At 47.0% G+C, this 144,179-nt stretch overlaps 3 protein-coding genes across 5 annotated transcripts; 1 reads left to right on the top strand and 2 right to left on the bottom strand.

Annotated features, from left to right (window-relative positions):
• Positions 1-7,488: 7,488 nt before the first annotated feature.
• On the bottom strand, positions 7,489-24,114 carry LOC135574932 (uncharacterized; the record flags this gene model as incomplete). The annotated part of the gene is made up of 10 exons (XM_065027053.1): positions 7,489-7,950; positions 15,054-15,078; positions 15,414-15,611; positions 16,122-16,200; positions 17,290-17,474; positions 19,365-19,482; positions 20,209-20,322; positions 23,396-23,521; positions 23,583-23,744; positions 23,979-24,114. Coding segments are annotated over 10 exons (1,605 nt in total), but the record flags the coding sequence as incomplete, so codon positions are not given.
• An 18,155-nt stretch (positions 24,115-42,269) lies between these two features.
• On the top strand, positions 42,270-106,135 carry ldlrad4b (low density lipoprotein receptor class A domain containing 4b). The gene is made up of 4 exons (XM_065027075.1): positions 42,270-42,805; positions 92,727-92,881; positions 101,113-101,163; positions 105,447-106,135. The coding sequence occupies exons 1-4, from the start codon at positions 42,709-42,711 to the stop codon at positions 105,963-105,965; spliced, it is 822 nt and encodes a 273-aa protein (XP_064883147.1). The 5' UTR covers positions 42,270-42,708; the 3' UTR covers positions 105,966-106,135.
• A 14,428-nt stretch (positions 106,136-120,563) lies between these two features.
• On the bottom strand, positions 120,564-140,741 carry LOC115118632 (uncharacterized protein C18orf19 homolog B-like). Of its 3 annotated transcripts, none has more exons than XM_065027254.1 (5): positions 140,599-140,741; positions 139,970-140,004; positions 139,338-139,812; positions 125,788-125,899; positions 120,564-121,767 (listed from the first exon to the last, which is right to left on the bottom strand). In XM_065027254.1, exons 3-5 carry the CDS (start codon positions 139,778-139,780, stop codon positions 121,294-121,296), a joined length of 1,029 nt encoding a protein of 342 aa, XP_064883326.1. In that variant the 5' UTR covers positions 139,781-139,812; positions 139,970-140,004; positions 140,599-140,741; the 3' UTR covers positions 120,564-121,293. The 3 variants fall into 3 exon arrangements, with proteins under 3 accessions (XP_064883326.1, XP_064883328.1, XP_064883327.1); XM_065027256.1 differs by having other exon boundaries at positions 140,699-140,717; XM_065027255.1 differs by lacking the exon at positions 140,599-140,741 and adding an exon at positions 140,307-140,586.
• Between the last annotated feature and the right edge of the window lie 3,438 nt (positions 140,742-144,179).

Here is a 144,179-nt window from a genome sequence, read left to right as displayed (position 1 = left end):
AGGGTTATAGTAGATGTGGTCAGGGTTATAGTAGATGTGGTCAGGGTTATAGTAGATGTGGTCTATAGTAGATGTGGTCAGGGTTATAGTAGATGTGGTCTATAGTAGATGTGGTCTATAGTAGATGTGGTCAGGGTTATAGTAGATGTGGTCTATAGTAGATGTAGTCAGGGTTATAGTAGATGTGGTCAGGGTTATAGTAGATGAGGTCTATAGTAGATGTGGTCAGGGTTATAGTAGATGTGGTCTATAGTAGATGTGGTCAGGGTTATAGTAGATGTGGTCAGGGTTATAGTAGATGTGGTCTATAGTAGATGTGGTCAGGGTTATAGTAGATGTGGTCTATAGTAGATGTGGTCAGGGTTATAGTAGATGTGGTCAGGGTTATAGTAGATGTGGTCAGGGTTATAGTAGATGTGGTCTATAGTAGATGTGGTCAGGGTTATAGTAGATGTGGTCTATAGTAGATGTGGTCTATAGTAGATGTGGTCTATAGTAGATGTCTATAGTAGATGTGGTCTATAGTAGATGTGGTCATTTATAGGGTTATAGTAGATGTAGTCATGTAGGTTATAGTAGATGCAGTCAGGGTTATAGTAGATGTGGTCTATAGTAGATGTAGTCAGGGTTATAGTAGATGTGGTCTATAGTAGATGTGGTCTACAGTAGATGTGGTCTATAGTAGATGTGGTCTATAGGATGTTATAGTAGATGTGGTCTATAGTAGATGTGGTCAGGGTTATAGTAGATGTGGTCAGGGTTATAGTAGATGTGGTCTATAGTAGATGTGGTCAGGGTTATAGTAGATGTGGTCTATAGTAGATGTGGTCTATAGTAGATGTGGTCATAGTAGATGTGGTCTATGGTCAGATATAGTAGATGTGGTCTATAGTAGATGTGGTCTATAGTAGATGGGTCATATAGTAGATGTGGTCAGGGTATAGTAGATGTGGTCTATAGTAGATGTGGTCTATAGTAGATGTGGTCAGGGTTATAGTAGATGTGGTCAGGGTTATAGTAGATGTGGTCAGGGTTATAGTAGATGTGGTCAGGGTTATAGTAGATGTGGTCTATAGTAGATGTGGTCTATAGTAGATGTGGTCAGGGTTATAGTAGATGTGGTCAGGGTTATAGTAGATGTGGTCAGGGTTATAGTAGATGTGGTCTATAGTAGATGTTATAGTAGATGGGTTATAGTAGATGTGGTCTATAGTAGATGTAGTCAGGGTTATAGTAGATGTGGTCTATAGTAGATGTGGTCAGGGTTATAGTAGATGTGGTCTATAGTAGATGTGGTCAGGGTTATAGTAGATGTGGTCTATAGTAGATGTGGTCAGGGTTATAGTAGATGTGGTCTATAGTAGATGTGGTCTATAGTAGATGTGGTCAGGGTTATAGTAGATGTGGTCAGGGTTATAGTAGATGTGGTCTATAGTAGATGTGGTCTATAGTAGATGCGGTCTATAGTAGATGTGGTCTAGAGTAGATGTGGTCTAGAGTAGATGTGGTCTATAGTAGATGTGGTCTATAGTAGATGCGGTCTATAGTAGATGTGGTCAGGATGTCTATAGTAGATGTGGTCTATAGTAGATGTGGTCTATAGGGATGTTATAGTAGATGTGGTCTATAGTAGATGTGGTCAGGGTTATAGTAGATGTGGTCTATAGTAGATGTGGTCTATAGTAGATGTGGTCAGGGTTATAGTAGATGTGGTCTATAGTAGATGTGGTCATAGTAGATTATAGTAGATGTGGTCAGGGTTATAGTAGATGTGGTCTATAGTAGATGTGGTCTATAGTAGATGTCTATAGTAGATGTGGTCAGGGTTATAGTAGATGTGGTCTATAGTAGATGTGGTCAGGGTAGATTATAGTAGTATGTGGTCTATAGTAGATGTGGTCTATAGTAGATGTGGTCAGGGTTATAGTAGATGTGGTCTATAGTAGATGTGGTCAGGGTTATAGTAGATGTGGTCTATAGTAGATGTGGTCTATAGTAGATGTGGTCTATAGTAGATGTAGATGTCAGGGTTATAGTAGATGTGGTCTATAGTAGATGTGGTAGATGTGGTCTATAGTAGATGTGGTCAGGGTTATAGTAGATGTGGTCTATAGTAGATGTGGTCATAGTAGTGTATAGTAGATGTGGTCTATAGTAGATGTGGTCTATAGTAGATGTGGTCAGGGTTATAGTAGATGTGGTCTATAGTAGATGTGGTCTATAGTAGATGTGGTCTATAGTAGATGTGGTCAGGGTTATAGTAGATGTGGTCTATAGTAGATGTGGTCAGGGTTATAGTAGATGTGGTCTATAGTAGATGTGGTCCTATAGTAGAGTAGATGTATCTAGTAGATGTGGTCAGATGGGTCAGGGTTATAGTAGATGTGGTCTATAGTAGATGTGGTCTAGGGTTATAGTAGATGTGGTCTATAGTAGATGTGGTCTATAGTAGATGTGGTCTATAGTAGATGTGGTCTATAGTAGATGTGGTCTATAGATGTGTAGGTTATAGTAGATGGGTCTATAGTAGATGTGGTTATAGTAGATGTGGTCATTTAAGTCATTTAGCAGGTTATAGTAGATATCCAGAGATAGTAGATGTGGTCTATAGTAGATGGTCTATAGTAGATGTGGTCTATAGTAGATGTGGTCAGGGTTATAGTAGATGTGGTCAGGGTTATAGTAGATGTGGTCAGGTAGATGTATAGTAGATGTGGTCTATAGTAGATGTGGTCTATAGTAGATGTGGTCTAGTAGATGTGGTCTAGATGTGGTCTATAGATAGATGTAGATGTCAGGGTTATAGTAGATGTGGTCAGGGTTATAGTAGATGTGGTCAGGGTTATAGTAGATGTGGTCTATAGTAGATGTGGTCTATAGTAGATGTGGTCTATAGTAGATGTGGTCTAGGTAGATGTGGTCTATAGTAGATGTGGTCTATAGTAGATGTGGTCAGGGTTATAGATGTGGATGTAGTCAGGGTTATAGTAGATGTGGTCTATAGTAGATGTGGTAGATGTGGTCAGGGTTATAGTAGATGTGGTCTATAGTAGATGTGGTCAGGGTTATAGTAGATGTGGTCTATAGTAGATGTGGTCAGGGTTATAGTAGATGTGGTCAGGGTTATAGTAGATGTGGTCAGGGTTATAGTAGATGTGGTCTATAGTAGATGTGGTCAGGGTTATAGTAGATGTGGCCTATAGTAGATGTAGTCAGGGTTATAGTAGATGTGGTCTATAGTAGATGTGGTCAGGGTTATAGTAGATGTGGTCTATAGTAGATGTGGTCAGGGTTATAGTAGATGTGGTCTATAGTAGATGTAGTCAGGGTTATAGTAGATGTGGTCTATAGTAGATTTGGTCTATAGTAGATGTGGTCAGGGTTATAGTAGATGTGGTCTATAGTAGATGTGGTCTATAGTAGATGTGGTCAGGGTTATAGTAGATGTGGTCTATAGTAGATGTGGTCTATAGTAGATGTGGTCTATAGTAGATGTGGTCAGGGTTATAGTAGATGTGGTCTATAGTAGATGTGGTCTATAGTAGATGTGGTCAGGGTTATAGTGTGGTCTATAGAGATGTGGTCTTATAGTAGATGTGGTCTATAGTAGATGTGGTCTTATAGTAGATGTGGTCTATAGTAGATGTGGTCTATAGTAGATGTGGTCAGGGTTATAGTAGATGTGGTCAGGGTTATAGTAGATGTGGTCTATAGTAGATGTGGTCAGGGTTATAGATGTGGTCTAGAGATGTGGTCAGGGTTATAGTAGATGTGGTCTATAGTAGATGTGGTCTATAGTAGATGTGGTCAGGGTTATAGTAGATGTGGTCTATAGTAGATGTGGTCAGGGTTATAGTAGATGTGGTCTATAGTAGATGTGGTCTATAGTAGATGTGGTCAGGGTTATAGTAGATGTGGTCTATAGTAGATGTGGTCAGGGTTATAGTAGATGTGGTCTATAGTAGATGTGGTCTATAGTAGATGTGGTCTATAGTAGATGTGGTCAGGGTTATAGTAGATGTGGTCTATAGTAGATGTGGTCTATAGTAGATGTGGTCAGGATTATAGATGTGGTCTATAGTAGATGTGGTCAGGGTTATAGTAGATGTGGTCAGGGTTAGAGTAGATGTGGTCTATAGTAGATGTGGTCTATAGTAGATGTGGTCAGGGTTATAGTAGATGTGGTCAGGGTTATAGTAGATGTGGTCTATAGTAGATGTGGTCTATAGTAGATGTGGTCAGGGTTATAGTAGATGTGGTCTATAGTAGATGTGGTCAGGGTTATAGTAGATGTGGTCAGGGCTATAGTAGATGTGGTCAGGGTTATAGTAGATGTGGTCTATAGTAGATGTGGTCAGGGTTATAGTAGTAGATGTGGTCAGGGTATAGTAGATGTGGTCATGGTTATAGTAGATGTGGTCATGGTTATAGTAGATGTGTAGATGTGGTCAGGGTTATAGTAGATGTAGATGGTCTATAGTAGATGTGGTCTATAGTAGATGTGGTCAGGGTTATAGTAGATGTGGTCTATAGTAGATGTGGTCAGGGTTATAGTAGATATGGTCTATAGTAGATGTGGTCAGGGTTATAGTAGATGTGGTCTATAGTAGATGTGGTCTATAGTAGATGTGGTCAGGGTTATAGTAGATGTGGTCTATAGTAGATGTGGTCAGGGTTATAGTAGATGTGGTCTATAGTAGATGTGGTCTATAGTAGATGTGGTCTATAGTAGATGTGGTCAGGGTTATAGTAGATGTGGTCTATAGTAGATGTGGTCAGGGTTATAGTAGATGTGGTCAGGGTTATAGTAGATGTGGTCTATAGTAGATGTGGTCAGGGTTATAGTAGATGTGGTCTATAGTAGATGTGGTCTTTAGTAGATGTGATGTCAGGGTTATAGTAGATGTATCTATAGTAGATGTGGTCTATAGTAGATGTGGTCTATAGTAGATGTGGTCAGGGTTATAGTAGATGTGGTAGATGTGGTCAGGGTTATAGTAGATGTGGTCTATAGTAGATGTGGTCTATAGTAGATGTGGTCTATAGTAGATGTGGTCAGGGTTATAGTAGATGTGGTCTATAGTAGATGTGGTCTATAGTAGATGTGGTCTATAGTAGATGTGGTCAGGGTTATAGTAGATGTGGTCTATAGTAGATGTGGTCAGGGTTATAGTAGATGTGGTCTATAGTAGATGTGGTCTATAGTAGATGTGGTCAGGGTTATAGTAGATGTGGTCAGGGTTATAGTAGATGTGGTCAGGGTTAGAGTAGATGTGGTCTATAGTAGATGTGGTCTATAGTAGATGTGGTCAGGGTTATAGTAGATGTGGTCTATAGTAGATGTGGTCTATAGTAGATGTGGTCTATAGTAGATGTGGTCAGGGTTATAGTAGATGTGGTCTATAGTAGATGTGGTCAGGGTTATAGTAGATGTGGTCTATAGTAGATGTGGTCAGGGTTATAGTAGATGTGGTATATAGTAGATGTGGTCATGGTTATAGTAGATGTGGTCATGGTTATAGTAGATGTGGTCAGGGTTATAGTAGATGTGGTCTATAGTAGATGTGGTCTATAGTAGATGTGGTCAGGGTTATAGTAGATGTGGTCTATAGTAGATGTGGTCAGGGTTATAGTAGATATGGTCTATAGTAGATGTGGTCAGGGTTATAGTAGATGTGGTCAGGGTTATAGTAGATGTGGTCAGGGTTATAGTAGATGTGGTCAGGGTTATAGTAGATGTGGTCTACAGTAGATGTGGTCAGGGTTAAAGTAGATGTGGTCTATAGTAGATGTGGTTAGGGTTATAGTAGATGTGGTCTATAGTAGATGTGGTCTATAGTAGATGTGGTCTATAGTAGATGTGGTCAGGGTTATAGTAGATGTGGTCTATAGTAAATGTGGTCAGGGTTATAGTAGATGTGGTCTATAGTAGATGTGGTCTATAGTAGATGTGGTCAGGGTTATAGTAGATGTGGTCTATAGTAGATGTGGTCTATAGAAGATGTGGTCAGGGTTATAGTAGATGTGGTCTATAGTAGATGTGGTCTATAGTAGATGTGGTCAGGGTTATAGTAGATGTGGTCAGGGTTATAGTAGATGTGGTATATAGTAGATGTGGTCTATAGTAGATGTGGTCAGGGTTATAGTAGATGTGGTCTATAGTAGATGTGGTCAGGGTTATAGTAGATGTGGTCAGGGTTATAGTAGATGTGGTCTATAGTAGATGTGGTCTATAGTAGATGTGGTCTATAGTAGATGTGGTCAGGGTTATAGTAGATGTGGTCTATAGTAGATGTGGTCAGGGTTATAGTAGATGTGGTCAGGGTTATAGTAGATGTGGTCTATAGTAGATGTGGTCAGGGTTATAGTAGATGTGGTCTATAGTAGATGTGGTCTTTAGTAGATGTGGTCAGGGTTATAGTAGATGTGGTCTATAGTAGATGTGGTCTATAGTAGATGTGGTCAGGGTTATAGTAGATGTGGTCAGGGTTATAGTAGATGTGGTCTACAGTAGATGTGGTCTATAGTAGATGTGGTCTATAGTAGATGTGGTCAGGGTTATAGTAGATGTGGTCTATAGTAGATGTGGTCTATAGTAGATGTGGTCAGGGTTATAGTAGATGTGGTCTATAGTAGATGTGGTCAGGGTTATAGTAGATGTGGTCTATAGTAGATGTGGTCTATAGTAGATGTGGTCAGGGTTATAGTAGATGTGGTCAGGGTTATAGTAGATGTGGTCAGGGTTATAGTAGATGTGGTCAGGGTTATAGTAGATGTGGTCTACAGTAGATGTGGTCTATAGTAGATGTGGTCTATAGTAGATGTGGTCAGGGTTATAGTAGATGTGGTCAGGGTTATAGTAGATGTGGTCTATAGTAGATGTGGTCAGGGTTATAGTAGATGTGGTCTATAGTAGATGTGGTCTATAGTAGATGTGGTCTATAGTAGATGTGGTCAGGGTTATAGTAGATGTGGTCTATAGTAGATGTGGTCAGGGTTATAGTAGATGTGGTCTATAGTAGATGTGGTCTATAGTAGATGTGGTCAGGGTTATAGTAGATGTGGTCAGGGTTATAGTAGATGTGGTCAGGGTTATAGTAGATGTGGTCTACAGTAGATGTGGTCTATAGTAGATGTGGTCTATAGTAGATGTGGTCAGGGTTATAGTAGATGTGGTCAGGGTTATAGTAGATGTGGTCTATAGTAGATGTGGTCAGGGTTATAGTAGATGTGGTCTATAGTAGATGTGGTCAGGGTTATAGTAGATGTGGTCAGGGTTATAGTAGATGTGGTCAGGGTTATAGTAGATGTGGTCTACAGTAGATGTGGTCTATAGTAGATGTGGTCTATAGTAGATGTGGTCAGGGTTATAGTAGATGTGGTCAGGGTTATAGTAGATGTGGTCTATAGTAGATGTGGTCTATAGACACACACAGTCCTGTGTGTGGGGTGGTGGATCTCTTTGATAACGTTGTATAGACCCTGATCTCAGTGGGTGGTGGGTGTCTCTGGGAGGACTGGGTACCCTTGCTGTGGGTGGTGACTGTGGGTGGTGATGGAGGGTGGTTGGGTGTCTTTGGGAGGACTGGGGATCCTTGCTGTGGGTGGTGACTGTGGGTGGTGATGGAGGGTGGTTGGGTGTCTCTGGGAGGACTGGGGATCCTTGCTGTGGGTGGTGACTGTGGGTGGTGATGGAGGGTGGTTGGGTGTCTCTGGGAGGACTGGGGACCCTTGCTGTGGATGGTGACTGTGGGTGGTGGAGGGTGGTTGGGTGTCTCTGGGAGGACTGGGGACCCTTGCTGTGGGTGGTGACTGTGGGTGGTGAGGGTGGTTGGGTGTCTCTGGGAGGACTGGGGACCCTTGCTGTGGGTGGTGACTGTGGGTGGTGAAGGTGGTTGGGTGTCTCTGGGAGGACTGGGGGCCCTTGCTGTGGGTGGTGGAGGGTGGTGACTGTGGGATGGTGGAGGGTGGTGAGGGTGGGGTGATGGAGGGTGGTTGGGTGTCTCTGGGAGGACTGGGGACCCTTGCTGTGGGTGGTGACTGTGGGTGGTGATGGAGGGTGGTAGCTGTTGCTGTGGGTGGTGATGGAGGGTGGTGTTTGTGGGGTGATGGAGGGTGGTGGGGTGTCTCTGGGAGGACTGGGGACACTTTCTATGGGTGGTGGTGGAGGGTGGTGGGTTGTCTCTGGGAGGACTGGGGACACTTTCTGTGGGTGGTGATGGAAGGTGGTGATGGAGATAGGTGGGGTATCTCTGGGAGGACTGGGGACCCTTGCTGTGGGTTGTGACTGTGGGGTGGTGGGGTATCTCTGGGAGGACTGGGGACCCTTGTTGTGGCTTGTTGTTGGATCGCCCAATGGTTGGGGTCAAGTCAGTTCACGATTCAGGAAGTAGATTGAAATTCAATCAGCCATTGTTGTTGCCTGTCTCCGGGTTGCTGGGTTTCTCTCCCGCTCTCTTTGGCGAGGGACGGAGGGAAGGAGGGAGGGAGGGAGGGAGGGAGGGAGGGAGGGAAGGAGGGGTGTGACAGGTTTATTAAATATCACAGAACCCATGCTGCAACTGGCAGGGAGCTGGCCACACCATCGTACCCCATCGTACCCCAAACTGCTGCTCTGAGAGGGAGGGCAACAAGCCTTCCCCTGTTACTGGCTGGTTAAACTGCTGCTCTGAGAGGGAGGACAACAAGCCTTCCTCTGTTACTGGCTGGTTAAACTGTTGCTCTGAGAGGGAGGGAAACAAGCCTTCCTCTGTTACTGGCTGTTTAAACTGCTGCTCTGAGAGGGAGGACAACAAGCCTTCCCCTGTTACTGGCTGGTTAAACTGCTGCTCTGAGAGGGAGGACAACAAGCCTTCCTCTGTTACTGGCTGGTTAAACTGCTGCTCTGAGAGGGAGGCCAACAAGCCTTCCTCTGTTACTGGCTGGTTAAACTGCTGCTCTGAGAGGGAGGACAACAAGCCTTCCTCTGTTACTGGCTGGTTAAACTGCTGCTCTGAGAGGGAGGACAACAAGCCTTCCTCTGTTACTGGCTGGTTAAACTGCTGCTCTGAGAGGGAGGACAACAAGCCTTCCTATGTTACTGGCTGGTTAAACTGCTGCTCTGAGAGGGAGGACAACAAGCCTTCCTCTGTTACTGGCTGGTTAAACTGCTGCTCTGAGAGGGAGAGAGGACAACAAGCCTTCCTCTGTTACTGGCTGGTTAAACTGCTGCTCTGAGAGGGAGGACAACAAGCCTTCCTCTGTTACTGGCTGGTTAAACTGCTGCTCTGAGAGGGAGGACAACAAGCCTTCCCCTGTTACTGGCTGGTTAAACTGCTGCTCTGAGAGGGAGGACAACAAGCCTTCCTCTGTTACTGGCTGGTTAAACTGCTGCTCTGAGAGGGAGGAAAACAAGCCTTCCCCTGTTACTGGCTGGTTAAACTGCTGCTCTGAGAGGGAGGAAACAAGCCTTCCCCTGTTACTGGCTGTTTAAACTGCTGCTCTGAGAGGGAGGACAACAAGCCTTCCTCTGTTACTGGCTGGTTAAACTGCTGCTCTGAGAGGGAGGCCAACAAGCCTTCCTCTGTTACTGGCTGGTTAAACTGCTGCTCTGAGAGGGAGGACAACAAGCCTTCCTCTGTTACTGGCTGGTTAAACTGCTGCTCTGAGAGGGAGGACAACAATCCTTCCTCTGTTACTGGCTGGTTAAACTGCTGCTCTGAGAGGGAGGGCAACAAGCCTTCCTCTGTTACTGGCTGGTTAAACTGCTGCTCTGAGAGGGAGGACAACAAGCCTTCCTCTGTTACTGGCTGGTTAAACTGCTGCTCTGAGAGGGAGAGAGGACAACAAGCCTTCCTCTGTTACTGGCTGGTTAAACTGCTGCTCTGAGAGGAGGAAGACAACAAGCCTTCCTCTGTTACTGGCTGGTTAAACTGCTGCTCTGAGAGGGAGGACAACAAGCCTTCCCCTGTTACTGGCTGGTTAAACTGCTGCTCTGAGAGGGAGGACAACAAGCCTTCCCCTGTTACTGGCTGGTTAAACTGCTGCTCTGAGAGGGAGGACAACAAGCCTTCCTCTGTTACTGGCTGGTTAAACTGCTGCTCTGAGAGGGAGGACAACAAGCCTTCCTCTGTTACTGGCTGGTTAAACTGCTGCTCTGAGAGGGAGGACAACAAGCCTTCCTCTGTTACTGGCTGGTTAAACTGCTGCTCTGAGAGGGAGGAAAACAAGCCTTCCCCTGTTACTGGCTGGTTAAACTGCTGCTCAGAGGGAGGACAACAAGCCTTCCTCTGTTACTGGCTGGTTAAACTGCTGCTCTGAGAGGGAGGACAACAAGCCTTCCTCTGTTACTGGCTGGTTAAACTGCTGCTCTGAGAGGGAGGACAACAAGCCTTCCTCTGTTACTGGCTGGTTAAACTGCTGCTCTGAGAGGGAGGACAACAAGCCTTCCTCTGTTACTGGCTGGTTAAACTGCTGCTCTGAGAGGGAGGGCAACAAGCCTTCCTCTGTTACTGGCTGGTTAAACTGCTGCTCTGAGAGGGAGGAAAACAAGCCTTCCTCTGTTACTGGCTGGTTAAACTGCTGCTCTGAGAGGGAGGACAACAAGCCTTCCTCTGTTACTGGCTGGTTAAACTGCTGCTCTGAGAGGGAGGGCAACAAGCCTTCCTCTGTTACTGGCTGGTTAAACTGCTGCTCTGAGAGGGAGGACAACAAGCCTTCCTCTGTTACTGGCTGGTTAAACTGCTGCTCTGAGAGGGAGGACAACAAGCCTTCCTCTGTTACTGGCTGGTTAAACTGCTGCTCTGAGAGGGAGGGAGGACAACAAGCCTTCCTCTGTTACTGGCTGGTTAAACTGCTGCTCTGAGAGGGAGGCCAACAAGCCTTCCTCTGTTACTGGCTGGTTAAACTGCTGCTCTGAGAGGGAGGACAACAAGCCTTCCTCTGTTACTGGCTGGTTAAACTGCTGCTCTGAGAGGGAGGCCAACAAGCCTTCCTCTGTTACTGGCTGGTTAAACTGCTGCTCTGAGAGGGAGGACAACAAGCCTTCCTCTGTTACTGGCTGGTTAAACTGCTGCTCTGAGAGGGAGGACAACAAGCCTTCCTCTGTTACTGGCTGGTTAAACTGCTGCTCTGAGAGGGAGGACAACAAGCCTTCCTCTGTTACTGGCTGGTTAAACTGCTGCTCTGAGAGGGAGGACAACAAGCCTTCCTCTGTTACTGGCTGGTTAAACTGCTGCTCTGAGAGGGAGGACAACAAGCCTTCCTCTGTTACTGGCTGGTTAAACTGCTGCTCTGAGAGGGAGGGAAGACAACAAGCCTTCCTCTGTTACTGGCTGGTTAAACTGCTGCTCTGAGAGGGAGGACAACAAGCCTTCCCCTGTTACTGGCTGGTTAAACTGCTGCTCTGAGAGGGAGGACAACAAGCCTTCCCCTGTTACTGGCTGGTTAAACTGCTGCTCTGAGAGGGAGGACAACAAGCCTTCCTCTGTTACTGGCTGGTTAAACTGCTGCTCTGAGAGGGAGGACAACAAGCCTTCCTCTGTTACTGGCTGGTTAAACTGCTGCTCTGAGAGGGAGGACAACAAGCCTTCCTCTGTTACTGGCTGGTTAAACTGCTGCTCTGAGAGGGAGGAAAACAAGCCTTCCCCTGTTACTGGCTGGTTAAACTGTTGCTCTGAGAGGGAGGGAAACAAGCCTTCCTCTGTTACTGGCTGTTTAAACTGCTGCTCTGAGAGGGAGGACAACAAGCCTTCCCCTGTTACTGGCTGGTTAAACTGCTGCTCTGAGAGGGAGGACAACAAGCCTTCCTCTGTTACTGGCTGGTTAAACTGCTGCTCTGAGAGGGAGGCCAACAAGCCTTCCTCTGTTACTGGCTGGTTAAACTGCTGCTCTGAGAGGGAGGACAACAAGCCTTCCTCTGTTACTGGCTGGTTAAACTGCTGCTCTGAGAGGGAGGACAACAAGCCTTCCTCTGTTACTGGCTGGTTAAACTGCTGCTCTGAGAGGGAGGACAACAAGCCTTCCTCTGTTACTGGCTGGTTAAACTGCTGCTCTGAGAGGGAGGACAACAAGCCTTCCTCTGTTACTGGCTGGTTAAACTGCTGCTCTGAGAGGGAGAGAGGACAACAAGCCTTCCTCTGTTACTGGCTGGTTAAACTGCTGCTCTGAGAGGGAGGGAAGACAACAAGCCTTCCTCTGTTACTGGCTGGTTAAACTGCTGCTCTGAGAGGGAGGACAACAAGCCTTCCCCTGTTACTGGCTGGTTAAACTGCTGCTCTGAGAGGGAGGACAACAAGCCTTCCCCTGTTACTGGCTGGTTAAACTGCTGCTCTGAGAGGGAGGACAACAAGCCTTCCTCTGTTACTGGCTGGTTAAACTGCTGCTCTGAGAGGGAGGACAACAAGCCTTCCTCTGTTACTGGCTGGTTAAACTGCTGCTCTGAGAGGGAGGACAACAAGCCTTCCTCTGTTACTGGCTGGTTAAACTGCTGCTCTGAGAGGGAGGAAAACAAGCCTTCCCCTGTTACTGGCTGGTTAAACTGCTGCTCAGAGGGAGGACAACAAGCCTTCCTCTGTTACTGGCTGGTTAAACTGCTGCTCTGAGAGGGAGGACAACAAGCCTTCCTCTGTTACTGGCTGGTTAAACTGCTGCTCTGAGAGGGAGGACAACAAGCCTTCCTCTGTTACTGGCTGGTTAAACTGCTGCTCTGAGAGGGAGGACAACAAGCCTTCCTCTGTTACTGGCTGGTTAAACTGCTGCTCTGAGAGGGAGGGCAACAAGCCTTCCTCTGTTACTGGCTGGTTAAACTGCTGCTCTGAGAGGGAGGAAAACAAGCCTTCCTCTGTTACTGGCTGGTTAAACTGCTGCTCTGAGAGGGAGGACAACAAGCCTTCCTCTGTTACTGGCTGGTTAAACTGTTGCTCTGAGAGGGAGGGCAACAAGCCTTCCTCTGTTACTGGCTGTTTAAACTGCTGCTCTGAGAGGGAGGACAACAAGCCTTCCCCTGTTACTGGCTGGTTAAACTGCTGCTCTGAGAGGGAGGGCAACAAGCCTTCCTCTGTTACTGGCTGGTTAAACTGCTGCTCTGAGAGGGAGAGAGGACAACAAGCCTTCCTCTGTTACTGGCTGGTTAAACTGCTGCTCTGAGAGGGAGGACAACAAGCCTTCCTCTGTTACTGGCTGGTTAAACTGCTGCTCTGAGAGGGAGGCCAACAAGCCTTCCTCTGTTACTGGCTGGTTAAACTGCTGCTCTGAGAGGGAGGACAACAAGCCTTCCTCTGTTACTGGCTGGTTAAACTGCTGCTCTGAGAGGGAGGACAACAAGCCTTCCTCTGTTACTGGCTGGTTAAACTGCTGCTCTGAGAGGGAGGACAACAAGCCTTCCTCTGTTACTGGCTGGTTAAACTGCTGCTCTGAGAGGGAGGGAGGACAACAAGCCTTCCTCTGTTACTGGCTGGTTAAACTGCTGCTCTGAGAGGGAGGGAGGACAACAAGCCTTCCTCTGTTACTGGCTGGTTAAACTGCTGCTCTGAGAGGGAGGACAACAAGCCTTCCCCTGTTACTGGCTGGTTAAACTGCTGCTCAGAGTGAGGACAACAAGCCTTCCTCTGTTACTGGCTGGTTAAACTGCTGCTCTGAGAGGGAGGACAACAAGCCTTCCTCTGTTACTGGCTGGTTAAACTGTTGCTCTGAGAGGGAGGGCAACAAGCCTTCCTCTGTTACTGGCTGTTTAAACTGCTGCTCTGAGAGGGAGGACAACAAGCCTTCCCCTGTTACTGGCTGGTTAAACTGCTGCTCTGAGAGGGAGGGCAACAAGCCTTCCTCTGTTACTGGCTGGTTAAACTGCTGCTCTGAGAGGGAGAGAGGACAACAAGCCTTCCTCTGTTACTGGCTGGTTAAACTGCTGCTCTGAGAGGGAGGGAGGACAACAAGCCTTCCTCTGTTACTGGCTGGTTAAACTGCTGCTCTGAGAGGGAGGACAACAAGCCTTCCCCTGTTACTGGCTGGTTAAACTGCTGCTCTGAGAGGGAGGACAACAAGCCTTCCTCTGTTACTGGCTGGTTAAACTGCTGCTCTGAGAGGGAGGACAACAAGCCTTCCTCTGTTACTGGCTGGTTAAACTGCTGCTCTGAGAGGGAGGACAACAAGCCTTCCTCTGTTACTGGCTGGTTAAACTGCTGGTCTGGAGGGAGGAAGGTAGTGAGGGGGAGAGGAGAGGGAGGGAGGGGAAAGGAGAGAGTGATAGGGAGGGGAGAGAGTGATAGGGAGGGGAGAGTATGGGAGGGAGGGGGAGGGGAGAGAGAGGAGGGAGGGAGGGAGGGAGGGAGGGAGGGAGGGAGGGGAGAGAGTGATAGGGAGGGGAGAGAGTATGGGAGGGAGGGGAGAGAGAGGGAGGGAGGGAGATGAAAGAGACCACTCAGCAGTGCCATTCCTCCTTAGCCCTCCACGGGCCAATCAGACCCAGTGGCCTCTGTCGCCGGGCAGACAACACAGACCTCTCAGCTGAACTTCACCGCCTGGATGGAAATGAAAGGTCATTTTGCAGAGAATGGTGAGGTGGTGCTGGTGGTGGAGAGGTGGTGGTGGTGGAGAGGTGGTGAGGTGGTGGTGGTGGTGGTGGAGAGGTGGTGGTGGTGGAGAGGTGGTGGTGGTGGAGAGGTGGTGGTGGAGAGGTGGTGGTGGAGAGGGGTGGTGGTGGAGAGGTGGTGGTGGAGAGGGGGTGGTGGTGGAGAGGTGGTGGTGAGGTGGTGGTGGTGGTGGTGGTGGTGAGGTGGTGGTGGTGGTGGTGGAGAGGTGGTGGTGAGGTGGTGGTGGTGGTGGTGGAGAGGTGGTGGTGGTGGAGAGGGGGTGGTGGTGGAGAGGTGGTGGTGGAGAGGGGGTGGTGGTGAGGTGGTGGTGGTGAGGTGGTGCTGAGGTGGTGGTGGTGGGGTGGTGGTGGTGGTGGTGGTGGAGAGGTGGTGGTGAGATGGTGGTGGTGAGGTGGTGGTGGTGGTGGTGAGGTGGTGGTGGTGGTGAGGTGGTGGTGTTGGTGAGGTGGTGGTGGTGGTGGAGAGGTGGTGGTGAGGTGCTGGTGGTGGTGAGGTGGTGGTGGTGGTGGAGAGGTGGTGGTGGTGGTGGAGAGGTGATGGTGAGGTGGTGGTGGTGGTGGAGAGGTGGTGGTGAGGTGGTGGTGGTGGTGGTGGAGAGGTGGTGGTGAGGTGGTGGTGGTGGTGAGGGTGAGGTGGTGGTGGTGGAGAGGTGATGGTGAGGTGGTGGTGAGGTGGTGGTGGTGGTGGTGAGGTGGTGGTGGTGGAGAGGTGATGGTGAGGTGGTGGTGAGGTGGTGGTGGTGGTGGTGGTGGTGAGATGGTGGTGGAGAGGTGGTGGTGGTGGAGGTGTGGTGGTGAGATGGTGGTGGAGGTGGTGGTGGTGGTGGGGTGGTGGTGGAGAGGTGGTGGTGAGGTGGTGGTGGTGAGATGGTGGTGGAGAGGTGGTGGTGGTGGGGTGGTGGTGGAGAGGTGGTGGTGGTGGAGAGGTGGTGGTGAGGTGGTGGTGGTGGTGGAGAGGTGGTGGTGGAGGGTGATGGTGAGGTGGTGGTGAGGTGGTGGTGGTGGTGAGGTGGTGGTGGTGGAGGGTGATGGTGAGGTGGTGGTGAGGTGGTGGTGAGGTGGTGGTGGTGGTGGTGAGGTGGTGGTGGTGGAGAGGTGGTGGTGAGGTGGTGGTGGTGGTGGAGGTGGTGGTGGTGGAGAGGTGGTGGTGTGGTGGAGAGGGGGTGGTGGTGGAGAGGTGGTGGTGGAGAGGTGGTGGTGGAGGGGGGTGGTGGTGGAGAGGTGGTGGTGAGGTGGTGGTGGTGGTGGAGAGGTGGTGGTGGTGGAGAGGGGTGGTGGTGGTGAGGTGGTGGTGGTGAGGTGGTGGTGGTGGTGGTGGTGGAGAGGTGGTGGTGGGGAGGTGGTGGAGGTGGTGGTGGTGGAGAGGTGGTGGTGGTGGAGAGGGGTGGTGGTGGAGAGGTGGTGGTGGAGTGGTGGAGGTGGTAGAGGTGGAGGTGGTGAGGGGAGGTGGTGGTGGTGGTGGTGGTGGAGAGGTGGTGGTGAGGTGGTGGTGGTGGTGGAGAGGTGGTGGTGGTGGAGAGGTGGTGGTGGTGGAGAGGGGTGGTGGTGGAGAGGTGGTGGTGGAGAGGTGGTGGTGGAGAGGGGTGGTGGTGGAGAGGTGGTGGTGGAGAGGGGTGGTGGTGGAGAGGTGGTGGTGAGGTGGTGGTGGTGGTGGTGGTGAGGTGGTGGTGGTGGTGGTGGTGGAGGGTGGTGGTGAGGTGGTGGTGGTGGTGGTGGAGAGGTGGTGGTGGTGGAGAGGGGTGGTGGTGGAGAGGTGGTGGTGGAGGAGGGGTGGTGGTGAGGTGGTGGTGGTGAGGTGGTGCTGAGGTGGTGGTGGTGGGGTGGTGGTGGTGGTGGTGGTGGAGAGGTGGTGGTGAGATGGTGGTGGTGAGGTGGTGGTGGTGGTGGTGAGGTGGTGGTGGTGGTGAGGTGGTGGTGTTGGTGAGGTGGTGGTGGTGGTGGAGAGGTGGTGGTGAGGTGGTGGTGGTGGAGAGGTGGTGGTGGTGGAGAGGGGGTGGTGGTGGAGAGGTGGTGGTGGAGAGGTGGTGGTGGAGGTGGAGGTGGTGGAGAGGTGGTGGTGGAGAGGTGGTGGTGGTGGTGAGGTGGTGGTGAGGTGGTGGTGGTGGTGGTGGTGGGTGGTGGTGGTGGTGGTGGTGGAGAGGTGGTGGTGGTGGTGGTGGAGAGGTGGTGGTGGTGGAGAGGGGTGGTGGTGGAGAGGTGGTGGTGGAGAGGGGGTGGTGGTGAGGTGGTGGTGGTGAGGTGGTGCTGAGGTGGTGGTGGTGGGGTGGTGGTGGTGGTGGTGGTGGAGAGGTGGTGGTGAGATGGTGGTGGTGAGGTGGTGGTGGTGGTGGTGAGGTGGTGGTGGTGGTGAGGTGGTGGTGTTGGTGAGGTGGTGGTGGTGGTGGAGAGGTGGTGGTGAGGTGCTGGTGGTGGTGAGGTGGTGGTGGTGGTGGAGAGGTGGTGGTGGTGGTGGTGGAGGGTGATGGTGAGGTGGTGGTGGTGGTGGAGAGGTGGTGGTGAGGTGGTGGTGGTGGTGGTGGAGAGGTGGTGGTGAGGTGGTGGTGGTGGTGAGGTGGTGGTGGTGGTGAGGTGGTGGTGGTGGAGAGGTGATGGTGAGGTGGTGGTGAGGTGGTGGTGGTGGTGGTGAGGTGGTGGTGGTGGAGAGGAGGTGATGGTGAGGTGGTGGTGAGGTGGTGGTGGTGGTGGTGGTGAGATGGTGGTGGAGAGGTGGTGGTGGTGGAGGTGTGGTGGTGAGATGGTGGTGGAGGGTGGTGGTGGTGGGGTGGTGGTGGAGGGTGGTGGTGAGGTGGTGGTGGTGAGATGGTGGTGGAGAGGTGGTGGTGGTGGGGTGGTGGTGGAGAGGTGGTGGTGGTGGAGAGGTGGTGGTGGAGAGGTGATGGTGGGTGGTGGTGAGGTGGTGGTGGTGGTGAGGTGGTGGTGGTGGAGAGGTGATGGTGAGGTGGTGGTGAGGTGGTGAGGTGATGGTGAGGTGGTGGTGGTGGTGGTGGTGGTGGTGGTGGTGGTGGTGGAGAGGTGGTGGTGGTGGTGGTGGTGGTGGTGGTGAGATGGTGGTGGAGAGGTGGTGGTGGGGTGGTGGTGGAGAGGTGGTGGTGGTGGAGAGGTGGTGGTGGTGGAGGGTGGTGGTGGTGGTGGTGGTGGACAGGTGGTGGTGGTGGACAGGTGGTGGTGGTGGTGGAGGTGGTGGTGGTGGTGGAGAGGTGGTGGTGAGGTGGTGGAGGTGGTAGAGGTGGAGGTGGTGGGGGAGGTGGTGGTGGTGGTGGTGGTGGAGGTGGTGGTGGTGAGGTGGTGGTGGTGGTGGAGGGTGGTGGTGGTGGAGAGGTGGTGGTGGTGGAGAGGTGGTGGTGGTGGTGGTGGTGGTGAGGTGGTGGTGGTGGTGGTGGGTGGTGGTGGTGGAGGTGGTGGTGGTGGAGAGGGGTGGTGGTGGAGAGGTGGTGGTGGAGAGGTGGTGGTGGAGAGGTGGTGGTGGTGGAGAGGTGGTGGTGGTGGAGAGGTGGAGAGGTGGTGGTGAGGTGGTGGTGGTGGTGGTGGGTGGTGGTGGTGGTGGTGGTGGAGGTGGTGGTGGTGGTGGTGGTGGTGGTGGTGGTGGTGGTGGTGGTGGAGAGGTGGTGGTGGTGGTGGTGGAGAGGTGGTGGTGGTGGAGGGGGTGGTGGTGGAGAGGTGGTGGTGGAGAGGGTGGTGGTGGTGAGGTGGTGGTGGTGAGGTGGTGCTGAGGTGGTGGTGGTGGGGTGGTGGTGGTGGTGGTGGTGGAGGGTGGTGGTGAGATGGTGGTGGTGAGGTGGTGGTGGTGGTGGTGAGGTGGTGGTGGTGGTGAGGTGGTGGTGTTGGTGAGGTGGTGGTGGTGGTGGAGAGGTGGTGGTGAGGTGCTGGTGGTGGTGAGGTGGTGGTGGTGGTGGAGGTGGTGGTGGTGGTGGTGGAGAGGTGATGGTGAGGTGGTGGTGGTGGTGGTGAGGTGGTGGTGAGGTGGTGGTGGTGGTGGTGGAGAGGTGGTGGTGAGGTGGTGGTGGTGGTGAGGTGGTGGTGGTGGTGAGGTGGTGGTGGTGGAGAGGTGATGGTGAGGTGGTGGTGAGGTGGTGGTGGTGGTGGTGAGGTGGTGGTGGTGGAGAGGTGATGGTGGGTGGTGGTGGGTGGTGGTGGTGGTGGTGGTGGTGAGATGGTGGTGGAGAGGTGGTGGTGGTGGAGGTGTGGTGGTGAGATGGTGGTGGAGAGGTGGTGGTGGTGGGGTGGTGGTGGAGAGGTGGTGGTGAGGTGGTGGTGGTGAGATGGTGGTGGAGAGGTGGTGGTGGTGGGGTGGTGGTGGAGAGGTGGTGGTGGTGGAGAGGTGGTGGTGGAGAGGTGATGGTGAGGTGGTGGTGAGGTGGTGGTGGTGGTGAGGTGGTGGTGGTGGAGGTGATGGTGAGGTGGTGGTGAGGTGGTGGTGGTGATGGTGAGGTGGTGGTGAGGTGGTGGTGGTGGTGAGGTGGTGGTGGTGGAGAGGTGATGGTGAGGTGGTGGTGAGGTCGTGGTGGTGGTGGTGAGATGGTGGTGGAGAGGTGGTGGTGGGGTGGTGGTGGAGGTGGTGGTGGTGGAGAGGTGGTGGTGGTGGAGAGGTGGTGGTGGTGGTGGTGGTGGACAGGTGGTGGTGGTGGACAGGTGGTGGTGGTGGTGTGGAGGTGGTGGTGGTGGTGGAGAGGTGGTGGTGGGTGGTGGAGGTGGTAGTGGTGGAGGTGGTGAGGGGAGGTGGTGGTGGTGGTGGTGGTGGAGAGGTGGTGGTGAGGTGGTGGTGGTGGTGGAGAGGTGGTGGTGGTGGAGAGGTGGTGGTGGTGGAGAGGGGGTGGTGGTGGTGAGGTGGTGGTGAGGTGGTGGTGGTGGTGGTGAGGTGGTGGTGGTGGAGGGTGGTGGTGGTGGAGGTGGTGGTGGTGGAGAGGGGGTGGTGGTGGAGGGTGGTGGTGGAGAGGTGGTGGTGGTGGAGAGGTGGTGGTGGTGGTGAGGTGGAGGGGTGGTGGTGGTGAGGTGGTGGTGGTGGTGGTGAGGTGGTGGTGGTGGTGGTGGTGGAGAGGTGGTGGTGGTGGTGGTGGTGGGTGGTGGTGGTGGTGGTGGTGGAGAGGTGGTGGTGGTGGTGGTGGAGAGGTGGTGGTGGTGGAGAGGGGGGTGGTGGTGGAGAGGTGGTGGTGGAGAGGGGGTGGTGGTGAGGTGGTGGTGGTGAGGTGGTGGGTGGTGGTGGTGGTGGGTGGTGGTGGTGGTGATGGTGGTGGTGAGGTGGTGGTGGTGGTGGTGAGGTGGTGGTGGTGGTGAGGTGGTGGTGTTGGTGAGGTGGTGGTGGTGGTGGAGAGGTGGTGGTGAGGTGCTGGTGGTGGTGAGGTGGTGGTGGTGGTGGAGAGGTGGTGGTGGTGGTGGTGGAGAGGTGATGGTGAGGTGGTGGTGGTGGTGGAGAGGTGGTGGTGAGGTGGTGGTGGTGGTGGTGGAGAGGTGGTGGTGAGGTGGTGGTGGTGGTGAGGTGGTGGTGGTGGTGAGGTGGTGGTGGTGGAGAGGTGATGGTGAGGTGGTGGTGAGGTGGTGGTGGTGGTGGTGAGGTGGTGGTGGTGGAGAGGTGATGGTGAGGTGGTGGTGAGGTGGTGGTGGTGGTGGTGGTGAGATGGTGGTGGAGAGGTGGTGGTGGTGGAGGTGTGGTGGTGAGATGGTGGTGGAGGGTGGTGGTGGTGGGGTGGTGGTGGAGAGGTGGTGGTGAGGTGGTGGTGGTGAGATGGTGGTGGAGGGTGGTGGTGGTGGGGTGGTGGTGGAGAGGTGGTGGTGGTGGAGGGGTGGTGGTGGAGAGGTGATGGTGAGGTGGTGGTGAGGTGGTGGTGGTGGTGAGGTGGTGGTGGTGGAGAGGTGGGTGAGGTGGTGGTGAGGTGGTGAGGTGATGGTGAGGTGGTGGTGAGGTGGTGGTGGTGGTGAGGTGGTGGTGGTGGAGAGGTGATGGTGAGGTGGTGGTGAGGTCGTGGTGGTGGTGGTGAGATGGTGGTGGAGAGGTGGTGGTGGGGTGGTGGTGGAGAGGTGGTGGTGGTGGAGGGTGGTGGTGGTGGAGAGGTGGTGGTGGTGGTGGTGGTGGACAGGTGGTGGTGGTGGACAGGTGGTGGTGGTGGTGTGGAGGTGGTGGTGGTGGTGGAGAGGTGGTGGTGAGGTGGTGGAGGTGGTAGAGGTGGAGGTGGTGAGGGGAGGTGGTGGTGGTGGTGGTGGTGGAGGTGGTGGGTGAGGTGGTGGTGGTGGTGGTGGAGGGTGGTGGTGGTGGAGAGGTGGTGGTGGTGGAGAGGGGTGGTGGTGGTGGTGGTGGTGGTGAGGTGGTGGTGGTGGTGGTGGTGGTGGTGGTGGAGGTGGTGGTGGTGGAGGGGGGTGGTGGTGGAGAGGGGTGGTGGTGGAGAGGTGGTGGTGGAGAGGTGGTGGTGGTGGAGAGGTGGTGGTGGTGGAGAGGTGGAGAGGTGGTGGTGAGGTGGTGGTGGTGGTGGTGAGGTGGTGGTGGTGGAGAGGTGGTGGTGAGGTGGTGGTGGTGGTGGAGAGGTGGTGGTGGTGGTGCTGAGGTGGTGGTGGTGGTGGTGGTGAGGTGGTGGTGGTGGTGGTGGTGGAGAGGTGGTGGTGAGGTGGTGGTGGTGGTGGTGGAGAGGTGGTGGTGGTGGAGAGGGGGTGGTGGAGAGGTGGTGGTGGAGAGGGGGTGGTGGTGAGGTGGTGGTGGTGAGGTGGTGCTGAGGTGGTGGTGGTGGTGGTGGTGAGGTGGTGGTGGTGGTGGTGGTGGAGAGGTGGTGGTGAGGTGGTGGTGGTGGTGGTGGAGAGGTGGTGGTGGTGGAGAGGGGTGGTGGTGGAGAGGTGGTGGTGGAGAGGGGGTGGTGGTGAGGTGGTGGTGGTGAGGTGGTGCTGAGGTGGTGGTGGTGGGGTGGTGGTGGTGGTGGTGGTGGAGAGGTGGTGGTGAGATGGTGGTGGTGAGGTGGTGGTGGTGGTGGTGAGGTGGTGGTGGTGGTGAGGTGGTGGTGTTGGTGAGGTGGTGGTGGTGGTGGAGAGGTGGTGGTGAGGTGCTGGTGGTGGTGAGGTGGTGCTGAGGTGGTGGTGGAGAGGTGGTGGTGGTGGTGGTGGAGAGGTGATGGTGAGGTGGTGGTGGTGGTGGAGAGGTGGTGGTGAGGTGGTGGTGGTGGTGGTGGAGAGGTGGTGGTGAGGTGGTGGTGGTGGTGAGGTGGTGGTGGTGGTGAGGTGGTGGTGGTGGAGAGGTGATGGTGAGGTGGTGGTGAGGTGGTGGTGGTGGTGGTGAGGTGGTGGTGGTGGAGAGGTGATGGTGAGGTGGTGGTGAGGTGGTGGTGGTGGTGAGATGGTGGTGGAGAGGTGGTGGTGGTGGAGGTGTGGTGGTGAGATGGTGGTGGAGAGGTGGTGGTGGTGGGGTGGTGGTGGAGAGGTGGTGGTGAGGTGGTGGTGGTGAGATGGTGGTGGAGGTGGTGGTGGTGGTGGGGTGGTGGTGGAGAGGTGGTGGTGGTGGAGAGGTGGTGGTGAGGTGGTGGTGGTGGTGGAGAGGTGATGGTGAGGTGGTGGTGAGATGGTGGTGGAGAGGTGGTGGTGGTGGAGGTGTGGTGGTGAGATGGTGGTGGAGAGGTGGTGGTGGTGGGGTGGTGGTGGAGAGGTGGTGGTGAGGTGGTGGTGGTGAGATGGTGGTGGAGAGGTGGTGGTGGTGGGGTGGTGGTGGAGAGGTGGTGGTGGTGGAGAGGTGGTGGTGAGGTGGTGGTGGTGGTGGAGAGGTGGTGGTGGAGAGGTGATGGTGAGGTGGTGGTGAGGTGGTGGTGGTGGTGAGGTGGTGGTGGTGGAGAGGTGATGGTGAGGTGGTGGTGAGGTGGTGAGGTGATGGTGAGGTGGTGGTGAGGTGGTGGTGGTGGTGAGGTGGTGGTGGTGGAGAGGTGATGGTGAGGTGGTGGTGAGGTGGTGGTGGTGGTGGTGAGATGGTGGTGGAGAGGTGGTGGTGAGGTGATGGTGAGGTGGTGGTGAGATGGTGGTGGAGAGGTGGTGGTGGTGGAGGTGTGGTGGTGAGATGGTGGTGGAGAGGTGGTGGTGGTGGGGTGGTGGTGGAGAGGTGGTGGTGAGGTGGTGGTGGTGAGATGGTGGTGGAGAGGTGGTGGTGGTGGGGTGGTGGTGGAGAGGTGGTGGTGGTGGAGAGGTGGTGGTGAGGTGGTGGTGGTGGTGGAGAGGTGGTGGTGGAGAGGTGATGGTGAGGTGGTGGTGAGGTGGTGGTGGTGGTGAGGTGGTGGTGGTGGAGGAGGTGATGGTGAGGTGGTGGTGAGGTGGTGAGGTGATGGTGAGGTGGTGGTGAGGTGGTGGTGGTGGTGAGGTGGTGGTGGTGGAGAGGTGATGGTGAGGTGGTGGTGAGGTGGTGGTGGTGGTGGTGAGATGGTGGTGGAGAGGTGGTGGTGGGGTGGTGGTGGAGAGGTGGTGGTGGTGGAGAGGTGGTGGTGGTGGAGAGTGGTGGTGGTGGTGGTGGTGGACAGGTGGTGGTGGTGGAGAGGTGGTGGTGGTGGTGGTGGTGGAGGTGGTGGTGGTGGTGGAGAGGTGGTGGTGGTGGTGGTGGTGGTAAATGGTGGTGGTGGTGGGGGAGGTGGTGGTGGTGGTGGTGGTGGTGGAGAGGTGGTGAGTGGTGGTGGTGGTGGTGGTGGGTGGTGGTGGTGGTGGTGGTGGTGGTGGTGAGGTGGTGGTGGTGGTGGAGGTGGTGGTGGTGGTGGTGAGGTGGTGGTGGTGGTGGTGGTGGTGGTGGAGGTGGTGGTGGTGGTGGTGGTGGTGGGTGGTGGTGGTGGTGGTGGTGGTGGTGGTGGTGGTGGTGGTGGTGGAGAGGTGGTGGTGGTGGTGGTGGTGGTGGTGGAGAGGTGGGTGGTGGTGGTGGTGAGGTGGTGGTGGTGGAGGGTGGTGGTGGTGGTGGTGAGGTGGTGGTGGTGGTGGTGGTGGTGGAGAGTGGTGGTGAGGTGGTGGTGGTGGAGGTGGTGGTGAGGTGGTGGTGGAGGTGGTGGTGGTGGTGGTGGTGGTGGTGGTGGTGGAGGTGGTGGTGGTGGTGTGGTGGTGGTGGTGGTGGTGGTGGTGGTGGTGGTGGTGGTGGAGGAGGTGGTGGTGGTGGTGGAGGGTGGTGGTGGTGGTGGAGGTGGTGGTGGTGGTGGAGGTGGTGGTGGTGGAGAGGTGGTGGTGGTGGAGAGGGGTGGTGGTGGAGGGTGGTGGTGGAGAGGGTGGTGGTGGTGGTGGTGGTGGTGGTGGAGGTGGTGGTGGTGGGTGGTGGTGGTGGTGGAGGTGGTGGTGGGTGGTGGTGGTGGTGGAGGTGGTGGTGGTGGTGGTGGTGGAGGGTGGTGGTGGAGGTGGTGGTGAGGGTGGTGGTGGTGGAGGGTGGTGGTGGTGGTGGGGGTGGTGGTGGAGTGGTGGTGGAGGTGGTGGTGGTGGAGGGTGGTGGTGGAGAGGGGTGGTGGTGAGGTGGTGGTGGTGGGTGGTGCTGAGGTGGTGGTGGTGGTGGTGGTGGTGGTGGGTGGTGGTGAGGTGGTGGTGGTGGTGGTGGTGGTGGTGGTGGTGGTGGGTGGTGGTGGTGGTGAGGTGGTGGTGTTGGTGAGGTGGTGGTGGTGGTGGAGGTGGTGGTGGTGGTGGTGGTGGAGAGGTGATGGTGAGGTGGTGGTGGTGGTGGAGGGTGGTGGTGAGGTGGTGGTGGTGGTGAGGTGGTGGTGGTGGTGGTGGAGGGTGGTGGTGGGTGGTGGTGGTGGTGAGGTGGTGGTGGTGGAGAGGTGATGGTGAGGTGGTGGTGAGGTGGTGGTGGTGGTGGAGGTGATGGTGAGGTGGTGGTGAGGTGGTGGTGAGGTGGTGGTGGTGGAGAGGTGATGGTGAGGTGGTGGTGAGGTGGTGGTGGTGGTGAGGTGGTGGTGGAGAGGTGATGGTGAGGTGGTGGTGAGGTGGTGGTGGTGGTGGTGAGATGGTGGTGGAGAGGTGGTGGTGGGGTGGTGGTGGAGAGGTGGTGGTGGTGGAGAGGTGGTGGTGGTGGAGAGGTGGTGGTGGTGGTGGTGGTGGTGGACAGGTGGTGGTGGTGGACAGGTGGTGGTGGTGGTGTGGAGGTGGTGGTGGTGGTGGAGGGTGGTGGTGGTGGAGAGGTGGAGGTGGTGGTGGTGGAGAGATGGGGGTGAGGTGGTGGTGGTGATGGAGAGGTGGTGGTGAGGTGGTGGAGGTGGTAGAGGTGGAGGTGGTGAGGGGAGGTGGTGGTGAGATGGTGGTGGTGGTGGTGAGGTGGTGGTGAGGTGGAGGTGGTGGTGGTGGGGTAACAGTGGTAGTATGGGGGGACAGGGGGTAATATGGGGGGAGTTATAGGGCCTTCAGTGGTAGTATGGGGGTTCTAGGGCCGTCAGTGGTAGTATGGAGGGTTCTAGGGCCTTCAGTGGTAGTATGGGGGTTCTAGGGCCTTCAGTGGTAGTATGGGGGTTCTAGGGCCTACAGGGGTAGTATGGGGGGTTCTAGGGCCTACAGGGGTAGTATGGGGGTTCTAGGGCCTACAGTGGTAGTATGGGGGTTCTAGGGCCTACAGTGGTAGTATGGGGGTTCTAGGGCCTACAGTGGTAGTATGGGGGGACAGGGGGTAATATGGGGTTTCTAGGGCCTACAGGGGTATTATGGGGGTTCTAGGTCCTACAGTGGTAGTATGGGGGGTTCTAGGGCCTCCAGGGGTAGTATGGGGGTTCTAGGGCCTACAGTGGTAGTATGGGGGTTCTAGGGCCTACAGTGGTAGTATGGGGGGACAGGGGGTAATATGGGGGTTTCTAGGGCCTACAGGGGTAGTATGGGGGTTCTAGGTCCTACAGTGGTAGTATGGGGGTTCTAGGGCCTCCAGGGTAGTATGGGGGGTTCTAGGGCCTCCAGTGGTAGTATGGGGGTTCTAGGGCCTACAGTGGTAGTATGGGGGTTCTAGGGCCTACAGTGGTAGTATGGGGGTTCTAGGGCCTTCAGTGGTAGTATGGGGGTTCTAGGGCCTACAGTGGTAGTATGGGGGTTCTAGGGCCTACAGTGGTAGTATGGGGGGTTCTAGGGCCTACAGTGGTAGTATGGGGGTTCTAGGGCCTACAGTGGTAGCATGGGGGTTATAGGGCCTACAGTGGTAGTATGGGGGGTTCTAGGGCCTACAGTGGTAGTATGGGGGTTCTAGGGCCTACAGTGGTAGTATGGGGGGTTCTAGGGCCTTCAGTGGTAGTATGGGGGTTATAGGGCCTACAGTGGTAGTATGGGGGTTATAGGGCCTACAGTGGTAGTATGGGGGTTCTAGGGCCTACAGTGGTAGTATGGGGGTTCTAGGGCCTACAGTGGTAGTATGGGGGTTCTAGGGCCTTCAGTGGTAGTATGGGGGTTATAGGGCCTACAGTGGTAGTATGGGGGTTCTAGGGCCTACAGTGGTAGTATGGGGGGTTATAGGGCCTACAGTGGTAGTATGGGGGTTCTAGGGCCTACAGTGGTTGTATGGGCGGTTCTAGGGCCTATGGTAGTATGGGGGTTCTAGGGCCTACAGGGGTAGTATGGGGGTTCTAGGGCCTTCAGTGGTAGTATGGGGGTTCTAGGGCCTACAGTGGTAGTATGGGGGGGACATGGGGGGAGTGTTCTAGGGCCTACAGTGGTAGTATGGGGGGTTCTAGGGCCTACAGTGGTAGTATGGGGGTTCTAGGGCCTACAGTGGTAGTATGGAGGGTTCTAGGGCCTTCAGTGGTAGTATGGGGGGTTCTAGGGCCTACAGTGGTAGTATGGGGCGTTCTAGGGCCTACAGGGGGTAGTATGGGGGTTCTAGGGCCTTCAGTGGTAGTATGGGGGGTTCTAGGGCCTTCAGTGGTAGTATGGGGGGTTCTAGGGCCTACAGTGGTAGTATGGGGGGTTCTAGGGCCTTCAGTGGTAGTATGGGGGGACAGGGGGTAATATGGGGGGTTCTAGGGCCTACAGTGGTAGTATGGGGGGACAGGGGGTAATGTGTGCATCATCAGGTGAAAGGGGGAGGAGCTCCCTAATCAGATGGAACAGTGATCTGTGCGTCATCAGGTGAAAGGGGGAGGAGCTCCCTAATCAGATGGAACAGTGATCTGTGGGTCATCAGGTGAAAGGGGGAGGAGCTCCCTAATCAGATGGAACAGTGATCTGTGCTGCAGTACCTGTTACATCATCAGGGGAAAGGGGGAGGAGCTCCCTAATCAGATGGAACAGTGATCTGTGCTGCAGTACCTGTTACATCATCAGGGGAAAGGGGGAGGAGCTCCCTAATCAGATGGAACAGTGATCTGTGCGTCATCAGGTGAAAGGGGGAGGAACTCCCTAATCAGATGGAACAGTGATCTGTGCGTCATCAGGTGAAAGGGGAGGAGCTCCCTAATCAGATGGAACAGTGATCTGTGCTGTCATCAGGTGAAAGGGGAGGAGCTCCTAATCAGATGGAACAGTGATCTGTGCTGCAGTACCTGTTATCAGGCGAAAGGGGGAGGAGCTCCTAATCAGATGGAACAGTGATCTGTGCTGCAGTACATCAGGTGAAAGGGGGAGGAGCTCCCTAATCAGATGGAACAGTGATCTGTGCTGCAGTACCTGTTACGTCATCGGGTGAAAGGGGGAGGAGCTCCCTAATCAGATGGAACAGTGATCTGTGCTGCAGTACCTGTTACGTCATCGGGTGAAAGGGGGAGGAGCTCCCTAATCAGATGGAACAGTGATCTGTGGGTCATCAGGTGAAAGGGGGAGGAGCTCCCTAATCAGATGGAACAGTGATCTGTGCGTCATCAGGTGAAAGGGGGAGGAGCTCCCTAATCAGATGGAACAGTGATCTGTGAGTCATCGGGTGAAAGGGGGAGGAGCTCCCTAATCAGATGGAACAGTGATCTGTGAGTCATCAGGTGAAAGGGGGAGGAGCTCCCTAATCAGATGGAACAGTGATCTGTGCGTCATCAGGTGAAAGGGGGAGGAGCTCCCTAATCAGATGGAACAGTGATCTGTGAGTCATCAGGTGAAAGGGGAGGAGCTCCTAATCAGATGGAACAGTGATCTGTGAGTCATCGGGTGAAAGGGGAGGAACTCCCTAATCAGATGGAACAGTGATCTGTGAGTCATCAGGTGAAAGGGGGAGGAGCTCCCTAATCAGATGGAACAGTGATCTGTGCGTCATCAGGTGAAAGGGGGAGGAGCTCCCTAATCAGATGGAACAGTGATCTGTGAGTCATCGGGTGAAAGGGGGAGGAGCTCCCTAATCAGATGGAACAGTGATCTGTGCTGCTTTGTCATTTTGTAAACAAGCCAGCGTGGTGCATCGTCCACAAACCTACATCTATTTTCAATTCAAATAAATGTTAGAATTTTCTACCTGGTTTTCATTAGGAAGGCATATAAATGCTACTCATTACTCCACTTGCATTTGGAAACACAGAATCCTACTCATTACTCCACTTGCATTTGGAAACACAGAATCGTAGTCATTACTCCACTTGCATTTGGAAACACAGAATCCTACTCATTACTCCACTTGCATTTGGAAACACAGAATCCTACTCATTACTCCACTTGCATTTGGAAACACAGAATCCTACTCATTACTCCACTTGCATTTGGAAACACAGAATCCTACTCATTACTCCACTTGCTCCTACATCACTTTAAGACTAGACAGACCATTACAGTGTGATGTTATTATAGAAGACTAGACAGACCGTTACAGTGTGATGTGTAACAGACAGACCATTACAGTGTGATGTTATTATAGAAGACTAGACAGACCGTTACAGTGTGATGTTATTATAGAAGACTAGACAGACCGTTACAGTGTGATGTTATTATAGAAGACTAGACAGACCATTACAGTGTGATGTTATTATTGAAGACTAGACCGTTACAGTGTGATGTTATTATAGAAGACTAGACAGACCGTTACAGTGTGATGTGTAACAGACAGACCATTACAGTGTGATGTGTAACAGACAGACTGTTACAGTGTGATGTTATTATAGAAGACTAGACAGACCGTTACAGTGTGATGTTATTATAGAAGACTAGACAGACCGTTACAGTGTGATGTTATTATAGAAGACTAGACAGACCGTTACAGTGTGATGTTATTATAGAAGACTAGACAGACCTTTACAGTGTGATGTTATTATAGAAGACTAGACAGACCATTACAGTGTGATGTTATTATAGAAGACTAGACCGTTACAGTGTGATGTTATTATAGAACACTAGACAGACCATTACAGTGTGATGTGTAACAGACAGACCGTTACAGTGTGATGTTATTATAGAAGACTAGACAGACCGTTACAGTGTGATGTTATTATAGAAGACTAGACAGACCTTTACAGTGTGATGTTATTATAGAAGACTAGACAGACCATTACAGTGTGATGTTATTATAGAAGACTAGACCGTTACAGTGTGATGTTATTATAGAAGACTAGACAGACCATTACAGTGTGATGTGTAACAGACAGACCGTTACAGTGTGATGTTATTATAGAAGACTAGACAGACCGTTACAGTGTGATGTTATTATAGAAGACTAGACAGACCATTACAGTGTGATGTTATTATAGAAGACTAGACAGACCGTTACAGTGTGATGTATAACAGACAGACCATTACAGTGTGATGTTATTATAGAAGACTAGACCGTTACAGTGTGATGTTATTATAGAAGACTAGACAGACCGTTACAGTGTGATGTTATTATAGAAGACTAGACAGACCGTTACAGTGTGATGTTATTATAGAAGACTAGACAGACTGTTATTATAGAAGACTAGACAGACCGTTACAGTGTGATGTTATTATAGAAGACTAGACAGACCGTTACAGTGTGATGTGTAACAGACAGACTGTTACAGTGTGATGTTATTATAGAAGACTAGACAGACCGTTACAATGTGATGTTATTATAGAAGACTAGACAGACCATTACAGTGTGATGTTATTATAGAAGACTAGACAGACCGTTAGTGTGATGTGTAACAGACATCCCATTACAGTGTGATGTTATTATAGAAGACTAGACAGACCGTTACAGTGTGATGTTATTATAGAAGACTAGACAGACCGTTACAGTGTGATGTGTAACAAACAGACCGTTACAGTGTGATGTTATTATAGAAGACTAGACAGACCATTACAGTGTGATGTTATTATAGAAGACTAGACAGACCGTTACAGTGTGATGTTATTATAGAAGACTAGACAGACTGTTATTATAGAAGACTAGACAGACCATTACAGTGTGATGTTATTATAGAAGACTAGACAGACCGTTACAGTGTGATGTGTAACATACAGACCGTTACAGTGTGATGTTATTATAGAAGACTAGACAGACCGTTACAGTGTGATGTTATTATAGAAGACTAGACAGACCGTTACAGTGTGATGTTATTATAGAAGACTAGACAGACCGTTACAGTGTGATGTTATTATAGAAGAATAGACAGACCATTACAGTGTGATGTTATTATAGAAGACTAGACAGACCGTTACAGTGTGATGTTATTATAGAAGACTAGACAGACCGTTACAGTGTGATGTTATTATAGAAGACTAGACAGACCGTTACAGTGTGATGTTATTATAGAAGACTAGACCGTTACAGTGTGATGTTATTATAGAAGACTAGACAGACCATTACAGTGTGATGTGTAACAGACAGACCGTTACAGTGTAATGTTATTATAGAAGACTAGACAGACCGTTACAGTGTGATGTTATTATAGAAGACTAGACAGACCGTTACAGTTTGATGTTATTATAGAAGACTAGACAGACCATTACAGTGTGATGTGTAACAGACAGACCGTTACAGTGTGATGTATAACAGACAGACCATTACAGTGTGATGTTATTATAGAAGACTAGACCGTTACAGTGTGATGTTATTATAGAAGACTAGACAGACCGTTACAGTGTGATGTTATTATAGAAGACTAGACCGTTAACAGTGTGATGTTATTATAGAAGACTAGACAGACCATTACAGTGTGATGTTATTATAGAAGACTAGACAGACCGTTACAGTGTGATGTTATTATAGAAGACTAGACAGACCGTTACAGTGTGATGTGTAACAAACAGACCGTTACAGTGTGATGTTATTATAGAAGACTAGACAGACCATTACAGTGTGATGTTATTATAGAAGACTAGACAGACCGTTACAGTGTGATGTTATTATAGAAGACTAGACAGACTGTTATTATAGAAGACTAGACAGACCATTACAGTGTGATGTTATTATAGAAGACTAGACAGACCGTTACAGTGTGATGTTATGATAGAAGACTAGACAGACCGTTACAGTGTGATGTGTAACAGACAGACCGTTACAGTGTGATGTTATGATAGAAGACTAGACAGACCGTTACAGTGTGACGTTATTATAGAAGACTAGACAGACCATTACAGTGTGATGTTATTATAGAGACTGACCGGTGGTGTGTGATGTTATTATAGAAGACTAGACAGACCATTACAGTGTGATGTGGTAACAGACAGACCGTTACAGTGTGATGGTAGAAGACTAGACAGACCGTTACAGTGTGATGTTATTATAGAAGAATAGACAGACGGTTACAGTGGATGTTATTATGAAGACTAGACAGACCGTTACAGTGTGATGTTATTATAGAAGACTAGACAGACCGTTACAGTGGTGATGTTATTATAGAAGACTAGACAGACCGTTATTATAGAAGACTAGACAGACCATTACAGTGTGATGTTATTATGAAGACTAGACAGACCGTTACAGTGTGATGTTATTATAGAAGACTAGACCGTTAACAGTGTGATGTTAATATAGAAGACTAGACAGACCGTGGTGGTGATGTTATTATAGAAGACTAGACAGACCGTTACAGTGTGATGTTATTATAGAAGACTAGACACACCGTTACAGTGTGATGTTATTATAGAAGACTAGACAGACCGGGAGAGGTGTGATGTTATTATAGAAGACTAGACAGGTGGTTACAGTGTGATGTTATTATAGAAGACTGGACAGTGGTTACAGTGTGATGGTGGTGACAGACCATTACAGTGTGATGGTATTATAGAAGACTAGACAGACCGTGGTGGTGAGTGTGATGTTATTATAGAAGACTAGACAGACCGTTACAGGTGGTGTTATTATAGGACTAGTGACCATTACAGTGGATGGTGGAAGACTAGACCGGTGGTGGTGATGTTATTATAGAAGACTAGGTGGACCGTTACAGTGTGATGGTGGACCATGGTGTGATGTGTAACAGACAGACTGGAGTGTGATGTTATTATAGGTGGGACCGTTACAGTGTGATGTTATTATAGAAGACTAGGGACCGTTACAGTGGTTATTATAGAAGACTAGACAGACCGTTACAGGGGTTATTATAGAAGACTAGACAGACCTTTACAGTGTGATGTTATTATAGAAGACTAGGACCATTACAGTGTGATGTTATTATAGAAGACTAGGTTACAGTGGTGTATGTTATTATAGAACACTAGACAGACCATTACAGTGTGATGTGGGTTCTAGACAGACCGTTACAGTGTGATGTTATGAAGACTAGGGTTCAGGTGATGTTATTATGGGGGACTAGACAGACCTTTACAGTGTGATGTTATTATGGGGGACTAGACTAGGGCCATTACAGTGTGATGTTATTATAGAAGACTAGACCGTATGGGGGTTATAGGAACACTAGACAGACCATTATGGGGGGGTAACAGACAGACCGTTACAGTGGATAGTATAGGGGACTAGACAGACCGTTACAGTGTGATGTTGGGGGTTATAGAAGACTAGACAGTGGTATTACAGGGATGTTATTATAGGGACTAGACAGACCGTTAGTGTGATGGGGGACAGACAGACCATTACAGGGATGTTATTATAGAAGACAGGGGTTACAGTGTGATGGGGGGTTATAGAAGACTAGACACAGTTACAGTGGGGGTTATTATAGAAGACTAGACAGACCGGGGTACAGTGTGATGTTATTATAGGACTAGACAGACTGTTATTATAGAAGACTAGACAGACCGTTACAGTGTGATGTTATTATAGAAGACTAGACAGACCGTTACAGTGTGATGGGGGTAACAGACAGACTGTTACAGTGTGATGTTATTATAGAAGACTAGACAGACCGTTACAATGTGATGTTATTATAGAAGACTAGACAGACCATTACAGTGTGATGTTATTATAGGGGACTAGACAGACCGTTAGTGTGATGTGTAACAGACATCCCATTACAGTGTGATGTTATTATAGGGGACTAGACAGACCGTTACAGTGTGATGTTATTATAGGGGGTTCTAGGGCCTTACAGTGGTGATGTGGGTAACAAACAGGGCCGTTACAGTGTGATGTTATTATAGAAGGTTAGACAGGGCCATTACAGTGTGATGTTATTATAGAAGACTAGACAGGGCCTTACAGTGTGATGTTATTATAGAAGACTAGACAGACTGTTATTATAGGGGACTAGGGCCATTACAGTGTGATGTTATTATAGAAGACTAGACAGACCTTACAGTGGTGATGTGTGGGGGGTTCTAGGGCCGTTACAGTGTGATGTTATGAAGACTAGACAGACCGTTACAGTGTGATGTTATTATAGGGACAGGGCCGTTAGTGTGGGGTTATTATAGAAGACTAGACAGACCGTTACAGTGTGATGTTATTATAGAAGAATAGACAGACCATTACAGTGTGATGTTATTATAGAGACTAGACAGACCGTTACAGGGGATGTTATTATAGAAGACTAGACAGACCGTTACAGTGTGATGTTATTATAGAAGACTAGACAGACCTACAGTGGATGTTATTATAGAAGACTAGACCGTTACAGTGTGATGTTATTATAGAAGACTAGGGGGACCATTACAGTGTGATGTGTAACAGACAGGGGTTACAGTGTAATGTTATTATAGAAGACTAGACAGACCGTTACAGTGGTGATGTTATTATAGAAGACTAGACAGACCGTTACAGTTTGATGTTATTATAGAAGACTAGACAGACCATTACAGTGTGATGTGTAACAGACAGACCGTTACAGTGTGATGTATAACAGACAGACCATTACAGTGGTTATTATGGGGGACTAGGGCGTTACAGTGGATGTTATTATAGAAGACTAGACAGACCGTTAGTATGGATGTTATTAGAAGACTAGACCTTAACAGTGGATAGTTATTATAGAAGACTAGACAGACCATTACAGTGGTTAGTATGGAAGACTAGAGGGACCTTACAGTGGATGTTATTATAGAAGACTAGACAGACCGTTACAGTGGTGATGTGGGGTAACAAACAGACCGTTACAGTGTGATGTTATTATAGAAGACTAGACAGACCATTACAGTGTGATGTTATTATAGAAGACTAGACAGACCGTTACAGTGTGATGTTATTATAGAAGACTAGACAGACTGTTATTATAGAAGACTAGACAGACCATTACAGTGTGATGTTATTATAAAGACTAGACAGACCGTTATCAGTGTGAAATGATAGAAGACTAATCAGATGGAACAGTGATCTGTGTAACAGACAGAACAGTGTGATGTTATGGAGCTCCTAATCACTAGAACAGTGATCGTTACAGTGTGACGTTATTATAGAAGACTAGACAGACCATTACAGTGTGATGTTACAGAAGACTAGACCGTTACAGTGTGATGTTATTATCAGAAGACTAGACAGAACAGGTGATGTGAGCTCCCAGAATCAGATGTTAACAGAAGACTAGACAGACCGTTACAGTGTGATGTTATTATAGAAGAATAGACAGACCATTACAGTGTGATGTTAATAGAAGACTAGGAACAGACCGATACAGTGTGATGTTATTATAGAAGACTAGAAAGACCGGTGTGATGTTATTATAGAAGACTAGACAGACAGTTATTATAGAAGACTAGACAGACCATTACAGTGTGATGTTATTATAGAAGACTAGACAGACCGTTACAGTGTGATGTTATTATAGAAGACTAGAAACAGTGATGTTAATATAGAAGACTAGACAGACCGTTACAGTGTGATGTTAATAGAAGACTAGACAGATGGAACAGTGTGATGTTATTATAGAAGACTAGACACCGTTACAGTGTGATGTTATTATAGAAGACTAGACTCCCGTTACAGTGTGATGTTATTATAGAAGACTAGACAGACCATTACAGTGTGATGTTATTATAGAAGACTAGACAGACCTTACAGTGTGATGGAACAGACAGACCATTACAGTGTGATGTTATTATAGAAGACTAGACAGACCGTTACAGTGTGATGTTATTATAGAAGACTAGACAGACCGTTACAGTGTGATGTTATTATAGAAGACTAGACAGACCATTACAGTGTGATGTTAACAGAAGACTAGACTGTGTGATGTTATTATAGAAGACTAGACAGACCGTTACAGTGTGATGTGTAACAGACAGACCATTACAGTGTGATGTGTAACAGACAGACTGTTACAGTGTGATGTTATTATAGAAGACTAGACAGATGGAACAGTGATGATGTTATTATAGAAGACTAGACAGACCCTTACAGTGTGATGTTATTATAGAAGACTAGACAGACCGTTAAGTGTGATGTTATTATAGAAGACTAGACAGACCTTTACAGTGTGATGTTATTATAGAAGACTAGACAGACCATTACAGTGTGATGTTATTATAGAAGACAGTGATCTGTTAGTCAGTGTGATGTTATTATAGAAGCTCTAGACAGACCATTACAGTGATGTGTAACAGACAGACCGTTACAGTGTGATGTTATTATAGAAGACTAGACAGACCGTTACAAGTGGATGTTATTATAGAAGACTAGACAGACCTTTACAGTGTGATGTTATTAAGAGACTAGACAGACCATTACAGTGTGATGTTATTATAGAAGACTAGACCGTTACAGTGTGATGTTATTATAGAACACTAGACAGACCATTACAGTGTGATGTGAACAGACAGACCCTAAGTGTGATGTTATTATAGAAGACTAGACAGACCTTACAGTGTGATGTTATTATAGAAGACTAGACAGACCATTACAGTGGTGATGTTATTATAGAAGACTAGACAGACCTACAGTGTGATGTATAACAGACAGACCATTACAATGTGATGTTAATAGAAGACTAGAATTTTTACAGTGTGATGTTATTATAGAAGACTAGACAACCTACTTACAGTGTGATGTTATTATAGAAGACTAGACAGAATCCGTTACAGTGTGATGTTATTATAGAAGACTAGACAACTGTTATTATAGAAGACTAGACAGACCGTTACAGTGTGATGTTATTATAGAAGACTAGACAGACCGTTACAGTGTGATGTGTAACAGACAGACTGTTACAGTGTGATGTTATTATAGAAGACTAGACAGAATCGTTACAATGTGATGTTATTATAGAAGACTAGACAGACCATTACAGTGTGATGTTATTATAGAAGACTAGACAGACCGTTAGTGTGATGTGTAACAGACATCCCATTACAGTGTGATGTTATTATAGAAGACTAGACAGACCATTACAGTGTGATGTTATTATAGAAGACTAGACAGACCGTTACAGTGTGATGTGTAACAAACAGACCATTACAGTGTGATGTTATTATAGAAGACTAGACAGACCATTACAGTGTGATGTTATTATAGAAGACTAGACAGACCGTTACAGTGTGATGTTATTATAGAAGACTAGACAGACTGTTATTAGACAGACCATTACAGTGTGATGTTATTATAGAAGACTAGACAGACCGTTACATGTGTAACATACAGTGTGATGTTATTATAGAAGACTAGACAGACCGTTACAGTGTGATGTTAACAGACAGACCATTACAGTGTGATGTTATAAAGACTAGACAGACTGTTACAGTGTGATGTTAATATAGAAGACTAGACAGACCATTACAGTGTGATGTTATTATAGAAGACTAGACAGACCGTTACAGTGTGATGTTATTATAGAAGACTAGACAGACCGTTACAGTGTGATGTTATTATAGAAGACTAGACAGACCATTACAGTGTGATGTTATTATAGAAGACTAGACCGTTACAGTGTGATGTTATTATAGAAGACTAGACAGACCATTACAGTGTGATGTGTAACAGACAGACCGTTACAGTGTGATGTTATTATAGAAGACTAGACAGACCGTTACAGTGTGATGTTATTATAGAAGACTAGACAGACCGTTACAGTGTGATGTTATTATAGAAGACTAGACAGACCATTACAGTGTGATGTGTAACAGACCCGTTACAGTGTGATGTATAACAGACAGACCATTACAGTGTGATGTTATTATAGAAGACTAGACCGTTACAGTGTGATGTTATTATAGAAGACTAGACAGACCGTTACAGTGTGATGTTATTATAGAAGACTAGACAGACCGTTACAGTGTGATGTTATTATAGAAGACTAGACAGACCATTACAGTGTGATGTTATTATAGAAGACTAGACAGACCGTTACAGTGTGATGTTATTATAGAAGACTAGACAGACCGTTACAGTGTGATGTGTAACAGACAGACCGTTACAGTGTGATGTTATTATAGAAGACTAGACAGACCGTTACAGTGTGATGTTATTATAGAAGACTAGACAGACCATTACAGTGTGATGTTATTATAGAAGACTAGACAGACCGTTAGTATGAAGACTAGACATCCCATTACAGTGTGATGTTATTATAGAAGACTAGACAGACCGTTACAGTGTGATGTTATTATAGAAGACTAGACAGACCGTTACAGTGTGATGTGTTACAGTGTGATGTTATTATAGAAGACAGACAGACCGTTACAGTGTGATGTTATTATAGAAGACTAGACAGACCATTACAGTGTGATGTTATTATAGAAGACTAGACAGACGTTACAGTGTGATGTTATTATAGAAGACTAGACAGACCATTACAGTTGATGTGTAACTAGACAGACCATTACAGTGTGATGTTATTATAGAAGACTAGACAGACCGTTACAGTGTGATGTTATTATAGAAGACTAGACAGACCGTTACAGTGTGATGTTATTATAGAAGACTAGACAGACCGTTACAGTGTGATGTTATTATAGAAGACTAGACAGACCGTTACAGTGTGATGTTATTATAGAAGACTAGACAGACCGTTACAGACAGACCATTACAGTGTGATGTTATTATAGAAGAATAGACAGACCATTACAGTGTGATGTTATTATAGAAGACTAGACAGACCGTTACAGTGTGATGTTATTATAGAAGACTAGACAGACCGTTACAGTGTGATGTTATTATAGAAGACTAGACAGACCGTTACAGTGTGATGTTATTATAGAAGACTAGACACGTTACAGTGTGATGTTATTATAGAAGACTAGACAGACCGTTACAGTGTGATGTTAATAGAAGACTAGACAGACCATTACAGTGTGATGTTATTATAGAAGACTAGACAGACCGTTACAGTGTGATGTTATTATAGAAGACTAGACAGACCGTTACAGTGTGATGTTATTATAGAAGACTAGACAGACCATTACAGTGTGATGTGTAACAGACATGTTATTATAGAAGACTAGACAGACCGTTACAGTGTGATGTTAACAGACAGACCATTACAGTGTGATGTTATTATAGAAGACTAGACAGACCATTACAGTGTGATGTTATTATAGAAGACTAGACAGACCGTTACAGTGTGATGTTATTATAGAAGACTAGACAGACCATTACAGTGTGATGTTATTATAGAAGACTAGACAGACCATTACAGTGTGATGTTATTATAGAAGACTAGACAGACCGTTACAGTGTGATGTTATTATAGAAGACTAGACAGACCATTACAGTGTGATGTTAACAGAAGACAGACCGTTACAGTGTGATGTTAACAGACAGACCATTACAGTGTGATGTTATTAGAAGACTAGACCGTTACAGTGTGATGTTATTATAGAAGACTAGACAGACCGTTACAGTGTGATGTTATTATAGAAGACTAGACCGTTAACAGTGTGATGTTATTATAGAAGACTAGACAGACCATTACAGTGTGATGTTATTATAGAAGACTAGACAGACCGTTACAGTGTGATGTTATTATAGAAGACTAGACAGACCGTTACAGTGTGATGTGTAACAGACAGACCGTTACAGTGTGATGTTATTATAGAAGACTAGACAGACCATTACAGTGTGATGTTATTATAGAAGACTAGACAGACCGTTACAGTTGTTATTAGAAGACTAGACAGTGTTATTATAGAAGACTAGACAGACCATTACAGTGTGATGTTATTATAGAAGACTAGACAGACCGTTACAGTGTGATGTTATTATAGAAGACTAGACAGACCATTACAGTGTGATGTTATTATAGAAGACCACCGTTACAGTGACAGACCGTTATGATGTTATTATAGAAGACTAGACAGACCGTTACAGTGTGATGTTATTATAGAAGACTAGACAGACCATTACAGTGTGATGTTATTATAGAAGACTAGACCGTGTGTGATGTTATTATAGAAGACTAGACAGACCATTACAGTGTGATGTGTAACAGACAGACCGTTACAGTGTGATGTTATTATAGAAGACTAGACAGACCGTTACAGTGTGATGTTATTATAGAAGAATAGACAGACCATTACAGTGTGATGTTATTATAGAAGACTAGACAGACCGTTACAGTGTGATGTTATTATAGAAGACTAGACAGACCGTTACAGTGTGATGTTATTATAGAAGACTAGACAGACCGTTATTATAGAAGACTAGACAGACCATTACAGTGTGATGTTATTATAGAAGACTAGACAGACCGTTACAGTGTGATGTTATTATAGAAGACTAGACCGTTAACAGTGTGATGTTAATATAGAAGACTAGACAGACCGTTACAGTGTGATGTTATTATAGAAGACTAGACAGACCGTTACAGTGTGATGTTATTATAGAAGACTAGACACACCGTTACAGTGTGATGTTATTATAGAAGACTAGACAGACCGTTACAGTGTGATGTTATTATAGAAGACTAGACAGACCATTACAGTGTGATGTTATTATAGAAGACTAGACAGACCGTTACAGTGTGATGTTATTATAGAAGACTAGACAGACCGTTACAGTGTGATGTTATTATAGAAGACTAGACAGACCGTTAGTGTGATGTGTAACAGACATCCCATTACAGTGTGATGTTATTATAGAAGACAGACCGTTACAGTGTGATGTGTAACAGACAGACCATTACAGTGTGATGTTATTATAGAAGACTAGACAGACCATTACAGTGTGATGTTATTATAGAAGACTAGACAGACCGTTACAGTGTGATGTTATTATAGAAGACTAGACAGACCATTACAGTGTGATGTTATTATAGAAGACTAGACAGACCATTACAGTGTGATGTTATTATAGAAGACTAGACAGACCATTACAGTGTGATGTTATTATAGAAGACTAGACAGACCGTTACAGTGTGATGTTATTATAGAAGACTAGACAGACCATTACAGTGTGATGTTATTATAGAAGACTAGATGTTATTATAGAAGACTAGACAGACAGTGTGATGTTATTATAGAAGACTAGACAGACCGTTACAGTGTGATGTGTAACAGACAGACCGTTACAGTGTGATGTATAACAGACAGACCATTACAGTGTGATGTTATTATAGAAGACTAGACCGTTACAGTGTGATGTTATTATAGAAGACTAGACAGACCGTTACAGTGTGATGTTATTATAGAAGACTAGACCGTTAATAGTGTGATGTTATTATAGAAGACTAGACAGACCATTACAGTGTGATGTTATTATAGAAGACTAGACAGACCGTTACAGTGTGATGTGTAACATACAGACTGTTACAGTGTGATGTTATTATAGAAGACTAGACAGACCGTTACAGTGTGATGTTATTATAGAAGACTAGACAGACCGTTACAGTGTGATGTTATTATAGAAGACTAGACAGACCGTTACAGTGTGATGTTATTATAGAAGACTAGACAGACCGTTACAGTGTGATGTTATTATAGAAGACTAGACAGACCGTTACAGTGTGATGTTATTATAGAAGACTAGACAGACCGTTATTATAGAAGACTAGACAGACCATTACAGTGTGATGTTATTATAGAAGACTAGACAGACCGTTACAGTGTGATGTTATTATAGAAGACTAGACAGACCGTTATTATAGAAGACTAGACAGACCATTACAGTGTGATGTTATTATAGAAGACTAGACAGACCGTTACAGTGTGATGTTATTATAGAAGACTAGACCGTTAACAGTGTGATGTTAATATAGAAGACTAGACAGACCGTTACAGTGTGATGTTATTATAGAAGACTAGACAGACCGTTACAGTGTGATGTTATTATAGAAGACTAGACACACCGTTACAGTGTGATGTTATTATAGAAGACTAGACAGACCGTTACAGTGTGATGTTATTATAGAAGACTAGACAGACCATTACAGTGTGATGTTATTATAGAAGACTAGACAGACCGTTACAGTGTGATGTTATTATAGAAGACTAGACAGACCGTTACAGTGTGATGTTATTATAGAAGACTAGACAGACCGTTAGTGTGATGTGTAACAGACATCCCATTACAGTGTGATGTTATTATAGAAGACAGACCGTTACAGTGTGATGTGTAACAGACAGACCATTACAGTGTGATGTTATTATAGAAGACTAGACAGACCATTACAGTGTGATGTTATTATAGAAGACTAGACAGACCGTTACAGTGTGATGTTATTATAGAAGACTAGACAGACCATTACAGTGTGATGTTATTATAGAAGACTAGACAGACCATTACAGTGTGATGTTATTATAGAAGACTAGACAGACCATTACAGTGTGATGTTATTATAGAAGACTAGACAGACCGTTACAGTGTGATGTTATTATAGAAGACTAGACAGACCATTACAGTGTGATGTTATTATAGAAGACTAGACAGACCGTTACAGTGTGATGTTATTATAGAAGACTAGACAGACCGTTACAGTGTGATGTGTAACAGACAGACCGTTACAGTGTGATGTATAACAGACAGACCATTACAGTGTGATGTTATTATAGAAGACTAGACCGTTACAGTGTGATGTTATTATAGAAGACTAGACAGACCGTTACAGTGTGATGTTATTATAGAAGACTAGACCGTTAATAGTGTGATGTTATTATAGAAGACTAGACAGACCATTACAGTGTGATGTTATTATAGAAGACTAGACAGACCGTTACAGTGTGATGTGTAACATACAGACTGTTACAGTGTGATGTTATTATAGAAGACTAGACAGACCGTTACAGTGTGATGTTATTATAGAAGACTAGACAGACCGTTACAGTGTGATGTTATTATAGAAGACTAGACAGACCGTTAGTCTTAGGCGCCGTTGACGTGGATGTCGATTATGGCAGCTCTCCGCACCTCTCTGATTCAGAGGATTTGGGTTAAATGCAGAAGACACATTTCAGTTGAAGGCATTAGGTGTACAACTGACTAGGTATCCCCCTTTGCCCACTGTGATGAGAGACAGACAGACAGACAGAGTGAAAAACACGCCTACACGGGCCCCCTAGCGAAGGGCCTCAATGCAATCCAATTTCACCCGATGTAAACTCCTCCCAGTGGGGTAACCCGGGCCAGATAAACGAAACCCCTTATTGTCACTACCTCACCAGTCTGTTCCGAGTCGCCCCTAACCTCCTCTCCTCCTCCTCTCCCCTTCTGCACGTCTGGTTGAAGAGAGTGGCTTCCTTGTTTGGGGGTGGGCCATAGTCCGTGCATCCAGCCTTCAGTCGATCGGAGAGGTGTTTTCCCCCTGTACAGCGGAGAGAGAGAGAGGAACTACACGGCCAGGCGGAAAACGTAACTCACTCTGTCTGAGAATGTACTAGTCTGAAGAAATGGCATGCGGATACACTTTAAAACAAATGACTTTAACTTGGTAGCAATATGGATTATGTCGTACTCAAGGGAATGTGAACGGGCACCGGAGACAGTCTCAGGCTGGAAGTTTTGAAGGGCCGATCACGGCGCCTCTTCCCCGGTCCGGTGTTATTACCGGGGTCCCATTTTCCCGGGTAGCCCCATGCAAAACATAACGGCACCCGGCAGCCCCAACAACAACTCTGATGTCATTTGCTCCTGTAACTGCCCCGGTCCCCACCCGGAGGGAATGGAGATATGTGAGTAGTATTGTAGTGGAAACCGCGTATGCCGCGTTGGAAATGATGTCTGTTGTTCTACTGTGATTTATCACTACCTTTTACGCATCGATTACGCGCATGTAAACAACTATGTGTTATAAACGAGAGGTACACATTGTAGGAGATTATTTAAATACAATTTGGTTATGATTTGGGAACTTTTTATCAGTCAAATATCCGTGTTTGGTTGGGTGTTCTGGTATGTTCGCTGTCAGTACGATACCGTCTTGCTGTCGTCGTTCGGTAATTGCCATAGACTGTCAGTAGTTACCGTCTTGCTGTCGTCGTTCGGTAATTGCCATAGACTGTCAGTACGTTACCGTCTTGCTGTCGTCGTTCGGTAATTGCCATAGACTGTCAGTACGTTACCGTCTTGCTGTCGTCGTTCGGTAATTGCCATAGACTTGCAGTAGTTACCGTCTTGCTGTCGTCGTTCGGTAATTGCCAGTCTGTCTTGCTGTCGTCCTTCGGTAATTGCCATAGACTGGCAGTAGTTTCCGTCTTGCTGTCGTCGTTCGGTAATTGCCATAGACTGGCAGTAGTTTCCGTCTTGCTGTCGTCGTTCGGTAATTGCCATAGACTGGCAGTAGTTTCCGTCTTGCTGTCGTCGTTCGGTAATTGCCAGTCTGTCTTGCTGTCGTCGTTCGGTAATTGCCAGTCTGTCTTGCTGTCGTCGTTCGGTAATTGCCAGTCTGTCTTGCTGTCGTCGTTCGGTAATTGCCATAGACTGGCAGTAGGTACCATCTTGCTGTCGTTGTTCGGTAATTGCCATAGACTGGCAGTAGTTTCCGTCTTGCTGTCGTCGTTCGGTAATTGCCATAGACTGGCAGTAGTTTCCGTCTTGCTGTCGTCGTTCGGTAATTGCCATAGACTGGCAGTAGTTACCGTCTTGCTGTCGTCGTTCGGTAATTGCCATAGACTGGCAGTAGTTACTGTCTTGCTGTCGTCGTTCGGTAATTGCCATAGACTGGCAGTAGTTTCCGTCTTGCTGTCGTCGTTCGGTAATTGCCATAGACTGGCAGTAGTTACCGTCTTGCTGTCGTCGTTCGGTAATTGCCAGTCTGTCTTGCTGTCGTCGTTCGGTAATTGCCATAGACTGGCAGTAGTTTCCGTCTTGCTGTCGTCGTTCGGTAATTGCCATAGACTGGCAGTAGTTTCCGTCTTGCTGTCGTCGTTCGGTAATTGCCATAGACTGGCAGTAGTTTCTGCCACAGACTCAAACACTGTAAAACATTCAGACGAAATACGCTATGAAGGAAGATATATTACCCTGTTGACAGACAGACAGACAGACAGACGGACAGACAGTTTCATGGGACTTGCTGGGTTACGTTGTTGTGTTGAGATGTTGTTACAGACAGACAGACAGACAGACAGACAGTGTGTTGTGTGACAGACAGACAGTTTCATGGGACTTGCTGGGTTACGTTGTTGTGTTGAGATGTTGTTACAGACAGACAGACAGACAGACAGTGTGTTGTGTGACAGACAGACAGACAGACAGACAGTGTGTTGTGTGACAGACAGACAGACAGACAGACAGTGTGTTGTGTGACAGACAGACAGACAGACAGTGTGTTGTGACAGACAGACAGTGTGTTGTGTGACAGACAGACAGTTTCATGGGACTTGCTGGGTTACGTTGTTGTGTTGAGATGTTGTGACAGACAGACAGACAGACAGACAGACAGACAGACAGACAGTGTGTTGTGACAGACAGACAGTGTGTTGTGTGACAGACAGACAGTTTCATGGGACTTGCTGGGTTACGTTGTTGTGTTGAGATGTTGTTACAGACAGACAGACAGACAGACAGTGTGTTGTGTGACAGACAGTGTGTTGTGTGACAGACAGTGTGTTGTGTGACAGACAGACAGACAGTGTGTTGTGTGACAGACAGACAGACAGTGTGTTGTGTGACAGACAGACAGACAGACAGTGTGTTGTGTGACAGACAGACAGACAGACAGACAGACAGTGTGTTGTGTGACAGACAGACAGACAGACAGTGTGTTGTGTGACAGACAGACAGACAGACAGACAGTGTGTTGTGTGACAGACAGACAGTTTCATGGGTTACGTTGTTGTGTTGAGATGTTGTTTGAATGGAATGTAGACAGATCTACTGATTTCATTGCAGACAGACAGACAGACAGACAGACAGACGGGTTGTGTTACAGTGGGATGTGTCATTTCCCCTGGGACCAGGGCCAGACAGACAGACAGTCATTTCCCCTGGGACCAAGGCCAGACAGCAACACCACGTGAAAAGGAAGGCAGCAGGATATATTAGATGGTGATTTGGCAGTTAGGCTGGGATGAACTGACGCTATCATGTAACCAAAAGACCACTGTTGCTGTCTGCTATGGTCTGTTTGCTGTCTGCTATGGTCTGTCTGGTGCTGTCTGCTATGGTATGTCTGGCCTGGTGCTGTCTGCTATGGTCTGTCTGGTCTGGTGCTGTCTGCTATGGTCTGTCTGGTCTGGTGCTGTCTGCTATGGTCTGTCTGGTGCTGTCTGCTATGGTGCTGTCTGGTCTGGTGCTGTCTGCTATGGTCTGGTGTTGTCTGCTATGGTCTGGTGCTGTCTGCTATGGTCTGGTGTTGTCTGCTATGGTATGGTGCTGTCTGCTATGGTCTGGTGTTGTCTGCTATGGTCTGTCTGGCATGCGGCTGTCTGCTATGGTCTGTCTGGCCTGGTGCTGTCTGCTATGGTCTGGTGTTGTCTGCTATGGTCTGGTGTTGTCTGCTATGGTCTGGTGCTGTCTGCTATGGTCTGGTGTTGTCTGCTATGGTATGGTGCTGTCTGCTATGGTCTGGTGTTGTCTGCTATGGTCTGTCTGGTCTGGTGCTGTCTGCTATGGTCTGTCTGGTCTGGTGCTGTCTGCTATGGTCTGTCTGCTATGGTCTGTCTGGTCTGGTGCTGTCTGCTATGGTCTGTCTACTATGGTCTGTCTGGTGCTGTCTGGGTCTGTCTGCTATGGTTAGTCTGCTATGGTTAGTCTGCTATTGTCTGTCTGCTATGGTCTGTCTGCTATTGTCGGTCTGCTATGGTCTGTCTGGTCTGGTGCTGTCTGCTATGGTCTGTCTGGTCTGGTGCTGTCTGCTATGGTCTGTCTGCTATTGTCTGTCTGCTAGTGTCTGTCTGCTATTGTATGTCTGCTATGGTCTGTCTGCTATTGTATGTCTGCTATGGTCTGTCTGGTCTGGTGCTGTCTGCTATTGTATGTCTGCTATTGTCTGTCTGCTATTGTCTGTCTGCTGTGGTCTGTCTGCTATTGTATGTCTGCTATGGTCTGTCTGCTATGGTCTGTCTGGTCTGGTGCTGTCTGCTATTGTCTGTCTGCTATTGTCTGTCTGCTATTGTCTGTCTGCTATGGTCTGTCTGGTCTGGGGCTGTCTGCTTTTGTCTGTTTGGTCTGGTGCTGTTTGGTCTGGTGCTGTCTGCTATGGTCTGTCTGATATGGTATGTCTGGTCTGGTGCTGTCTGCTATGGTCTGTTTGGTCTGGTGCTGTTTGGTCTGGTGCTGTCTGGTCTGGTGCTGTCTGCTATGGTCTGTCTGGTCTGGTGCTGTCTGCTATTGTCTGTTTGATCTGGTGCTGTCTGGTCTGGTGCTGTCTGCTATGGTCTGTCTGGTCTGATGCTGTCTGCTATTGTCTGTTTGGTCAGGTCTGGTCTGGTGCTGTCTGCTATGGTCTGGGTCTGTCTGCTATGGTCTGTCTGGTCTGGTGCTGTCTGCTATGGTCTATCTCCTCTGGGTCTGTCTGCTATGGTCTGTCTGGTCTGGTGCTGTCTGCTTTTTTGTCTGTTTGGCCAGGTGCTGTATGGTCTGGTGCTGTCTGCTATGGTCTGTCTGGTCTGGCGCTGTCTGCTATTGTCTGTTTGGCCAGGTGCTGTCTGGTCTGGTGCTGTCTGTCCGGTCTGATGCTGTCTGTCCGGTCTGATGCTGTCTGCTATTGTCTGTTTGGCCAGGTCTGGTCTGGTGCTGTCTGCTATGGTCTGTCTGGTCTGATGCTGTCTGCTATTGTCTGTCTGGCCAGGTCTGCTATGGTCTGTCTGCTATTGTCTGTCTGGTCTGGTGCTGTCTGCTATGGTCTGTCTGGTCTGATTCTCCGTGTCATCTTGCCAGGAAAGGACACAATGAAGTCTAACAGCTAGTTGAGAATAAATAGACCGCAGTCTAACAGTCTAACAGTCTAACAGCTAGTTGAGAATAAATAGACCGCAGTCTAACAGTCTAACAGTCTAACAGCTAGTTGAGAATAAATAGACCGTAGATCATGTTTGTTGTTGTTCATTCGGAAGAAGTCTCCTGTTTATTGAATTGTCTTCTGTTGTCAGACAGCCTTCATCCTGTAGACCAGGTCCTCTGGTGTCAGACAGCCTTCATCCTGTAGACCAGGTCCTCTGGTGTCAGACAGCCATCATCCTGTAGACCAGGTCCTCTGGTGTCAGACAGCCATCATCCTGTAGACCAGGTCCTCTGTTGTCTCTGGTGTCAGACAGCCATCATCATGTAGACCAGGTCCTCTGGTGTCTCTGTTGTCAGACAGCCATCATCCTGTAGACCAGGTCCTCTGGTGTCAGACAGCCATCATCCTGTAGACCAGGTCCTCTGGTGTCTCTGTTGTCAGACAGCCATCATCCTGTAGACCAGGTCCTCTGGTGTCAGACAGCCTTCATCCTGTAGACCAGGTCCTCTGGTGTCAGACAGCCATCATCCTGTAGACCAGGTCCTCTGGTGTCAGACAGCCATCATCCTGTAGACCAGGTCCTCTGTTGTCTCTGGTGTCAGACAGCCATCATCATGTAGACCAGGTCCTCTGGTGTCTCTGTTGTCAGACAGCCATCATCCTGTAGACCAGGTCCTCTGTTGTCAGACAGCCATCATCCTGTAGACCAGGTCCTCTGGTGTCTCTGTTGTCAGACAGCCATCATCCTGTAGACCAGGTCCTCTGTTGTCTCTGGTGTCAGACAGCCATCATCCTGTAGACCAGGTCCTCTGGTGTCAGACAGCCATCATCCTGTAGACCAGGTCCTCTGGTGTCAGACAGCCATCATCCTGTAGACCAGGTCCTCTGGTGTCTCTGTTGTCAGACAGCCATCATCCTGTAGACCAGGTCCTCTGTTGTCAGACAGCCATCATCCTGTAGACCAGGTCCTCTGGTGTCTCTGTTGTCAGACAGCCATCATCCTGTAGACCAGGTCCTCTGTTGTCAGACAGCCATCATCCTGTAGACCAGGTCCTCTGTTGTCAGACAGCCATCATCCTGTAGACCAGGTCCTCTGGTGTCAGACAGCCATCATCCTGTAGACCAGGTCCTCTGGTGTCAGACAGCCATCATCCTGTAGACCAGGTCCTCTGGTGTCAGACAGCCATCATCCTGTAGACCAGGTCCTCTGTTGTCAGACAGCCATCATCCTGTAGACCAGGTCCTCTGTTGTCAGACAGCCATCATCCTGTAGACCAGGTCCTCTGGTGTCTCTGGTGTCAGACAGCCATCATCCTGTAGACCAGGTCCTCTGGTGTCTCTGTTGTCAGACAGCCATCATCCTGTAGACCAGGTCCTCTGGTGTCAGACAGCCATCATCCTGTAGACCAGGTCCTCTGGTGTCAGACAGCCATCATCCTGTAGACCAGGTCCTCTGGTGTCAGACAGCCATCATCCTGTAGACCAGGTCCTCTGTTGTCAGACAGTCATCATCCTGTAGACCAGGTCCTCTGGTGTCTCTGTTGTAGTTTGTTGAGGTGTTGAGGAGACTCACTAGTTGACCCTCACTCCCATACCAATATTAGTTATGATCCCTCACTCCCCTGTCCAATACTCGTTAGGATCCCTCACTCCCATACCAATATTAGTTAGGATCCCTCACTCCCCTGTCCAATACTAGTTAGGATCCCTCACTCCCCTGTCCAATATTAGTTAGGATCCCTCACTCCCATACCAATACTAGTTAGGATCCCTCACTCCCCTGTCCAATATTAGTTAGGATCCCTCACTCCCATACCAATACTAGTTAGGATCCCTCACTCCCCTGTCCAATATTAGTTAGGATCCCTCACTCCCCTGTCCAATATTAGTTAGGATCCCTCTCTCCCCTGCCCAATATTAGTTAGGATCCCTCACTCCCCTGTCCAATATTAGTTAGGATCCCTCACTCCCCTGCCCAATACTAGTTAGGATCCCTCACTCCCCTGCCCAATACTAGTTAGGATCCCTCACTCCCCTGTCCAATATTAGTTAGGATCCCTCACTCCCCTGTCCAATATTAGTTAGGATCCCTCACTCCCCTGTCCAATATTAGTTAGGATCCCTCACTCCCCTGTCCAATATTAGTTAGGATCCCTCACTCCCCTGTCCAATATTAGTATGGATCCCTCACTCCCCTGTCCAATATTAGTTAGGATCCCTCACTCCCCTGCCCAATACTAGTTAGGATCCCTCACTCCCTTGTCGAATATTAGTTAGGATCCTCACTCCCCTGCCCAATACTAGTTAGGATCCCTCACTCCCCTGTCCAATATTAGTTAGGATCCCTCACTCCCCTGCCCAATACTAGTTAGGATCCCTCACTCCCCTGTCCAATATTAGTTAGGATCCCTCACTCCCCTGTCCAATATTAGTTAGGATCCTTCACTCCCCTGCCCAATATTAGTTAGGATCCCTCACTCCCCTGTCCAATATTAGTATGGATCCCTCACTCCCCTGTCCAATATTAGTTAGGATCCCTCACTCCCCTGCCCAATATTAGTTAGGATCCCTCACTCCCCTGCCCAATACTAGTTAGGATCCCTCACTCCCCTGCCCAATACTAGTTAGGATCCCTCACTCCCCTGTCCAATATTAGTTAGGATCCCTCACTCCCCTGTCCAATATTAGTTAGGATCCTTCACTCCCCTGCCCAATATTAGTTAGGATCCCTCACTCCCCTGCCCAATATTAGTTAGGATCCCTCACTCCCCTGTCCAATATTAGTTAGGATCCCTCACTCCCCTGTCCAATATTAGTTAGGATCCCTCACTCCCCTGTCCAATATTAGTTAGGATCCCTCACTCCCCTGTCCAATATTAGTTAGGATCCCTCACTCCCCTGCCCAATATTAGTTAGGATCCCTCACTCCCCTGTCCAATATTAGTTAGGTTCCCTCACTCCCCTGTCCAATACTAGTTAGGATCGCTCACTAACATACCAACACTAGTTAGGATCCCTCACTCCCCATACAAATATTCGTTAAGGATCCCTCACTCCCCTGTCCAATACTCGTTAGGATCCCTCACTCCCATACCAATATTAGTTAGGATCCCTCTCTCCCCTGCCCAATATTAGTTAGGATCCCTCACTCCCCTGTCCAATATTAGTTAGGATCCCTCACTCCCCTGCCCAATACTAGTTAGGATCCCTCACTCCCCTGTCCAATATTAGTTAGGATCCCTCACTCCCCTGTCCAATATTAGTTAGGATCCCTCACTCCCCTGTCCAATATTAGTTAGGATCCCTCACTCCCCTGTCCAATATTAGTTAGGATCCCTCACTCCCCTGTCCAATATTAGTATGGATCCCTCACTCCCCTGTCCAATATTAGTTAGGATCCCTCACTCCCCTGCCCAATACTAGTTAGGATCCCTCACTCCCTTGTCCAATATTAGTTAGGATCCCTCACTCCCCTGCCCAATACTAGTTAGGATCCCTCACTCCCCTGTCCAATATTAGTTAGGATCCCTCACTCCCCTTCCCAATATTAGTTAGGATCCCTCACTCCCCTGTCCAATATTAGTATGGATCCCTCACTCCCCTGTCCAATATTAGTTAGGATCCCTCACTCCCCTGCCCAATATTAGTTAGGATCCCTCACTCCCCTGCCCAATACTAGTTAGGATCCCTCACTCCCCTGCCCAATACTAGTTAGGATCCCTCACTCCCCTGTCCAATATTAGTTAGGATCCTTCACTCCCCTGCCCAATATTAGTTAGGATCCCTCACTCCCCTGCCCAATATTAGTTAGGATCCCTCACTCCCCTGTCCAATATTAGTATGGATCCCTCACTCCCCTGCCCAATACTAGTTAGGATCCCTCACTCCCCTGCCCAATATTAGTTAGGATCCCTCACTCCCCTGCCCAATATTAGTTAGGATCCCTCACTTCCCTGCCCAATATTAGTTAGGATCCCTCACTCCCCTGCCCAATACTAGTTAGGATCCCTCACTCCCCTGCCCAATATTAGTTAGGATCCCTCACTCCCCTGTCCAATATTAGTTAGGATCCCTCACTCCCCTGTCCAATATTAGTTAGGATCCCTCACTCCCCTGTCCAATATTAGTTAGGATCCCTCACTCCCCTGTCCAATATTAGTTAGGATCCCTCACTCCCCTGTCCAATATTAGTTAGGATCCCTCACTCCCCTGTCCAATATTAGTTAGGATCCCTCACTCCCCTGCCCAATATTAGTTAGGATCCCTCACTCCCCTGTCCAATACTAGTTAGGATCCCTCACTCCCCTGTCCAATACTCGTTAGGATCCCTCACTCCCATACCAATATTAGTTAGGATCCCTCACTCCCCTGTCCAATACTAGTTAGGATCCCTCACTCCCCTGTCCAATATTAGTTAGGATCCCTCACTCCCCTGTCCAATATGAGTTAGGATCCCTCACTCCCCTGTCCAATACGAGTTAGGATCCCTCACTCCCCTGCCCAATACGAGTTAGGATCCCTCACTCCCCTGCCCAATACTAGTTAGGATCCCTCACTCCCCTGTCCAATATTAGTTAGGATCCCTCACTCCCATACCGATACTAGTTAGGATCCCTCACTCCCCTGTCCAATACTAGTTAGGATCCCTCACTCCCCAGTGCTGGTTGTGGTGTGTGTTGGTGTGTATGGGGTTAGACAGTGTGTTTCTGTTAGTAATGTTCCATAATGGTTGTCTTGTACATTCATTCTAAACCAGAGAGCTGAAGTCAACCCCAGCTCTGTGTTACTCACTGACATTAGTTTCACTTCTTTGGTTTGACTCTCAATGGAGCTTTGTTTTGTTCAGTACTTTCAGCCTGGCTCCTTTTTGGCTCTGTGGGCTATAGTGGGGTCTGGCTCTGTGGGCTGTAGTGGGGTCTGGCTCTGTGGGCTATAGTGTGGTCTGGCTCTGTGGGCTGTAGTGGGGTCTGGCTCTGTGGGCTATAGTGTGGTCTGGCTCTGTGGGCTATAGTGTGGTCTGGCTCTGTGGGCTATAGTGGGGTCTGGCTCTGTGGGCTATAGTGGGGTCTGGCTCTGTGGGCTATAGTGGGGTCTGGCTCTGTGGGCTATAGTGTGGTCTGGCTCTGTGGGCTATAGTGTGGTCTGGCTCTGTGGGCTATAGTGGGGTCTGGCTCTGTGGGCTATAGTGGGGTCTGGCTCTGTAGGCTGTAGTGTGGTCTGGCTCTGTGGGCTATAGTGTGGTCTGGCTCTGTGGGCTGTAGTGTGGTCTGGCTCAGTGGGCTGTAGTGTGGTCTGGCTCTGTGGGCTGTAGTGTGGTCTGGCTCTGTGGGCTGTAGTGTGGTCTGGCTCTGTGGGCTGTAGTGTGGTCTGGCTCAGTGGGCTGTAGTGTGGTCTGGCTCTGTGGGCTATAGTGTGGTCTGGCTCTGTCTCTGTGCCTGTCTCTGTGCCTGTCTCTGTGTCTGTCTCTGTGTCTGTGTTTATGGTCTGCAGTGTGGTCCTTTACACAGAGGGTTCTACATGGAACCCAAAATAGTTCTCCTCGGAACCCAGATGGGTTCCTACGGGGACAGCCCTTCAGAGTGTACGGTTGTTACAGAGGACTACAGCCAGGGGGTACGGTTGTTACAGAGGACTACAGCCAGAGGACTACAGCCAGGGGGTACGGTTGTTACAGAGGACTACAGCCAGGGGGTACGGTTGTTACAGAGGACTACAGCCAGGGGGTACGGTTGTTACAGAGGACTACAGCCAGGGGACTACAGCCAGGAGGTACGAGAGGTCAGAGGAGAGGTCAGCCCTCACGTTACGTCCTCTTGTCTATGGGGGTCAAGGAGCAGGCTGAGGCACTAGACAGAGAAGAGGAGAGGTCAGCCCTCACGTCACGTCCTCTTGTCTCTGGGGGTCAAGGAGCAGGCTGAGGCACTAGGTAGAGGAGAGGAGAGGTCAGCCCTCACGTCACGTCCTCTTGTCTCTGGGGGTCAAGGAGCAGGCTGAGGCACTAGGTAGAGGAGAGGAGAGGTCAGCCCTCACGTTACGTCCTCTTGTCTATGGGGGTCAAGGAGCAGGCTGAGGCACTAGGCAGAGGAGAGGAGAGGTCAGCCCTCACGTCACGTCCTCTTGTCTATGGGGGTCAAGGAGCAGGCTGAGGCACTAGGCAGAGGAGAGGAGAGGTCAGCCCTCACGTCCTCTTGTCTATGGGGGTCAAGGAGCAGGCTGAGGCACTAGGAAGAGGAGAGGTCAGCCCTCACGTTACGTCCTCTTGTCTATGGGGGTCAAGGAGCAGGCTGAGGCACTAGGCAGAGGAGAGGAGAGGTTCGCCCTCACGTCCTCTTGTCTATGGGGTCAAGGAGCAGCCTGAGGCACTAGGCAGAGGAGAGGAGAGGTTCGCCCTCACGTCACGTCCTCTTGTCTCAGACCTCAGACTGGTTCCTGCTTGCTGAGACATGCTACAGGCAGACAGCCAGCCAGTGACTGGGCTCCCTCCCTTTGTGTCTGGGTTCCTCACCACCCACTCCCTCTACTTGTTCCCAACCTTCCCCTGTGTGTCTGTGGTGTGTGACAGGCCATTAGTCAGACTAGAGAGGGGTGTGTGTGTCTGATGTCTCGGAGGGTCAACAGCTATTTACTCTCTAGATGGTCTGAGATGATAACGCTGTCTGGGATGACTACGCTGTCTGAGATGACTACGCTGTCTGAGATGACTACGCTGTCTGAGGTGACTACGCTGTCTGAGGTGACTACGCTGTCTGAGGTGACTACGCTGTCTGAGGTGACTACGCTGTCTGAGGTGACTACGCTGTCTGAGGTGACTACGCTGTCTGAGGTGACTACGCTGTCTGAGGTGACTACGCTGTCTGAGGTGACTACGCTGTCTGGGGTGACTACGCTGTCTGGGGTGACTACGCTGTCTGGGGTGACTACGCTGTCTGGGGTGACTACGCTGTCTGGGGTGACTACGCTGTCTGGGGTGACTACGCTGTCTGGGGTGACTACGCTGTCTGGGGTGACTACACTGTCTGAGACGATAACGCTGTCTGGGTTGACAACGCTGTCTATTCTGCCACTGTGTACTCTCTGTTTAGGCCCAAATAGCATTCTAGTTCAGTTTTGCCAATTCTTTCCAATGTGTCAATGAATTTTCTCATGATTTGATTGGGTCTAATTGGACTCTTCTCCAGGTTCATCTCTCTGTAGGTGATGGTTCTGTAGGGTCTGTTTGTGACCAGAGCCCCAGGACCAGCTTGCTTAGGGGACTCTTCTCCAGGTTCATCTCTCTGTAGGTGTGGGGTCTGTTTGTGACCAGAGCCCCAGGACCAGCTTGCTTAGGGGACTCTTCTCCAGGTTCATCTCTCTGTAGGTGATGGTTCTGTGGGATGTGTTTATGACCAGAGCCCCAGGACCAGCTTGCTTAGGGGACTCTTCTCCAGGTTCATCTCTCTGTAGGTGATGGCTCTGTGGGGTCTGTTTGTGACCAGAGCCCCAGGACCAGCTTGCTTAGGGGACTCTTCTCCAGGTTCATCTCTCTGTAGGTGATGGCTCTGTAGGGTCTGTTTGTGAACAGAGCCCCAGGACCAGCTGCCTTAGGGGACTCTTCTCCAGGTTCATCTCTCTGTAGGTGATGGCTTTGTTATGGAAGGTTTGGGAACGTGTCTTGTCTGGATATTTATAATTAGTGGGTATCGGCCTAATTCTGCTCTGCATTATTTGGTGTTCTACGTTGTACACAGAGGATATATTAGCAGAATTCTGCATGCAGAGTCTCAATTTGGTGTTTGTCCCATTTTGTGATTTCTTGGTTGCTGGCCTGGTCAAAAGTAGTGGTCAAACGTAGTGCATTTCCTCTCTCCTCTCTTCTTACAGGACATTACAACCTGGTCTCTCCTCTCTTCTTACAGGACATTACAACCTGGTCTCTCCTCTCTCCTCCTTACAGGACATTACAACCTGGTCTCTCCTCTCTCCTCTCTCCTTACAGGACATTACAACCTGGTCTCTCCTCTCTCCTTACAGGACATTACAACCTGGTCTCTCCTCTCTCCTTACAGGACATTACAACCTGGTCTCTCTCCTCTCCTCTCTCCTTACAGGACATTACAACCTGGTCTCTCCTCTCTCCTTACAGGACATTACAACCTGGTCTCTCCTCTCTCCTCTCTCCTTACAGGACATTACAACCTGGTCTCTCCTCTCTCCTTACAGGACATTACAACCTGGTCTCTCCTCTCTCCTTACAGGATATTACAACCTGGTCTCTCCTCTCTCCTCTCTTCTTACAGGACATTACAACCTGGTCTCTGGGTCTCTCCTCTCTCCTTACAGGACATTACAACCTGGTCTCTCCTCTCTCCTCTCTCCTTACAGGACATTACAACCTGGTCTCTCCTCTCTCCTTACAGGATATTACAACCTGGTCTCTCCTCTCTCCTCTCTTCTTACAGGACATTACAACCTGGTCTCTCCTCTCTCCTCTCTCCTTACAGGACATTACAACCTGGTCTCTCCTCTCTCCTTACAGGATATTACAACCTGGTCTCTCCTCTCTCCTCTCTTCTTACAGGACATTACAACCTGGTCTCTGGGTCTCTCCTCTCTCCTTACAGGACATTACAACCTGGTCTCTCCTCTCTCCTCTCTCCTTACAGGACATTACAACCTGGTCTCTCCTCTCTCCTTACAGGATATTACAACCTGGTCTCTCCTCTCTCCTCTCTTCTTACAGGACATTATAACCTGGTCTCTCCTCTCTCCTCTCTTCTTACAGGACATTACAACCTGGTCTCTGGGTCTCTCCTCTCTCCTTACAGGACATTACAACCTGGTCTCTCCTCTCTCCTTACAGGACATTACAGCCTGGTCTCTCCTCTCTCCTTACAGGACATTACAACCTGGTCTCTCCTCTCTCCTTACAGGACATTACAACCTGGTCTCTCCTCTCTCCTTACAGGACATTACAACCTGGTCTCTCCTCTCTCCTCACTGGGCCCTGTACGTAACAGATAGGAGATCCTCTCACTGGGCCCTGTACGTAACAGATAGGAGATCCCCTCACTGGGCCCTGTACGTGACAGATAGGAGATCCTCTCACTGGGCCCTGTATGTGACCAATAGGACATCCTCTCACTGGGCCCTGTACGTGACAGATAGGACATCCTCTCACTGGGCCCTGTACGTAACAGATAGGAGATCCTCTCACTGGGCCCTGTACGTGACCAATAGGACATCCTCTCACTGGGCCCTGTACGTGACAGATAGGAGATCCTCTCACTGGGCCCTGTACGTAACAGATAGGAGATCCCCTCACTGGGCCCTGTACGTGACAGATAGGAGATCCCCTCACTGGGCCCTGTACGTAACAGATAGGAGATCCCCTCACTGGGCCCTGTACGTGACAGATAGGAGATCCCCTCACTGGGCCCTGTACGTGACAGATAGGAGATCCCCTCACTGGGCCCTGTACGTGACAGATAGGACATCCTCTCACTGGGCCCTGTACGTGACAGATAGGAGATCCCCTCACTGGGCCCTGTACGTGACCAATAGGACATCCTCTCACTGGGCCCTGGACGTAACAGATAGGAGATCCTCTCACTGGGCCCTGTACGTAACAGATAGGAGATCCCCTCACTGGGCCCTGTACGTGACCAATAGGACATCCTCTCACTGGGCCCTGGACGTAACAGATAGGAGATCCCCTCACTGGGCCCTGTACGTGACAGATAGGACATCCTCTCACTGGGCCCTGTACGTGACAGATAGGAGATCCCCTCACTGGGCCCTGTACGTGACAGATAGGAGATCTCCTCACTGGGCCCTGTACGTGACAGATAGGAGATCCCCTCACTGGGCCCTGTACGTGACAGATAGGAGATCCCCTCACTGGGCCCTGTACGTGACAGATAGGAGATCCCCTCACTGGGCCCTGTACGTGACAGATAGGAGATCCCCTCACTGGGCCCTGTACGTGACAGATAGGAGATCCCCTCACTGGGCCCTGTACGTGACAGATAGGACATCCTCTCACTGGGCCCTGTACGTGACAGATAGGAGATCCCCTCACTGGGCCCTGTACGTGACCAATAGGACATCCTCTCACTGGGCCCTGGACGTAACAGATAGGAGATCCTCTCACTGGGCCCTGTACGTAACAGATAGGAGATCCCCTCACTGGGCCCTGTACGTGACCAATAGGACATCCTCTCACTGGGCCCTGGACGTAACAGATAGGAGATCCTCTCACTGGGCCCTGTACGTAACAGATAGGAGATCCCCTCACTGGGCCCTGTACGTTACAGATAGGACATCCTCTCACTGGGCCCTGTACGTGACAGATAGGAGATCCCCTCACTGGGCCCTGTACGTGACCAATAGGACATCCTCTCACTGGGCCCTGTACGTGACAGATAGGAGATCCTCTCACTGGGCCCTGTACGTGACCAATAGGACATCCTCTCACTGGGCCCTGTACGTGACAGATAGGAGATCCCCTCACTGGGCCCTGTACGTAACAGATAGGAGATCCCCTCACTGGGCCCTGGACGTGACAGATAGGAGATCCCCTCACTGGGCCCTGTATGTAACAGATAGGAGATCCCCTCACTGGGCCCTGTACGTAACAGATAGGAGATCCTCTCACTGGGCCCTGTACGTGACAGATAGGAGATCCCCTCACTGGGCCCTGTACGTGACAGATAGGACATCCCCTCACTGGGCCCTGTACGTGACAGATAGGACATCCTCTCACTGGGCCCTGTACGTGACAGATAACACACACTGGGTTGTCTTAGTGCTGTTGTAACTCTATAATGTTGCATCCCAAACTGCACCCTATTCCCGATAGTGTAGGGTACGACTTGGTACTAGTTTACCATTTGGCTGCTCTGGGATGTTTGTGTTGTCTGGAGGGAGAGAGAGAAGGTTGTAACTCTATAAGGCTGCATCCCAAACTGCACCCTATTCCCTATAGTGTAGGGTACGACTTGGTACTAGTTTACCATTTGGCTGCTCTGGGATATTTGTGTTGTCTGGAGGGAGAGAGAGAAGGTTGTAACTCTATAATGTTGCATCCCAAACGGCACCCTATTCCCTATAGTGTAGGGTACGACTTGGTACTAGTTTACCATTTGGCTGCTCTGGGATGTTTGTGTTGTCTGGAGGGAGAGAGAGAAGGTTGTAACTCTATAAGGCTGCATCCCAAACGGCACCCTATTCCCTATAGTGTAGGGTACGACTTGGTACTAGTTTACCATTTGGCTGATCTGGGATGTTTGTGGTGTCTGGCGTCGTCCTCTGTCTTCATCAGTGATTCAGAGGGTGTCTGAATCTCAACCACCTCTCCCCCAGACTACAGCCTCCTCCCCCGCTGTCTGGCAGCTCTAGACTACCCCCACCAGCTGACTGCTGACCCCAGGCCCCTGGGGCAGAGGGAGAGACACAGAGGAAGAGGGGCTGGCTGGTCTATTGTCTGGAGGGAGAGTGAGAGGAAGAGGGACTGACTGGTCTATTGTCTGGAGGGAGGGAGAGTAGTGTGTCTGTACAAAAATGCATGCACTCACAACTTTATATCTCTCTGGATAAAAGCTTCTGCTAAATGACTCAAATTGAAATGTCTGGTCTGGTGAAGCACCCCCCCCCCTTCCAGCTGACTGCTGACCTGAGGGCCCAGGAGAAGGAGAGAGAAAGGCTGGTCTACTGTCTGGAGGGAGAGAGAGGAGAGGGGCTGGCTGGTCTACTGTCTGGAGGGAGAGAGAGGAGAGGGGCTGGCTGGTCTACTGTCTGGAGGGAGAGCGAAAGGAGAGGGGCTGGCTGGTCTACTGTCTGGAGGGAGAGAGCGAAGGAGAGGGGCTGGCTGGTCTACTGTCTGGAGGGAGAGAGAGAAGGAGAGGGGCTGGCTGGTCTACTGTCTGGAGGGAGAGAGAAGGAGAGGGGCTGGATGGTCTACTGTCTGGAGGGAGAGGGGCTGGATGGTCTACTGTCTGGAGGGAGAGGGGCTGGCTGGTCTACTGTCTGGAGAGAGAGAGAGGAGAGAGGGGCTGGCTGGTCTACTGTCTGGAGGGAGAGAGAAGGAGAGGGGCTGGCTGGTCTACTGTCTGGAGGGAGAGAGAAGGAGAGGGGCTGGCTGGTCTACTGTCTGGAGAGAGAGAGAGGAGAGAGGGGCTGGCTGGTCTACTGTCTGGAGGGAGAGAGAGGAGAGGGGCTGGCTGGTCAAATGTCTGGAGGGAGAGAGAGGAGAGGAGAGGGGCTGGCTGGTCTACTGTCTGGAGAGAAGGAGAGGGGCTGGCTGGTCTACTGTCTGGAGAGAGAGAGGAGAGGGGCTGGCTGGTCTACTGTCTGGAGGGAGAGAGAGAAGGAGAGGGGCTGGCTGGTCTACTGTCTGGAGGGAGAGAGAGAGAGGAGAGAGGGGCTGGCTGGTCTACTGTCTGGAGGGAGAGAGAGGGGCTGGCTGGTCAACTGTCTGGAGGGAGAGAGAGGAGAGGGGCTGGCTGGTCTACTGTCTGGAGAGAGAGAGAGAGGAGAGAGACTGGCTGGTCTACTGTCTGGAGAGAGAGAGGAGAGAGGGGCTGGCTGGTCTACTGTCTGGAGGGAGAGAGAGGAGAGGGGCTGGCTGGTCAACTGTCTGGAGGGAGAGAGGCTGGCTGGTCTACTGTCTGGAGGGAGAGAGATAAGGAGAGGGGCTGGCTGGTCTACTGTCTGGAGGGAGAGAGAGGAGAGAGGGGCTGGCTGGTCTACTGTCTGGAGGGAGAGAGAAGGAGAGGGGCTGGCTGGTCTACTGTCTGGAGGGAGAGAGAGGAGAGGGGCTGGCTGGTCTACTGTCTGGAGGGAGAGAGAGGAGAGGGGCTGGCTGGTCTACTGTCTGGAGGGAGAGAGAGGAGAGGGGCTGGCTGGTCTACTGTCTGGAGGGAGAGAGAGGAGAGGGGCTGGCTGGTCTACTGTCTGGAGAGAGAGAGAGGAGAGGGGCTGGCTGGTCTACTGTCTGGAGAGAGAGACTGGCTGGTCTACTGTCTGGAGAGAGAGAGAGGAGAGGGGCTGGCTGGTCTACTGTCTGGAGAGAGAGAGATAGAGGAGAGAGGGGCTGGCTGGTCTCCTGTCTGGAGAGAGAGAGAGGAGAGGGGCTGGCTGGTCTACTGTCTGGAGAGAGAGAGATAAGGAGAGAGACTGGCTGGTCTACTGTCTGGAGAGAGAGAGAGGAGAGGGGCTGGCTGGTCTACTGTCTGGAGAGAGAGAGAGAAGGAGAGGGGCTGGCTGGTCTACTGTCTGGAGGGAGAAAGAGAAGGAGAGGGGCTGGCTGGTCTACTGTCTGGAGGGAGAGATAGAAGGAGAGGGGCTGGCTGGTCTACTGTCTGGAGAGAGAGAGAGGAGAGGGGCTGGCTGGTCTACTGTCTGGAGGGAGAGAGAGGAGAGAGGGGCTGGCTGGTCTACTGTCTGGAGAGAGGAGAGGGGCTGGCTGGTCTACTGTCTGGAGAGAGAGAGAGGAGAGAGGGGCTGGCTGGTCTACTGTCTGGAGGGAGAGAGAGGAGAGGAGAGGGGCTGGCTGGTCTACTGTCTGGAGGGAGAGAGAGGAGAGGGGCTGGCTGGTCTACTGTCTGGAGGGAGAGAGAAAGGAGAGGGGCTGGCTGGTCTACTGTCTGGAGGGAGAGAGAGAGGAGAGGGGCTGGCTGGTCTACTGTCTGGAGGGAGAGAGAGGAGAGGGGCTGGCTGGTCTACTGTCTGGAGGGAGAGAGAGGAGAGGGGCTTGCTGGTCTACTGTCTGGAGGGAGAGAGAGGAGAGGGGCTGGCTGGTCTACTGTCTGGAGGGAGAGAGAGGAGAGGGGCTGGCTGGTCTACTGTCTGGAGAGAGAGAGAGGGGCTGGCTGGTCTACTGTCTGGAGGGAGGGAGAGGAGAGGGGCTGGCTGGTCTACTGTCTGGAGGGAGAGAGAGGAGAGGGGCTTGCTGGTCTACTGTCTGGAGGGAGAGAGAGGAGAGGGGCTGGCTGGTCTACTGTCTGGAGGGAGAGAGAGAAGAGGGGCTGGCTGGTCTACTGTCTGGAGGGAGAGAGAGGAGAGGGGCTTGCTGGTCTACTGTCTGGAGGGAGAGAGAGGAGAGGGGCTGGCTGGTCTACTGTCTGGAGGGAGAGAGAGGAGAGGGGCTGGCTGGTCTACTGTCTGGAGAGAGAGACTGGCTGGTCTACTGTCTGGAGGGAGAGAGAGGAGAGGGGCTGGCTGGTCTACTGTCTGGAGGGAGAGAGAGGAGAGGGGCTGGCTGGTCTACTGTCTGGAGAGAGCGAGAGGAGAGGGGCTGGCTGGTCTACTGTCTGGAGAGAGAGAGAGAGGGGCTGGCAGACAGACAGACAGACAGACAGACAGACAGACAGACAGACAGACAGACAGACAGACAGACAGACAGACAGACAGACAGACAAACAGACAGACATACATGGCTCTCAAGAGAAGACTATGTGCAACACTGCCAACAAAATGAGGTGGAAACTGAGCTGCACTTCCTAACCTCCTGCCCAATGTATGACCATATTAGAGATACATATTTCCCTCAGATTACACAGATCCACAAAGAATTCAAAAACAAACCCAATTTTGATAAACTCCCATATCTACTGGGTGAAATTCCACAGTGTGACATCACAGCAGCAGATGTGTGACCTGTTGCCACAAGAAAAGGTCAACCAGTGAAGAACAAACACCATTGTAAATACAACCCATATTTATGCTGATTTATTTGCACATCATTGCAACACTGTTGTATAAAGACATAATATGACATTTGTAATGTCTTTATTCTTTTGGAACTTCTGTGACTGTAATATTTACTGTTCATTTTTTATGGTTTATTTCACTTTTGTTTATTTTCTACTTCACTTGCTTTGGCAATGTTAACATAGGTTTCCCATGTCAATAAAGCCCCTCGAATTAAAATTGAATTGAGAGCAGTGCTCAGGGGAGTCGGGGCCACAAAGGGGGCCACAAAGTAGGTGAGGATGGCTGAGGGGACGGTCACCCTGTCCTTAAGTTGGATCAGTCAAAAACACCTGAAACAATCCTTTAACATTATGCTTCATTCTATGTTTTTAAATCCGTGTATTTTTCTGCATGTCTCATCATACCTCTTGAGCTCTCTGTATCCACCTGGCGTGTGGTTCTGGTTTTCAAGCAACACGCCCCTCTGCATCTCTGCTCCAATCTGGGTAAAAAAACACTGAATGGAATGGGAGTCTTGTTCACTACATTCACCTGTTGCTTGTTTTTCTAAAGTCCACCAACCTGGCCAGCAGGCGTGCCGGATAAAATACTTCCACAAGATAATATAGTTAGACAAGATAATATGGTTAGACAAGATAAAATACTTCCACAAGATAATATAGTTAGACAAGATAATATGGTTAGACAAGATAATATAGTTAGACAAGTTAAAATACTTAGACAAGATAATATAGTTAGACAAGATAAAATACTTTGACAAGATAAAATACTTCGACAAGATAATATAGTTAGACAAGATAATATAGTTAGACAAGATAAAATAGTTAGACAAGATAATATAGTTAGACAAGATAATATAGTTAGACAAGATAATATAGTTAGACAAGATAAAATACTTCCACAAGATAATATAGTTAGACAAGATAAAATACTTCCACAAGATAATATAGTTAGACAAGATAAAATACTTCCACAAGATAATATAATTAGACAAGATAAAATACTTCCACAAGATAATATAGTTAGACAAGATAAAATACTTCCACAAGATAATATAGTTAGACAAGATAATATGGTTAGACAAGATAAAATACTTCGACAAGATAATATAGTTAGACAAGATAATATGGTTAGACAAGATAATATGGTTAGACAAGATAAAATACTTCCACAAGATAATATAGTTAGACAAGATAATATAGTTAGACAAGATAATATAGTTAGACAAGAAAAAATACTTCCACAAGATAATATAGTTAGACAAGATAAAATACTTCCACAAGATAATATAGTTAGACAAGATAAAATACTTCGACAAGATAATATGGTTAGACAAGATAAAATACTTCCACAAGATAATATAGTTAGACAAGATAATATAGTTCGACAAGATAATATAGTTAGACAAGTTAAAATACTTCGACAAGATAATATAGTTAGACAAGATAATATAGTTAGACAAGATAATATAGTTCGACAAGATAATATAGTTAGACAAGATAAAATAATTCCACAAGATAATATAGTTAGACAAGATAAAATACTTCCACAAGATAATATAGTTAGACAAGATAAAATACTTCGACAAGATAATATGGTTAGACAAGATAAAATACTTCCACAAGATAATATAGTTAGACAAGATAATATAGTTCGACAAGATAATATAGTTAGACAAGTTAAAATACTTCGACAAGATAATATAGTTAGACAAGATAATATAGTTAGACAAGATAATATAGTTAGACAAGATAATATAGTTCGACAAGATAAAATACTTCCACAAGATAATATAGTTAGACAAGATAATATAGTTCGACAAGATAATATAGTTAGACAAGATAAAATACTTCCACAAGATAATATAGTTAGACAAGATAATATAGTTCGACAAGATAATATAGTTAGACAAGATAAAATACCTCCACAAGATAATATGGTTAGACAAGATAATATAGTTAGACAAGATAATATAGTTAGACAAGATAATATAGTTAGACAAGATAATATAGTTAGACAAGATAAAATACTTCCACAGGATAATATACTTAGACAAGATAATATAGTTAGACAAGATAATATGGTTAGACAAGATAAAATACTTCGACAAGATAATATAGTTAGACAAGTTAAAATACTTCGACAAGATAATAGGGTTAGACAAGATAATATGGTTAGACAAGATAATATAGTTAGACAAGTTAAAATACTTCGACAAGATAATATGGTTAGACAAGATAATATAGTTAGACAAGATATGGTTAGTACTAGCCTAAATGGGTTAAATCAGCTTTATTTATATATGGTAGAGATATGTAATGATAATAATGTGTTTCAGGAGAGAGGTAGTAGTAGTAGTAGTATCAGTAGTAGTAGTATCAGTAGCAGTTGTATGTAGCAGTATCAGTGGTAGTAGTATCAGTAGTAGTAGTAGTAGTATCAGTAGTAGTAGTATCAGTAGCAGTTGTAGTAGTAGTATCAGTGGTAGTAGTATCAGTAGTAGTAGTGGTAGTAGTATTAGTAGTGGTAGTAGTATCAGTAGTAGTAGTGGTAGTAGTAGTAGTATCAGTGGTAGTAGTTGTGGTAGTAGTAGTATCAGTAGTAGTAGTGGTAGTAGTAGTATCGGTAATAGTAGTGGTAGTAGTAGCAGTAATAGTAGTAGCAGTAGTAGTAGTAGTAGTAGTGGTGGTAGCAGTAGTAATAGTAAAAGTGGTAGTAGTAGTAGTATCAGTAGTAGTAGTATCAGTAGCAGTTGTAGTAGTATCAGTAGCAGTTGTAGTAGTAGTATCAGTAGTAGTAGCAGTAGTAGTATCAGTAGTAGTAGTATCAGTAGTAGTAGTAGTATCAGTAGTAGTAGTAGTAGTATCAGTAGCAGTTGTAGTAGTAGTATCAGTAGTAGTAGTAGTAGTATCAGTAGTAGTAGTGGTAGTAGTATCAGTAGTAGTAGTAGTATCAGTGGTAGTAGTAGTAGTAGTTGTGGTAGTAGTAGTGGTAGTAGTAGTATCAGTAATAGTAGTGGTAGTAGTAGTAGTGGTAGTAGTAGCAGTAGTAGTAGTAGTAGTAGTAGTGGTGGTAGCAGTAGTAATAGTAAAAGTGGTAGTAGTAGTAGTGGTGGATGTGGTAGTAGTAGTAGTAGTAGTAGTAGTAGTAGTAGTAGTAGTAGTAGTAGTAGTATGGGTGGTAGTAGTGATAGTAGTAGTAGTAGTAATGGTAGCAGTAGTAGTAGTAGTAGTACTAGCAGTAGTATCAGTAGTAGCAGTAGTAGTAGTTGTAGTAGCAGTTGTAGTAGTAGTATCAGTAGTAGTAGTAGTAGTAGCAGTTGCAGTATCAGTAGTAGTAGTAGCAGTTGTAGTAGTAGTAGTATCAGTAGTAGTAGCAGTTGTAGTATCAGTATTAGTAGTAGTAGTATCAGTAGTAGTATCAGTATCAGTAGTAGTATCAGTAGTAGTAGTAGCAGTAGTAGTAGTATCAGTAGTAGTAGCAGTTGTAGTAGTAGTAGCAGTTGTATCAGTAGTAGTAGTTGTTGTAGTAGTAGCAGTTCTAGTATAAGTAGTAGTAGCAGTAGTAGTAGTAGTGTCAGTAGCAGTAGTAGCAGTAGGAGTAGTAGTGTCAGTAGTAGTAGTAGTGTCAGTAGTAGCAGTAGTAGTGTCAGTAGTAGTAGTAGCAGTAGTAGTAGTAGTGTCAGTAGCAGTAGTAGTAGTAGTGTCAGTAGTAGTAGTAGCAGTAGTAGTAGTAGTGTCAGTAGTAGTAGTAGTAGTAGTAGTGTCAGTAGTAGTAGTGTTAGTAGTCTCTTTCAGTAGTCTGTAGTGTAGTAGTAGTAGTAGTAGTATCAGTGGTACTAGTAGTAGTAGTTGTACCAGTGAGTCTGTATCAGTAGGTGTTAGGGTAGTATCAGTAATTAGTAGTGGTAGTCTGTCTGGTAGTAGGTGTTAGTAGTAGTTTAGTAGTGAGTGGTGGTAGCAGGTAATAGTAAAAGGGTTAGTAGTGAGTCTGTCTAGTAGGTGTTAGTAGTAGTAGTTACCAGTGAGTCTGTCTAGGGGTGGTAGTACTGGTTTGATAGTGAGTCTAGTCTACAGGTAGTTAGTACCAATAGTCTGTCTACAGTGAGTGTAGTAGTAGTATCACTCTCTTTAGTAGTGAGTCTGCAGTATCAGTAGTGTTGCTACTCAGTTTTACCAGTGAGTCTGTCTAGCAGGTGTACTATCAGTTTAGTAGTGAGTCTGTCTACAGGTGTCAGTATCAGTGAGTAGTAGTATCAGTAGTAGTCTTACTAATAGCAGTGTAGTAGTATCACCAGTGTAGTAGTAGTAGCAGTTGTATTTAGTAGTAGTAGTTGTTTACCAGTGAGTCTGTCTACAGGTTAGCTAGTAGTAGTTTCAGTAGTAGTAGCCAGTGAGTCTAGTCTCAGGTAGTAGTAGTGTCAGTAGTAGCAGTACTAGTGTCTTTACCAGTAGTCTGTCTACAGGTGTTGTAGTCTCTTTAGCAGTGAGTCTGTAGGTGTGTACAGTAGTCTCTTACCAGTGAGTCTGTCTAGTAGGTAGTTAGTAGTGTCTTTAGTAGTGAGTCTGTCAGTACAGGTGTTACTACTCTCTTTACCAGTGAGTCTGTCTACAGGTGTTACTACTCTCTTTACCAGTGAGTCTGTCTACAGGTGTTGCTACTCTCTTTACCAGTGAGTCTGTCTGCAGGTCTTTACCAGTGAGTCTGTCTACAGGTGTTACTACTCTCTTTACCAGTGAGTCTGTCTACAGGTGTTACTACTCTCTTTACCAGTGAGTCTGTCTACAGGTGTTGCTACTCTCTTTACCAGTGAGTCTGTCTACAGGTGTTACTACTCTCTTTACCAGTGAGTCTGTCTACAGGTATACTACTCTCTTTACCAGTGAGTCTGTCTACAGGTGTTGCTACTCTCTTTACCAGTGAGTCTGTCTACAGGTGTTACTACTCTCTTTACCAGTGAGTCTGTCTACAGGTGTTGCTACTCTCTTTACCAGTGAGTCTGTCTACAGGTGTTACTACTCTCTTTACCAGTGAGTCTGTCTACAGGTGTTGCTACTCTCTTTACCAGTGAGTCTGTCTACAGGTGTTACTACTCTCTTTACCAGTGAGTCTGTCTACAGGTGTTGCTACTCTCTTTACCAGTGAGTCTGTCTACAGGTGTTACTACTCTCTTTACCAGTGAGTCTGTCTACAGGTCTTACTACTCTCTTTACCAGTGAGTCTGTCTACAGGTCTTACTACTCTCTTTACCAGTGAGTCTGTCTACAGGTGTTACTACTCTCTGTACCAGTGAGTCTGTCTACAGGTGTTACTACTCTCTTTACCAGTGAGTCTGTCTACAGGTATACTACTCTCTTTACCAGTGAGTCTGTCTACAGGTGTTACTACTCTCTTTACCAGTGAGTCTGTCTACAGGTGTTACTACTCTCTTTACCAGTGAGTCCTTCTACAGGTCTTACTACTCTCTTTACCAGTGAGTCTGTCTACAGGTGTTACTACTCTCTTTACCAGTGAGTCTGTCTACAGGTGTTACTACTCTCTTTACCAGTGAGTCTGTCTACAGGTGTTGCTACTCTCTTTACCAGTGAGTCTGTCTACAGGTGTTACTACTCTCTTTACCAGTGAGTCTGTCTACAGGTGTTACTACTCTCTTTACCAGTGAGTCTGTCTACAGGTGTTACTACTCTCTTTACCAGTGAGTCTGTCTACAGGTGTTACTACTCTCTTTACCAGTGAGTCAGGTCTTACTACTCTCTTTACCAGTGAGTCTGTCTACAGGTGTTGCTACTCTCTTTACCAGTGAGTCTGTCTACAGGTGTTACTACTCTCTTTACCAGTGAGTCTGTCTACAGGTGTTACTACTCTCTTTACCAGTGAGTCTGTCTACAGGTGTTACTACTCTCTTTACCAGTGAGTCTGTCTACAGGTGTTACTACTCTCTTTACCAGTGAGTCTGTCTACAGGTCTTACTACTCTCTTTACCAGTGAGTCTGTCTACAGGTGTTACTACTCTCTTTACCAGTGAGTCTGTCTACAGGTGTACTACTCTCTTTACCAGTGAGTCTGTCTACAGGTGTTACTACTCTCTTTACCAGTGAGTCTGTCTACAGGTGGTTTACTACTCTCTTTACCAGTGAGTCTGTCTACAGGTGTTACTACTCTCTTTACCAGTGAGTCTGTCTACAGGTGTTACTACTCTCTTTACCAGTGAGTCTGTCTACAGGTGTTGCTACTCTCTTTACCAGTGAGTCTGTCTACAGGTGTTACTACTCTCTTTACCAGTGAGTCTGTCTACAGGTGTTACTACTCTCTTTACCAGTGAGTCTGTCTACAGGTGTTACTACTCTCTTTACCAGTGAGTCTGTCTACAGGTGTTGCTACTCTCTTTACCAGTGAGTCTGTCTACAGGTGTTGCTACTCTCTTTACCAGTGAGTCTGTCTACAGGTGTTACTACTCTCTTTACCAGTGAGTCTGTCTACAGGTGTTACTACTCTCTTTACCAGTGAGTCTGTCTACAGGTGTTACTACTCTCTTTACCAGTGAGTCTGTCTACAGGTGTTACTACTCTCTTTACCAGTGAGTCTGTCTACAGGTGTTGCTACTCTCTTTACCAGTGAGTCTGTCTACAGGTGTTGCTACTCTCTTTACCAGTGAGTCTGTCTACAGGTGTTGCTACTCTCTTTACCAGTGAGTCTGTCTACAGGTGTTGCTACTCTCTTTACCAGTGAGTCTGTCTACAGGTGTTGCTACTCTCTTTACCAGTGAGTCTGTCTACAGGTGTTACTACTCTCTTTACCAGTGAGTCTGTCTACAGGTGTTACTACTCTCTTTACCAGTGAGTCTGTCTACAGGTGTTACTACTCTCTTTACCAGTGAGTCTGTCTACAGGTGTTACTACTCTCTTTACCAGTGAGTCTGTCTACAGGTGTTACTACTCTCTTTACCAGTGAGTCTGTCTACAGGTGTTGCTACTCTCTTTACCAGTGAGTCTGTCTACAGGTGTTGCTACTCTCTTTACCAGTGAGTCTGTCTACAGGTGTTGCTACTCTCTTTACCAGTGAGTCTGTCTACAGGTGTTGCTACTCTCTTTACCAGTGAGTCTGTCTACAGGTGTTGCTACTCTCTTTACCAGTGAGTCTGTCTACAGGTGTTGCTACTCTCTTTACCAGTGAGTCTGTCTACAGGTGTTGCTACTCTCTTTACCAGTGAGTCTGTCTACAGGTGTTACTACTCTCTTTACCAGTGAGTCTGTCTACAGGTGTTACTACTCTCTTTACCAGTGAGTCTGTCTACAGGTGTTACTACTCTCTTTACCAGTGAGTCTGTCTACAGGTGTTACTACTCTCTTTACCAGTGAGTCTGTCTACAGGTGTTACTACTCTCTTTTACCAGTGAGTCTGTCTACAGGTGTTACTACTCTCTTTACCAGTGAGTCTGTCTACAGGTGTTACTACTCTCTTTACCAGTGAGTCTGTCTACAGGTGTTACTACTCTCTTTACCAGTGAGTCTGTCTACAGGTGTTGCTACTGTCTCTTTACCAGTGAGTCTGTCTACAGGTGTTGCTACTCTCTTTACCAGTGAGTCTGTCTACAGGTGTTGCTACTCTCTTTACCAGTGAGTCTGTCTACAGGTGTTGCTACTCTCTTTACCAGTGAGTCTGTCTACAGGTGTTGCTACTCTCTTTACCAGTGAGTCTGTCTACAGGTGTTGCTACTCTCTTTACCAGTGAGTCTGTCTACAGGTGTTGCTACTCTCTTTTACCAGTGAGTCTGTCTACAGGTGTTGCTACTCTCTTTACCAGTGAGTCTGTCTACAGGTGTTGCTACTCTCTTTACCAGTGAGTCTGTCTACAGGTGTTGCTACTCTCTTTACCAGTGAGTCTGTCTACAGGTGTTGCTACTCTCTTTACCAGTGAGTCTGTCTACAAGTGTTGCTACTCTCGTTGTAGGATATCTCCTCTGTAGCTGTCTATTAGATACAGAGACAGAGATCAGTCTTAGTTCATGAAGAGGGTCGGTCTTAGTTCATGGAGAGAAGAGAGTCAGTCTTAGTTCATGGAGAGAATAGGGTCAGTCTTAGTTCATGAAGAGGGTCGGTCTTAGTTCATGAAGAGGGTCGGTCTTAGTTCATGAAGAGGGTCGGTCTTAGTTCATGAAGAGGGTCGGTCTTAGTTCATGAAGAGGGTCGGTCTTAGTTCATGAAGAGAAGAGGGTCAGTCTTAGTTCATGGAGAGAAGAGGGTCAGTCTTAGTTCATGGAGAGAAGAGGGTCAGTCTTAGTTCATGGAGAGGGTCAGTCTTAGTTCATGAAGAGAGTCAGTCTTAGTTCATGAAGAGGGTCCGTCTTAGTTCATGGAGAGAAGAGGGTCAGTCTTAGTTCATGGAGAGAAGAGGGTCAGTCTTAGTTCATGGAGAGAAGAGGGTCAGTCTTAGTTCATGGAGAGAAGAGGGTCAGTCTTAGTTCATGGAGAGAAGAGGGTCAGTCTTAGTTCATGAAGAGAAGAGGGTCAGCCTTAGTTCATGAAGAGGGTCAGTCTTAGTTCATGAAGAGAAGAGGGTCAGTCTTAGTTCATGAAGAGAAGAGGGTCAATCTTAGTTCATGGAGAGAAGAGGGTCAGTCTTAGTTCATGAAGAGGGTCAGTCTTAGTTCATGAAGAGAAGAGGGTCAGTCTTAGTTCATGAAGAGAAGAGGGTCAGTCTGTAGTGGTCCTGTGTGTAGTGGTCCTGTCTATAGTGGTCCTGTCTGTAGTGGTCTATAGTGGTCCTGTCTATAGTGGTCCTGTCTATAGTGGTCCTGTCTGTAGTGGTCCTGTCTATAGTGGTCCTGTCTGTAGTGGTCTTTAGTGGTCCTGTCTATAGTGGTCCTGTCTATAGTGGTCCTGTCTATAGTGGTCTATAGTGGTCCTGTCTATAGTGGTCTGTAGTGGTCCTGTCTGTAGTGGTCCTGTCTATAGTGGTCCTGTCTATAGTGGTCCTGTCTGTAGTGGTCCTGTCTTTAGTGGTCCTGTCTGTAGTGGTCTATAGTGGTCCTGTCTATAGTGGTCCTGTCTGTAGTGGTCTATAGTGGTCCTGTCTATAGTGGTCTATAGTGGTCCTGTCTGTAGTGGTCTATAGTGGTCCTGTCTATAGTGGTCTATAGTGGTCCTGTTTATAGTGGTCCTGTTTATAGTGGTCCTGTCTGTAGTGGTCTATAGTGGTCCTGTCTATAGTGGTCCTGTCTATAGTGGTCTATAGTGGTCCTGTCTATAGTGGTCCTGTCTATAGTTGTCTATAGTGGTCCTGTCTATAGTGGTCTATAGTGGTCCTGTCTATAGTGGTCTATAGTGGTCCTGTCTATAGTGGTCTATAGTGGTCCTGTCTATACTGGTCCTGTTTATAGTGGTCCTGTCTATAGTGGTCTGTAGTGGTCCTGTCTGTAGTGGTCTATAGTGGTCTATAGTGGTCCTGTCTGTAGTGTTCTATAGTGGTCATGTCTGTAGTGGTCTATAGTGGTCCTGTCTATAGTGGTCTATAGTGGTCCTGTCTGTAGTGGTCTATAGTGGTCCTGTCTGTAGTGGTCTATAGTGGTCCTGTCTGTAGTGGTCTATAGTTGTCCTGTCTATAGTGGTCTATAGTTGTCCTGTCTATAGTGATCCTGTCTATAGTGGTCCTGTCTGTAGTGGTCCTGTCTGTAGTGGTCCTGTCTGTAGTGGTCTTTAGTGGTCCTGTCTATAGTGGTCCTGTCTATAGTGGTCCTGTCTATAGATGTCCTGTCTATAGTGGTCAATTTGGCCCTGTCTATAGTGGTCCTGTCTATAGTGGTCCTGTCTATAGTGGTCCTGTCTGTAGTGGTCATGTCTGTAGTGGTCTTTAGTGGTCCTGTCTATAGTGGTCCTGTCTATAGTGGTCTGTAGTGGTCCTGTCTATAGTGATCCTATCTATAGTGATCCTGTCTGTAGTGGTCTATAGTGGTCCTGTCTGTAGTGGTCCTGTCTTTAGTGGTCCTGTCTGTAGTGGTCTATAGTGGTCCTGTCTATAATGGTCTATAGTGGTCCTGTCTGTAGTGGTCCTGTCTGTAGTGGTCCTGTCTGTAGTGGTCCTGTCTGTAGTGGTCTGTAGTGGTCCTGTCTGTAGTGGTCTGTAGTGGTCCTGTCTGTAGTGGTCTATAGTGGTCCTGTCTATAATGGTCTATAGTGGTCCTGTGTATAGTGATCCTGTCTATAGTGATCCTGTCTTGTAGTGATCCTGTCTTGTAGTTGTCCTGTCTATAGATGTCTTTAGTGGTCCTGTCTATAGATGTCTTTAGTGGTCCTGTCTATAGATGTCTTTAGTGGTCCTGTCTATAGATGTCTTTAGTGGTCCTGTCTATTGTGGTCCTGTCTATTGTGGTTCTATCTATAGTGGTCTATAGTGGTCCTGTCTATAGTGGTCATGTCTTGTAGTGGTCCTGTCTATAGATGTCTTTAGTGGTCCTGTCTATTGTGGTCCTGTCTATTGTGGTCCTGTCTATTGTGGTCCTGTCTATAGTGGTCCTGTCTGTAGTGGTCCTGTCTATGGTGGTCCTGTCTATAGTGGTCCTGTCTATAGTGGTCCTGTCTGTAGTGGTCTATAGTGGTCCTGTCTGTAGTGGTCCTGTCTATAGTGGTCCTGTCTGTAGTGGTCCTGTCTGTAGTGGTCTATAGTGGTCCTGTCTATAGTGGTCCTGTCTATAGTGGTCTATAGTGGTCCTGTCTATAGTGGTCTATAGTGGTCCTGTCTGTAGTGGTCCTGTCTATAGTGGTCCTGTCTATTGTGGTCCTGTCTGTAGTGGTCTATAGTGGTCCTGTCTAGTGGTCCTGTCTGTAGTGGTCTATAGTGGTCCTGTCTAGTGGTCCTGTCTGTAGTGGTCTATAGTGGTCCTGTCTATAGTGGTCTATAGTGGTCCTGTTTATAGTGGTCCTGTTTATAGTGGTCCTGTCTGTAGTGGTCCTGTCTGTAGTGGTCCTGTCTGTAGTGGTCTATAGTGGTCCTGTCTATAGTGGTCCTGTCTATAGTGGTCCTGTCTATAGTGGTCTATAGTGGTCCTGTCTATAGTGGTCTATAGTGGTCCTGTCTATAGTGGTCTATAGTGGTCCTGTCTATAGTGGTCCTGTCTATAGTGGTCTATAGTGGTCCTGTTTATAGTGGTCTGTAGTGGTCTATAGTGGTCCTGTCTGTAGTGGTCTATAGTTGTCCTGTCTATAGTGGTCCTGTCTGTAGTGGTCTATAGTGGTCCTGTCTATAGTGGTCTATAGTGGTCCTGTCTGTAGTGGTCTATAGTGGTCCTGTCTGTAGTGGTCTATAGTGGTCCTGTCTGTAGTGGTCTATAGTGGTCCTGTCTATAGTGGTCTATAGTGGTCCTGTCTATAGTGGTCTATAGTGGTCCTGTCTATAGTGGTCTATAGTGGTCCTGTTTATAGTGGTCCTGTTTATAGTGGTCCTGTCTATAGTGGTCTGTAGTGGTCCTGTCTGTAGTGGTCTATAGTGGTCCTGTCTGTAGTGGTCTATAGTTGTCCTATAGTGGTCCTGTCTGTAGTGGTCTATAGTTGTCCTATAGTGGTCCTGTCTGTAGTGGTCTATAGTGGTCCTGTCTATAGTGGTCTATAGTGGTCCTGTTTGTAGTGGTCTATAGTGGTCCTGTCTATAGTGGTCTATAGTGGTCCTGTCTATAGTGGTCTATAGTGGTCCTGTCTGTAGTGGTCTATAGTGGTCCTGTCTATAGTGGTCTATAGTGGTCCTGTCTGTAGTGGTCTATAGTGGTCCTGTCTATAGTGGTCTATAGTTGTCCTATCTATAGTGATCCTGTCTGTAGTGGTCTATAGTGGTCCTGTCTGTAGTGGTCCTGTCTTTAGTGGTCCTGTCTGTAGTGGTCTATAGTGGTCCTGTCTATAATGGTCTATAGTGGTCCTGTCTGTAGTGGTCCTGTCTGTAGTGGTCCTGTCTGTAGTGGTCCTGTCTGTAGTGGTCTGTAGTGGTCCTGTCTGTAGTGGTCTGTAGTGGTCCTGTCTGTAGTGGTCTATAGTGGTCCTGTCTATAATGGTCTAGTGGTCCTGTGTATAGTGATCCTGTCTATAGTGATCCTGTCTATAGTGATCCTGTCTTTAGTGGTCCTGTCTATAGATGTCTTTAGTGGTCCTGTCTATAGATGTCTTTAGTGGTCCTGTCTATAGATGTCTTTAGTGGTCCTGTCTATTGTGGTCCTGTCTATTGTGGTCTATCTATAGTGGTCTATAGTGGTCCTGTCTATAGTGGTCATGTCTTGTAGTGGTCCTGTCTATAGATGTCTTTAGTGGTCCTGTCTATAGTGGTCCTGTCTATTGTGGTCCTGTCTAGTGGTCCTGTCTATAGTGGTCCTGTCTGTAGTGGTCCTGTCTAGTGGTCCTGTCTATAGTGGTCCTGTCTATAGTGGTCCTGTCTGTAGTGGTCTATAGTGGTCCTGTCTGTAGTGGTCCTGTCTATAGTGGTCCTGTCTGTAGTGGTCCTGTCTGTAGTGGTCTATAGTGGTCCTGTCTATAGTGGTCCTGTCTATAGTGGTCTATAGTGGTCCTGTCTATAGTGGTCTATAGTGGTCCTGTCTGTAGTGGTCCTGTCTATAGTGGTCCTGTCTATTGTGGTCCTGTCTGTAGTGGTCTATAGTGGTCCTGTCTAGTGGTCCTGTCTGTAGTGGTCTATAGTGGTCCTGTCTAGTGGTCCTGTCTGTAGTGGTCTATAGTGGTCCTGTCTATAGTGGTCTATAGTGGTCCTGTTTATAGTGGTCCTGTTTATAGTGGTCCTGTCTGTAGTGGTCCTGTCTGTAGTGGTCCTGTCTGTAGTGGTCTATAGTGGTCCTGTCTATAGTGGTCCTGTCTATAGTGGTCCTGTCTATAGTGGTCCTGTCTATAGTGGTCTATAGTGGTCCTGTCTATAGTGGTCTATAGTGGTCCTGTCTATAGTGGTCTATAGTGGTCCTGTCTATAGTGGTCCTGTCTATAGTGGTCTATAGTGGTCCTGTCTATACTGGTCCTGTTTATAGTGGTCTGTAGTGGTCTATAGTGGTCCTGTCTGTAGTGGTCTATAGTTGTCCTGTCTATAGTGGTCCTGTCTGTAGTGGTCTATAGTGGTCCTGTCTATAGTGGTCTATAGTGGTCCTGTCTGTAGTGGTCTATAGTGGTCCTGTCTGTAGTGGTCTATAGTGGTCCTGTCTGTAGTGGTCTATAGTGGTCCTGTCTGTAGTGGTCTATAGTGGTCCTGTCTATAGTGGTCTATAGTGGTCCTGTCTATAGTGGTCTATAGTGGTCCTGTCTATAGTGGTCTATAGTGGTCCTGTTTATAGTGGTCCTGTTTATAGTGGTCCTGTCTATAGTGGTCTGTAGTGGTCCTGTCTGTAGTGGTCTATAGTGGTCCTGTCTGTAGTGGTCTATAGTTGTCCTATAGTGGTCCTGTCTGTAGTGGTCTATAGTTGTCCTATAGTGGTCCTGTCTGTAGTGGTCTATAGTGGTCCTGTCTATAGTGGTCTATAGTGGTCCTGTTTGTAGTGGTCTATAGTGGTCCTGTCTATAGTGGTCTATAGTGGTCCTGTCTATAGTGGTCTATAGTGGTCCTGTCTGTAGTGGTCTATAGTGGTCCTGTCTATAGTGGTCTATAGTGGTCCTGTCTGTAGTGGTCTATAGTGGTCCTGTCTATAGTGGTCTATAGTTGTCCTGTCTATAGTGGTCCTGTCTGTAGTGGTCTGTAGTGGTCCTGTCTGTAGTGATCCTGCCTATAGTGGTCCTGTCTATAGTGGTCCTGTCTATAGTGGTCCTGTCTATAGTGGTCCTGTCTATATATGTCTTTAGTGGTCCTGTCTATAGTGGTCCTGTCTGTAGTGGTCTATAGTGGTCCTGTCTGTAGTGGTCCTGTCTGTAGTGGTCTATAGTGGTCCTGTCTATAGTGGTCCTGTCTATAGTGGTCCTGTCTATAGTGGTCTATAGTGGTCCTGTCTATAGTGGTCTGTAGTGGTCCTGTCTATAGTGGTCCTGTCTGTAGTGATCCTGTCTGTAGTGATCCTGTCTACAGTGGTCCTGTCTGTAGTGGTCCTGTCTGTAGTGGTCCTGTCTATAGTGGTCCTGTCTATAATGGTCTATAGTGGTCCTGTCTGTAGTGGTCCTGTCTATAGTGGTCCTGTCTATAATGGTCAATAGTGGTCCTGTCTGTAGTGGTCTGTAGTGGTCCTGTCTGTAGTGGTCTATAGTGGTCCTGTCTATAATGGTCTATAGTGGTCCTCTGTATAGTGATCCTGTCTATAGTGATCCTGTCTTGTAGTGGTCCTGTCTATAGATGTCTTTAGTGGTCCTGTCTATAAATGTCTTTAGTGGTCCTGTCTATAGATGTCTTTAGTGGTCCTGTCTGTAGTGGTCCTGTCTGTAGTGGTCCTGTCTATTGTGGTCCTGTCTGTAGTGGTCTATAGTGGTCCTGTCTGTAGTGGTCTATAGTGGTCCTGTCTAGTGGTCCTGTCTGTAGTGGTCTATAGTGGTCCTGTCTATAGTGGTCCTGTTTATAGTGGTCCTGTTTATAGTGGTCCTGTCTGTAGTGGTCCTGTCTGTAGTGGTCCTGTCTGTAGTGGTCTATAGTGGTCCTGTCTATAGTGGTCCTGTCTATAGTGGTCCTGTCTATAGTGGTCTATAGTGGTCCTGTCTATAGTGGTCTATAGTGGTCCTGTCAATAGTGGTCTATAGTGGTCCTGTCTATAGTGGTCCTGTCTATAGTGGTCTATAGTGGTCCTGTCTATACTGGTCCTGTTTATAGTGGTCTGTAGTGGTCTATAGTGGTCCTGTCTGTAGTGGTCTATAGTTGTCCTGTCTATAGTGGTCCTGTCTGTAGTGGTCTATAGTGGTCCTGTCTATAGTGGTCTATAGTGGTCCTGTCTGTAGTGGTCTGTCTAGTGGTGGTCCTGTCTATAGTGGTCCTGTCTGTAGTGGTCTATAGTGGTCCTGTCTGTAGTGGTCTATAGTGGTCCTGTCTATAGTGGTCTATAGTGGTCCTGTCTATAGTGGTCTATAGTGGTCCTGTCTATAGTGGTCTATAGTGGTCCTGTTTATAGTGGTCCTGTTTATAGTGGTCTGTAGTGGTCCTGTCTGTAGTGGTCTATAGTGGTCCTGTCTGTAGTGGTCTATAGTTGTCCTATAGTGGTCCTGTCTGTAGTGGTCTATAGTGGTCCTGTCTATAGTGGTCTATAGTGGTCCTGTCTGTAGTGGTCTATAGTGGTCCTGTCTATAGTGGTCTATAGTGGTCCTGTTTGTAGTGGTCTATAGTGGTCCTGTCTATAGTGGTCTATAGTGGTCCTGTCTATAGTGGTCTATAGTGGTCCTGTCTGTAGTGGTCTATAGTGGTCCTGTCTATAGTGGTCTGTCTAGTGGTCCTGTCTATAGTGGTCTATAGTGGTCCTGTCTATAGTGGTCTATAGTGTCCTGTCTATAGTGGTCCTGTCTGTAGTGGTCTGTAGTGGTCCTGTCTAGTGTGTCTGCCTATAGTGGTCCTGTCTATAGTGGTCCTGTCTATAGTGGTCCTGTCTATAGTGGTCCTGTCTATAGTGGTCCTGTCTATAGTGGTCCTGTCTGTAGTGGTCTATAGTGGTCCTGTCTGTAGTGGTCCTGTCTGTAGTGGTCTATAGTGGTCCTGTCTATAGTGGTCCTGTCTATAGTGGTCTATAGTGGTCCTGTCTATAGTGGTCTGTAGTGGTCCTGTCTATAGTGATCCTGTCTACAGTGGTCCTGTCTGTAGTGGTCCTGTCTGTAGTGGTCCTGTCTATAGTGGTCCTGTCTATAATGGTCTATAGTGGTCCTGTCTGTAGTGGTCCTGTCTATAGTGGTCCTGTCTATAATGGTCTATAGTGGTCCTGTCTGTAGTGGTCCTGTCTGTAGTGGTCTGTAGTGGTCCTGTCTGTAGTGGTCTATAGTGGTCCTGTCTATAATGGTCTATAGTGGTCCTGTGTATAGTGATCCTGTCTTGTAGTGGTCCTGTCTATAGATGTCTTTAGTGGTCCTGTCTATAGTGGTCCTGTCTGTAGTGGTCTATAGTGGTCCTGTCTGTAGTGGTCTATAGTGGTCCTGTCTATAGTGGTCCTGTCTGTAGTGGTCTATAGTGGTCCTGTCTATAGTGGTCTATAGTGGTCCTGTCTGTAGTGGTCTATAGTGGTCCTGTCTATAGTGGTCTATAGTGGTCCTGTCTGTAGTGGTCTATAGTGGTCCTGTCTATAGTGGTCTATAGTGGTCCTGTCTATAGTGGTCCTGTCTAGTAGTGGTCCTGTCTATAGTGGTCCTCTATAGTGGTCCTGTCTAGTGGTCTAGTGGTCCTGTCTATAGTGGTCCTGTCTATAGTGGTCCTGTAGTGGTCTATAGTGGTCCTGTCTATAGTGGTCTATAGTGGTCCTGTCTGTAGTGGTCCTGTCTGTAGTGTGGTCTATAGTGGTCCTGTCTGTAGTGGTCCTATAGTGGTCCTGTCTATAGTGGTCCTGTCTATAGTGGTCTGTAGTGGTCCTGTCTGTAGTGGTCTATAGTGGTCCTGTCTATAGTGGTCTATAGTGGTCCTGTCTATAGTGGTCCTGTCTATAGTGGTCCTGTCTATAGTGGTCCTGTCTATAGTGGTCCTGTCTGTAGTGGTCCTGTCTATAGTGGTCCTGTCTATAGTGGTCCTGTCTATAGTGGTCTATAGTGGTCCTGTCTATAGTGGTCCTGTCTATAGTGGTCCTGTCTATAGTGGTCCTGTCTATAGTGGTCCTGTCTGTAGTGGTCCTGTCTATAGTGGTCTATAGTGGTCCTGTCTATAGTGGTCCTGTCTATAGTGGTCCTGTCTATAGTGGTCCTGTCTATAGTGGTCCTAGTGGTCCTGTCTATAGTGGTCCTGTCTATAGTGGTCTATAGTGGTCCTGTCTATAGTGGTCCTGTCTATAGTGGTCCTGTCTATAGTGGTCTGTAGTGGTCCTGTCTGTAGTGGTCTATAGTGGTCCTGTCTATAGTGGTCTATAGTGGTCCTGTCTATAGTGGTCCTGTCTGTAGTGGTCTATAGTGGTCCTGTCTATAGTGGTCCTGTCCTGGTATAGTGGTCCTGTCTGTAGTGGTCTATAGTGGTCCTGTCTATAGTGGTCTATAGTGGTCCTGTCTGTAGTGGTCCTGTCTGTAGTGGTCCTGTCTGTAGTGGTCTATAGTGGTCCTGTCTATAGTGGTCCTGTCTATAGTGGTCCTGTCTATAGTGGTCTATAGTGGTCCTGTCTATAGTGGTCCTGTCTATAGTGGTCCTGTCTATAGTGGTCTATAGTGGTCCTGTCTATAGTGGTCTGTAGTGGTCCTGTCTATAGTGGTCCTGTCTGTAGTGGTCTATAGTGGTCCTGTCTATAGTGATCCTGTCTGTAGTGGTCTATAGTGGTCCTGTCTATAGTGGTCCCTGTCTGTAGTGGTCTATAGTGGTCCTGTCTATAGTGGTCTATAGTGGTCCTGTCTGTAGTGGTCTATAGTGGTCCTGTCTGTAGTGGTCTATAGTGGTCCTGTCTATAGTGGTCCTGTCTATAGTGGTCTATAGTGGTCCTGTCTATAGTCCTGTCTATAGTGGTCCTTTAGTGGTCCTGTCTGTAGTGGTCTATAGTGGTCCTGTCTATAGTGGTCTTTAGTGGTCCTGTCTGTAGTGGTCTAGTGGTCCTGTCTATAGTGGTCTATAGTGGTCCTGTCTGTAGTGGTCCTATAGTGGTCCTGTCTATAGTGGTCTATAGTGGTCCTGTCTATAGTGGTCTGTCTATGGTCCTGTCTGTAGTGGTCTGTCTATAGTGGTCCTGTCTAGTATAGTGGTCCTGTCTATAGTGGTCCTGTCTGTAGTGGTCCTGTCTATAGTGGTCCTGTCTATAGTGGTCCTGTCTATAGTGGTCTGTCTATAGTGGTCTATAGTGGTCCTGTCTATAGTGGTCCTGTCTATAGTGGTCTATAGTGGTCCTGTCTATAGTGGTCCTGTCTATACTGGTCCTGTTTATAGTGGTCCTGTCTATAGTGGTCTATAGTGGTCCTGTCTGTAGTGGTCTATAGTGGTCCTGTCTGTAGTGGTCTATAGTGGTCCTGTCTATAGTGTGGTCCTGTCTATAGTGGTCCTGTCTGTGGTGGTCTGTAGTGGTCCTGTCTCCTGTATAGTGGTCCTGTCTATAGTGGTCCTGTCTATAGTGGTCCTGTCTATAGTCTTTAGTTGGTCCTGTCTATAGTGGTCCTGTCTGTAGTCCTGTGGTCCTGTCTGTAGTGGTCCTGTCTATAGTGGTCCTGTCTGTAGTGGTCCTGTCTATAGTGGTCCTGTCTATAGTGGTCCTGTCTATAGTGGTCTATAGTGGTCCTGTCTATAGTGGTCTATAGTGGTCCTGTCTATAGTGGTCCTGTCTATAGTGGTCCTGTCTATAGTGGTCTATAGTGGTCCTGTCTATAGTGGTCCTGTCTATAGTGGTCCTGTCTATAGTGGTCCTGTCTATAGTGGTCCTGTCTATAGTGGTCCTGTCTATAGTGGTCCTGTCTATAGTGGTCTATAGTGGTCCTGTCTATAGTGGTCCTGTCTGTAGTGGTCTATAGTGGTCCTGTCCTGTCTATAGTGGTCCTGTCTATAGTGGTCCTGTCTATAGTGGTCCTGTCTGTAGTGATCCTGTCTATAGTGGTCCTGTCTATAGTGGTGGTCTATAGTGGTCCTGTCTATAGTGGTCCTGTCTATAGTGGTCCTGTCTGTAGTGGTGGTCCTGTCTATAGTGGTCCTATAGTGGTCCTGTCTATAGTGGTCCTGTCTATAGTGGTCCTGTCTATAGTGGTCCTGTCTGTAGTGGTCTATAGTGGTCCTGTCTATAGTGGTCCTGTCTATAGTGGTCCTGTCTATAGTGGTCCTGTCTATAGTGGTCCTGTCTATAGTGGTCCTGTCTGTAGTGGTCTATAGTGGTCCTGTCTGTAGTGGTCCTGTCTGTAGTGGTCTATAGTGGTCCTGTCTGTAGTGGTCCTGTCTATAGTGGTCCTGTCTATAGTGGTCCTGTCTATAGTGGTCTATAGTGGTCCTGTCTATAGTGGTCTGTAGTGGTCCTGTCTATAGTGGTCCTGTCTGTAGTGATCCTGTCTGCAGTGGTCCTGTCTGTAGTGGTCCTGTCTATAGTGGTCCTGTCTATAATGGTCTATAGTGGTCCTGTCTGTAGTGGTCCTGTCTATAGTGGTCCTGTCTATAATGGTCTATAGTGGTCCTGTCTGTAGTGGTCCTGTCTGTAGTGGTCTGTAGTGGTCCTGTCTGTAGTGGTCTGTAGTGGTCCTGTCTGTAGTGGTCTATAGTGGTCCTGTCTATAATGGTCTATAGTGGTCCTGTGTATAGTGATCCTGTCTATAGTGATCCTGTCTTGTAGTGGTCCTGTCTATAGATGTCTTTAGTGGTCCTGTCTATAGTGGTGGTCCTGTCTATAGTGGTCCTGTCTAGTGGTCCTGTCTATAGTGGTCCTGTCTGTAGTGGTCCTGTCTATAGTGGTCCTGTCTGTAGTGGTCTATAGTGGTCCTGTCTATAGTGGTCTATAGTGGTCCTGTCTATAGTGGTCCTGTCTATAGTGGTCTATAGTGGTCTGTCTGTAGTGGTCCTGTCTATTGTGGTCCTGTCTATAGTGGTCTATAGTGGTCCTGTCTAGTGGTCCTGTCTGTAGTGGTCTATAGTGGTCCTGTCTGTAGTGGTCTATAGTGGTCCTGTCTATAGTGGTCTATAGTGGTCCTGTTTATAGTGGTCCTGTTTATAGTGGTCCTGTCTGTAGTGGTCTATAGTGGTCTTGTCTATAGTGGTCCTGTCTATAGTGGTCCTGTCTATAGTGGTCCTGTCTATAGTGGTCCTGTCTATAGTGGTCTATAGTGGTCCTGTCTATAGTGGTCTATAGTGGTCCTGTCTATAGTGGTCCTGTCTATAGTGGTCCTGTCTATACTGGTCCTGTTTATAGTGGTCCTGTCTATAGTGGTCTGTAGTGGTCCTGTCTGTAGTGGTCTATAGTGGTCCTGTCTGTAGTGGTCTATAGTATCCTGTCTATAGTGGTCCTGTCTGTAGTGGTCTATAGTGGTCCTGTCTGTAGTGGTCTATAGTGGTCCTGTCTGTAGTGGTCTATAGTGGTCCTGTCTGTAGTGGTCTATAGTGGTCCTGTCTATAGTGGTCCTGTCTATAGTGGTCTATAGTGGTCCTGTCTATAGTGGTCCTGTCTATAGTGGTCTATAGTGGTCCTGTTTATAGTGGTCCTGTTTATAGTGGTCCTGTCTATAGTGGTCTGTAGTGGTCCTGTCTGTAGTGGTCTATAGTGGTCCTGTCTGTAGTGGTCTATAGTTGTCCTATAGTGGTCCTGTCTGTAGTGGTCTATAGTGGTCCTGTCTATAGTTGTCTATAATGGTCCTGTCTGTAGTGGTCTATAGTGGTCCTGTCTATAGTGGTCTATAGTGGTCCTGTCTGTAGTGGTCTATAGTGGTCCTGTCTGTAGTGGTCTATAGTGGTCCTGTCTGTAGTGGTCTATAGTGGTCCTGTCTTTAGTGGTCTATAGTGGTCCTGTCTATAGTGGTCTATAGTGGTCCTGTCTGTATGGTCTATAGTGGTCCTGTCTATAGTGGTCTGTTGTCCTGTCTATAGTGGTCTGTAGTGGTCCTGTCTGTAGTGATCCTGTTTATAGTGGTCCTGTCTATAGTGGTCCTGTCTATAGTGGTCCTGTCTATAGATGTCTTTAGTGGTCCTGTCTATAGATGTCTTTAGTGGTCCTGTCTATTGTGGTCCTGTCTATTGTGGTCCTGTCTATAGTGGTCTATAGTGGTTCTATCTATAGTGGTCTATAGTGGTCCTGTCTATAGTGGTCATGTCTTGTAGTGGTCCTGTCTATAGATGTCTTTAGTGGTCCTGTCTATTGTGGTCCTGTCTATTGTGGTCCTGTCTATAGTGGTCTTGTCTATAGTGGTCCTGTCTGTAGTGGTCCTGTCTATAGTGGTCCTGTCTGTAGTGGTCTATAGTGGTCCTGTCTATAGTGGTCCTGTCTGTAGTGGTCTATAGTGGTCCTGTCTGTAGTGGTCCTGTCTATAGTGGTCCTGTCTATAGTGGTCCTGTCTATATATGTCTTTAGTGGTCCTGTCTATAGTGGTCCTGTCTGTAGTGGTCTATAGTGGTCCTGTCTATAGTGGTCCTGTCTATAGTGGTCTATAGTGGTCCTGTCTATAGTGGTCTGTAGTGGTCCTGTCTATAGTGGTCCTGTCTGTAGTGATCCTGTCTGTAGTGATCCTGTCTGCAGTGGTCCTGTCTGTAGTGGTCCTGTCTATAGTGGTCCTGTCTATAGTGGTCCTGTCTATAATGGTCTATAGTGGTCCTGTCTGTAGTGGTCCTGTCTATAGTGGTCCTGTCTATAATGGTCTATAGTGGTCCTGTCTGTAGTGGTCCTGTCTGTAGTGGTCTGTAGTGGTCCTGTCTGTAGTGGTCTATAGTGGTCCTGTGTATAGTGATCCTGTCTATAGTGATCCTGTCTAGTAGTGGTCCTGTCTATAGATGTCTTTAGTGGTCCTGTCTATAGATGTCTTTAGTGGTCCTGTCTGTAGTGGTCCTGTCTGTAGTGGTCCTGTCTATAGTGGTCCTGTCTGTAGTGGTCCTGTCTATAGTGGTCCTGTCTGTAGTGGTCTATAGTGGTCCTGTCTATAGTGGTCTATAGTGGTCCTGTCTATAGTGGTCCTGTCTATAGTGGTCCTGTGGTCTGTCTAGTGGTCCTGTCTATTGTGGTCCTGTCTATAGTGGTCCTGTCTAGTGGTCCTGTCTGTAGTGGTCTATAGTGGTCCTGTCTGTAGTGGTCTATAGTGGTCCTGTCTATAGTGGTCCTCTCTGTAGTGGTCTATAGTGGTCCTGTCTGTAGTGGTCCTGTCTATAGTGGTCCTGTCTATAGTGGTCCTGTCTGTAGTGGTCTATAGTGGTCCTGTCTGTAGTGGTCCTCTCTGTAGTGGTCTATAGTGGTCCTGTCTGTAGTGGTCCTGTCTATAGTGGTCCTGTCTATAGTGGTCCTGTCTATAGTGGTCTATAGTGGTCCTGTCTATAGTGGTCTGTAGTGGTCCTGTCTATAGTGGTCTGTAGTGATCCTGTCTGTAGTGATCCTGTCTGCAGTGGTCCTGTCTGTAGTGGTCCTGTCTATAGTGGTCCTGTCTATAATGGTCTCCTGTCTGTAGTGGTCCTGTCTATAGTGGTCCTGTCTATAATGTCTATAGTGGTCCTGTCTATAGTGGTCCTGTCTGGTCCTGTCTGTAGTGGTCTGTAGTGGTCCTGTCTGTAGTGGTCTGTAGTGGTCCTGTCTGTAGTGGTCTATAGTGGTCCTGTCTATAATGGTCTATAGTGGTCCTGTGTATAGTGATCCTGTCTATAGTGATCCTGTCTTGTAGTGGTCCTGTCTATAGATGTCTTTAGTGGTCCTGTCTATAGATGTCTTTAGTGGTCCTGTCTGTAGTGGTCCTGTCTGTAGTGGTCCTGTCTATAGTGGTCCTGTCTGTAGTGGTCCTGTCTATAGTGGTCCTGTCTGTAGTGGTCTATAGTGGTCCTGTCTATAGTGGTCTATAGTGGTCCTGTCTATAGTGGTCCTGTCTATAGTGGTCTATAGTGGTCTGTCTGTAGTGGTCCTGTCTATTGTGGTCCTGTCTATAGTGGTCTATAGTGGTCCTGTCTAGTGGTCCTGTCTGTAGTGGTCTATAGTGGTCCTGTCTGTAGTGGTCTATAGTGGTCCTGTCTATAGTGGTCTATAGTGGTCCTGTTTATAGTGGTCCTGTTTATAGTGGTCCTGTCTGTAGTGGTCTATAGTGGTCTTGTCTATAGTGGTCCTGTCTATAGTGGTCCTGTCTATAGTGGTCCTGTCTATAGTGGTCCTGTCTATAGTGGTCCTGTCTATAGTGGTCTATAGTGGTCCTGTCTATAGTGGTCTATAGTGGTCCTGTCTATAGTGGTCCTGTCTATAGTGGTCCTGTCTATAGTGGTCCTGTCTATACTGGTCCTGTTTATAGTGGTCCTGTCTATAGTGGTCTGTAGTGGTCCTGTCTGTAGTGGTCTATAGTGGTCCTGTCTGTAGTGGTCTATAGTATCCTGTCTATAGTGGTCCTGTCTGTAGTGGTCTATAGTGGTCCTGTCTGTAGTGGTCTATAGTGGTCCTGTCTGTAGTGGTCTATAGTGGTCCTGTCTATAGTGGTCCTGTCTATAGTGGTCTATAGTGGTCCTGTCTATAGTGGTCCTGTCTATAGTGGTCTATAGTGGTCCTGTTTATAGTGGTCCTGTTTATAGTGGTCCTGTCTATAGTGGTCTGTAGTGGTCCTGTCTGTAGTGGTCTATAGTGGTCCTGTCTGTAGTGGTCTATAGTTGTCCTATAGTGGTCCTGTCTGTAGTGGTCTATAGTGGTCCTGTCTATAGTGGTCTATAATGGTCCTGTCTGTAGTGGTCTATAGTGGTCCTGTCTATAGTGGTCTATAGTGGTCCTGTCTGTAGTGGTCTATAGTGGTCCTGTCTGTAGTGGTCTATAGTGGTCCTGTCTGTAGTGGTCTATAGTGGTCCTGTCTGTAGTGGTCTATAGTGGTCCTGTCTATAGTGGTCTATAGTGGTCCTGTCTGTAGTGGTCTATAGTGGTCCTGTCTATAGTGGTCTATAGTTGTCCTGTCTATAGTGGTCTGTAGTGGTCCTGTCTGTAGTGATCCTGTTTATAGTGGTCCTGTCTATAGTGGTCCTGTCTATAGTGGTCCTGTCTATAGATGTCTTTAGTGGTCCTGTCTATAGATGTCTTTAGTGGTCCTGTCTATTGTGGTCCTGTCTATTGTGGTCCTGTCTATAGTGGTCTATAGTGGTTCTATCTATAGTGGTCTATAGTGGTCCTGTCTATAGTGGTCATGTCTTGTAGTGGTCCTGTCTATAGATGTGTGTCCTGTCTATTGTGGTCCTGTCTATTGTGGTCCTGTCTATAGTGGTCTTGTCTATAGTGGTCCTGTCTGTAGTGGTCCTGTCTATAGTGGTCCTGTCTGTAGTGGTCTATAGTGGTCCTGTCTATAGTGGTCCTGTCTGTAGTGGTCTATAGTGGTCCTGTCTGTAGTGGTCCTGTCTATAGTGGTCCTGTCTATAGTGGTCCTGTCTATAGTGGTCCTGTCTATAGTGGTCCTGTCTGTAGTGGTCTATAGTGGTCCTGTCTATAGTGGTCCTGTCTATAGTGGTCTATAGTGGTCCTGTCTATAGTGGTCTGTAGTGGTCCTGTCTATAGTGGTCCTGTCTGTAGTGATCCTGTCTGTAGTGGTCCTGTCTGCAGTGGTCCTGTCTGTAGTGGTCCTGTCTATAGTGGTCCTGTCTATAGTGGTCCTGTCTATAATGGTCTATAGTGGTCCTGTCTGTAGTGGTCTGTAGTGGTCCTGTCTATAATGGTCTATAGTGGTCCTGTCTATAGTGGTCTATAGTGGTCCTGTCTGTAGTGGTCTGTAGTGGTCCTGTCTGTAGTGGTCTATAGTGGTCCTGTGTATAGTGATCCTGTCTATAGTGATCCTGTCTTGTAGTGGTCCTGTCTATAGATGTCTTTAGTGGTCCTGTCTATAGATGTCTTTAGTGGTCCTGTCTATAGTGGTCCTGTCTGTAGTGGTCCTGTCTATAGTGGTCCTGTCTGTAGTGGTCCTGTCTATAGTGGTCCTGTCTGTAGTGGTCTATAGTGGTCCTGTCTATAGTGGTCTATAGTGGTCCTGTCTATAGTGGTCCTGTCTATAGTGGTCTATAGTGGTCTGTCTGTAGTGGTCTGTAGTGGTCCTGTCTATAGTGGTCTATAGTGGTCCTGTCTAGTGGTCCTGTCTGTAGTGGTCTATAGTGGTCCTGTCTGTAGTGGTCTATAGTGGTCCTGTCTATAGTGGTCCTGTTTATAGTGGTCCTGTTTATAGTGGTCCTGTCTGTAGTGGTCTATAGTGGTCTTGTCTATAGTGGTCCTGTCTATAGTGGTCCTGTTTATAGTGGTCCTGTTTATAGTGGTCCTGTCTGTAGTGGTCTATAGTGGTCTTGTCTATAGTGGTCCTGTCTATAGTGGTCCTGTCTATAGTGGTCCTGTCTATAGTGGTCCTGTCTATAGTGGTCTATAGTGGTCCTGTCTATAGTGGTCTATAGTGGTCCTGTCTATAGTGGTCCTGTCTATAGTGGTCCTGTCTATAGTGGTCCTGTCTATAGTGGTCCTGTCTATACTGGTCCTGTTTATAGTGGTCCTGTCTATAGTGGTCTGTAGTGGTCCTGTCTGTAGTGGTCTATAGTGGTCCTGTCTGTAGTGGTCTATAGTATCCTGTCTATAGTGATCTATAGTGGTCCTGTCTGTAGTGGTCTATAGTGGTCCTGTCTGTAGTGGTCTATAGTGGTCCTGTCTGTAGTGGTCTATAGTGGTCCTGTCTATAGTGGTCCTGTCTATAGTGGTCTATAGTGTCCTGTTTATAGTGGTCCTGTCTATAGTGGTCTGTCTATAGTGGTCTGTAGTGGTCCTGTCTGTAGTGGTCTATAGTGGTCCTGTCTGTAGTGGTCTATAGTTGTCCTATAGTGGTCCTGTCTGTAGTGGTCTATAGTGGTCCTGTCTATAGTGGTCTATAGTGGTCCTGTCTGTAGTGGTCTATAGTGGTCCTGTCTATAGTGGTCTATAGTGGTCCTGTCTGTAGTGGTCTATAGTGGTCCTGTCTGTAGTGGTCTATAGTGGTCCTGTCTGTAGTGGTCTATAGTGGTCCTGTCTATAGTGGTCTATAGTGGTCCTGTCTATAGTGGTCTATAGTGGTCCTGTCTATAGTGGTCTATAGTGGTCCTGTCTATAGTGGTCTGTAGTGGTCCTGTCTGTAGTGGTCCTGTCTATAGTGGTCTGTCTAGTGGTCCTGTCTGTAGTGGTCCTGTCTATAGTGGTCCTGTCTATAGTGGTCCTGTCTATAGTGGTCCTGTCTATAGTGGTCCTGTCTATAGTGGTCTAGTGGTTCTATCTATAGTGTCCTGTCTATAGTGGTCCTGTCTTGTAGTGGTCCTGTCTATAGATGTCTTTAGTGGTCCTGTCTATAGTGGTCCTGTCTATTGTGGTCCTGTCTATAGTGGTCCTGTCTATAGTGGTCCTGTCTGTAGTGGTCCTGTCTATAGTGGTCCTGTCTGTAGTGGTCTATAGTGGTCCTGTCTATAGTGGTCCTGTCTGTAGTGGTCTATAGTGGTCCTGTCTGTAGTGGTCCTGTCTATAGTGGTCCTGTCTATAGTGGTCCTGTCTATAGTGGTCCTGTCTGTAGTGGTCCTGTCTGTAGTGGTCCTGTCTATAGTGGTCCTGTCTATAATGGTCTATAGTGGTCCTGTCTGTAGTGGTCCTGTCTGTAGTGGTCTGTAGTGGTCCTGTCTATAGTGGTCCTGTCTATAATGGTCTATAGTGGTCCTGTGTATAGTGATCCTGTCTTGTAGTGGTCCTGTCTATAGATGTCTTTAGTGGTCCTGTCTATAGATGTCTTTAGTGGTCCTGTCTATAGATGTCTTTAGTGGTTCTGTCTATAGATGTCTTTAGTGGTCCTGTCTATTGTGGTCCTGTCTATTGTGGTCCTGTCTATAGTGGTCCATAGTGGTTCTATCTATAGTGGTCTATAGTGGTCCTGTCTATAGTGGTCATGTCTTGTAGTGGTCCTGTCTATAGATGTCTTTAGTGGTCCTGTCTATTGTGGTCCTGTCTATTGTGGTCCTGTCAATAGTGGTCTTGTCTATAGTGGTCCTGTCTGTAGTGGTCCTGTCTATAGTGGTCCTGTCTATAGTGGTCCTGTCTATAGTGGTCCTGTCTGTAGTGGTCTATAGTGGTCCTGTCTGTAGTGGTCCTGTCTATAGTGGTCCTGTCTATAGTGGTCTGTAGTGGTCCTGTCTGTAGTGATCCTGTCTATAGTGGTCCTGTCTGTAGTGGTCCTGTCTATAGTGGTCCTGTCTATAATGGTCTATAGTGTTCCTGTCTGTAGTGGTCCTGTCTGTAGTGGTCTGTAGTGGTCCTGTCTGTAGTGGTCTATAGTGGTCCTGTCTATAATGGTCTATAGTGGTCCTGTGTATAGTGATCCTGTCTATAGTGATCCTGTCTTGTAGTGGTCCTGTCTATAGATGTCTTTAGTGGTCCTGTCTATAGATGTCTTTAGTGGTCCTGTCTATAGATCCTGTCTTTAGTGGTCCTGTCTATAGTGTCTTTAGTGGTCCTGTCTATAGATGTCTTTAGTGGTCCTGTCTATAGATGTCTTTAGTGGTCCTGTCTATAGTGGTCTTTAGTGGTCCTGTCTATAGTGGTCCTGTCTATTGTGGTCCTGTCTATAGTGGTCTATAGTGGTCCTGTCTATAGTGGTCTATAGTGGTCCTGTCTATAGTGGTCCTGTCTTGTAGTGGTCCTGTCTATAGATGTCTTTAGTGGTCCTGTCTATAGTGGTCCTGTCTATAGTGGTCCTGTCTAGTGGTCCTGTCTAGTGGTCCTGTCTATAGTGGTCCTGTCTGTAGTGGTCTATAGTGGTCCTGTCTATAGTGGTCCTGTCTGTAGTGGTCTATAGTGGTCTGTAGTGGTCCTGTCTATAGTGGTCCTGTCTATAGTGGTCCTGTCTATAGTGGTCCTGTCTATAGTGGTCCTGTCTGTAGTGGTCCTGTCTATAGTGGTCCTGTCTATAGTGGTCCTGTCTGTAGTGGTCCTGTCTGTAGTGGTCCTGTCTATAGTGGTCCTGTCTATAGTGGTCCTGTCTATAGTGGTCCTGTCTATAGTGGTCCTGTCTGTAGTGGTCCTGTCTATAGTGGTCCTGTCTGTAGTGGTCTGTAGTGGTCCTGTCTGTAGTGGTCTATAGTGGTCCTGTCTATAATGGTCTATAGTGGTCCTGTGTATAGTGATCCTGTCTATAGTGATCCTGTCTTGTAGTGGTCCTGTCTATAGATGTCTTTAGTGGTCCTGTCTATAGATGTCTTTAGTGGTCCTGTCTATAGATGTCTTTAGTGGTCCTGTCTATAGATGTCTTTAGTGGTCCTGTCTATAGATGTCTTTAGTGGTCCTGTCTATTGTGGTCCTGTCTATTGTGGTCCTGTCTATTGTTTTCCTGTCTATAGTGGTCTATAGTGGTTCTATCTATAGTGGTCTATAGTGGTCCTGTCTATAGTGGTCATGTCTTGTAGTGGTCCTGTCTATAGATGTCTTTAGTGGTCCTGTCTATTGTGGTCCTGTCTATTGTGGTCCTGTCTATAGTGGTCTATAGTGGTCTCTATCTATAGTGGTCTATAGTGGTCCTGTCTATAGTGGTCTGTCTTGTAGTGGTCCTGTCTATAGATGGTCTTTAGTGGTCCTGTCTATAAATGGTCCTGTCTATAGTGGTCCTGTCTATAGTGGTCTTGTCTATAGTGGTCCTGTCTGTAGTGGTCCTGTCTATAGTGGTCTTGTCTATAGTGGTCCTGTCTGTAGTGGTCCTGTCTATAGTGGTCCTGTCTATAGTGGTTGTGTCTGTAGTGGTCCTGTCTATAGTGGTCCTGTCTGTAGTGGTCCTGTCTATAGTGGTCCTGTCTATAGTGGTCCTGTTTGTAGTGGTCTATAGTGGTCCTGTCTATAGTGGTCCTGTCTGTAGTGGTCTATAGTGGTCCTGTCTGTAGTGGTCCTGTCTATAGATGTCTTTAGTGGTCCTGTCTATTGTGGTCCTGTCTATTGTGGTCCTGTCTATTGTTTTCCTGTCTATAGTGGTCTATAGTGGTTCTATCTATAGTGGTCTATAGTGGTCCTGTCTATAGTGGTCATGTCTTGTAGTGGTCCTGTCTATAGATGTCTTTAGTGGTCCTGTCTATTGTGGTCCTGTCTATTGTGGTCCTGTCTATAGTGGTCTTGTCTATAGTGGTCCTGTCTGTAGTGGTCCTGTCTATAGTGGTCCTGTCTATAGTGATTGTGTCTGTAGTGGTCCTGTCTATAGTGGTCCTGTCTGTAGTGGTCCTGTCTATAGTGGTCCTGTCTATAGTGGTCCTGTCTGTAGTGGTCTATAGTGGTCCTGTCTATAGTGGTCCTGTCTGTAGTGGTCTATAGTGGTCCTGTCTGTAGTGGTCCTGTCTATAGTGGTCCTGTCTGTAGTGGTCCTGTCTATAGTGGTCCTGTCTATAGTGGTCCTGTCTGTAGTGGTCCTGTCTGTAGTGGTCCTGTCTATAGTGGTCCTGTCTGTAGTGGTCTATAGTGGTCCTGTCTGTAGTGGTCCTGTCTATAGTGGTCCTGTCTGTAGTGGTCCTGTCTATAGTGGTCCTGTCTATAGTGGTCCTGTCTGTAGTGGTCCTGTCTATAGTGGTCCTGTCTGTATTGGTCCTGTCTATAGTGGTCCTGTCTGTAGTGGTCCTGTCTGTAGTGGTCTATAGTGGTCCTGTCTATAGTGGTCCTGTCTGTAGTGGTCCTGTCTGTAGTGGTCCTGTCTGTAGTGGTCCTGTCTATAGTGGTCCTGTCTATAGTGGTCCTGTCTATAGTGGTCCTGTCTGTAGTGGTCCTGTCTATAGTGGTCCTGTCTATAGTGGTCCTGTCTGTAGTGGTCCTGTCTGTAGTGGTCCTGTCTGTAGTGGTCCTGTCTGTAGTGGTCTATAGTGGTCCTGTCTATAGTGGTCCTGTCTGTAGTGGTCCTGTCTGTAGTGGTCCTGTCTGTAGTGGTCCTGTCTGTAGTGGTCTATAGTGGTCCTGCCTGAAGACTGAAGCTCTCTGAGTCTCTGGTTGAGCTTCACATGTTGACCTCTGCTTCCACCTGGTGGGGGAATGGAAAAACAACACATCATCCCAAATATATGCTTTCTTACTGCCGTCATCCAACCTTTCGGTTACTCGTCCAACGCTCTAACCACTAGGCTACCTGCCTCCCCCCTCTAACCACTAGACTACCTGTCCTCCCCTCTAACCACTAGGCTACCTGCCTCCCCCTCTAACCACTAGACTACCTGCCTCCCCCTCTAACCACTAGACTACCTGCCTCCCCTCCTAGACTACCTGCCTTCCCCTCTAACCACTAGACTACCTGCCTCCCCCTCTAACCACTAGACTACCTGCCTCCCCTCTAACCACTAGGCTACCTGCCTCCCCTCTAACCACTAGACTACCTGCCTCCCCCTCTAACCACTAGACTACCTGCCTCCCCCTCTAACCACTAGACTACCTGCCTCCCCCTCTAACCACTAGACTACCTGCCTCCCCTCTAACCACTAGGCTACCTGCCTCCCTAACCACTAGGTTACCTGCCTCCCCTCTAACCACTAGGCTACCTGCCTCCCCCTCTAACCACTAGACTACCTGCCTCCCCCTCCCCTCTAACCACTAGACTACCTGTTGTCTTTCTCTCCGTGTCTCTCCTCTCTGTCCTCCAGCTGTCCTGGAGTCTGTTCAGATCCTCCAACCTGTTGTCTTTCTCTCCGTGTCTCTCCTCTCTGTCCTCCAGCTGTCCTGGAGTCTGTTCAGGTCCTCCAACCTGTTGTCTGTCTCTCCTCTCTGTCCTCCAGCTGTCCTGGAGTCTGTTCAGGTCCTCCAACCTGTTGTCTTTCTCTCCGTGTCTCTCCTCTCTGTCCTCCAGCTGTCCTGGAGTCTGTTCAGGTCCTCCAACCTGTTGTCTTTCTCTCCGTGTCTCTCCTCTCTGTCCTCCAGCTGTCCTGGAGTCTGTTCAGGTCCTCCAACCTGTTGTCTGTCTCTCCTCTCTGTCCTCCAGCTGTCCTGGAGTCTGTTCAGGTCCTCCAACCTGTTGTCTGTCTCTCCTCTCTGTCCTCCAGCTGTCCTGGAGTCTGTTCAGGTCCTCCAACCTGTTGTCTGTCTCTCCTCTCTGTCCTCCAGCTGTCCTGTCTGTTCAGGTCCTCCAACCTGTTGTCTGTCTCTCCTCTGTCCTCCAGCTGTCCTGGAGTCTGTTCAGGTCCTCCAACCTGTTGTCTGTCTCTCCTCTCTGTCCTCCAGCTGTCCTGGAGTCTGTTCAGGTCCTCCAACCTGTTGTCTTTCTCTCCGTGTCTCTCCTCTCTGTCCTCCAGCTGTCCTGGAGTCTGTTCAGGTCCTCCAACCTGTTGTCTTTCTCTCCGTGTCTCTCCTCTCTGTCCTCCAGCTGTCCTGGAGTCTACTCAGATCCTCATCATCCTGGTCCTGATGACTGTAATGCTGCTGGTGATTGGCTGTCTGTTGAACCACTACAAGCTGTCTGCCTGCTCCTTTACGACCAGGGGGAGCCAGGCCCAGAGGCAAGCACAACACCTACAGCGGGTCAGTACCGTGTGTGTGTGTGTGTGTGTGTGTGTGTGTGTGTGTGTCTGCCTGCTCCTTTACGACCAGACAGAGCCAGGCCCGGAGGCAAGCACAACACCTACAGCGGGTCAGTACCGTGTGTGTGTGTGTGTGTGTGTGTGTGTGTGTCTGCCTGCTCCTTTACGACCAGACAGAGCCAGGCCCGGAGGCAAGCACAACACCTACAGCGGGTCAGTACCGTGTGTGTGTCAGTGGAGGTTGCTGAGGGGAGGACGGCTCTTAACAGAGGAAATGGAATGGCATCACACCCCTGGAAACCATGGAAACAGGGATGTGCCTGATCCACCCATTCTGCTCCAGTCATTACAACCAGCCTGTCCTCCCCAATTAAGGTGCCACCAACCTCCTGTGATTTGTGTGTGTACGTGCGTGCGTGTGTGTGTGTGCCTGTGTTTGCATGCGTATATACCCAGTCCTCCAGACACCTCTTCCCTCTTCATGTGTAAATCTCCAGACACCTGTCTAGACAGCTGACCCTGTACCAGACACCTGTCTAGACACCTGACCCTGTTCACCTGACACCTGTCTAGACACCTGACCCTGTACCAGACACCTGTCTAGACAGCTGACCCTGTACCAGACACCTGTCTAGACAGCTGACCCTGTTCACCTGACACCTGTCTAGACACCTGACCCTGTACCAGACACCTGTCTAGACACCTGACCCTGTACCAGACACCTGTCTAGACAGCTGACCCTGTACCAGACACCTGTCTAGACAGCTGACCCTGTACCAGACACCTGTCTAGACAGCTGACCCAGTCCTCCAGACACCTGTCTAGACAGCTGACCCAGTCCTCCAGACACCTGTCTAGACAGCAGACCCTGTTCACCTGTCTAGACAGCTGACCCTGTACCAGACACCTGTCTAGACAGCTGACCCTGTACCAGACACCTGTCTAGACAGCTGACCCTGTTCACCAGACACCTGTCTAGACAGCTGACCCAGTCCTCCAGACACCTGTCTAGACAGCTGACCCTGTTCACCTGTCTAGACAGCTGACCTTGTACTAGACACCTGTCTAGACAGCTGACCCTGTACCAGACACCTGTCTAGACAGCTGACCCTGTACCAGACACCTGTCTAGACAGCTGACCCTGTACCAGACACCTGTCTAGACAGCTGACCCTGTACCAGACACCTGTCTAGACACCTGACCCTGTACCAGACACTTGTCTAGACAGCTGACCCAGTTCACCAGACACCTGTCTAGACAGCTGACCCTGTACCAGACACCTGTCTAGACAGCTGACCCTGTACCAGACACCTGTCTAGACAGCTGACCCAGTTCACCTGACACCTGTCTAGACAGCTGACCCAGTTCACCTGACACCTGTCTAGACAGCTGACCCAGTTCACCTGACACCTGTCTAGACAGCTGACCCAGTTCACCAGACACCTGTCTAGACAGCTGACCCTGTACCAGACACCTGTCTAGACAGCTGCCCCTGATCACCTGACACCTGTCTAGACAGCTGACCCTGTACCAGACACCTGTCTAGACACCTGACCCTGTTCACCTGACACCTGTCTAGACACCTGACCCTGTACCAGACAACTGTCTAGACAGCTGACCCTGTACCAGACACCTGTCTAGACAGCTGACCCTGTACCAGACACCTGTCTAGACAGCTGACCCTGTACCAGACACCTGTCTAGACAGCTGACCCTGTACCAGACACCTGTCTAGACAGCTGACCCTGTTCACCAGACACCTGTCCCTGTTCACCTGACACCTGTCTAGACAGCTGACCCTGTACCAGACACCTGTCTAGACAGCTGACCCTGTTCACCTGTCTAGACAGCTGACCCTGTACCAGACACCTGTCTAGACAGCTGACCCTGTTCACCAGACACCTGTCTAGACAGCTGACCCTGTACCAGACACCTGTCTAGACAGCTGACCCAGTTCACCTGACACCTGTCTAGACAGCTGACCCTGTTCACCAGACACCTGTCTAGACAGCTGACCCTGTTCACCAGACACCTGTCTAGACAGCTGACCCTGTTCACCTGACACCTGTCTAGACAGCTGACCCTGTTCACCTGTCTAGACAGCTGACCCTGTACCAGACACTTGTCTAGACAGCTGACCCAGTTCACCTGACACCTGTCTAGACAGCTGACCCTGTTCACCAGACACCTGTCTAGACAGCTGACCCAGTTCACCTGACACCTGTCTAGACAGCTGACCCTGTTCACCAGACACCTGTCTAGACAGCTGGCCCTGTACCAGACACCTGTCTAGACAGCTGACCCTGTTCACCAGACACCTGTCTAGACAGCTGACCCTGTTCACCTGACACCTGTCTAGACAGCTGACCCTGTTCACCAGACACCTGTCTAGACAGCTGACCCTGTACCAGACACCTGTCTAGACAGCTGACCCTGTACCAGACACCTGTCTAGACAGCTGACCCTGTTGACCAGACACCTGTCTAGACAGCTGACCCTGTACCAGACACCTGTCTAGACAGCTGACCCTGTACCAGACACCTGTCTAGACAGCTGACCCTGTTCACCTGACACCTGTCTAGACAGCTGACCCTGTTCACCAGACACCTGTCTAGACAGCTGACCCTGTACCAGACACCTGTCTAGACAGCTGACCGTGTACCAGACACCTGTCTAGACAGCTGACCCTGTTCACCTGTCTAGACAGCTGACCCTGTACCAGACATCTGTCTAGACAGCTGACCCTGTTCACCTGTCTAGACAGCTGACCCTGTTGACCAGACACCTGTCTAGACAGCTGGCCCTGATCACCAGACACCTGTCTAGACAGCTGACCCTGTACCAGACACCTGTCTAGACAGCTGACCCTGTTCACCTGTCTAGACAGCTGACCCTGTACCAGACATCTGTCTAGACAGCTGACCCTGTTCACCTGTCTAGACAGCTGACCCTGTTGACCAGACACCTGTCTAGACAGCTGACCCTGTTCACCTGACACCTGTCTAGACAGCTGACCCTGTACCAGACACCTGTCTAGACAGCTGACCCTGTTCACCTGACACCTGTCTAGACAGCTGACCCTGTTCACCAGACACCTGTCTAGACAGCTGGCCCTGATCACCAGACACCTGTCTAGACAGCTGACCCTGTACCAGACACTTGTCTAGACAGCTGACCCAGTTCACCTGACACCTGTCTAGACAGCTGACCCTGTTCACCAGACACCTGTCTAGACAGCTGACCCAGTTCACCTGACACCTGTCTAGACAGCTGACCCAGTTCACCTGACACCTGTCTAGACAGCTGACCCAGTTCACCTGACACCTGTCTAGACAGCTGACCCTGTTCACCTGACACCTGTCTAGACAGCTGACCCTGTTCACCAGACACCTGTCTAGACAGCTGACCCTGTTCACCAGACACCTGTCTAGACAGCTGACCCTGTTCACCTGACACCTGTCTAGACAGCTGACCCTGTTGACCAGACACCTGTCTAGACAGCTGACCCTGTACCAGACACCTGTCTAGACAGCTGACCCTGTACCAGACACCTGTCTAGACAGCTGACCCTGTACCAGACACCTGTCTAGACAGCTGACCCTGTTCACCTGACACCTGTCTAGACAGCTGACCCTGTACCAGACACCTGTCTAGACAGCTGACCCTGTTCACCTGACACCTGTCTAGACAGCTGACCCTGTTCACCAGACACCTGTCTAGACAGCTGACCCTGTACCAGACACCTGTCTAGACAGCTGACCCTGTACCAGACACCTGTCTAGACAGCTGACCCTGTTCACCAGACACCTGTCCCTGTTCACCTGACACCTGTCTAGACAGCTGACCCTGTTCACCAGACACCTGTCTAGACAGCTGACCCTGTACCAGACACCTGTCTAGACAGCTGACCCTGTACCAGACACCTGTCTAGACAGCTGACCCTGTACCAGACACCTGTCTAGACAGCTGACCCTGTACCAGACACCTGTCTAGACAGCTGACCCTGTTCACCTGACACCTGTCTAGACAGCTGACCCTGTTCACCTGACACCTGTCTAGACAGCTGACCCTGTTCACCTGTCTAGACAGCTGACCCTGTTCACCAGACACCTGTCTAGACAGCTGACCCTGTTCACCAGACACCTGTCTAGACAGCTGACCCTGTTCACCAGACACCTGTCTAGACAGCTGGCCCTGATCACCAGACACCTGTCTAGACAGCTGACCCTGTACCAGACACCTGTCTAGACAGCTGGCCCTGATCACCTGACACCTGTCTAGACAGCTGACCCTGTACCAGACACTTGTCTAGACAGCTGACCCAGTTCACCAGACACCTGTCTAGACAGCTCACCCTGTTCACCTGTCTAGACAGCTGACCCTGTACCAGACACTTGTCTAGACAGCTGACCCTGTACCAGACACCTGTCTAGACAGCTGACCCTGTTCACCAGACACCTGTCCCTGTTCAGACACCTGCTGACAGCTGACCCTGTTCACCAGACACCTGTCTAGACAGCTGACCCTGTTCACCTGTCTAGACAGCTGACCCTGTACCAGACACCTGTCTAGACAGCTGACCCAGTTCACCTGACACCTCTAGACAGCTGACCCTGTACCAGACACCTGTCTAGACAGCTGACCCTGTTCACCTGTCTAGACAGCTGACTGTACCAGACATCTGTCTGACCCTGACCCTGTTCACCTGTCTAGACAGCTGACCCTGTACCAGACACCTGTCTAGACAGCTGACCCAGTTCACCTGACACCTGTCTAGACAGCTGACCCTGTTCACCAGACACCTGTCTAGACAGCTGACCCTGTTCACCTGTCTAGACAGCTGACCCAGTTCACCAGACACCTGTCTAGACAGCTGACCCAGTTCACCTGACACCTGTCTAGACAGCTGGCCCTGTTCACCAGACACCTGTCTAGACAGCTGACCCTGTTCACCAGACACCTGTCTAGACAGCTGACCCTGTTCACCAGACACCTGTCTAGACAGCTGACCCTGTTCACCAGACACCTGTCTAGACAGCTGACCCTGTTCACCTGACACCTGTCTAGACAGCTGACCCTGTACCAGACACCTGTCTAGACAGCTGACCCTGTACCAGACACCTGTCTAGACAGCTGACCCTGTACCAGACACCTGTCTAGACAGCTGACCCTGTACCAGACACCTGTCTAGACAGCTGACCCTGTACCAGACACCTGTCTAGACAGCTGACCCTGTTCACCTGACACCTGTCTAGACAGCTGACCCTGTTCACCAGACACCTGTCTAGACATCTGTCTAGACTGACCCTGTTCACCTGTCTAGACAGCTGACCCTGTACCAGACACCTGTCTAGACAGCTGACCCAGTTCACCTGACACCTGTCTAGACAGCTGACCCTGTTCACCAGACACCTGTCTAGACAGCTGACCCTGTTCACCTGTCTAGACAGCTGACCCAGTTCACCTGACACCTGTCTAGACAGCTGACCCAGTTCACCTGACACCTGTCAAGACAGCTGGCCCTGTTCACCAGACACCTGTCTAGACAGCTGACCCTGTTCACCAGACACCTGTCTAGACAGCTGGCCCTGTACCAGACACCTGTCTAGACAGCTGGCCCTGTACCAGACACCTGTCTAGACAGCTGACCCTGTTGACCAGACACCTGTCTAGACAGCTGACCCTGTTCACCTGACACCTGTCTAGACAGCTGACCCTGTCACCAGACACCTGTCTAGACAGCTGACCCTGTACCAGACACCTGTCTAGACAGCTGACCCTGATCACCAGACACCTGTCTAGACAGCTGACCCTGTACCAGACACCTGTCTAGACAGCTGACCCTGTTCACCAGACACAGACACCTGTCTAGACAGCTGACCCTGTTCACCAGACACCTGTCTAGACAGCTGACCCTGTACCAGACACCTGTCTAGACAGCTGACCCTGTTCACCTGTCTAGACAGCTGACCCTGTTCACCAGACACCTGTCTAGACAGCTGACCCTGTTCACCAGACACCTGTCTAGACAGCTGACCCTGTTCACCAGACACCTGTCTAGACAGCTGACCCTGTTCACCTGTCTAGACAGCTGACCCAGTTCACCTGACACCTGTCTAGACAGCTGACCCAGTTCACCTGACACCTGTCTAGACAGCTGGCCCTGTTCACCAGACACCTGTCTAGACAGCTGACCCTGTTCACCAGACACCTGTCTAGACAGCTGACCCTGTACCAGACACCTGTCTAGACAGCTGACCCTGTACCAGACACCTGTCTAGACAGCTGACCCTGTTCACCAGACACCTGTCCAGCTGACCCTGTACCAGACACCTGTCTAGACAGCTGTGTCACCAGACACCTGTCTAGACAGCTGACCCTGTACCAGACACCTGTCTAGACAGCTGACCCTGTACCAGACACCTGTCTAGACAGCTGACCCTGTACCAGACACCTGTCTAGACAGCTGACCCTGTACCAGACACCTGTCTAGACAGACAGCTGACCCTGTCTACCAGACACCTGTCTAGACAGCTGACCCTGTACCAGACACCTGTCTAGACAGCTGACCCTGTTCACCTGACACCTGTCTAGACAGCTGACCCTGTTCACCAGACACCTGTCTAGACAGCTGACCCTGTTCACCTGTCTAGACAGCTGACCCTGTACCAGACATCTGTCTAGACAGCTGACCCTGTTCACCTGTCTAGACAGCTGACCCTGTACCAGACACCTGTCTAGACAGCTGACCCTGTTCACCTGACACCTGTCTAGACAGCTGACCCTGTTCACCAGACACCTGTCTAGACAGCTGACCCTGTTCACCTGTCTAGACAGCTGACCCTGTTCACCAGACACCTGTCTAGACAGCTGACCCAGTTCACCTGACACCTGTCTAGACAGCTGGCCCTGTTCACCAGACACCTGTCTAGACAGCTGACCCTGTTCACCAGACACCTGTCTAGACAGCTGGCCCTGTACCAGACACCTGTCTAGACAGCTGACCCTGTTGACCAGACACCTGTCTAGACAGCTGACCCTGTTCACCTGACACCTGTCTAGACAGCTGACCCTGTACCAGACACCTGTCTAGACAGCTACCCCTGTACCAGACACCTGTCTAGACAGCTGACCCTGTACCAGACACCTTTCTAGACAGCTGACCCTGTACCAGACACCTGTCTAGACAGCTGACCCTGTACCAGACACCTGTCTAGACAGCTGACCCTGTTCACCTGACACCTGTCTAGACAGCTGACCCTGTTCACCAGACACCTGTCTAGACAGCTGACCCTGTTCACCTGTCTAGACAGCTGACCCTGTACCAGACACCTGTCTAGACAGCTGACCCAGTTCACCTGACACCTGTCTAGACAGCTGACCCTGTTCACCAGACACCTGTCTAGACAGCTGACCCTGTTCACCAGACACCTGTCTAGACAGCTGACCCAGTTCACCTGACACCTGTCTAGACAGCTGGCCCTGTTCACCAGACACCTGTCTAGACAGCTGACCCTGTTCACCAGACACCTGTCTAGACAGCTGACCCTGTTCACCAGACACCTGTCTAGACAGCTGGCCCTGTACCAGACACCTGTCTAGACAGCTGACCCTGTACCAGACACCTGTCTAGACAGCTGACCCTGTTGACCAGACACCTGTCTAGACAGCTGACCCTGTTCACCTGACACCTGTCTAGACAGCTGGCCCTGATCACCAGACACCTGTCTAGACAGCTGACCCTGTACCAGACACCTGTCTAGACAGCTGGCCCTGATCACCTGACACCTGTCTAGACAGCTGACCCTGTTCACCTGACAGCTGACCCTGTTCACCAGACACCTTTCTAGACAGCTGACCCTGTACCAGACACCTGTCTAGACAGCTGACCCTGTTGACCAGACACCTGTCTAGACAGCTGACCCTGTACCAGACACCTGTCTAGACACCTGGTTCTTGTTTTAACATGTATTGCTGATTGAAGCAGACCCAGTTCACCAGATTGGAGCTGGTTCTTGTTTTAACATGTATTGCTGATTGAAGCAGACCCAGTTCACCAGATTGGAGCTGGTTCTTGTTTTAACATGTATTGCTGAGTGAAGCAGACCCAGTTCACCAGATTGGAGCTGGTTCTTGTTTTAACATGTATTGCTGAGTGAAGCAGACCAATATGGCCGTTAGGTTATCGGTTTCCTCCACAGGTCAAATGTTGACTGTCTCTTTCTGTCATCAGGATGTGTGTCTCTGGCCGCCGGACAGCGGCTCTCGACAAGGTGCCTCCGAGGTAAGAACCAAGGGTGTGTGTGTGTGTGTGTGTGTGTGTGTGTGTGTGTGTGTGTGTGCAGCGGAGGACAGGTCTACAGTCACTGACATCAGTCTGTCTGATGTGATGGGGTCCCAACTGGATCCAATCTGTTTAGTAATGGATCCAATCTGTTTAGTAATGGACCCACTGGATCCAATCTGTTTAGTAATGGATCCCCCTGGATCCAATCTGTTTAGTACTGGACCCCCCTGGATCCAATCTGTTTAGTAATGGATCCACTGGACCCAATCTGTTTAGTACTGGATCCAATCTGTTTAGTACTGGATCCAATCTGTTTAGTAATGGATCCCCCTGGATCCAATCTGTTTAGTAATGGACCCCACTGGATCCAATCTGTTTAGTAATGGACCCCCCTGGATCCAATCTGTTTAGTAATGGATCCCCCCACTGGATCCAATCTGTTTAGTAATGGATCCAATCTGTTTAGTAATGGACCCCACTGGATCCAATCTGTTTAGTAATGGACCCCCCTGGATCCAATCTGTTTAGTAATGGATCCAATCTGTTTAGTAATGGATCCCTGGATCCAATCTGTTTAGTAATGGATCCAATCTGTTTAGTAATGGACCCCAATCTGGATCCAATCTGTTTAGTAATGGACCCCACTGGATCCAATCTGTTTAGTACTGGATCCACTAGATCCAATCTGTTTAGTACTGGATCCACTAGATCCAATCTGTTTAGTAATGGATCCAATCTGTTTAGTAATGGACCCCACTGGATCCAATCTGTTTAGTAATGGATCCAATCCAATCTGTTTAGTAATGGACCACTACCAATGGTAATGGATCCAATCTGTTTAGTAATGGACCCCCCTGGATCCAATCTGTTTAGTAATGGATCCAATCTGTTTAGTAATGGACCCCACTGGATCCAATCTGTTTAGTAATGGACCCCCCTGGATCCAATCTGTTTAGTAATGGATCCACTGGATCCAATCTGTTTAGTAATGGATCCAATCTGTTTAGTAATGGACCCCCCTGGATCCAATCTGTTTAGTAATGGACCCCCCTGGATCCAATCTGTTTAGTAATGGACCCACTGGATCCAATCTGTTTAGTAATGGACCCACTGGATCCAATCTGTTTAGTAATGGATCCAATCTGTTTAGTAATGGATCCAATCTGTTTAGTAATGGATCCAATCTGTTTAGTAATGGACCCCAATGGATCCAATCTGTTTAGTAATGGACCCCACTGGATCCAATCTGTTTAGTAATGGACCCCCCTGGATCCAATCTGTTTAGTAATGGATCCAATCTGTTTAGTAATGGACCCCCCTGGATCCAATCTGTTTAGTAATGGATCCAATCTGTTTAGTAATGGATCCAATCTGTTTAGTAATGGATCCAATCTGTTTAGTAATGGATCCAATCTGTTTAGTAATGGATCCAATCTGTTTAGTAATGGACCCCCCTGGATCCAATCTGTTTAGTAATGGATCCAATCTGTTTAGTAATGGACCCCACTGGATCCAATCTGTTTAGTAATGGATCCAATCTGTTTAGTAATGGATCCAATCTGTTTAGTAATGGACCCCCCTGGATCCAATCTGTTTAGTAATGGACCCCCCTGGATCCAATCTGTTTAGTAATGGACCCCCCTGGATCCAATCTGTTTAGTAATGGACCCACTGGATCCAATCTGTTTAGTAATGGACCCCACTGGATCCAATCTGTTTAGTAATGGACCCACTGGATCCAATCTGTTTAGTAATGGACCCCCCTGGATCCAATCTGTTTAGTAATGGACCCCCCTGGATCCAATCTGTTTAGTAATGGACCCCACTGGATCCAATCTGTTTAGTAATGGATCCCCCTGGATCCAATCTGTTTAGTAATGGACCCACTGGACCCAATCTGTTTAGTAATGGATACAATCTGTTTAGTAATGGACCCCACTGGATCCAATCTGTTTAGTAATGGACCCCACTGGATCCAATCTGTTTAGTAATGGACCCCACTAGATCCAATCTGTTTAGTAATGGACCCCACTGGATCCAATCTGTTTAGTAATGGATCCAATCTGTTTAGTAATGGACCCCACTGGATCCAATCTGTTTAGTAATGGACCCCCCTGGATCCAATCTGTTTAGTAATGGATCCACTGGATCCAATCTGTTTAGTAATGGACCCCACTGGATCCAATCTGTTTAGTAATGGATCCAATCTGTTTAGTAATGGACCCCACTGGATCCAATCTGTTTAGTAATGGACCCCCCTGGATCCAATCTGTTTAGTAATGGATCCACTGGATCCAATCTGTTTAGTAATGGACCCCACTGGATCCAATCTGTTTAGTAATGGACCCCCCTGGATCCAATCTGTTTAGTACTGGATCCACTAGATCCAATCTGTTTAGTACTGGATCCAATCTGTTTAGTAATGGATCCACTGGATCCAATCTGTTTAGTAATGGATCCCCCTGGATCCAATCTGTTTAGTAATGGACCCCACTGGATCCAATCTGTTTAGTAATGGACCCACTGGATCCAATCTGTTTAGTAATGGACCCACTGGATCCAATCTGTTTAGTAATGGATCCCCCTGGATCCAATCTGTTTAGTAATGGATCCAATCTGTTTAGTAATGGACCCCCCTGGATCCAATCTGTTTAGTAATGGATCCAATCTGTTTAGTAATGGACCCACTGGATCCAATCTGTTTAGTAATGGATCCCCCTGGATCCAATCTGTTTAGTAATGGACCCACTGGATCCAATCTGTTTAGTAATGGACCCCACTAGATCCAATCTGTTTAGTAATGGACCCACTGGATCCAATCTGTTTAGTAATGGACCCACTGGATCCAATCTGTTTAGTAATGGATCCAATCTGTTTAGTAATGGACCCCACTGGATCCAATCTGTTTAGTAATGGACCCCACTGGATCCAATCTGTTTAGTAATGGATCCACTGGATCCAATCTGTTTGGTAATGGATCCAATCTGTTTAGTAATGGACCCGACTGGATCCAATCTGTTTAGTAATGGACCCCACTGGATCCAATCTGTTTAGTAATGGATCCAATCTGTTTAGTAATGGACCCCACTGGATCCAATCTGTTTAGTAATGGATCCCACTGGATCCAATCTGTTTAGTAATGGACCCGACTGGATCCAATCTGTTTAGTAATGGATCCAATCTGTTTAGTAATGGATCCAATCTGTTTAGTAATGGATACAATCTGTTTAGTAATGGACCCACTGGATCCAATCTGTTTAGTAATGGATCCAATCTGTTTAGTAATGGATCCAATCTGTTTAGTAATGGATCCAATCTGTTTAGTAATGGACCCCCCTGGATCCAATCTGTTTAGTAATGGACCCCCCTGGATCCAATCTGTTTAGTAATGGATCCAATCTGTTTAGTAATGGACCCACTGGATCCAATCTGTTTAGTAATGGATCCAATCTGTTTAGTAATGGACCCACTGGATCCAATCTGTTTAGTAATGGACCCACTGGACCCAATCTGTTTAGTAATGGATCCAATCTGTTTAGTAATGGACCCCACTGGATCCAATCTGTTTAGTAATGGACCCCACTGGATCCAATCTGTTTAGTAATGGATCCCACTAGATTCAATCTGTTTAGTAATGGACCCCACTGGATCCAATCTGTTTAGTAATGGACCCACTGGATCCAATCTGTTTAGTAATGGATCCAATCTGTTTAGTAATGGATCCAATCTGTTTAGTAATGGACCCCACTGGATCCAATCTGTTTAGTAATGGATCCACTGGATCCAATCTGTTTAGTAATGGACCCCCCTGGATCCAATCTGTTTAGTAATGGACCCCCCTGGATCCAATCTGTTTAGTAATGGATCCACTAGATCCAATCTGTTTAGTAATGGATCCACTGGACCCAATCTGTTTAGTAATGGACCCACTGGATCCAATCTGTTTAGTAATGGATCCACTGGACCCAATCTGTTTAGTAATGGACCCACTGGATCCAATCTGTTTAGTAATGGATCCAATCTGTTTAGTAATGGATCTAGGACTAGGTGGTCTGACTGTCTGTGTCTAGGACTAGGTGGTCTGTCTGTCTGTGTCTAGGACTAGGTGGTGTATCTGTCTGTGTCTAGGTGGTGTAACTATCTAACCCTCTATCTCTGTGTCTAGGTGGTGTAACTATCTAACCCTCTATCTATCTCTGTGTCTAGGTGGTGTAACTATCTAACCCTCTATCTCTGTGTCTAGGTGGTGTAACTATCTAACCCTCTATCTCTGTGTCTAGGTGGTGTATGTGCCCCAGGCCAGAGAGAGGTTCACAGCCCCCTCCTTTATGTACCGGGATCGTTTCAGTGGCTTCCAGCCCACCTACCCCTACCTGACCCACGACATCCACCTTCCCCCCACCATCTCCCTGTCTGACGGAGAGGAGCCCCCGCCCTACCAGGGCCCCTGCACCTTACAGCTGAGGGACCCAGAGCAGCAGTTGGAGTTAAACAGGGAGTCGGTTAGGGCCCCCCCCAATAGAACCATCTTCCACAGTGAAGTGATAGACATGCACAGTGGAGGGGGGGGAGGGCCGAGACCACCCAGCAGTAACTCTGGTATCAGCGTAGCCAATAGCAGCAGCCACGGACGCATGGAACGCTCGCCTCCGGCATATTGCGAGGTGATTGGTCACTTTTTTCACCACCCGCACAGCAGTAACCCACTCGGGACCTGGACTGGGGGTGGGACCAGCCAGCAGGGCCAATCAGAAAGCACAATACCTGCCAAGGCCAGGAAAGGGGAGGAGCTGAGGTGAGATGGATGAGGGACTAAGCTGTCTTAGACTCCTCCCCCCTGTAAAGAGGTGTGGCCAATCTCTATATGGACCGACACTCCCAGGATGCACAACTAAACACACCATTACCAACCTGCTACAACTAAACACACCATTATCAACCTGCTACAACTAAACACAACATTATCAACCTGCTAACTAAACACACCATTATCAACCTGCTACAACTAAACACAACCATTATCAACCTGCTACAACTAAACACACCATTATCAAACAACAAACATTATCAACCTGCTACAACTAAACACACCATTATCAACCTGCTACAACTAAACACACCATTATCAACCTCAAACCTTATCAACCTGCTACAACTAAACACACCATTATCAACCTGCTACAACTAAACACAACATTATCAACCTGCTACAACTAAACACAACTAAACACACCATTATCAACCTGCTACAACTAAACACACCATTATCAACCTGCTACAACTAAACACACCATTATCAACCTGCTACAACTAAACACAACATTATCAACCTGCTACAACTAAACACACATTATCAACCTGCTACAACTAAACACACATTATCAACCTGCTACAACTAAACACACCATTATCAACCTGCTACAACTAAACACACCATTATCAACCTGCTACAACTAAACACAACATTATCAACCTGCTACAACTAAACACACCATTATCAACCTGCTACAACTAAACACAACATTATCAACCTGCTACAACTAAACACAACATTATCAACCTGATACAACTAAACACAACATTATCAACCTGCTACAACTAAACACAACATTATCAACCTGCTACAACTAAACACACCATTATCAACCTGCTACAACTAAACACACCATTATCAACCTGCTACAACTAAACACAACTAAACACAACATTATCAACCTGCTACAACTAAACACAACATTATCAACCTGCTACAACTAAACACAACATTATCAACCTGCTACAACTAAACACAACATTATCAACCTGCTACAACTAAACACACCATTATCAACCTGCTACAACTAAACACAACATTATCAACCTGCTACAACTAAACACAACATTATCGACCTGCTACAACTAAACACAACATTATCAACCTGCTACAACTAAACACAACATTATCAACCTGCTACAACTAAACACAACATTATCAACCTGCTACAACTAAACACACCATTATCAACCTGCTACAACTAAACACAACATTATCAACCTGCTACAACTAAACACAACATTATCAACCTGCTACAACTAAACACAACATTATCAACCTGCTACAACTAAACACAACTAAACACAACATTATCAACCTGCTACAACTAAACACACCATTATCAACCTGCTAAACAACTAAACACACCATTATCAACCTGCTTATCAACCTGCTACAACTAAACACCATTATCAACTAAACACAACATTATCAACCTGCTACAACTAAACACACATTATCAACCTGCTAAACACAACTAAACACAACATTATCAACCTGCTACAACTAAACACAACATTATCAACCTGCTACAACTAAACACAACATTATCAACCTGCTACAACTAAACACAACATTATCAACCTGCTATAAACAACCATTATCAACCTGCTACAACTAAACACACCATTATCAACCTGCTACAACTAAACACACCATTATCAACCTGCTACAACTAAACACACCATTATCAACCTGCTACAACTAAACACAACCTGCTACAACTAAACACACACATTATCAACCTGCTACAACTAAACACAACATTATCAACCTGCTACAACTAAACACAACCTGCTACAACTAAACACACCACAACATTATCAACCTGCTACAACTAAACACACCATTATCAACCTGCTAAACACACCATTAAACACAACTAAACACAACATTATCAACCTGCTACAACTAAACACAACATTATCAACCTGCTACAACTAAACACAACATTATCATTACAACTAAACACAACTAAACATTATCAACCTGCTACAACTAAACACAACATTATCAACCTGCTACAACTAAACACAACATTATCAACCTGCTACAACTAAACACACATTATCACCTGCTACAACTAAACACAACATTATCAACCTGCTACAACTAAACACAACATTATCAACCTGCTAAACACACAACTAAACACAACATTATCAACCTGCTACAACTAAACACAACATTATCTAAACAAACACACATTATCAACCTGCTACAACTAAACACAACTAAACAACTAAACACAACATTATCAACCTGCTACAAACTAAACACAACATTATCAACCTAAACAAACAACATTATCAACCTGCTACAACTAAACACAACATTATCAACCTGCTACAACTAAACACAACATTATCAACCTGCAACTAAACACAACATTATCAACCTGCTACAACTAAACACACCATTATCAACCTGCTACAACTAAACACAACATTATCAACTAAAAACACAACCTAAACTAAACACAACCTGCTAAACAAACACACATTATCGACCTGCTACAACTAAACACAACATTATCGACCTGCTAAACACAACATTAAACCTGCTACAACTAAACACAACATTATCAACCTAAACACAACATTACAACTAAACACACATTATCAACCTGCTACAACTAAACACAACATTATCAACCTGCTACAACTAAACACAACATTATCAACCTGCTACAACTAAACACAACTAAACACAACATTATCGACCTGCTACAACTAAACAACATTATCGACCTGCTACAACTAAACACAACATTATCAACCTGCTACAACTAAACACAACATTATCGACCTGCTACAACTAAACAAACATTATCAACAACTAAACACAACATTATCAACCTGCAAACTAAACACAACCATTATCAACCTGCTACAACTAAACACAACCATTATCAACCTTATCAACTACAACTAAACACAACATTATCAACCTGCTACTAAACACAACATTAAACCTGCTACAACTAAACAACATTATCAACCTGCTAAACTAAACACAACATTATCAACCTGCTACAACTAAACACAAAACACAACGTTATCAACCTTATCAACCTGCTAAACTAAACACACCATTATCAACCTAAACAAACACAATCAACCTGCTACAACTAAACACAACCTGCTACAACTAAACACACCATTATCAACCTGCTACAACTAAACACAACATTATCAACCTGCTAACAAACACCATTATCAACACAACAAACACAACATTATCGACCTGCTACAACTAAACACAATCAACCTGCTACAACTAAACACAACATTATCAACCTGCTACAACTAAACACAACATTATCAACCTGCTACAACTAAACACACCATTATCAACCTGCTACAACTAAACACACATTATCAACCTGCTACAACTAAACACAACATTATCAACCTGCTACAACTAAACACAACATTATCAACCTGCTACAACTAAACACACATTATCAACCTGCTATCAACCATTATCAACCTGCTACAACTAAACACAACATTATCAACCTGCTAAACACACCATTATCAACCTGCTAAACTTAAACCTGCTACAACTAAACACAACATTATCAACCTGCTACAACTAAACACACATTATCAACCTGCTACAACTAAACACAACATTATCAACCTGCTAAACTAAACAACATTATCAACCTGCTACAACTAAACACAACATTATCAACCTGCTACAACTAAACACATTATCAACCTATCTAAACACAACATTATCAACCTGCTAAAATAAACAACTAAACACAACATTATCGACCTGCTACAACTAAACACACATTATCAACCTGCTACAACTAAACACACATTATCAACCTGCTACAACTAAACACAACATTATCAACCTGCTACAACTAAACACAACATTATCAACCTGCTACAACTAAACACACCATTATCAACCTGCTACAACTAAACACACATTATCAACCTGCTAAAACAACATTATCAACCTGCTACAACTAAACACACATTATCAACCTGCTACAACTAAACACAAACTAAACATTATCAACCTGCTACAACTAAACACAACATTATCAACCTGCTAAACAACATTAAACAACAAACACATTATCAACCTGCTACAACTAAACACACCATTATCAACCTGCTACAACTAAACACACCATTACCAACCTGCTACAACTAAACACACCATTATCAACCTGCTACAACTAAACACACCATTATCAACCTGCTACAACTAAACACACCATTATCAACCTGCTACAACTAAACACACCATTAATATCCTGCTACAACTAAACACACCATTATCAACCTGCTACAACTAAACACACCATTATCAACCTGCTACAACTAAACACACCATTATCACCTGCTACAACTAAACACAACACAGAGAGGAACCAAGCATAAATACATTTCCTTTTTCATTAATTGAAAGTCTGTACTGACCCCGAGATGGACTGGGTGGTTTTATTCAGACCAGGGTCCGTACTGACTCCGAGATGGACTGGGTGGTTTTATTCAGACCAGGGTCCGTACTGACTCCGAGATGGACTGGGTGGTTTTATACAGACCAGGGTCTGTACTGACCCCGAGCTGGACTGGGTGGTTTTATTCAGACCAGGGTCTGTACTGACCCCGAGCTGGACTGGGTGGTTTTATTCAGACCAGGGTCTGTACTGACCCCGAGATGGACTGGTGGGTTTTATTCAGACCAGGGTCTGTACTGACTCCGAGATGGACTGGGTGGTTTTATACAGACCAGGGTCTGTACTGACCCCGAGCTGGACTGGGTGGTTTTATACAGACCAGGGTCTGTACTGACTCCGAGATGGACTGGGTGGTTTTATTCAGACCAGGGTCTGTACTGACCCCGAGATGGACTGGGTGGTTTTATTCAGACCAGGGTCTGTACTGACCCCGAGCTGGACTGGTGGGTTTTATTCAGACCAGGGTCTGTACTGACCCCGAGATGGACAGGGTGGTTTTATACAGACCAGGGTCTGTACTGACCCCGAGCTGGACTGGGTGGTTTTATTCAGACCAGGGTCTGTACACAACCAAGCTGGAGAAGGAACGACTCAAACATCCAAATCTTAGTGCCAAGGTTACCGTGGAAACAGAGGAGAGGAACTGACGTGTCTATGTAACTAACATTAAAAATAATAAGCGTTATATGAAGTTGCATTGTCTACTTGTTGAAGCGTAAAGAGAGAAACACTGTGATGTGATGATGTGTGTTGTTGTCCTGTCAGGAGTGGATTGATTGATTGATTGATTGATTGATTGATTGAACTCTGGCTCCAAAGGTAAGGTAGGAGCAAATGGTAGGGCCAGGCCTCTTTCTATTGGAGGACCAACAGCCTAGTATCTATCAGTCCCACTACCACACAGTACACCAGCTACCCTGTAGAACCCAGCCTAGTATCTATCAGTCCCACTACCACACAGTACACCAGCTACCCTGTAGAACCCAGCCTAGTATCTATCAGTCCCACTACCACACAGTACACCAGCTACCCTGTAGAACCCAGCCTAGTATCTATCAGTCCCACTACCACACAGTACACTGAGATTTATATGGGAATAAGGTGCCATTTGACCAGAGCTCTATGGGAATAAGGTTCCATTTGACCAGAGCTCTATGGGAATAAGGTGCCATTTGTCCAGAGCGCTATGGGAATAAGGTGCCATTTGACCAGAGCTCTATGGGAATAAGGTGCCATTTGACCAGAGCTCTATGGGAATAAGGTTCCATTTGACCAGAGCTCTATGGGAATAAGGTGCCATTTGTCCAGAGCGCTATGGGAATAAGGTGCCATTTGACCAGAGCTCTATGGGAATAAGGTGCCATTTGACCAGAGCTCTATGGGAATAAGGTGCCATTTGACCAGAGCTCTTTGGGAATAAGGTTCCATTTGACCAGAGCTCTTTGGGAATAAGGTTCCATTTGACCAGAGCTCTTTGGGAATAAGGTGCCATTTGACCAGAGCTCTATGGGAATAAGGTGCCATTTGACCAGAGCTCTCTTTTGACCAGATCTCTTTGGGAATAAGGTGCCATTTGACCAGAGATCTATGGGAATAAGGTGCCATTTGACCAGAGTTCTATGGGAATAAGGTGCCATTTGACCAGAGCCCTATGGGAATAAGGTGCCATTTGACCAGAGCTCTATGGGAATAAGGTGCCATTTGACCAGAGCATTTGACCAGAGCTCTATGGGAATAAAGTGCCATTTGACCAGAGCTCTTTGGGAATAAGGTGCCATTTGATCAGAGCTCTATGGGAATAAGGTACCATTTGATCAGAGCTCTATGGGAATAAGGTGCCATTTGACCAGAGTTCTATGGGAATAAGGTACCATTTGATCAGAGCTCTATGGGAATAAGGTGCCATTTGACCAGAGCTCTTTGGGAATAAGGTTCCATTTGATCAGAGCTCTATGGGAATAAGGTACCATTTGATCAGAGTTCTATGGGAATAAGATGCCATTTGATCAGATTTCTATGGGAATAAGGTCCCATTTTACCAGAGCTCTTTGGGAATAAGGTGCCATTTGACCAGAGCTCTATGGGAATAAGGTGCCATTTGACCAGAGCTCTTTGGGAATAAGGTGCCATTTGAGAGAAGACAGACCCACAGTCAGCCTTGTGCAGTAGATCAGAGACTGGATGACTAGAACAACTAGCTAGCCCACTGGACTGGATGACTAGAACAACTAGCTAGCCCACTGGTCTGGATGACTAGAACAACTAGCTAGCCCACTGGACTGGATGACTAGAACAACTAGCTAGCCCACTGGACTGGATGACTAGAACAACTAGCTAGCCCACTGGTCTGGATGACTAGAACAACTAGCTAGCCCACTGGACTGGATGACTAGAACAACTAGCTAGCCCACTGGACTGGATGACTAGAACAACTAGCTAGCCCACTGGACTGGATGACTAGAACAACTTGCTAGCCCACTGGTCTGGATGACTAGAACAACTAGCTAGCCCACTGGTCTGGATGACTAGAACAACTAGCTAGTTTCTCTGTAGCTCAACACATAGCCCTCCAGTTGTTTTAACATGTCTCTCTGTCCATCCATCACTCTCTTCTATATAGAGGTTTCTCTGTAGCTAAATGTTCTCAGCACTTCATACTGTACATTTGGAAAATATTCAGACCCCGTGACTTTTTCCGCATATTGTTACGTTACAGCCTTATTGTAAAATTGATTAAAACCTTTTTCCCCCCTCATCAATCAACACACAATACCCCATAATGACATCACAATACCCCATAACGACATCACAATACTCCATAATGACATCACAATACTCCATAACAACATCACAATACTCCATAATGACATCACAATACCCCATAATGACATCACAATACCCCATAATTACATCACAATACCCCATAATTACATCACAATACCCCATAAACAAAAACAAGTTTTTAGAAAATGTTGCCCAAAAAATGTAATATCACATTTACATAAGTATTCAGACCCTTTACTCAGTACTTTGTTAAAGCCCCTTTGGCAGCGATAACAGCCTCCAGTCTTCTTGGGTATGATGCTATAAGCTTGGCACATCTGTATTTGTGGAGTTTCTCCCATTCTTCTCTGCAGATCCTCAAGCTCTGTCAGGTTGGATGGGGACTGCACAGCTATTTTCAGGTCTCTCCAGAGATGTTTAGATTGGGTTCAATTCCGGGTTCTGGCTGGGCCACTCAAGGACATTCAGAAACTTGTCCTGAAGCCACTCCTGTGTTGTCTTGGCTGTGTGCTTAGAGTCATTGTCCTGTTGGAAGGTGGACCTTCACCCCAGTCTGAGGTCCTGAGCGATCTGGAGCAGGTTTTCATCAAGGTACTTTGCTCCGTTCATCTGTGCCTCGATCCTCACTAGTTTCTCAGTCCCTGCCACTGATAAACATCCCACCAGCATGAGGCTGCCACAGTAGGGATGGTGCCAGGTTTCCTCCAGACGTGACGCTTGGCATTCAGGCCAAAGACGTCAATCTTGGTTTCATCAGACCAGAGAATCTTGTTTCTCATGCTGTGAGAGTCCTTTAGGTGCCTTTTGGCAAACTCCATGTGCCTTTTACTGAGGAGTTGCTTCCGCCTGCCTTGATTGGTCGAGGGCTGCAGAGATGGTTGTCAGTAGGAAGGTTCTCCCATCTCCACAGAGGAACTCTGGAGCTCTGTCAGAGTGACCATTGGGTTCGTGGTCACCTCCATGACCAAGGCCCTTCTCCTCCGAAAAACGTGCAAACATTTCTAAAAGCCTGTTTTAACGTTGTCATTATGGGGTAGTCTACTCTATAGCAGTCCTCATTTACTATTCTACTCTATAGCAGTCCTCATTTACTAGATTACTCTATAGCAGTCCTCCTAATTTACTAGTGTACTCTATAGCAGTCCTCATTTACTAGTGTACTCTATAACAGTCCTCCTAATTTACTAGTGTACTCTATAGCAGTCCTCCTCATTTACTAGTCTACTCTATAGCAGTCCTCATTTACTAGTTTACTCTATAACAGTCCTCATTTACTAGTGTACTCTATAGCAGTCCTCCCCATTTACTATTTTACTCTATAGCAGTCCTCCCCATTTACTAGTCTACTCTATAGCAGTCCCCATTTACTAGTCTACTCTATAGCAGTCCCCATTTACTACTCTATAGCAGTCCTCCCCATTTACTAGTCTACTCTATAGCAGTCCCCATTTACTAGTCTACTCTATAGCAGTCCCCATTTACTACTCTATAGCAGTCCTCCTCATTTACTAGTCTATAGCAGTCCTCCCCATTTACTAGTTTACTCTATAGCTGTCCTCCCCATTTACTAGTGTACTCTATAGCAGTCCTCATTCACTATTCTACTCTATAGCAGTCCTCATTTACTAGTCTACTCTATAGCAGTCCTCATTTACTAGTTTACTCTATAACAGTCCTCATTCACTAGTCTACTCTATAGCAGTCCTCATTTACTAGTTTACTCTATAGCAGTCCTCATTCACTAGTCTACTCTATAACAGTCCTCATTTACTAGTGTACTCTATAACAGTCCTCATTTACTAGTGTACTCTATAGCAGTCCTCATTCACTAGTCTACTCTATAGCAGTCCTCATTTACTAGTTTACTCTATAACAGTCCTCCTTTTACTAGTTTACTCTATAGCAGTCCTCATTTACTAGTTTACTCTATAGCAGTCCTCATTTACTAGTCTACTCTATAGCAGTCCTCTAATTTACTAGTTTACTCTATAACAGTCCTCATTTACTAGTCTACTCTATAACAGTCCTCATTTACTAGTCTACTCTATAGCAGTCCTCATTTACTAGTTTACTCTATAGCAGTCCTTCAAATGTACTAGTTTACTCTATAGCAGTCCTTCAAATGTACTAGTTTACTCTATAGCAGTCCTTCAAATGTACTAGTTTACTCTATAGCAGTCCTTCAAATGTACTAGTTTACTCTATAACAGTCCTCATTTACCACTACCTACCACTGCTACTGCTTTAGTACCAGGACCCTACTGCTTTAATACCAGGACACTACTGCTTTAGTACCAGGACCCTACTGCTTTAGTACCAGGACCCTACTGCTTTAATACCATGACCCTACTGCTTTAGTACCAGGACCCTACTGCTTTAATACCAGGACCCTACTGCTTTAGTACCAGGACCCTACTGCTTTAGTACCAGGACCCTACTGCTTTAGTACCAGGACCCTACTGCTTTAATACCAGGACCCTACTGCTTTAATACCCAGCACCCTACTGCTTTAGTACCAGGACCCTACTGCTTTAGTACCAGGACCCTACTGCTTTAATACCAGGACCCTACTGCTTTAATACCAGGACCCTACTGCTTTAGTACCCAGGACCCTACTGCTTTAGTACCAGGACCCTACTGCTTTAATACCAGGACCCTACTGCTTTAGTACCAGGACCCTACTGCTTTAATACCCAGGACCCTACTGCTTTAGTACCAGGACCCTACTGCTTTAATACCCTACTGCTTTAGTACCCTACTGCTTTAGTACCAGGACCCTACTGCTTTAGTACCAGGACCCTACTGCTTTAGTACCAGGACCCTAATACCAGGACCCTACTGCTTTAATACCCTACTGCTTTAGTACCCTACTGCTTTAGTACCAGGACCCTACTGCTTTAGTACCAGGACCCTACTGCTTTAATACCAGGACCCTACTACTTTAATACCAGGACCCTACTGCTTTAGTACCAGGACCATACTGCTTTAATACCATGACCCTACTGCTTTAGTACCAGGACCCTACTGCTTTAATACCAGGACCCTACTGCTTTAATACCAGGACCCTAATGCTTTAGTACCAGGACCCTACTGCTTTAATACCAGGACCCTACTGCTCTAATACCCTACTGCTTTAATACCAGGACCCTACTGCTTTAGTACCAGGACCATACTGCTTTAATACCATGACCCTAATACCAGGACCCTACTGCTTTAGTACCAGGACCCTACTGCTTTAGTACCAGGACCCTACTGCTTTAATACCAGGACCCTACTGCTTTAGTACCAGGACCCTACTGCTTTAGTACCTAGGACCCTACTGCTTTAATACCAGGACCCTAATACCAGGACCCTACTGCTTTAGTACCCAGGACCCTACTGCTTTAGTACCAGGACCATACTGCTTTAATACCAGGACCCTACTGCTTTAATACCAGGACCCTACTGCTTTAGTACGAGGACCCTACTGCTTTAGTACCAGGACCCTACTGCTTTAGGACCCTACTGCTTTAGTACCAGGACCCTACTGCTTTAGTACCAGGACCCTACTGCTTTAATACCAGGACCCTACTGCTTTAGTACCAGGACCCTACTGCTTTAGTACCAGGACCCTACTGCTTTAATACCAGGACCCTAATGCTTTAGTACCAGGACCCTACTGCTTTAATACCAGGACCCTACTGCTTAATACCCTACTGCTTTAATACCAGGACCCTACTGCTTTAGTACCAGGACCATACTGCTTTAATACCAGACCCTAATACCAGGACCCTACTGCTTTAGTACCAGGACCCTACTGCTTTAGTACCAGGACCCTACTGCTTTAATACCAGGACCCTACTGCTTTAGTACCAGGACCCTACTGCTTTAGTACCTAGGACCCTACTGCTTTAATACCAGGACCCTAATACCAGGACCCTACTGCTTTAGTACCCAGGACCCTACTGCTTTAGTACCAGGACCATACTGCTTTAATACCAGGACCCTACTGCTTTAATACCAGGACCCTAGGTACGAGGACCCTACTGCTTTAGTACCAGGACCCTACTGCTTTAGTACCAGGACCCTACTGCTTTAGTACCAGGACCCTACTGCTTTAGTACCAGGACCCTACTGCTTTAGTACCAGGACCCTACTGCTTTAGTACCAGGACCCTACTGCTTTAGTACCAGGACCCTACTGCTTTAATACCAGGACCCTACTGCTTTAATACCAGGACCCTACTGCTTTGGTACCCAACTGCTTTAGTACCAGGACCCCACTGCTTTAGTACCAGGACCCTACTGCTTTAATACCAGGACCCTACTGCTTTAGTACCCAGGACCCTACTGCTTTAATACCAGGACCCTACTGCTTTAGTACCAGGACCCTACTGCTTTAGTACCAGGACCCTACTGCTTTAATACCAGGACCCTACTGCTTTAATACCAGGACCCTGCTGCTTTAGTACCAGGACCCTACTGCTTTAATACCCAGGACCCTACTGCTTTAATACCAGGACCCTACTGCTTTAATACCAGGACCCTACTGCTTTAGTACCTAGGACCCTACTGCTTTAGTACCCTACTGCTTTAGTACCAGGACCCTACTGCTTTAATACCACAACCCTACTGCTTTAGTACCAGGACCCTACTGCTTTCTCCTGTTCTATTCCTGCTTTCCTCTGTTCTATTCCTGCTTTCTCCTGTTCTATTCCTGCTTTCTCCTGTTCTATTCCTGCATTCCTCTGTTCTATTCCTGCATTCCTCTGTTCTATTCCTGCTTTCTCCTGTTCTATTCCTGCTTTCCCCTGTTCTATTCCTGCTTTCCCCTGTTCTATTCCTGCTTTCTCCTGCTCTATTCCTGCATTCCTCTGTTCTATTCCTGCTTTCCCCTGTTCTATTCCTGATTTCCCCTGTTCTATTCCTGATTTCCCCTGTTCTATTCCTGCTTTCTCCTGTTCTATTCCTGCTTTCCCCTGTTCTATTCCTGCTTTCCCCTGTTCTATTCCTGCTTTCTCCTGTTCTATTCCTGCTTTCTCCTGTTCTATTCCTGCTTTCTCCTGTTCTATTCCTGCTTTCCCCCCTGTTCTATTCCTGCTTTCTCCTGTTATATTCCTGCTTTCCCCTCTTCTATTCCTGCTTTCCCCTGTTCTATTCCTGCTTTTCCTGTTCTATTCCTGCATTCCTCTGTTCTATTCCTGCTTCCCCCTGTTCTATTCCTGCTTTCTCCTGTTCTATTCCTGCTTTCTCCTGTTCTATTCCTGCATTCCTCTGTTCTATTCCTGCATTCCTCTGTTCTATTCCTGCTTCCCCCTGTTCTATTCCTGCTTTCCCCTGTTCTATTCATGCTTTTCCTGTTCTATTCCTGCTTTCCCCTGTTCTATTCCTGCTTTCTCCTGTTCTATTCCTGCATTCCTCTGTTCTATTCCTGCATTCCTCTGTTCTATTCCTGCTTTCTCCTGTTCTATTCCTGCTTTCCCCTGTTCTATTCCTGCTTTCCCCTGTTCTATTCCTGCTTTCCCCTGTTCTATTCCTGCTTTCTCCTGTTCTATTCCTGCTTTCCCCTGTTCTATTCCTGCTTTCTCCTGTTCTATTCCTGCTTTCTCCTGTTCTATTCCTGCTTTCTCCTGTTCTATTCCTGCTTTCCCCCCTGTTCTATTCCTGCTTTCTCCTGTTCTATTCCTGCTTTCCCCTCTTCTATTCCTGCTTTCCCCTGTTCTATTCCTGCTTTCCCCTGTTCTATTCCTGCTTTCCCTGTTCTATTCCTGCTTTCCCTGTTCTATTCCTGCTTTCCCCTGTTCTATTCCTGCTTTCTCCTGTTCTATTCCTGCTTTCTCCTGTTCTATTCCTGCTTTCTCCTGTTCTATTCTATTCCCTGTGCTTTCTCCTGTTCTATTCCTGCTTTCCTGCTTTCCCTGTTCTATTCCTGCTTTCCCTGTTCTATTCCTGCTTTCCCCTGTTCTATTCCTGCTTTCCCTGTTCTATTCCTGCTTTCCCTGTTCTATTCCTGCTTTCTCCTGTTCTATTCCTGCTTTTCCTGTTCTATTCCTGCTTTGTTCTCCTGTTCTATTCCTGCTTTCCCTGTTCTATTCCTGCTTTCCCCCTCTGTTCTATTCCTGCTTTTCCTGTTCTATTCCTGCATTCCTCTGTTCTATTCCTGCTTTTCCTGTTCTATTCCTGCTTTCTCCTGTTCTATTCCTGCTTTTCCTGTTCTATTCCTGCTTCCCCCTGTTCTATTCCTGCTTTCCCCTGTTCTATTCCTGCTTTTCCTGTTCTATTCCTGCTTCCTCCTGTTCTATTCCTGCTTTCTTCTGTTCTATTCCTGCTTGGCCTTCCATTTCCTGTAGTCCACGGTCAGCTTGCTGATGTTGAGGAAGAGGTTGTTGCCCTGGCACCATACTGCCATGTCTCTGACCTCCTCCCTATAGGCTGTCTCCTCGTTGAGGAAGAGGTCGTTGCCCTGGCACCACACTGCCAGGTCTCTGACTTCCTCCCTATAGTCTGTCTCCTCGTTGAGGAAGAGGTCGTTGTCCTGGCACCATACTGCCATGTCTCTGACCTCCTCCCTATAGGCTGTCTCCTCGTTGTCGGTGATCAGGCCTACCACCGTCGTCCACAAACGTAATAATGGTGTTGGAGTCGTGTCACACAGTCATGGGTGAACAGGGAGTACAGAAGGGGACGAAGCACACACCCCCGTGTTGGGGGTCAGCGTGGTGGATGTGTTGGTGCCCACCCTCACCACCTGAGGGCGGCCCATCAGGAAGTCCAGGATCCAGTTGCAGAGGGAGGTGTTCAGTCCCAGGGTCCTGAGCTTAGTTATGAGCTTGGCCACTATGGTGTTGAATGCTGAGTTATAGTAAATGAACAGCAGATGTTAGCGTGGCCTTGTGAATGTTAACCTGTTCAAAAGTCTTACTCACATTGGCTATGGTGAGCAAGATCGTACAGTCGTCCAGAACAGCTGGTGCTCTCATGTATGGTTCAGTATGGCTTTCCTCGATGCGAATTTAGCTCTTCTGGTAGGCCCGTGGCTCTGTTTCCCTCTGTCATCTGTGATAGTTTGTAAGCCCTGCCACATCCGACGAGCGTCAGAGCCGGCATGGTATAATTCATTCTTTGTCCGGTATTGACGTCTCGCTGGTCGTAGCAGGACTTCTAATAAGCGTCCGGATTAGTGTCTCTCTCCTTGAAAGCGACAGCTTCAGCCTTTATCAATGCTGCTGGTAATCAGTTGTTGGGCTTTCAATTCCCTACATGATTTTGGGAATGAACCGTTCCATAGTTAAGTACAGTACTCAGAACATGGAATGAAGACAGGAAACGGAACGATGTTTGGAAGCTCAATATTCTGCTTTATTGCAAATTGTGATCATACCAGACATGACATTAACAGTACAGTCCAATAACTGGTACTACAGTACCCAACACCCTTCTGTTCAGACTGTGGTTTGCATTTTGGTGGAATAACTCTGTAATATCCACAGAGCAACTTAAAGGGATACTTCTGGATTTTGTCCATGATTTCATCTGACTGTGGAAGTAGATAAAGGGCTGCATTGCCAACATCCGGAAGTATCCCCTTTAAGGAATCAATCAAACGACTTCTGTAATCACACTTCCTATTAAATGCACAACTTTCAGTTGACTAGACATTAGGTAGTAGGAACACAAAAATAATACAATATATTAAACTTGGGTGGGTATTGGATTAAAAAGACATTAGGAAAACGTGATTTAAAACGTTGAAAGACACAAGCAGTTACAGTCTTCATGAGGCTTTGATGGACGATGATGAATTAAAACAGGAATTTTATTTTTCATTCCCCGAGAATTCATAATGCTCCTCAGTGTATTCTAATACAATTGACAAATCCCACCAGCCTCCTCCTTATAGCAGGTATAATGGCAGTCAGGAATTGCAGAAGAACAGTAATTGTCTGGACTCATTCGTCTCTCAACAATAGGTTCATAATATGTTCCTTAATTCTGTCTTTGACCCCGACCACATTGAAGACACCAAACGTGTGTTTATTCACAACCACTTGTAGTAAACTAGACTAATCGAGCTTCTTTCGGTAAGACACTTTGTCTTTGGCTTCCTGTAGTGTATCAGAGAACGTGTCTTTCGTCTCCCCCATCTTTCCAGAGAAACGTTCTTTCGTCTCCTCCATCTTTCCAGAGAAACGTTCTTTCGTCTCCTCCATCTTTCCAGAGAAACGTTCTTTCGTCTCCTCCATCTTTCCAGAAAATCTTTCTTTCGTCTCCTCCATCTTTTCGGAAATACCAGACAATCGTTCTTTCGTATCTTCCATTTTCCCCGAGAGTAGTTCTTTGGTTTCCTCCATTTTTTCAGAGAACAGTTCCTTAGTTTCCTCCATTTTCTCTGTGAGTTTCTCCCTGGTCTCTTCCATCCGGTCCTGCAGGTAGTCTTTGACGGGCGGAGGGGTGGAGAAGTAGCCGTGTTTACGGAGGTACTGCACCGAGAAGGACGTCCCACCCAGAGTCACCGTGTATCTGGCGGGTGTTGCAATCTGAAGGAGATCGGGATAAAGAAAGCCACTAAGTTCAGTAGAACAAGTGAATTGAAGCTGATGTTGCAATCTGAGTATTTATGCTTACCCTGAACAGGGCGTCGTATGTACATATCCCTGTACAAGTCATAGTCAGTGAGTATTCTTACCCTGTACAAGTCATAGTCAGTGAGTATTCTTACCCTGTACAAGTCATAGTGAGTGAGTATTCTTACCCTGTACAAGTCAGTCAGTGAGTATTCTTACCCTGTACAGGTCATAGTCAGTGAGTATTCTTACCCTGTACAAGTCATAGTGAGTGAGTATTCTTACCCTGTACAAGTCATAGTGAGTGAGTATTCTTATCCTGTACAAGTCAGTGAGTATTCTTACCCTGTACAAGTCACAGTGAGTATTCTTACCCTGTACAAGTCACAGTCAGTGAGTATTCTTATCCTGTACAAGTCATAGTGAGTATTCTTATCCTGTACAAGTCATAGTGAGTGAGTATTCTTACCCAGTACAAGTCAGTGAGTGAGTATTCTTACCCTGTACAAGTCATAGTGAGTATTCTTATCCTGTACAAGTCATAGTGAGTATTCTTATCCTGTACAAGTCATAGTCAGTGAGTATTCTTACCCTGTACAAGTCATAGTGAGTGAGTATTCTTACCCTGTACAAGTCACAGTGAGTGAGTATTCTTACCCTGTACAAGTCATAGTGAGTATTCTTATCCTGTACAAGTCATAGTGAGTATTCTTATCCTGTACAAGTCATAGTGAGTGAGTATTCTTACCCTGTACAAGTCATAGTGAGTGAGTATTCTTATCCTGTACAAGTCAGTCAGTGAGTATTCTTACCCTGTACAAGTCATAGTCAGTGAGTATTCTTACCCTGTACAAGTCATAGTGAGTGAGTATTCTTACCCTGTACAAGTCATAGTCAGTGAGTATTCTTACCCTGTACAAGTCATAGTCAGTGAGTATTCTTACCCTGTACAAGTCATAGTCAGTGAGTATTCTTATCCTGTACAAGTCATAGTGAGTGAGTATTCTTACCCTGTACAAGTCACAGTGAGTGAGTATTCTTACCCTGTACAAGTCACAGTGAGTGAGTATTCTTACCCTGTACAAGTCATAGTGAGTGAGTATTCTTACCCTGTACAAGTCATAGTGAGTATTCTTATCCTGTACAAGTCACAGTGAGTGAGTATTCTTACCTTGTACAAGTCATAGTGAGTAGTCTTACCCTGTACAAGTCATAGTGAGTGAGTATTCTTACCCTGTACAAGTCATAGTGAGTGAGTATTCTTATCCTGTACAAGTCATAGTGAGTGAGTATTCTTACCCTGTACAAGTCATAGTGAGTGAGTATTCTTATCCTGTACAAGTCATAGTGAGTGAGTATTCTTACATAGTGAGTATTCTTACCCTGTACAAGTCATAGTGAGTATTCTTACCTTGTACAAGTCATAGTGAGTGAGTATTCTTACCCTGTACAAGTCATAGTGAGTGAGTATTCTTACCCTGTACAAGTCATAGTGAGTATTTTTACCTTGTACAAGTCATAGTGAGTGAGTATTCTTACCCTGTACAAGTCATAGTCAGTGAGTATTCTTACCCTGTACAAGTCATAGTCAGTGAGTATTCTTATCCTGTACAAGTCATAGTGAGTGAGTATTCTTATCCTGTACAAGTCATAGTGAGTGAGTATTCTTACCTTGTACAAGTCATAGTGAGTATTCTTACCTTGTACAAGTCAGTCAGTGAGTATTCTTATCCTGTACAAGTCATAGTTAGTGAGTATTCTTACCCTGTACAAGTCATAGTCAGTGAGTATTCTTACCCTGTACAAGTCATAGTCAGTGAGTATTCTTACCTTGTACAAGTCATAGTGAGTATTCTTACCTTGTACAAGTCATAGTGAGTATTCTTACCTTGTACAAGTCAGTCAGTGAGTATTCTTATCCTGTACAAGTCATAGTTAGTGAGTATTCTTACCCTGTACAAGTCATAGTCAGTGAGTATTCTTACCTGTACAAGTCATGAGTGAGTATTCTTACCCTGTACAAGTCATAGTCAGTGAGTATTCTTACCCTGTACAAGTCATAGTGAGTGAGTATTCTTACCCTGTACAAGTCATAGTCTTACCCTGTGTCATAGTATTCTTACCCTGTACAAGTCATAGTCAGTGAGTATTCTTACCCTGTACAAGTCATAGTGAGTGAGTATTCTTACCTTGTACAAGTCATAGTGAGTATTCTTACCTTGTACAAGTCATAGTGAGTATTCTTACCTTGTACAAGTCAGTCAGTGAGTATTCTTATCCTGTACAAGTCATAGTTAGTGAGTATTCTTACCCTGTACAAGTCATAGTCAGTGAGTATTCTTACCCTGTACAAGTCATAGTCAGTGAGTATTCTTACCCTGTACAAGTCATAGTCAGTGAGTATTCTTACCCTGTACAAGTCATAGTGAGTATTTTTACCTTGTACAAGTCATAGTGAGTGAGTATTCTTACCCTGTACAAGTCATAGTCAGTGAGTATTCTTACCCTGTACAAGTCATAGTGAGTGAGTATTCTTACCCTGTACAAGTCATAGTGAGTGAGTATTCTTACCCTGTACAAGTCATAGTCAGTGAGTATTCTTACCCTGTACAAGTCATAGTCAGTGAGTATTCTTATCCTGTACAAGTCATAGTGAGTGAGTATTCTTATCCTGTACAAGTCACAGTGAGTGAGTATTCTTACCTTGTACAAGTCATAGTGAGTATTCTTACCTTGTACAAGTCATAGTGAGTATTCTTACCTTGTACAAGTCAGTCAGTGAGTATTCTTACCCTGTACAAGTCAGTCAGTGAGTATTCTTACCCTGTACAAGTCATAGTCAGTGAGTATTCTTACCCTGTACAAGTCATAGTCAGTGAGTATTCTTATCCTGTACAAGTCATAGTGAGTGAGTATTCTTACCCTGTACAAGTCATAGTCAGTGAGTATTCTTATCCTGTACAAGTCATAGTGAGTGAGTATTCTTATCCTGTACAAGTCATAGTGAGTATTCTTACCCTGTACAAGTCATAGTGAGTATTCTTACCCTGTACAAGTCACAGTGAGTGAGTATTCTTACCCTGTACAAGTCATAGTGAGTGAGTATTCTTACCCTGTACAAGTCATAGTGAGTATTCTTATCCTGTACAAGTCACAGTGAGTGAGTATTCTTACCTTGTACAAGTCATAGTGAGTATTCTTACCTTGTACAAGTCATAGTGAGTATTCTTACCCTGTACAAGTCATAGTGAGTGAGTATTCTTACCCTGTACAAGTCATAGTGAGTGAGTATTCTTACCCTGTACAAGTCATAGTGAGTGAGTATTCTTACCTGTACAAGTCACAGTGAGTGAGTATTCTTACCCTGTACAAGTCATAGTGAGTATTCTTACCCTGTACAAGTCATAGTGAGTATTCTTACCCTGTACAAGTCAGTCAGTGAGTATTCTTATCCTGTACAAGTCAGTCAGTGAGTATTCTTACCCTGTACAAGTCATAGTCAGTGAGTATTCTTACCCTGTACAAGTCATAGTGAGTATTCTTACCTTGTACAAGTCATAGTGAGTATTCTTACCCTGTACAAGTCAGTCAGTGAGTATTCTTATCCTGTACAAGTCATAGTCAGTGAGTATTCTTACCCTGTACAAGTCATAGTGAGTATTGTACATGGAGTAGACAGGGAGTATTACCTTGTACATGGAGTAGACATGGAGTATTCTAACCTTGTACATGGAGTAGACAGGGAGTATTACCTTGTACATGGCGTAGACAGGGAGTATTACCTTGTACATGGAGTAGACAGGGAGTATTACCTTGTACATGGAGTAGACAGGGAGTATTCTTACCTTGTACATGGAGTAGACGGAGTATTACCTTGTACATGGCGTAGGCAGGGAGTATTACCTTGTACATGGAGTAGGCAGGGAGTATTACCTTGTACATGGAGTAGACAGGGAGTATTACCTTGTACATGGAGTAGGCAGGGAGTATTACCTTGTACATGGCGTAGGCAGTGAGGGCATAGCCGCCAGAAGAGTGATTCAGCAGACCAACGATCTTCTCTGGTAAACCAATGAACTCCAGAAAAGGCACCACATTCACTCCCCTGTGGAATAAACAGGTTAACTCAGGCCAGATACTGTGTCATAAACAATTTTATTTTATTTGTCACATACACATGGTTAGCAGATGTTAATGCGAGTGTAGCGAAATGCTAACTCAGGCCAGATACTGTGTCATATACAGGTTAACTCAGGCCAGATACTGTGTCATATCCAGCGAGGTTAACTCAGGCCAGATACTGTGTCATATCCAGCGAGGTTAACTCAGGCCAGATACTGTGTCATATACAGGTTAACTCAGGCCAGATACTGTGTCATATACAGGTTAACTCAGGCCAGATACTGTGTCATATCCAGGTTAACTCAGGCCAGATACTGTGTAATATACAGGTTAACTCAGGCCAGATACTATACAGGTTAACTCAGGCCAGATACTGTGTCATATCCAGGTTAACTCAGGCCAGATACTATACAGGTTAACTCAGGCCAGATACTGTGTCATATCCAGGTTAACTCAGGCCAGATACTGTGTCATATCCAGGTTAACTCAGGCCAGATACTGTGTCATATCCAGGTTAACTCAGGCCAGATACTGTGTCATATACAGGTTAACTCAGGCCAGATACTGTGTCATATACAGGTTAACTCAGGCCAGATACTGTGCCTTCACATGAAACATACACACAGTGGCCAGTTTATTAGGTACACCACCCTGTTCACCAAACCGGGTAGCTTCTATAAAACAGTGAGTCACATGGCCGTGGCAGACAGACATTCTGTTACTGTTAGATTATAATTTCATCTTTAAACATTGTAATGTGGTTAAGCTTTAAAATCTAAATGAAAATGATTACAATTTTTTTTAAAGATACAATTCAACTAGAGTGCCCTTAGATCATGGGAAAAGCACTTGACTGTTTTGTCACAAACGCAGAATACAGGTGTAGACAAGTGTAGCCCTTTACTGTGGAATGCTTCATTACAAGCCCTGAATTAGCACACGGACCCCCTTACTGTGGAATGCTTCAATACAAGCCCTGAATTAGCACACGGTTTCCCCTTACTGTGGAATGCTTAATTACAAGCCCTGAATTAGCACACGGTTTCCCCTTACTGTGGAATGCTTAATTACAAGCCCTGAATTAGCACACGGACCCCCTTACTGTGGAATGCTTCATTACAAGCCCTGAATTAGCCGGTGAATTAGCAATTAGCACACGGTTTCCCCTTATGCTTCATTAAATGCCCTTACAAGCCCTGAATTAGCACACGGTTTCCCTTACTGTGGAATGCTTCATTACAAGCCCTGAATTAGCACACGGTTTCCCGCCATCATAGATCAAATTCAACAACATCCGGTGAAATTGCAGAGCGTCAAATTCAAAATAAGAAATGGTGATATTAAACATGAATGGAAATACAAGTGTCTGACATCATAGATACAAGTGTCTGACATCCTAAATACAAGTGTCTGACATCACAGATACAAGTGTCTGACATCATAGATACAAGTGTCTGACATCATAGATACAAGTGTCTGACATCCTAAATACAAGTGTCTGACATCATAGATACAAGTGTCTGACATCATAGATACAAGTGTCTGACATCATAAATACAAGTGTCTGACATCATAGATACAAGTGTCTGACATCATAGATACAAGTGTCTGACATCATAAATACAAGTGTCTGGCATCATAAATACAAGTGTCTGGCATCATTCAAAAGAATCTTGGTAATCGGACGGCTAATTTGCCAGGATCCCAGTGATCAAATGCAGTGCCGTTTTCTTCGATAAAAATCCATTTTTTTAAAGCCTAACACACGAAACGTTTTGTAAACCGCTTGGTGTCGTGAATTCCGTCTCATTTAACTATCGATGAAACAGTCGATGTAATTACACTGAAACGTACGTTTATCCAGTCATGGTTGCTTTCGTTGCAATCCTCTGGTTGTTAGTAACACAACCAGACTTGACGGTTCTTTTCGCGGGACGTATTGACCCAAAGAAACCGATTTGAAGACACTAAGCAATGACCTCATTGCGCACCAATGATACGAGTGGTGTTTCGTTGATTTTATTGTATTTTGGCCCAATGACCACTGATCGTCTAGAACTCTAGCTCGGTCGATAGCCAATGAGCTGAGGTAAACGGCAAAGCGTAATGGTTAAATGTTGGAAGACCAGCCTTCGTAGTAAAAAGGTTCATTCGCCATTAAAGATCTGAGTTGAAGCAGCCCCGCTCGTTACGCACAGCAATATTTGATAAAGAGCATTTTACAGCACTTTTCATATAAAACATTATGGCGACTAAAATCAGGAAAAGCTAAATCAAAGTCTAGGTTTACAGATTTACACCAGACGATAGAAGACATCGATAGGGAAAGTGAGAGAGTTGCGACAGGACCACGAGCCTGTGAGCGAGCATCGCTTCGGCTCACAGACACGAGACGTGTTTTTGCACGAGGACGACATCGTTTTGGACTGGTAAGTTCTTCTCATGCCGAATGCCGTTGTTTTTTATTTGCAATATATAATCAGTAATGAAAAGTGTAAAGTACACATTGGCTAGACTGTGTATTTATATCTAAAAATGGAATGGAACAGCACCTCACCATAGTGATTGTGTTCCCTCTACTCTATATAATACACATGTGTTTACTTTACGTGTTGACACAGGGCTCAGACGTGAACGTATTCTAGCTGAATTTCTTTGTTTCACTGACTCCGGCTGGGAGCCCCCAGTGCCACTGACTCCGGCTGGGAGCCCCCAGTGCCACTGACTCCGGCTGGGAGCCCCCAGCGCCACTGACTCCGGCTGGGAGCCCCCAGCGCCACTGACTCCGGCTGGGAGCCCCCAGTGCCACTGACTCCGGCTGGGAGCCCCCAGTGCCACTGACTCCGGCTGGGAGCCCCCAGTGCCACTGACTCCGGCTGGGAGCCCCCAGTGCCACTGACTCCGGCTGGGAGCCCCCAGTGCCACTGACTCCGGCTGGGAGCCCCCAGTGCCACTGACTCCGGCTGGGAGCCCCCAGTGCCACTGACTCCGGCTGGGAGCCCCCAGTGCCACTGACTCCGGCTGGGAGCCCCCAGTGCCACTGACTCTGGCTGGGAGCCCCCAGTGTCAAGGTGCCCATCCCCGACTGAAGCTGGTTCATCCAGCCAGACCCTTGCTGTCTCCGGCTCCACACCTACCCGGCCATCGAGAGGTGTGAAGACACTGACAGAGAAGCGGAGGAGGGGAAGTGTGAAACCTGCAGACATGGAGGCAGAGGGGCGTTGGCACACTGTGCAGGACGAGGATGTGGAGACAGACAGAGGTAGAGGGGCGTTGGCACACTGTGCAGGACGAGGATGTGGAGACAGAGGCAGAGGGGCGTTGGCACACTGTGCAGGACGAGGATGTGGAGACACAGACAGAGGTAGAGGGGCGTTGGCACACTGTGCAGGACGAGGATGTGGAGACACAGACAGAGGTAGAGGGGCGTTGGCACACTGTGCAAGACGAGGATGTGGAGACACTGACAGAGGGGCGTTGGCACACTGTGCAGGACGAGGATGTGGAGACACTGACAGAGGTAGAGGGGCGTTGGCACACTGTGCAGGACGAGGATGTGGAGACACTGACAGAGGGGCGTTGGCACACTGTGCAGGACGAGGATGTGGAGACACAGACAGAGGGGCGTTGGCACACTGTGCAGGACGAGGATGTGGAGACACTGACAAGAGATAGAGGGGCGTTGGCACACTGTGCAGGACGAGGATGTGGAGACACAGACAGAGGTAGAGGGGCGTTGGCACACTGTGCAGGACGAGGATGTGGAGACACAGACAGAGGCAGAGGGGCGTTGGCACACTGTGCAGGACGAGGATGTGGAGACACAGACAGAGGTAGAGGGGCGTTGGCACACTGTGCAGGACGAGGATGTGGAGACACAGACAGAGGTAGAGGGGCGTTGGCACACTGTGCAGGACGAGGATGTGGAGACACAGACAGAGGTAGAGGGGCGTTGGCACACTGTGCAGGACGAGGATGTGGAGACACAGACAGAGGCAGAGGGGCGTTGGCACACTGTGCAGGACGAGGATGTGGAGACAGAGGCAGAGGGGCGTTGGCACACTGTGCAGGACGAGGATGTGGAGACACAGACAGAGGTAGAGGGGCGTTGGCACACTGTGCAGGACGAGGATGTGGAGACACAGACAGAGGTAGAGGGGCGTTGGCACACTGTGCAGGACGAGGATGTGGAGACACAGACAGAGGTAGAGGGGCGTTGGCACACTGTGCAAGACGAGGATGTGGAGACACTGACAGAGGGGCGTTGGCACACTGTGCAGGACGAGGATGTGGAGACACTGACAGAGGTAGAGGGGCGTTGGCACACTGTGCAGGACGAGGATGTGGAGACACTGACAGAGGGGCGTTGGCACACTGTGCAGGACGAGGATGTGGAGACACAGACAGAGGGGCGTTGGCACACTGTGCAGGACGAGGATGTGGAGACACAGACAGAGGTAGAGGGGCGTTGGCACACTGTGCAGGACGAGGATGTGGAGACACAGACAGAGGTAGAGGGGCGTTGGCACACTGTGCAGGACGAGGATGTGGAGACACAGACAGAGGTAGAGGGGCGTTGGCACACTGTGCAGGACGAGGATGTGGAGACACAGACAGAGGCAGAGGGGCGTTGGCACACTGTGCAGGACGAGGATGTGGAGACACAGACAGAGGCAGAGGGGCGTTGGCTCACTGTGCAGGACGAGGATGTGGAGACAGAGGCAGAGGCAGAGGGGCGTTGGCTCACTGTGCAGGACGAGGATGTGGAGACACTTTCCACCAACATTCAGACCAGAAAGGACCTCCGCTGGACAGGACTGCAAACTACAGCCCCCTTCAACTTGGTTTTCAACACATCAGTTATTGATTCCCTGGTGTCTGACACTAACAAGTATTGCATCATTCCCATGGTGAATCACTAGCTACACTATGAAACTACACACTACTGAATCACTCCCAAGGTGAATGACTAGCTACACTATGAAACCACACACTACTGAATCATTCCCAAGGTGAATGACTAGCTACACTATGAAACCACACACTACTGAATCATTCCCAAGGTGAATGACTAGCTACACTATGAAACTACACACTACTGAATCATTCCCAAGGTGAATGACTAGCTACACTATGAAACTACACACTACTGAATCATTCCCAAGGTGAATGACTAGCTACACTATGAAACCACACTACTGAATCATTCCCATGGTGAATGACTAGCTACACTATGAAACTACACACTACTGAATCACTCCCATGGTGAATGACTAGCTACACTATGAAACCACACTACTGAATCATTCCCAAGGTGAATGACTAGCTACACTATGAAACCACACACTACTGAATCATTCCCATGGTGAATGACTAGCTACACTATTGAATCATTCCCAAGGTGAATGACTAGCTACACTATGAAACCACACACTACTGAATCATTCCCAAGGTGAATGACTAGCTACACTATGAAACCACACACTACTGAATCATTCCCAAGGTGAATGACTAGCTACACTATGAAACCACACACTATTGAATCATTCCCATGGTGAATGACTAGCTACACTATGAAACCACACTACTGAATCACTCCCATGGTGAATGACTAGCTACACTATGAAACTACACTACTGAATCACTCCCAAGGTGAATGACTAGCTACACTATGAATCACTCCCATGGTGAATCACTAGCTACACACTACTGAATCATTCCCATGGTGAATGACTAGCTACACTATGAAACTACACACTACTGAATCACTCCCATGGTGAATGACTAGCTACACTATGAAACCACACTACTGAATCATTCCCAAGGTGAATGACTAGCTACACTATGAAACCACACACTACTGAATCATTCCCAAGGTGAATGACTAGCTACACTATGAAACCACACACTATTGAATCATTCCCATGGTGAATGACTAGCTACACTATGAAACCACACTACTGAATCACTCCCATGGTGAATGACTAGCTACACTATGAAACTACACTACTGAATCACTCCCAAGGTGAATGACTAGCTACACTATGAATCACTCCCATGGTGAATCACTAGCTACACACTACTGAATCATTCCCATGGTGAATGACTAGCTACACTATGAAACTACACACTACTGAATCACTCCCATGGTGAATGACTAGCTACACTATGAAACCACACTACTGAATCATTCCCAAGGTGAATGACTAGCTACACTATGAAACCACACACTATTGAATCATTCCCATGGTGAATGACTAGCTACACTATGAAACCACACTACTGAATCACTCCCAAGGTGAATGACTAGCTACACTATGAATCACTCCCATGGTGAATGACTAGCTACACACTACTGAATCACTCCCATGGTGAATGACTAGCTACACTATGAAACTACACACTATTGAATCATTCCCATGGTGAATCACTAGCTACACTATGAAACTACACACTACTGAATCATTCCCATGGTGAATGACTAGCTACACACTACTGAATCACTCCCAAGGTGAATGACTAGCTACACTATGAAACTACACTACTGAATCACTCCCAAGGTGAATGACTAGCTACACTATGAATCACTCCCATGGTGAATCACTAGCTACACACTACTGAATCATTCCCATGGTGAATCACTAGCTACACACTACTGAATCACTCCCAAGGTGAATGACTAGCTACACTATGAAACCACACACTACTGAATCACTCCCAAGGTGAATGACTAGCTACACTATGAATCACTCCCATGGTGAATGACTAGCTACACACTACTGAATCATTCCCATGGTGAATGACTAGCTACACTATGAAACTACACACTACTGAATCATTCCCATGGTGAATGACTAGCTACACTATGAAACTACACACTACTGAATCACTCCCATGGTGAATCACTAGCTACACACTATTGAATCATTCCCATGGTGAATCACTAGCTACACACTACTGAATCATTCCCATGGTGAATCACTAGCTACACACTACTGAATCATTCCCAAGGTGAATGACTAGCTACACACTACTGAATCATTCCCAAGGTGAATGACTAGCTACACTATGAATCACTCCCATGGTGAATGACTAGCTACACACTACTGAATCACTCCCAAGGTGAATGACTAGCTACACTATGAAACTACACTACTGAATCACTCCCAAGGTGAATGACTAGCTACACTATGAATCACTCCCATGGTGAATCACTAGCTACACACTACTGAATCATTCCCATGGTGAATCACTAGCTACACACTACTGAATCACTCCCAAGGTGAATGACTAGCTACACTATGAAACCACACACTACTGAATCATTCCCAAGGTGAATGACTAGCTACACTATGAAACCACACACTATTGAATCATTCCCATGGTGAATGACTAGCTACACTATGAAACCACACTACTGAATCACTCCCATGGTGAATGACTAGCTACACTATGAAACTACACTACTGAATCACTCCCAAGGTGAATGACTAGCTACACTATGAATCACTCCCATGGTGAATCACTAGCTACACACTACTGAATCATTCCCATGGTGAATGACTAGCTACACTATGAAACTACACACTACTGAATCACTCCCATGGTGAATGACTAGCTACACTATGAAACCACACTACTGAATCATTCCCAAGGTGAATGACTAGCTACACTATGAAACCACACACTATTGAATCATTCCCATGGTGAATGACTAGCTACACTATGAAACCACACTACTGAATCACTCCCAAGGTGAATGACTAGCTACACTATGAATCACTCCCATGGTGAATGACTAGCTACACACTACTGAATCACTCCCATGGTGAATGACTAGCTACACTATGAAACTACACACTATTGAATCATTCCCATGGTGAATGACTAGCTACACTATGAAACTACACACTACTGAATCATTCCCATGGTGAATGACTAGCTACACACTACTGAATCACTCCCAAGGTGAATGACTAGCTACACTATGAAACTACACTACTGAATCACTCCCAAGGTGAATGACTAGCTACACTATGAATCACTCCCATGGTGAATCACTAGCTACACACTACTGAATCATTCCCATGGTGAATCACTAGCTACACACTACTGAATCACTCCCAAGGTGAATGACTAGCTACACTATGAAACCACACACTACTGAATCACTCCCAAGGTGAATGACTAGCTACACTATGAATCACTCCCATGGTGAATGACTAGCTACACACTACTGAATCATTCCCATGGTGAATGACTAGCTACACTATGAAACTACACACTACTGAATCATTCCCATGGTGAATGACTAGCTACACTATGAAACTACACACTACTGAATCACTCCCATGGTGAATCACTAGCTACACACTATTGAATCATTCTATGGTGAATCACTATACTGAATCATTCCCATGGTGAATCACTAGCTACACACTACTGAATCATTCCCAAGGTGAATGACTAGCTACACACTACTGAATCATTCCCAAGGTGAATGACTAGCTACACACTACTGAATCATTCCCAAGGTGAATGACTAGCTACACACTACTGAATCATTCCCAAGGTGAATGACTAGCTACACACTACTGAATCATTCCCAAGGTGAATGACTAGCTACACTATTGAATCATTCCCAAGGTGAATGACTAGCTACACTATGAAACTACACACTACTGAATCACTCCCATGGTGAATGACTAGCTACACTATTGCAGATATGGTGAAAACAATGAGTGGTGAGGCAGAGGCACAGAAACTCACATCAATACCTTTGTCAGATAACACTGTTAAACAAACAATGTATGCTATAGCTAGAGAGGAAACTGACCGACTCCCCAGCTTATGCTCTGAGATATACCGCAGCAGGTAACTTGCATTGTAAACTACACCGAACAAAAATAAACCTGTAAAGTGTCCCATTTTTCATGAGCTGAAATAAAAGATCCCAGAAATGTTCCATACGCACAAAAAAAGCTGATTTCTCAAAAATGTTGTGCTCACATTTGTTGACATCTCTGTTAGTGAGCATTTCTCCTTTACCAAGATAATCCATCCACCTGGACAGGTGTGGCATATAAAGAAGCTGATTAAACAGCATGATCATTACGCAGGTGCACCTTGTGCTGGGGGACAATAAAATGCCACTAAAATGTGCAGTTTTATCTAGGGCTGGGCGATAAGACCAAAATATCATATCATATTTTTACAGTATTTTATGTTTTTGATTAATAAATGTTCTACTTTATGAGTAAACAGCTCCCCACCAGATGTGACCTTAGGGTGGCAACACATACATTCTACATGATTTCAATGGGTCTTTCTCCATTCTGATTGGTTTATACTGTTCATTCTAAATGATTTCAATGGGTCTTTCTCCATTCTGATTGGTTTATACTGTTCATTCTAAATGATTTCAATGAGTCTTTCTCCATTCTGATTGGTTTATACTGTTCATTCTAAATGATTTCAATGAGTCTTTCTCCATTCTGATTGGTTTATACTGTTCATTCTACATGATTTCAATGGGTCTTTCTCCATTCTGATTGGTTTATACTGTTCATTCTACATGATTTCAATGGGTCTTTCTCCATTCTGATTGGTTTATACTGTTCATTCTACATGATTTCAATGGGTCTTTCTCCATTCTGATTGGTTTATACTGTTCATTCTAAATGATTTCAATGAGTCTTTCTCCATTCTGATTGGTTTATACTGTTCATTCTAAATGATTTCAATGAGTCTTTCTCCATTCTGATTGGTTTATACTGTTCATTCTAAATGATTTCAATGAGTCTTTCTCCATTCTGATTGGTTTATACTGTTCATTCTACATGATTTCAATGGGTCTTTCTCCATTCTGATTGGTTTATACCGTTCAATTCAACTTCAACCTAAAATCATTTTCTGCATTTTCCACAGCATAGTGGTTAGAGTGTTGGGCCAGTAACCGAAAGGTTGCTAGATCGAATCCCCATGCTGATAAGGTAAAAATCTGTTGTTCTGCCCCCTGAACAAAATAAACAATTAAAATCTTTGTTGACTTTCTGTGTGATGAGAAGAAAATGTGTCTCCTTGCCTGTAACAGACATATTTGGGAACCTGAACGCAAGCATGCAGGGGGGAGGAATACAAAAACATGCTACAGATTAGTGACCCGATCAGTCGATTCAGAGGAAGTCATTATTATTGGAGAGAGTCTTTCAAAAGAGAACCGTGCCCCCTTCCCTCCGCTGTGCCCGTTTCTATCAGCAAACAGCATCAGGAAGTGTCCCACACCAGGGATGACTGCTCACCTCCAATGCTTGGAAGAGCACCTACTTCCCAATCCGTTTGACTCTGGCTCAGTTGACGTGCCGGTAAGGGAAATCAAACAGCTGATGGAGCGGTCATGTGACCAAAATGCATTTACGGGTCACTACAGAGGAGTTTTGGTTCCTGGCTCAAAGGGGCATAACAATATCCTGCCATCTGAGAAGTAATGCTGCATTCAAAACAACTCGGGAACTGGGAAATCTCCAACTTCCGACTTCAGTGCGTTCAAGACTACTGGGAACTCGGGGGAAAAACTAGCTCCGACTGGGAGAAATCTTTCTTTTTTAAAACGGGCACCTAACTCAGAATTCCACCTCTGGAACTCGGGCCACTTTCTATCACTGACGTCATGATTTCAGCTCATATTTCATTTGTTGGAGTTCCCCGTTGTCTTGAAAGCACCATAAAACTCATGGTACCCTTCGTCAGCTCATCTCTGTGTGAAGCTGGTTTCAGTGCTCTCGTCTTGCATTAAAACCAAATATAGATCCAGGTTGGATGTGACAGCAGAGATGACGTGCACACTGTCGACCACGCCCCCTGACTAGCACACCCATCTCATTAGATGATGCACACTGTCGACCACGCCCCCTGACTAGCACACCCATCTCATTAGATGATGCACACTGTCGACCACGCCCCCTGACTAGCACACCCATCTCATGAGATGATGCACACTGTCGACCACGCCCCCTGACTAGCACACCCATCTCATTAGTGGTGATGAGATACATTATGTCAGACTAATTGACTGTCCTAGTCACAGCCCCACATTATGTCAGACTAATTGACTGTCCTAGCCCCACATTATGTCAGACTAATTGACTGTCCTAGCCCCACATTATGTCAGACTAATTGACTGTCCTAGTCCCACATTATGTCAGACTAATTGACTGTCCTAGTCACACATTATGTCAGACTAATTGACTGTCCTAGTCCCACATTATGTCAGACTAATTGACTGTCCTAGCCCCACATTATGTCAGACTAATTGACTGTCCTAGTCACACATTATGTCAGACTAATTGACTGTCCTAGTCACAGCCCCACATTATGTCAGACTAATTGACTGTCACAGCCCCACATTATGTCAGACTAATTGACTGTCACAGCCCCACATTATGTCAGACTAATTGACTGTCCTAGTCACAGTCCCACATTATGTCAGACTAATTGACTGTCCTAGTCCCACATTATGTCAGACTAATTGACTGTCCTAGTCCCACATTATGTCAGACTAATTGACTGTCCTAGCCCCACATTATGTCAGACTAATTGACTGTCCTAGTCCCACATTATGTCAGACTAATTGACTGTCCTAGTCACAGCCCCACATTATGTCAGACTAATTGACTGTCCTAGTCACAGCCCCACATTATGTCAGACTAATTGACTGTCACAGCCCCACATTATGTCAGACTAATTGACTGTCCTAGCCTACATTATGTCAGACTAATTGACTGTCCTAGACTAATTGACTGTCCTAGTCCCACATTATGTCAGACTAATTGACTGTCCTAGTCCCACATTATGTCAGACTAATTGACTGTCACAGCCCCACATTATGTCAGACTAATTGACTGTCACAGCCCCACATTATGTCAGACTAATTGACTGTCCTAGACTAATTGACTGTCCTAGCCCCACATTATGTCAGACTAATTGACTGTCACAGCCCCACATTATGTCAGACTAATTGACTGTCCTAGCCCCACATTATGTCAGACTAATTGACTGTCACAGTCCCACATTATGTCAGACTAATTGACTGTCACAGCCCCACATTATGTCAGACTAATTGACTGTCACAGCCCCACATTATGTCAGACTAATTGACTGTCACAGCCCCACATTATGTCAGACTAATTGACTGTCCTAGTCCCACTATGTCATTTGACTGTCCTTATGTCAGACATTATGTCAGACTAATTGACTGTCACAGCCCCACATTATGTCAGACTAATTGACTGTCCTAGCCCCACATTATGTCAGACTAATTGACTGTCACAGCCCCACATTATGTCAGACTAATTGACTGTCCTAGTCCTTAGTCAGACTAATTGACTGTCCTAGCCCCACTTATGTCAGACTTGACTGTCCTAGTCCCACATTATGTCCCCACATTATGTCAGACTAATTGACTGTCCTAGCCCCACATTATGTCAGACTAATTGACTGTCCTAGCCCCACATTATGTCAGACTAATTGACTGTCCTAGACTAATTGACTGTCCTAGTCCCACATTAAAAGTATGTGATGGTGAGTTAAGAGAATCAGAAACTGTTAGAATGGTTTTCTATTGACTGTCCTAGTCCCACATTATGTCAGACTAATTGACTGTCCTAGTCCCACATTAAAAGTATGTGATGGTGAGTTAAGAGAATCAGAAACTGTTAGAATGGTTTTCTATTGACTGACACAGCCCCAAATAAATAAAAGTTACCTTTGGCTGTTAATTACAGCATTTCTTCTTTCACGTGGTCGTGGTCGAGAGTTTTCAGATATAAAAATAGGGTTGAGGGCCCCAAAAAAAAGTTTGGGAACCCCTGGTCCTAGGGTTTACTGAGAACGGTGCGAAACGCATCCAGTCAGCAGCAGTCCTGTGGGTGAAAACAGCTCGTTGATGAGCGGTCGAAGGGCAATGGCAACAGCCGTGCACGCTAACAGGCAAAATAACTAGTCACTAGTCCATCCCCCCGAAGAATTCAGGCTGTTGTAGAGGCAAAGTGGGGTTCGACACAGTACTAGATGGGTGTACCTAATAAACTGGCCCGTGAATGTATCTAGGTAATAGTCTGTACAATGAACACAACAGCAAATGCCATTAACCTCAGGCCAAAAGACCAGTTATGGTACTGCACTTCTAAAATGCCCTATGTATAGCTAAATGACTCATAACAAAAGACCATAGTAATGGAATCCCCAGGGAGAGGAACACCAGACAGGTGGTTTAGGGTTAATGTAGGAATCCCCAGGGAGAGGTACACCAGACAGGTGGTTTAGGGTTAATGTAGGAATCCCCAGGGAGAGGTACACCAGACAGGTGGTTTAGGGTTAATGTAGGAATCCCCAGGAGATTAGACCAGAGACAGGTGACTTACTGCATAGCAGCGTAGTAGAAGGTCCCGAACCAGACGCTGGAGGTCAGGAGATGGACAGGTATCATCACCTTCCCATACTGCTTGAAGGTCTTCTTGAACCTCTGGACCAGACCAATGGACTTGTCCTGCAGAGGGTCTATCTCTGGAGCCTCCGGTGGGGCCTCCACAGGCAGCTTGGAGGAGTCTGCCCCATAGACGGGCTCTGTTCCAGCCAGGCTGAGGGGATGGCTGGGTGGGTCCTGGTCCTCCGGCCGGAGCTTGGGCTGTTCTACTGCCCTGTTAAAGGCTGAGGTACTGACCCAGCGCTGGCCGGGCCCGGGGGGCAGGCGGCCTACAATACACACCGACACGGCCAGGCGAGCCTCACACACCGACAGGCCCACGACCACAGGCCGCACGTAGGCCATCTGCCGCAATGCACCCTGGGACAGAACACGATGCATCTCCTCCTCCCTGAGACGTTTGACCACAGAGCCTGCAGACAGCACACATCATCATCATCATCGTTTACTAATGACTATCATTTACAACAGGAGTAATCATTTATGTTGATAAGTATATATTAAGTTAGGAACGCTATAAATCAGAGTGAAGAAACGTATCTGATGATAAGACATAATACCAAAACATACCTCCAACTAGAACAGGTCAACCATTAATCCAACACCTGAAATGAAAACGTCCAAATAAAATGACACAACAGACTAATCCAGTAGCCACTACTGTGGGTGATCCTCAGCTAAACAACCAAAGTTCTGGTTGAACTAAGTTAACTAGCTACACAGCCATATTCGGATATATAGCGAAACAAGGCAAATAAAAAGCTAGCTAGCAAACCAACTATAGTAAGTAGCTAGTCTGCTCGCTAAGTAGCTAGCTAGCCAAGTTTACTATGTGCAAAGGTTAGCTACAGAACTTGCAAAACATCTTAGTTATCCTTCTAGAGCTAGCTGGCTAGCTGTCACATACGCAGAGGCTTCTGTGTGGTTGACATTGGGGGAGTCTGGAGGACGACAAAAACTTGCTTCACTTATAAAGCTTCCAGAACAACCCTGTGGAAACACGTGCCAGTTTTAGATGTGGTTAGCTAACGTTAGTTGTCTGGCTGAAGCCTGATTCTGACAGAACGACAACTGGGGTTGTTTTGCTTACTGGCTAAGTTAGCTAGCCCGACACTTGGCAAAGTAGTTGTGTATATATATACATTTTTCGGGAAGTTGTAAAACTACGTGACGAAGATGACACGTAACGGAATACATACATTGAAATTCAAGAGGTTTTTGATCCTGTCAAAAGTGTTTTCTGTAGTTGTATGAGCCATAAGTACATAGAATGACCGTCCTGTCAGTAGAAGACCTTACAGCAGAGCTCGAGGGGAATCCGCGTGTCCTCGGACAGCGCACGGCATCATGGGATTCGTAGTTTATTTGTCGCGAGATTTGGTGTCTGCAAATTGCGTAAAAAACAGCACTTCCCGATATGCCTAGAACCTTTCGGTCAGAATTACCATTTCTTTTGAAAGAGCTACAAACCTCTAGTCCAGCGGATAGGCACCAAATATACCCAAGATCGTTCCACTTTATGTTGTAAGTGTCCAAGTTGGTACACGAACACTCAAATGTTACCTTTTTTGTGTGTAAATATAGTCATCACATATTCACTGCACTTAGCCTGTAATAACAAATTTACGTCCGTCTTTATGGAACTAACTGCACACCCTCTCTTATATTCAATGTGATGTTTCTCTGTTCCTCGTTTCTCTCTTTTCTGTGCTGCAGATCGTTTAACAACTTGATGGTATAGCAAAAGCTTAATCAATTTGACATTAACCTGAATCGTCTCTCTTCATTTTACCCACAAACAAATTCACTTAGTCTAGGGACAGTCCCCTGTAAGCTCAGTTGGTAACGCATGGTGCTTGCAATACCAGCGTTGTGGGTTTCATTCACACGGGGTTGAAGTATGAAAAAAGAAAAGTACATAAATGTATGCACTCACTAATGTAACTGGTGTCTGCTAAATGTTAAGCATATTTATTTTATTTTATTATTGCCAGTATAACTTAGCAGCTTTGACGTGCGTCGACCAAATAGCGGCTGAAGTGCAAATATGATCTAATGGTGACGTCATCTTGCCAATGCGCAAACGCTCTCCATACTACGTCAGCCCAATGTATAATGTATTCATCGGGGCGACGTCGGCGAGATGTATGTGTGCTGTCTGGGAAGACCTTATGGGGGTCATATTGAGGTCATTTTGACCGTAGTCTAGCAGCTATCGGAAAGAATAGTCGACTTTCTGATAGAGCCACCACATTCCACACATAGCTGGGGCATGTCTAAAGAAGTATTTTTGGGGGGGGTTATAGTGCCATCACAGATTTAGTCCATTACCCCCTGGCGGCCATTTCCAATATGGCGGCCATTCAGCTGCAGGGGGTCATATTGGACTAGATCCACTTGGCCATATCTCCACACATAATTGGTGCATACAGCCCAATGATGACTTAAAATGTTTGAGGGGCTAAAAAACTGGCCCCAAAATGCCATATGTACATATCCTTTAAACGTTTAGTAGAAAATGGTGAAGGTGAAAATTACTGCTTTTTGTAAATGTTCCAATAGTTCACATGTAAACACTCTTAAAAGTAATATATATACTGGTGTTCCCTGAAGTTTACTGATTGTAATGATATATAATTATATCATTGCATATAATTTGTGTAAATTTTAAGACAAATTACAGGAAACCTGCCCTGTACACGTCACTTTAGGTCAAATCAAATGTATTTATATAGCCCTTCTTACATCAGCTGATATCTCAAAGTGCTGTACAGAAACTCAGCCTAAAACCCCCAAAACAGCAAGCAATGCAGGTGTAGAAGCACGGTGGCTAGGAAAAACTCTAGAAAGGCCAAAACCTAGGAAGAAACTTAGAGAGGAACCAGGCTATGAGGGGTGGCCAGTCCTCTTCTGACTGTGCCTGGTGGAGATTATAAACCTAGAGAGGAACCAGGGTATGAGGAGTGGCCAGTCCTCTTCTGGCTGTGCCGGGTGGAGATTATAAACCTAGAGAGGAACCAGGCTATGAGGGGTGGAGATTATAAACCTAGAGAGGAACCAGGGTATGAGGGGTGGCCAGTCCTCTTCTGGCTGTGCCGGGTAGAGAGGAACCAGGCTATGAGGGGTGGCCAGTCCTCTTCTGGCTGTGCCGGGTGGAGAGGAACCAGGCTCTGAGGGGTGGCCAAGTCCTCTTCTGTCTGTGCCGGGTGGAGAGGAACCAGGCTCTGAGGGGTGGCCAGTCCTCTTCTGTCTGTGCCGGGTAGAGAGGAACCAGGCTATGAGGGGTGGCCAGTCCTCTTCTGGCTGTGCCGGGTGAAAATCCCATAGGAATGTATTATGTCCAGCAGAGAGACAGGTAACCCATTTTAAACTAAATACTATTTATGCTGAGAACTTCCAGCCATTCGACAAAGGAAAAGTCTAAAGGAAGATGTGTAGCTATAGGTGCAGATTGACCCGATTATACTCAGTGGTGTAGGGATCGTTCTGTAAGTCTTTGTTGTGTGCTTCCAAGTTAAGACGTTTGTTTGTTTCCTATTTTTCATGTATATTTTAGTTAATCATTACATTGAGATTTCCTTATTGTCCTTATTTGAGATCTATTGGTTTAATAGATGTATTCTCATCTCCTTTACCTTCTATGTTCTGCAACCTGCTTATCATTTCTGCCCTGTGGCAGAACCACACACCAACTTTACCACGTCCAACCACAAGTCCTTAATAAATAACCGATCCAACTTTACCACGTCCAACCACAAGTCCTTAATAAATAACCAATGCAACTTTACTGGTTTGCTACTCATGGTCCCCTATGACGACAGTGGGCCGGGGCTGAGGTGGCGAAGCACAACCAGCAGGCATTAAGGAATACAGCCAGTGGCAACAGAATGATCATTAGTGATCCACAACCAGCAGGCATTAAGGAATACAGCCAGGGGCAACAGAATGATCATTAGTGATCCACAACCAGCAGGCATTAAGGAATACAGCCAGGGGCAACAGAATGATCATTAGTGATCCACAACCAGCAGGCATTAAGGAATACAGCCAGTGGCAACAGAATGATCATTAGTGATCCACAACCAGCAGGCATTAAGGAATACAGCCAGGGGCAACAGAATGATCATTAGTGATCCACAACCAGCAGGCATTAAGGAATACAGCCAGGGGCAACAGAATGATCATTAGTGATCCACAACCAGCAGGCATTAAGGAATACAGCCAGGGGCAACAGAATGATCATTAGTGATCCACAACCAGCAGGTATTAAGGAATACAGCCAGGGGCAACAGAATGATCATTAGTGATCCACAACCAGCAGGCATTAAGGAATACAGCCAATGGCAACATTTATATAGATGGGTTGGTCTTTTAACGAGTGTAACTTGGTAAAAAAATATATTAAAGTATTTCACCTAATATTCTATGATAAAGAGCACATGTTCTCCAACTAATAATAAGACCGTTTTCAGGGTTGAAGATTTCATCTTAAATCAGTCATGAATCCCCTTGTGACAGGGGGAATGGAGGCTTGTTGTGTGCAACAGGGAATTGAATGAAAGCTTCACCCCCCAAAACTTACATTGTTAAAATATTTCTGGCCTGTCCATCAACAGGGTTGACACTCTAGACCCAAACTGCTACAGACCTATATCTATCCTACCTTGACTTTCTAAGGTCTTCGAAAGCCAAGTTAACAAACAGATTACCGACCATTTAGAATCCCACCGTACCTTCTTCGCTATGCAATCTGGTTTCAGATCAGGTCATGGGTGCACCT

The sequence above is a fragment of the Oncorhynchus nerka genome, linkage group LG14 (genome assembly GCF_034236695.1).
Source record: "Oncorhynchus nerka isolate Pitt River linkage group LG14, Oner_Uvic_2.0, whole genome shotgun sequence".
Classification (NCBI taxonomy): Eukaryota; Metazoa; Chordata; class Actinopteri; order Salmoniformes; family Salmonidae; genus Oncorhynchus; species Oncorhynchus nerka.
This window is presented reverse-complemented; position numbering and strand designations above follow the sequence as displayed.

Coding starts and splice junctions, on each gene's coding strand:
- LOC115118632 (XM_065027254.1), bottom strand. CDS start 139,780: ATGCATCGTGTTCTGTCCCAGGGTGCATTGCGGCAGATGGCCTACGTG. Junction 125,900..139,337: donor TTCTACTACGCTGCTATGCA/GTAAGTCACCTG, acceptor TTTATTCCACAG/GGGAGTGAATGTGGTGCCTT. Junction 121,768..125,787: donor CTGCCTACGCCATGTACAAG/GTAATACTCCCT, acceptor GATCTCCTTCAG/ATTGCAACACCCGCCAGATA.
- ldlrad4b (XM_065027075.1), top strand. CDS start 42,709: ATGCAAAACATAACGGCACCCGGCAGCCCCAACAACAACTCTGATGTC. Junction 92,882..101,112: donor AAGCACAACACCTACAGCGG/GTCAGTACCGTG, acceptor TTCTGTCATCAG/GATGTGTGTCTCTGGCCGCC. Junction 101,164..105,446: donor CTCGACAAGGTGCCTCCGAG/GTAAGAACCAAG, acceptor CTCTGTGTCTAG/GTGGTGTATGTGCCCCAGGC.